Genomic DNA, 144179 nt, shown 5'->3' on the forward strand with positions numbered 1-144179 from the left:
GTTTTTTTATTGACTTCAAAAAGGAGGTGGTTATCAGTTTATACCTTATGTTTTTTTTTTCCTTTTGTCAGCAAATAGCTTATCAGTGAACAGATTTTGGCAATTCCTTTTTAATGGAGAGAGGATAGTCTAACCTAAGGCCTATAGTGGTGGAGCCGATGTATCCGCTATTTTGGAGCAAACTTGATCCAGTGCTTCGTAGCGATAACATTGCTGCTAATGTTTACATTTCTTTAGCAAATTGAGTCAAATGGGTGGTTGTTCGGCTGTTAATTGTGCAAAAAACTCCAAAAAAGGATTTCAGCTCTTCAGATTTTCAGCAGTTGCAGAAAGAAAAAAAGATATGGATGAATAATAGCCCGCGAAGTGACTGGCAGCCTGGAAACGACGCCAACTGTTTCCAAAATTTCGCCAATGTTCACCTTCGCTCTCCGAATCTCTCGATCCCTGTCTGGCGAATGATTGCCAATAAAGGTAGCTTTCTCTGTTGTACGCTTGCTCCAAAATGGCGGATGCGTTGGCCTCTCCAGTTATAGGGGTTCTAGTATAATCTGGGCCCCATACCTTTGCTTGACCATATTTGTTCTTTAGAAAAGAAAGTTATAGAATAAAAACAGTAAATTCCCTGTAATTAATCCGTTTAATAACTAAATATAAAACCGTTAGAAAAGTGGTTGCCATAAAACAGAGTAACATTTATAGTAATCATAAGTAGAAGATTGAATGAAGGTTTCTCTGAAGTAGACATTAAATTCATTCACTATCTCCTCTAACTAATAGACAACAGGGCCAAATAGGAACACATTCGCAATTCAAACAAACTATAGGAGGCATTGCAGTCTCTGGCCAATGGCTGTTCAGAGATAAAACAAAGACTCACCCACATACACTTGTCCAATCACACATCTACCTTGTCCAGGCAAATTTGAAACGTTATTGAGCAATCACGATTGCTTATTGTTCTCACTTGACTGTTTTGGTGTGTTTTTATTTTATTTTCCCACCGCCAACCTCCGCACCATCAACGTCAACCGGCTCCTCACGATGCTGCTCCAATAGCGAAAGCCGTCTCCAGGTTGCATCCATGTCCTACACACACGTGCATACATACAGACACCTACACATACACACACAAAAACATACACACAACTACCCACACATTCATGCCTGCACACAGACACAAACATATGCCTACATACACATACCACCCCCCCCCCACACAAACACACACGCCTACATACACACACTCGTGATAGCAAAAAATATAATTTGAATTCAAGATGTCAAAATTCAAATTATTATTTATTTTTTTTTTTTTATATTCTCTTCGAACATTTTCTTTAATCATAGCAAGGTGGTACAGATCCAAGTACTAGAACTGCAAATAGGATTTTTATACAAGTAACTTGCATTGCTGCAAAATATAAATTAATTTGGGAAACTGTTCCCCGAAACGTTTGTCTTATTATTGTAAAAAGAATGCAAATTTAATAAAGATTGGTTTCAAATGACCTTTTCAAAAGAATAAATAAATGCCTGCTTTGTAAATTAAAGCAGCATAACGGGTAATCTGAACTGACCTTTTATGGCCCAACAAAAATTTGTGGATAGTGACATTTATCCTAAAAAAAGAGACGGGTTCTCCCAAATATTTTTTTTCAACAACATCATTGCAATACAACTTGTGTGAAAAATTTAGAAAGCTCTTATTGCATCGAGAAACTTTCTTTTATGGGATAATTTCTACAAAACTATAAATAAGAAGCAAAGTGAAATATCTTGCTAACTTTTTAATGACATTTGATAATGCATTTATCCGTTTGAGAAGAAGAAAAAAAGTAAAACCAGATCAATTCAAATTTCAAATCAAGAAAGGCAAATTTATTATTCTTCATATATTTAAATTATACATCAAAAACAAAATCAACAACATGATATGTCAAGGAAATGAAATTCCTCATAGTATTATAAAACTTAACAAAGACTCTCAGACACTTTTGAGTGTTTTTTCAAGATACAACAGAAAACAATACCTACAACAAATTTCGTTAAAACCCAATAGCGTACAAACTGCACCTCGGCGACATTTAATGCAATAAGTTTTTTACTTATTAGCATTATTTTTACGGTGTTCTGGAATAAAAATCTTACAAAACACTTTTGATTGTTAAATCTAAAATGTGATGAATGTTGTCTGCATGAATTGGGTAAAAGTCGCCAAAGCATGGCTGCATACAAGGACGGATACAAGGGAGGGGCGATCGCCCCTCCCTTGAGGGACCCTGCACCAGTAATTTTTCTGAATTGAAGTCTTAAAATGCAAATGTATGCCCTTTTTAATGGCATAAAGAAAGAAAATAGGGTTTGAATCAATCTTAAGCAAAGTTTTGGGAATTAAAGTTTCAAAAAGACAATTTTAGACGATGTTAGGGGAAAGGAGGTTTGAAACTTTCCCCAGTAATTATTAGGAAACTGAAGTTCTAAAAGACAGTTTTCGAGAACCTCTTTCAATAGTAAAGGAAAGGAATAATTTCGAGACTTCTTTGGCTACATCTTTATATTTTAGTTGTTTTAGATAACTGTGCCCCCCCCCCTTCTCGAAAAATGTATAAATCAGATACGTAGTAAGAGGTCAGTTAAAAAATCAACCGCCCCCTCCTTGAAAACTTTCTGGATCCGCCCTTGGCTGCATATGATTTTTAGATGTAAACACAACTTTCAATTGTAACATATAAAAGAAAGCATTTCACAAATCAAGTAAATTTGTGCATACTTTCAAGCTGAAAAAGCAGCTGATGAAGCATAAAAAATATAACTTCAACTGAATTTAAAAACATACATATCAAAATTAAAAATAAACAGCATTTGGTCATAAAATTGCTCCAATACTTATGCATACCGTTGCATACACATGGTCACCAAAGATTTAATTTTTTTTTTGTAAACTGCTAGTTTTATCTCAATTAAAAAGACATATTATACAGATTTAAAAATTTTAATGTTTTCTACAAAAGGCCTAGCTTTTATAAAGTTATTCTTAAAAATATCACCACATTTAAAAATATTGATCACAACGCATTTTATAGAATGAAAACATACATATATATTTTTATGAAAAAACATCGCAAAACATTAAATATAATAAAAAACTTCTAAAACAACAAGAAATAATCAAAGTAAAGTTATGACCTATAAAAGCATCAAATACAGCAACTTTTTTTTTCATACATATATTTACCAATATTAAATAAATAAAATGCTCTATTTTGTGCAATATCAAAAGATAACTAATGTAAAAATGTATTTTCCATCAGTTAAGCATTCCACAATAGAACAGGCATTACAAGAGGCAGTTAAGAAATTTACAAGAAGCTTAAGATACATGATTATTAAGATTGGCCATGGTCAGGGGAGGGGGCTTATTGTATGTAATGTATGCTCTCAATATATTACATGCTTTTTTTCTTTTTGAGACAATACTTTGTAATTGACACAATTATCAATCAATGTAAATCCCATGCTTAAACAGGGTTCGTACTAAATTTCAGAAATAAATTGAAGGAGTTTTGAAGGAGTAAAATGAGATTTTGAAGGAATACTAATGGGCTGTCAGAAAAAGATGTTTGACCTTTTTTCAACATATTTGACCCCCTTCCAACTTTGTCATGAAGTGTCACACTTCACCTTACTCCTCCTCTTGTCACATGTCATATTTTTTATAAAAATAATGTTAAAATAACTGTGAGATGTCACTTTTTGCCACCCTCTCTCTTCCCCTTGTCACAATTTCCATAAACCTGTCTCCCCCTCAACGCATGACATCACATGTGGATGACCCTTTTTACAATATCATAACTGCGACTCACTAAACTATTGTTTTTTTTAATACAGCCACTTATTATAGTACAACTGTTTATGTATTTTTAAATATTTAAATAATAATTAGAAAACCTGACTTTTGCTGCTGAGAGTGTGGTGAAGGGAAAAACAATAATCATAAAACTTGAAAAAATAGCCAAGCACCATTTAAGCATGATTTACTACACTTATGAAATGCCTTTGTCATCTAATAATATTTTCACATTCAACTTTTATGACTTCATGAAAAAAAAATATATACAAAATTACTACGTTAAAATCGCCCTTGTGACAAAGTTAAGTTGTCGATCAAATTATTTAAAGTAACTGTCATAGAGAAAGATTATACAGTCTTGAACTAAAAAAGAAGAAGTTTTGAAGGAGTTCAAACCAAAATGAAGGAGTTTGAAGGGCCCTTCAAAAAAATTTCCTAAATGAAGGAGTATTGGAGGAGGTTTGAAGGAGCGTACGAACCCTGTTAAATATTCAATAATGCATTGCTGAAATGAAAGGAATGTTTTTGAAAATCCACATTAGAAGCTTTATAAGAGTGAGAAAAGACCAAGTTAAAAGTAAAATCAAAGTGGATGAAATATTTCATGCATTTCAATAAAATAAATTGGGGGGGGGGGACAATAAGATAAAGCTGTAAAAATAACTCTAAGTATTGCAATTGCAAACTTATACATAGTTTAAAAAAAATTACCATACATTAGGCATTTGAAATTAACTGGAATGGTGTTTCATGGAATCAGGTAATTTTTTTTAAACTTGTGCTTAAATACAAAACTTTTAAGGAGAAGAGTTTGGTGAGAAGTGTCTGAAAAGCTAAACTGAGAATTATGGGACTAAAGCCAAGGGAAAAAAATAGGTAATATTCAATGGTTAACTAATCATGCATTTTTGAAAAAAAAAATAGTCAATTTAGAAATCAGTATAGCTTATGTTCTTGTTACACTAGTAATTTCTTCCGTTAAAACTAATGTAACAGTTACATAGGGAAAACTCATCTGCTAAATATCAAGCAGATTAATTTGAACAATAATCATACATACTCATTACAGTAGCTCATTTTATACTATAATTCAAAATCTCATTTTTGAAGCTCAGATCCTTCGCAAAACGTAAACTTTAGTGGTGGAATTCATAATTAACCTTTAATGTCAAATTTAGGTACACTTATTACATGAAATACATGTAAACTGAGATTGCATTTCCTTCAATAATTCTAACGCATAACATTGATGTACAAATGGAATTTAAAATTGCAATATTTTTTCAAAGTGTCTGAATCATGGTGAATAAAAATCAAATGTATCTGCAATGCTTAGTACTTAACCTATAGGAAAGGAAAAGGATTGCAGCTTACAAAAGTGCCTCGTGGAAGGTCACTGTGACCTACAAAGAAATATCCTTATTCGGCAAATTTTGTCTAAGGGTTTGGCAACTTTGGAGACAGCATTGAAAAATTACAATTTTTTAATTCTTTTTCATAATGACACTTAATATCTTCTCCTTAAGGGGTTACAGTACCTAAATGATCAAACAATCAAAACATTTTTTATTGCTTATTTCAAATCTAAACACTAGACTAAACACAGGGAAAAAGTTTAATTGCTTTAGTTCAAATATTTAAAAAGATATGAGTGGTTTTAGGTCATGCTTGCTATGTGTTCTTATGCAAAAGAAAAACTTCGAATTGCTTTTTCTCGATGATCGTTTCTTTATGTTTTCATGTCATAAGAATCCCTAAGGATTTTTTTTCTATTTAAGATACAGATTCAAAGTAATACTTTTTGCTATAAGGATAATATATTAAACAAAACGGTGCATTGGATAAGCATTTTATAAATTACTCAAATGTTTGGAGCATGTTATATCTTTAAAAACCAAATTTATTTGAAAAAAATTATGATTTTTTACATAATTAATCACAGAAAATTTTCTAATAAACACAAAAGCAAATGAATGCACAGATTTTTAGAGATGATGATTGTGATCGTTTAGCAAAAAGCTTTTTTTGATATTAGTTTAAAAACAAAAAGGTCTTAGAGATTTAAAAAAATTGAAAATGTACAAAAATTTTTGAATTAAAAAAAAATAGGCAAAATTTTTTTTTAAGATGAATTACTGATTACAAAATAAGTAAGCATGTTATGGTTTCAACAAAAAACAGAATTTATTAAATTTAAAAAAAAATTTTTGAAAGGTACAGTGACCCCTTAAATGCAGATATCAATGTATGCTATGCATGTTCATCTTTTATCATTCGGCAAATTAAAAATTCCCTCCCGCCCAAAATTAAAGTTTGGGCTCTCATGGCAGCTTATGACATTTGATTTTTTGCTTAAAATAACACATCCATAGCTCAAAGAACTATGACTACTACAATGTTGCATTTGCATTTAACTGTTTTGTTACTGTTAAAAAACTATTCCAGGAAAAATAATAGGTGAGACAGTTAAATTTGTCTGAGAAATATGGCAATGCATCATTGTCGTTACCTTTATTTTCTCTCACTAACATGAAATTTGCCGCTGTGCTGTTCAATACTGTATTGGTGAGTAGTAAATCAAGGGTCAGAACAGACACAAATTACATCCCTTCTCAAAATTATCAAAAAACTGAAAAAATAGCCTTTTTACAAAATTCTAAAAGTTTCCGCACAAAACTCCAAACGTTTCTCTGCCCTTTCAATAAATTTTTTTCGTAAAATTGGACCTTTCATACCTTTAAAGCTCAATAAGCTAATCGGAAAACAAAAGCACCATTTCCCTAGATACTTTTTTTTTTTTTTTTAATATCAAATGCTGACTGAAAAACAAAAATATGCAACAACCCCTGTAAATGTTCATTTGTAAATTGCTATGTGCTTTCCTTTCTAATGCCAGGTTAACAATGGTGATTTGGCAACTACAATGCAGACAAAGTAAAATCAACAACCTGTAGAAGTACAAATTTCAAGTAATTGATCTTGCTTTAAATTTCTAACCCAAAGGTATTGGGCTATTCCACCGTCACGTGCGGGACAAAAATACCCTTAAATTTCATTAACATTTCGTCAAATCTCTTAATATTTTAATGAAACAGAGGTAAGCAATTTTTTTAATCTTTACATTCGATATAAAAATATTCCTGACACAATAATATTTTTATTAAACAATTTTGTTATTTAAAATAAAATTTATTCGCATGCGTCATATGCGGGACATCCAAAGTCAACCTCTTGTAACTTGCTTATGAATAAGCTAATATTTTTGCTCTATTAATACAGAAATGAAGAAACAAATTGTAGATTTTTAAAGCTATGGTTCCAACATAAAGGAAACATATCTCATTAGTTTAGAAATAATTATTTAGACCATTGAAAAATAATATGTATATGCCCATTTCATTGAAAATGGTCATTTTGTCCCGCACGTGACGGTTCCTATAGTTCATAAAAAAGAAATTTTTGAAGAAAGTTTTTGCCTAAAAAGTCACACATGGGTTTGTGATTACATATGCAACAAAATTTTGTTCATCATCCTTTTAAATTATTATTTTTTATGAAATATATGAAGCGTCACGTGCGGGACAAATTACCGTTTCCCGTGGAATGGCCCTATTTCTTGTAGCTTAGGGAGTTTTGCAATGAACTTAATGTGAAACTTTTATCCCTTAATTAAGAAGATGCATTCACTATCAAGTTTTACGGTTTCAACAAGAAGAACCCACATTCTTTTCTTCCAGCTTTTCAATCATCTTATTTAAAGTTTTAGTAAAATCGAATGATTACTTTTTTTACAGTCTTTTTTTTTTTACAAATGTTGTCACACTGATAGTTGTTTGATGCATATAAAATCTGGCAGGCAAAGCAAAAACTAATTATTTTTGGATTACTGTAAACAATGATTCTCAACCTGTGGTCTGCGGACTGTTTTCATGTGGTCCGCGAAGTGAACAGTCATAAAAAAATTAATTTAAAACTTGGCTCTTGAGACGTAAATTAATGCGTCTACCGAATTTTTTTGACTCAAAACGTTTGCAGCATTGTGTTGACCAAATGACCAAACGAGCCTGAACCTGGTGCCTTTGATCGAGCCACTGCTCAGTGTTGACTCAACTGTCAAGTGACGAGCGTGCGTGTTTTTTGCTTGGTGAGTGTAGTTTACTAAAATGAGCAAACAGATGAAACTTTCGTTTTTTTTTTTAAGAAGACGGATAGTGAGAACATTAAAGCAGGATGTTCTACCAGTAATACTGCCAGGGATAGCACAATATTAACTGAAAGTGGTCCTAAAAGAAAGGCTGCTAACCGTAAGTACAGTCCCGACTACATAGCATTTGGATTTACATTCATTGAAGAATTTGGTGTCCAGTTGCCTCAATGTGTAATTTGTGCCAAATATTGAGAAACTTTCAAGTGAGAAGCAAGACCAAGGGAGTCATTAACGTGTTAACTTGGCGCTATGTCTTTTCTTTTTGTTTTTAATATTAATAATATCAATGTGGTCCGCCAAGAATTCTGAAAGGTACAAGTGGTCCTCAGTGGTGAAAAGGTTGAGAAGCACTGCTGTAGAAGACAGTTAAAACACACACCTAGGGACCAGAGGTTTTGCGTTATGTAGGTTTTGGACGTGTGGAGATCATTTTACAAATATGAAAAGAATATTCAGAATATATCAATATATTTACATTTTAAAATAAGTTTTTAGTACAATGAATATTAAAGCACAAACTTATGCAATTTAATATACCAACGCCTCAGAGCAACAGTAGGATATCTTAAGAGTTATTCCTGGGATTAGATGTCTTACAGTTGCTCTGAGGAGACGATATGTATATTATCATTCATAAATAAGTATCTTTCTTAAACAAAAGAAAGAGCATCACACTATTTTTCCTAGCATTATGGTTTACATAACAGCTGCTGCATTTTCAAGAACAAGGTGGCACTTTTTACTGTAAATACTAATTACAATTCAAAGCCGTAGAATTAAGATGGAAGATTAAAAAGTGTTCAAAACTTTAATTTGCCAGTAAAATGTTTTGTTTAAAGTCAAAATAATTTTTTTTTTTTAACTGAAAAACTTATGGTTTATTTCTGAAAAGTTGTGCATTTTATAGAGAATGTTGCTTTATAGGTAGGGATTATAAATGTATTCAACTGTATTTCAAAAACACTTGGATCTAGTGCCTAATCTTGTATTGTTTCATTTTTTATAGCTCTCCACTAATTTTAAAAAGTTAAAAAATGTTTGATTTTTATGTTAAAATTTAGTTGATAAGCTCTTAAGTTGTGTGATATGAGGTCTTCTAAGTCTTACTAAAAGTGCTAGATTTGATACTAAATTTTTTAAATTCCATCCTCATATTTCAATGATTTTTGTCTTCAAATATGAAATTGAACACTAAAGAAGTCTATCAATTGCTGATCAGTTCCACTAAAAAAGGCAGAGTCTTAATTAGGGTAAAAACTAATATTTTTAAATGGCAAATGCATTTTTAATTTTGGCAAATGCAATATGAGGAAGAAGACATGACTTAATAACGTAAAAATTTAATTCACTATTCATAATGCTTTTAGAAATTTTTACAACAGCTTTTAAGTTGCATAATAAGCTCAAAACATCATATTAAATGAATGACTACATTGCATAATGCAACAATGTCTGGAAATTCCAAGAACATTTAGGAACAAAGTGTTTTTCTGCTGAAGTTATTTACTGAAGCGGACAAACAATTTATATGCAAGCAATGCAGTAACTAAGACCCCCACCGGAAGAAGCACAGTGCGAATCCAGAAACTAAAATGCAAATAAAGAAAAAATCAAACAAAAACCATTAAATATAATAATAAATTAAAATAAAATCAGAATTAAAATTAACCTGATTATTTATATTTACAAAAAAGTTTTAAAGAGCTTAATACTATCAGCTATTATTTTTTTACTACATGAACTTACAAAGTATAACTTTACATTGAGTGTACACAAACTATTGTGTTTGGGGTAAAAAAATTTGTGGATGAAATTCAAGTAGAGCTGTTTTGATCGTTGTGGGAGCTGATGGTTTATAAAATGAGTTGCAAATCTGAACCCTAAATATGTTTTTTAAAACAAGAGTACCCATACTTTTCCGGGTACCCTTCAGGAAAAATTTCCAATTCTTTCTGTGTTTTTATTCAAATTTTAGGAATCAGATTTGTATCTTATCAGTACAATTTAAATTTACAAAAGTTGTTTCCACTGTCAGTTTCGCTCAAGACCGCATACTGTTATTCTCTGCGCAGGAGATATGTTAAGCTTCAGATATTTCTTCCACAGTTGCCCTTAATATTTTACTTAAGATAAACTTCATGAGCCTAGAGTATTTTAATCATTGAATTTACTCCTACACTAGTTTGAAAACACATTGCCATTTTCCATGGTTACTTTTTTCAGTTGAATTACTTGAACACTTCTTTTCCTTTCCCTCAAATGACAAAATGGCAAAATATTCAAAAGGAACAAGATTTTTTTAAAAATAATTGCATCTGATCTTTGATGTTGCTGAATGAATTACCATTTATTCCTGAATCAACATCATCATTCTTTTCCGATGATTAACTAAACTTTCATAACTATTAGTTTTAGTAAATTGAAGATACTTTCCAAAAAATGTCCAAGTATTTTCTTCCTTTGCAGTTGCTTCTTCATTGTATTACTAGTTTTGAGTTAACGCCTTGCAGGAACTTTGTTATTGCATTTTAATGAGCAAAAAGGATATTATACACATTTGTTAATCAGATATACCTGAAACAGAAAATTCACAGGCATATTGGGAACAGTATTCAATAGAGTTTGCATTCAATCTTGTTTCACATTTCCCTAAATATTCAAGAATATCCAGTGCAGTAATAAGCATTTCCAATCATTTTGCTTTGAAACAACAGAAATTTCACAGGCATGTTGGGAACAGTATTAGCTATAGGGCTTGCATCCAACCTTGTTTCACATTTTACTAAATATTCAAGCACATCCAGTGCAGTAATAAGCATTTCCAATCATTTTGCTTTGAAACAACAGAAATTTCACAGGCATGTTGGGAACAGTATTAGCTATAGGGCTTGCATCCAACCTTGTTTCACATTTTACTAAATATTCAAGCACATCCAGTGCAGTAATAAGTATTTCCAAGCATTTTGCTTTGAAACAAAATTTTCACAGGCATATTGGGAACAGTATTAGCTATAGGGTTTGCATCCAATCTTGTTTCACATTTCCCAATAACATTCAAGCATGTCCAGTGCAGTAATAAGCATTTCCAAGCATTTTGCTTTGCTGGAGTGGAATATGTCATATACTTCTTTTCATCACATGAGGTTACTGGCAAAGAAGAAGACCATTAAGAAGTAACATTTTTACCAATCTGATCAGAGACTAATATCAGTTCTAATGAGGGCTTTAAAAATGCATGCAACAGGTTATCACCAAACAAATACTAGTTGGAATCGAATTTTGGAAAAGCATACAGGTGAAAAATTACTGACCCAAATTAGATTGGAAAATGATTTCAAAATTTTCCTGCTTTCCAGCCAGGGGGCTAAAATGTATTTTTTAAGTGGAAGGAAGATTCCTCTTCAAGCTTTATGTATAGGAGGTTTATAATTTATTAGGAAGGAGAAAAAGGAGCAAATCTTATTTGAATATTGCAGTACTGGTCAAAAGTATTGCAATTTTGAGAAAATCTATCATTTTTTCATGAAAACTCATGGAAAATGATATTTTTGTAGTTAAACTGATTTTTAAGGCGCTAATGTAGAAAATAAGTTTCAGGAAACAATAAGCTAAGTTTGGCAACATGAAATAACAAAAAGAGTGTAGCAAAAACTTGAAGATTCCTTGCTTAAAAGAGCGGATCTTTAATCAAACAAGAAATGGCCCGAAACAATGTTTTTCCGTTCAGTCACTCAGAGCAATTTGAAATTTTACATTTCATTTTATTGAAGGGGAAACCTAATGGGGCCCAGTTTCTAGTAATCTGAACTTATATTTCTATATTATACTTTTCATGAAATTAAAAAAAATACTTGTGCTCAATAACTCAATCGTATCTTGTCTTTACACTAATGAAGGTCTCATGCTCGTAAAAATGTTAAGATTTCTCAAATGTACAATACTTTTGTCCAGTAGAGTAGGCTTTCTTTACATGTTTTTTTTTAGTTCCATCTGCATTTTAAAAGCTTCTCTTTCTGTGTCACTGAATTTGAGTCTTCTAAAATAGTACATAGCTTTGAATTTTAATGTACAAGTTCCATTTTTATTATAATGGCATAAAAGAGCATTGGTATTTCTAACATTTTTGGCAATTTGTTTCCCTGAACATAAGTACTCAAAAGATTACATTAAAATAACATAAAAGAATATTTATACTTTAAAATTATTTTGAAAGAGAAAATACTAACTCCTGCTAAGAATGCAACAAGACTATGCATTTTATGTTGTACATGATGCAAGCTTTTTCTTAAGGATTTTTAAAAAATTTATTTTAAACAAAGTTTTTTTCACTTAAGGAATACAGGTGTCCCTTGTATAACATGATACTTGTACAACAGAGTTTCAATATTAAACGGTACCAAATTTGCGATTAATATAACATGTGGTACGAAACTTGAATTTAATACTACATGGTTTTGATGTAACACGAATGTTATCTTTAAAAAAGATAGAATTTTATTTTTGTTTAATATATTCTGTTAATGTGTGATAACTATAATAAGTTTTTACTTTGTTTTTATTATAACACGGTAACTTGGTTTCATAATAACACGGTTCACATCCCTTGATTTACATAAATCTCACATAACACGGTTTTGATATGACACAAAACACGGTTTCGATACAACACACTACACATTCACATGATTTTTACTATGTACATGATTAATTAACGTAAAAAGGGGTTTAAAAAGTTATTTAAAAAAAGTATCTTATAACACAATTTTGATGCTACACAGAACGAATTAACTGAGTTATTCGAGGGATGCCTGTACCTATAATCAAAATACATCTGACACTCAAAACTGTCTTTATAAAAATAAAAGATAATATTGGTATTGATAACTCAATGCATAAGCTGAAAACATTGGATCAGAGGGTTGAAAAATTTTCAATTCTTTCCAAGGACAAGAGTCTAAGCGTCTTTGAAAGAAGGGAGCAGAGACAATTTGACAGGAATCCTGCCATTCCAACAAGAATTGATGGGTTATTGAATCAGTGGTTAATTGAATCAACCTCTTTAATGAATCAAATTTTCAAAAACAGAATAAAATCCACCTAAATTGAATTAGTCGCTTTATTGAATCAGCTGCTTTATGGAATCAAAACTGTTTAGAACAAACACAAATCAAATAAGCTGCGGGCGGCCTCTGTACTGAGCTAGACTTTCTAAGTTTAATGAATTACATTGGGCTCTCTCTGTCTGAACACCTTAATATTCTGAACACATTTTTGACGGTCTCGGTCTTTCAGGCTTCAATATAACCATATGTCAATTCAATCAAGCATGTGTGTAACTAATATATTGTGCTGTTAATTCCTGGTTTTTTCATGCATTTGAATCGGTTAAATCCACAAAAATTTCAGGATAATAATAAATAAATCAAAGTCTAAAAACCATGAACATTTTCAGACTTTTTCCAAAGTATGCAACTTTTTGAAAAAAAAATTTGCAACTAAAAAAGGCATACCTTACCAAATGCATGAATGGCAGTAACCTACTTTAGCATATATAGGGTAAACCAACCAGTGAATGAACACCTAAGCAAAATTTCATTTTCGAAAATTCACAGCATTCATAAAAGTTGCAGTACAGTATACTCTTGATATCACAAAGTTGAAGGGTAGATAAAAAAAATTTAGGATATCGAGATTTTGAGGTAACAAGGTCATAATCATAATAACATGAAATTCTAAAAATTAGTCACAACAGTTAAAAATAAGTGGAAACATGTAATGAAAGTTGAAAAAAAAGTCTTCACAATAACAAAAATTTGAATTTTTAAAACTAGCAAAAAATAATAGAGAAAAAAAAACATTCTATTGAAGTAGCAAAATGTAGTGATTTACCACGACTAAAGTAATTTAATTCTACGAACCCCCCCCCCTCCCCCACTTTAGAACAAAAGTGATAGTAGATAAGCTTCTATGAATCATTCATAACTTGAGAGAAATAATGAACAGAGCGAGAAATTTTTAGAAACATTCCTTGAGTTGCTTCAAGACTGCAGGTTAATGGAGGTTGAATTGCGGAAAAAATTATATTCGACTTTGAAAAATATTTGGCATAACAAGATTTTGATTAAAAACTTGTCAGCATAAGAATGAAAAATAATATTAGATGAATACGCAAAATCAAGGGGAATAATAATTATTCATATTAAGGTTTTCAAGATATGGAAGTTCAAGATATCGAGAGTATACTGTATTTGTCACATGACAGCAAAAACGCTTTAGGTGATTATACACAGTCGAGCTCGGATAATTCAAAGTGCAAGGGGCCACTGTAAAACTTAGATTTATCCAACAAAATTAATTTTTATGCCATTAAATAAAAAATCATTACAGAAATTGCGAAAAGAAGTAAGTTTATTGATTTTAAATATAAGAACTACAGCTTTTTAAAATCCCAGCTGTTTCCTAGAACAGATAAGAATATTCTCCCGTCCTCTTCTCTGCTTTACAGATTTTACCATAATAGCTAAAAATAACTCAGCCACTTTTCAAATAACTGCACTGAAACTATATTTTGGCAATGTTGAAAGGGTAAAAACTTTGAATTAAAGAAGTTGGACTTTGAAATAACTAAGATTTTGCATTATTAACTGAATAGACGTTTCAAGGGCCCGACAAAAAAATTCGAATTAAAGACGTTTGTATTATTCCAGTTTGACTGAAATAATTTATAAAAAGAAATCCAAAATTTTGCAGTTCTGCGTCAGAGTTTTTGGGAGATTGGAGTGAAAAAAAAGTGCCTCGACCCAGTGAATGAACACACGAACCAGCAGACAAACACAGCATTTTCTAGTTGTTATCTTTCTGGAAATGTGTAAAAAAAAAATGTATAATTCATTCAAGAAAAATCTTTTGGAACCTTATTTTTTGAAAAAAATACAAACTGTTCATTCACTGGTCAGTCTACCCTACTCTATTTAAATTAAACTAATAATTCAGAAAGAAAAATATAGGTTAAATTAGTTACCATTTCTTGGAAGTTTTCTCTTTCTGTAAAAATAGAAAAAAATCTAGGTAAGAAGCTTAGTACATTATAGGGCTCGACACATGTATGTGACTATGTTTGAATATACCAACCAAAAAGATCAAACAAATTTACAGAAAAAATGTTATAGTCAACAAAATAGCAAAGTACACATAAAAAAGAAAGAATCCTTTGATCCTGCAGATGATTGATAATAGTTGGTGACATGTACTTCAACAAGTCAATGTATGCAATGCAATAAACTTATGTGCAAAAAAAATATTGTAGAAAAATACTTTTGTGTGTGTGCACAAGCACAAAATAGATACTATATGTCAAAAATGCAGAGAAATGTAAAAGGGACCTAAATAAGCAGATTTTGAGGAATGCAGAAGTGGAAATGCAGCGTTAAAGTCATGGCTGCCACATGGGCAAACTATAGTTGGTGCAAACCTAACCTGCCAACATTGTAATACTGCAATAGGATTTGTGAAGACTTCACAATGCTGCCAGGTTAGGTTCACCCCAAGCATAGATGTAACACAGCAATCAGGCAAAGACTGAGAAAAATAATGGTACAACTTATTATCTTGTACTTACTTTTAAGCAAGGAAACAAAGGTCTGGAAAGGAGCACTAGAATGAAAAATGGACTCAGGGTTAAAGCCTATCGGGGATCCCCGCGAGGAAAGTTTATGGCATAGATTCTGCCACTGAAAAATTTAAGGGAAGGGTGGTTTTGTGAGGTTGTTGATCTTATTTGGGGGGTCTTGATCTGCGGGGGAGGGAGGGGGGACGTCCTTAAGGGGATGGGGACACCTGCTAGCACATTAAGCAGTATTAATCAGAGATAAATTAAAAGAGAATTAAAGATCAAAAGAAAAAAAACTTAATTTGAAGTTTATAGTAGCTGCTCAAAAGAGCAGCTACTGTTTATGTCTACTGCAAACACCTTAAATGCTAGATGATTCAACTGAATCTATTTGCGGTAAACACCCACTCCCTGTACATCTTTTGAGCAGGATATCGATTTCTTTGAGGAACATCTCACAAGAAATGCGCTTCTAAAAGCTCTGATTTGGAGTAGCAATACAAGTAATTCAAAACTTGAACAGAAAATGAAGTTTGAAGCAAGTAAAATAGGGGAAGAAGGAGGTGTAATAAAAAATTTTAGTTGAAAAAGTTGCCAATAGGCAGCGCTTTTAAATTTGCAATGAGTAATACAAGAAGAAAGAATGAGCAAGTAAAAGTGGGATGGTTTATTTGAAAGTTTTACAGGCATATTATGCTTGCGCATGGCGATACCGATCAAGTTCTGGTTCCACGAGTTGACCATTGAGCTTCACGACACAATCCAGGCGATGTGCGACAATTTCAACAGCGGCTGTAAAATAGCTTTAAAATCAGAGTGATCGGGCAAACTGAGAAGCATCTCGTACCACGTTACTGGCAAAAATGACTGCTTCTTTAATTTGCTCATAATTACTACAGTGTTTGTACTGTTAGCGCCATCTTTTTTCAGGCTGCAGCACCACCTATCGGTGATTGTAGCAACTATTTTTTTTGCACCATCCTTCTTCCCCCTTCAAGATTAGTCAGTGTTCCAATTTTGGTTGCAATCCGACCATTCCTTTAAGCTACAGACTGCTCTGAATAGGGGACTTATTTTATCGCCACCCGATATATAGCATGTGTATTATATATATATATATATTGTATATGCATGTGTGTGTGCATGTTGCATGAGTATAAGCAGAGCATACAGAACATGGCAACAGAAATGTGATAGCTACAAAATGAAAATAGTGAAAAATCAAATCAAGACAGAAAAGAAAAAAATTACTTGAATGAAAAGCTGAAAGATATTCATGCAGAGCTAAATAAAAAAAAAAAAAAAGATGATTCTTGTAATTGACAAAAGTCAGTTACGATAAATTTTTGGTTTTAACTTATCATTTATTTAATTTATTTATTCTTGCACTCCAAAAAGACACGGGTACAATATCATAATAAAATTAAAAAAAACTCATATCTCATGAAATGTATCATAAACATGGAAAGTCAAGGAAGACTATGCACACTGAATTTGCAAGATAAAAGAAATTAAAGTAATATTTCTCAAAATTCAACATTGATTGTAAGCATTTGCTGGATTTAGATTATAATTGTAAATGTTTTACATAATTTAAAGAGCAGCATGAACAACATAAGTATTTAAATTTTTAGTGCATGATGCACAATATCAATTTAAAGCAACAGTTATGACACATACTTATCAATATGAGAATGCAAACACTCTGCCACAATTATATAAACACAATTTAGAAAAATGAGGAAGAAAATATAAAACTTACATTGATCTCTTTTTGTTCATCCTGTGATGATGAAAAAATAAAAATAAATTAGCAAAAGGAAATCATTAAAGAAAAACTGATAAACAAATGAAATTATAAACTATAAAACATTGTCATACTGTATACTATCTCAAAAAAAAAAGGCAGCAAACAATAAAATTAGTATAATGAGACTATTTTTTACAGTGGTAGTCAAAATCATAAGGACAAAAAAAAAAAAAAATCCCCCAAATCTTGACTGCATTTGGTCGGAAAGTTGTGCAAATTTTATGAATGGAAACTAATGGTAAAAAAAACTGTTTTTTAGTACTTTTATTGGAAATAATTATGAGTTTTGTGTTCATACAGTAAAGTTTGAATTTAGACATTCCTGTTATATAGACAAAATTACAAGTACTAATCGAGTTGTGTGTTCTAACAATTGAAATTTACTTGTTTTTTGTTCTGTACACTGCGCTATATAACCATATAAATGCTTAGTAAGTGATTGGGGACATCACATTCCATTTTTAGTCATGGCGCTAGATATTTAACTTAAGTGGCTGCTTGATAACCTTCACGACTTACTGTATGTCAAATAACAACAAATCTGGATGATTGGTCATTTAGAACTTTCTCAAAAATCCCGGCAAATAAGAACCACAAAGACGAACAGGTAGGAAAATTTGTTTCTGTGCTCGTGAAACACATGATAATCAGACAAGCTTGCTCCAAAAACAAACAACAAGAAATATTAGATGGAAATTCAAGTTACGATACGTTTTTCGAAATGTTCAACAATGAGAAACTAATGTCACAACCGACTCTTAAAAAAGTTCATAAGAGACCAAAGGTTGAGCGTGCCAAAAATGCATTGTTTTAGGTATAAAGTGGGATAATATCATCTTTTATGATGAGAAAAACTTGAATTAGGATGGATTAGATGGTTTTTGTTACTTCTGGTACAATCTCTGTGGAGGAAAAAAAAATCTCAAAGTGTACATTTGGAGGCAGCTCAGTTTTGGTCCGAGGAAGCTTTGCAACGGACGGAAAGTGTAACAAAATTTTTGTGCAGGGAAGAATGAATTCTGAGACTAATGTTGATGCACTGAGCAATATTTTTTTTAAACCAAAAACACTGTTAATTAGAGATTAAATAATTTGTTCCAGCAGGGTAAAGCCTAATTATATGTTCCTCAAACCTCAAAATCATTATTTGATGCTTATTTCATGAAATTACTGTAGTGGCAGGACAAAAGGCTCGATCTAAGTTCAATGAAAACTTTGTGAGGCATTTTGGCACCCCGAAGAATGAAAAAATAGCATTCAATAATGAAACAATCAAGAACTCTTTTTCTCCTTCGAAAAAGCCAGGACAAAAGTTTCCAAAAACATTCTTCAACTTCCATGACATCAAGACCGAGAAAAGGGATTGAAAAAAAGTGGAATATTATTGATTACTAGGGTTTATCAGGGCAAAATGCTTGTTGTCCTTATAATTTTGATGGTCTCTCATTGGGCCTGATTTGGGGAAAGGGAGGAATGGTGTGTGCATGGGGGGGGGGGGAACAGAAAAGTATGATACTATGAATATGCTTCCTACATGATGTATTAAGCACTCATGCTTTACCCTGGGCCGCCCTCCTAGGGGGGATCATGTCGCAGACTGACATTGAAATTTTTAAGGGGCTTGTTTTGAGGGGTATTTTTCTCTTTTTCTGGGGGGAAGGTCCCTTCTTTTGCATGTTTAGGGGGTGACCTTGCTCTGGGGGAGGGGGTCTTTACCAGGGGTTAAATTGCTTTATTTTAAAACAAGGACTTTCAATCAATATTGAGCTAACAACAAGAGTTTAAATAGGACACCCGTGTAATTTCTGGAATACAAACACGGCTCCGGCCCTAAGTAGTTCAGATTTTTGAAGTTCAACTATATATATATGTTTATTGACCCAGAAGAAACATCTGGTTGTACCAACCTCCCCTTCAGTGTTAATTTTTGGCAGTAGTAGACATGGCTTTTAACGTTAGGACTGCGGAGATGGATTCATTTATCTCATCCACGCTATGCGGAAGAGATGCAAAATAGTCTAGATGAAGTTGAGAGTTGTTTGGAATGTTCACAAAAGTTACACAATGACTGTTCTAGGGACAGTGAGGGCTGAGTTATTCCTGAAAATATGAAACTATATACTAATAGTACATATTAATTTTCTGGTGTTAAAATGTTCTGTATGTATTAAATAACCAAAATAAAATCATTAATAAGTAATAGACTCGTTTTTATTATAAGTAACTAGGGTTTGAAAATATCATATTGTCGTTATCATTCCTTTTTTTTTTTAGCTACTTGTACAAAATTATATAATTCAGAAATAAAAATATAAGCATATGTCAGTGCATAGCCACAAGATATTTTCCTTTCTTCTGACCAACTTTCAATTTTCAAGTAGGTATTTTATATCTACATTAAAACAGCTACAGTAACACTTTTATAATTATAAAATAAAAAGGAATATTATGTTATTGCATTATTGTATACATATTACATTTTGATAATTTTAGTAATAAATTAATATTTATATGTTTAATACATATACCTTTTGTACTGCAAATATCTTAGTTTAAAAAATAAATATCGAAAATACCAAAATATCATGATATTTTCAGAACAAATATCGGATATATATCGAGCCATATATATCGGCAAACCCTGCAAGTAACATATGATTTTTCTCGAAAAATGTTAAGGCTCTAGTAAAATTTCCTTGAAAAATTTATATTTCAATTAAAAATTCAAAAATACTTTTTCCCATGCTAATAAAAGTTCAAAAACACAATTTAAAAAACGTTTGAAAATAGAGTGGTCTCTGAGACCTTACGTCATCTGTTATGTCCAACTTTTTTCACCTATCCGCTATGGGTTAAACTTCTTAAACTTACATGTGCATTATTTTGTTCAATACAATTTTAATAAATAAAAATATTACCTTATCTCCCTTTCTTTCTTGTATTTTTTTCCCGCCCTTGGTTTCCCTTACAATGCAATCAGGAATACTGCAAAGAAGCTACTTATGGGTGAATGATATGGTAGTCAGCTTCAGTTTGACTCTCCGAGATAGCGGCCTCCCTGGTTTAGATCCTGGGAGCTGCTTGGTCTGAGTAGGAAAGAGGTTGAAAAGTCTGCTGGATTACTAACTGGACATTGCTCTCTTAATGGACATTCTTAATCTGGGTGGTACGGACGATCCATCATGTAGAGAAGGGGTCTATAACCTTTTTTGCTCAAGGCCCACACAGTAAATTTCTGGAGGCAAAGTGTGCAACCAACAATATTTCAGTTCAGTTGGTTTAGTTATTCTTGGTAAAACAAAGCAAAAAGAACAGGTAAGTGACTATCCTCCAAAAAAAATTTTCAATTTAAGTCCCATAAATTTAATTTTTATTACTTTTGGTGACTTTAGAGAAGGGAGGAAAGGGAAAGTTTCGACTCTCCTCTAGGGAAAGGCTGTTGTCCCTTCCTGTCCCCTTAGGCTATGATCGAACTTAGTGAGAGTTTTTGAGTTTTTCTTGGCTTAGTTTTGTTTCTAAAATACTTAAAAAGAAATATACAGTAAAACCTCTCTTAACAGACACCCCTCAAAGGCGGACACCCCTCTTATGCGGACAATTTTTAATTCACCAGTTCTAATGCAAATAACATTATTAAACCCCTGTCCTGCGGACACCTCTCTATCACGGGCAAAAAAATTGTCCCGTTAGTGTCCGCATTAGAGGGCTTTTACTGTATCATCAAATTAAAAAATAGGCTTTTCAGTTTGTAAGCTTCCCATGGAACGCAAAAAATTTATGCATGGACTATAGGTTGGAAATGCATGGTATAGAGAGTACCAAATGGCAGAAGCAAACTCAATTCATGCACTGAGCAAATGTGACTATTATTCTGCACAAAGATTTGAACATTTAAGGTAGCTCCTAGCAGGGATAGTACAATAGACCAGTAGTTGAAGTGCTTGCCCTCATTTCGAAGCTCCCCCCCCCCCTTTTCACTTCATACTTCTCTTTTGTAAATGTTATAAACAGAGTAGAGAAAAGGTCTATGAAAAAAGGAAAAGATAAAAAGCACAACTATCTCCTATCAAGAAATTAAAATGAATAAATACTTTAAAATTAATAGTACTAAAAATAAAAAGTTTGCTTTAAACTTTTAGCTGATAAAATATACTGACTTGTCAACCGGGGGGATTTTGTATTGTGTTTTTCATAATATAAAATGTTTCAATGCGAGTTATTGTGTTTTTTTCCCTGGAGTCAAACAGTCAAATTACTGTTATGTGTGAAATATTTACTACTTGTATATAATTAATTTGTAAATATTATATTGTTTAATAGATATTAATGTGCTTGTACTCCAAATAAAACCGATTTAATAACACTGACAATGCCTTTGGAGCTCTTTATTGTTGAATTTTTACTACTAACTCATGTTGAACTATAATAAAGAATTCCTTAATGTATTGTGATTGACATTTGTAATTCATGTTTTATAATTCACATTGTATGTTTTAACTTTACTTTATTTTATTTTGCTTACTGTGTGTTACGTATGTGTGTTTTTGTTGACAAATCTTATCTTATCTTAAAATTTTAAAAACATGAACCACACGCTTAAGAAGTCTTTTTCAGATTAGTTGAGTATGAGATCAGGGATAAAAGTTACTTCTTAGTTTTATTTAGATATTTTGTCTCATATGAAAACATATTTGAAAACTCATAATAAATCAAACATTAGAAGTTACTAAATGCATTTACTTCAGAAAGCTCTCCCACTCTATAACTTTTCATCAGTTCTCTTGCATCCGCTGAATGGCCAGCATCTTCAAACGCATCAGTAGCATCTTTGCCTACAAGTTAAAATCAATAATTACACACAGCTAAGTTAATTTCTAAAGAAACCAAGTTGAAAAATTTCAGCAAAATAAATGACATTGTTTAAAGAAAGCGAAGACAGCAATATAAACAGCATTCTCAGCAGTTGGAAATAAGTAAAGGAATGTGCCCTCCATGTTATATTCACCAGGGTTTGAAATAGAGCGCGGGATTGCGTGAAACGCACACAAAATCGGTAAATCCCGCCCAATCCAAAGGTCCGTGCGGGATCCCCCCCCCCCCCCGTAAATTCTTAAACTCGATAATGAACCCCATACCTGGAAAGCGGAGAAGATAAAAAAATTTCAAAATCCATTTTCATTTTGGAAAGATGGAAAAAATTTAATAAAGCGTCCATTAATTCAAAACAATTCAAGTTACATTTACGAATTCCGATTCGCTGGCATCAACGCATTCCGATTCACCGACATCAACCGATTCCGATTTGGTCAAAATGTGATCCGAAAGCTGCTGGAAATGATAGTCCATTTTCGAAAAGTATAGGCAGTTTTTTACTTTAAACTTTTTGATCGTCAGAAAAAGACTTTGTGCAGTAGAAATATTATTCTAAACAATGGGGATCGAACCCCATTCGGATAATTAGATCAAGAAAATGGTCTATTTAAAAAAAATAATTGAGTGTATGTGTATGTTATACTTAGTTAACATTTTATTAAAAATGAAATAATAAAATAAAATTGCAAAATTACGGAATAATTATTTGAAAATGTGTGTGTGGGGGGGGGTTGCTATTACACTAAAAAAAATATAATTTAAAAATGAATAAATAGAAAAATGAAATAAAAATGAATTATAAAAAAATTCTAAACAAATTTTCAGAACTTATAAAAATTCTCCCCAAAATTCAAAAAATCCCCCCCTGGAATCTGAAGTAAAGGGGGACATTCCCCCCTAGAAATTGAACCCTATTTTAAACCCTGTTCACAATTTAAATTTATGGACTAATAACACTAGTCTACAAAAAATATCAAAATCTATATATCCACATGGTGTAAAATACCTGATCTTTGTGTAAAATAAGGAGTTGGATTCAAATAAAAGAACTGTTTTTCTATCAGATTTTTTGTTACATACAATTGAAATTTGAAAGAAATGAGCTTACTCACATTAATGATTAACACTAAAAAACTACTTAAAACTTAGCAATTGTTAATTTTTTTTTTCTGTACCAGCCATCAAGAAAATCCCTAATCAGCAAGTATTTTTTCACTTGGGCAGGTAATAAAGCTATTATATATTTTTAAAAGGATCAATATAACATCATTGCAGTTTCCAGTTTCAGGAACGGAAATAGTCACACGGTGATAGATCAAGCAAATACTTAGGGTGCTTGAGAACATAAATCTATACTTTGCTCCTGAAACTGCAACGAGAGGAGCTTTTTACGATGATGTTCCAGCCATCCAAGCAGCCTTGGTACACGTGCTAAAGAACATTCACAAAAACCGAAATTCAAAAGATCTATCGATAGATTTCTTGATTATTCAAAATGTCTTAATGGGTGAAATGGATAGATTTCTTGATATTCAAAATGTCTTAATGGGTGAAATGGATAGATTTCTTGATATTCAAAATGTCTTAATGGGTGAAATGGATCCCATGGGGCCGTCCATTTATCATGTGATTTTTTTTTTTTTTGGCATTTTTAACCTTCCCTCCCCCTTGGTGATACATGATGAGGTTGAAGACTACCCCTCCCTCCCTACTATATCACATGTATTTTTAGTACCTACGAAAAATCTTATTACTCTTTTTAAATATTTATAAAATACAGGTAAAAGTATCATGTAATAATGAAAGACTACAATAACAACAACAAAGACATAATAAAGTAGAGTATCCTCTAACCACAGATTACCAAAACTTTCTTCAGTGCGAACAACTGCTTGCGTGAAACTGCTGCTGTTGCCTTGATAATTTTTTGGCCATCATATACCCCTGCATAATGGGTACAAAATTATTTTTTGTATGGGAGGGAAGAGCCATATCTGTGCCTCAGAGCCAGAATAAAAGTCCAAAAATGGCAAATTTTCAGGTTTTAATTGCTTTATGTAGAATCATATTCTGCATTGATTCATCATAGCATATTTCTATTTTAAAAAATTCTTTATAGATATGTACGAGCGTAAAAGAGCATAAGCCCCATCACACCAGACAAAAGTTTTTTTTTGCTCTCCTGAAAAGCAGCAACAATGTCACACACACTTACATTAGTCACACTCCGAGGTACAGCTATTAAAAGTACAAAATTATTCAGCATGAATTGACATTAATGTATTAGAAAAGGTTCAAAGGTGAGCTACAAGGCTGATAAATGGACTTTCTCACTTAGACTATGATTCCAGGCTTAGAAGGCTAAAAATGTACAGTCTTGAGCAAAGAAGATACCGAGGCGGCATGATTAAATTTATCAGAATGAAAGATGTTACGGGGCTAGCACTGAAAACAGGACACGGGGTCATTGTTTTAAGCTATTTAAATCTCAGGCTAACATGGAGGTTAGGAAAAATTATTATTTTAGCAGGATAGTGGAACAGCTTACCGGAAGAGGTGGTAATGAGCAAGGGAGTAGATAGTTTTAAGAGGGCCATTGATCTTCACTGGGGATTGTAAATTGACTAGGACCAGTCTAGCTGGGCCCAGAGCCTGTTGCTGGTCGTCACTTTTGTATTTGTATTTGAAATAAAATAACTTTTACATGATGGTCAAAAATGAATTCTCTTACCTGCCCAGTCAAAAAGCGGCTCAGGTCCACCAGGGTGCTAAAAAATGTAGATAATTTTAATCAACAACATTTTAATGCACAAATTTAGCAGATTACTGCATACAAGTATTTTGAGGTTTCAGGGAACCTCTTTTTTAATGCAAATAGTGAGCTTCGGATGAAAAGACGTCCGGTAAAGGGCAGTTCTCAAAAGGTGAGAGCAGACACAGACCTAAACTTTGAAGCTTTAACACCAAATAACTTAAGTGTTTTCATATGTTTTTATCCAGTATCTTTGAAGCAAAATCATTTTTCCAAAACATAAATGTGAGTCATTCCACGTCAACTGACCTAATTTTTCAAATCGTCCTCACTCGACCATCTGAGATTTGGAAAAAATTTTATAGAGGCGTAGAGATGCTTTTGAATATAACCTATGCAAATTGTCAGCTTCCTAGATCCAAATCCTGAGATTCTAGGATCTTCGAAAAATGTGATCCAAGATGGCGGATTAGCTTTTTGTGCCAAATTGCCATGTTTACACCAAGTTTACAGGAAATTTTATTACACTGGGAGCCTGAAATTTTAGGCTCTTAAAGTATGTTTGACCCTTAGTATATTCAAGAATCTTTGTGAATTTGAGCTCGTTAGGTTTTGTGTAGCATGCGCGTGAACTTGTGAAAAAGCGCGACGGGAAAATTTTTTCCTGGTTGTTTACCAGGATAAAAAATATGTTACCTACTAGACAACTATGCTTAAAATCTGTTACATATAGACCAATTATTAAATTTCCTATTTAATAATTTTTATAAATACTTGCAGTCTTTTTATGCTTATACATGATGTTCTAGGGGTACATACTATGCAATAAAAACAAAATGAAGTCAAATTTGAAAATTTTAAATATTGCTCTTTTTTGTTCCCACCCTTTGAGGACTACCCTAAAAGCAACGATAATGAACAGAAGACAGTTTAAATAGCAAATTAACAAAATAATCAAGACAAAATAGACAATTTATTACATGATTTTATTTGCACACAAAACAGCCAGAAAGGTTTATCTGTAATGACTTCTTTTAGTAAGTTGCAATTTTTTTTTTTTTTTTTTTTTGCTTTGAAAAACAAAATAAATTTTTGTTTTTCAAAAGGATTTTATTTAAATCTCAAAACAAATCTAAAGGGAGGGCCCGCCGGAATTCTCTAATCTGGCCCCGAATTCGCTAAGTAGCTACGCTTTGCTAAGTAGCACCGCTTTGCTTGCTGTAGAGTAAGAATTCCCAAACTTTTAAAAAATGTTCTAACACTCAAAAGCAGCTTCTCGTAAGCCAGGTGAAACTACAATTTTCATCTTAATTAAAGCTAGAAAAAACTTTCTTCACAAATAACATACCCCTAGCATCCTGTCTGATTTGATTAAATCTTTTGTATCACAGGTGAAAAAAAAAAGCATGATTAAATTGCATATAAAATATTTCATAGAGAATGAGAGACTAACAGATATAAAGTAAAAAGTCCAGGCTGTAATTACAGTGGTATTTTTAAAAGAAAATGTAAGAATTTTTCTTGGGGCTCTACCACATCTGCTGGCGAGAAGCACTAAAATATTCCATAAAAGAAACTAGCATTTTTTTCCCTTTTTTCTTTTTTTTTTTTTTGACAATTGAGAGCAAAAAAAGAAAAGAATAGCACAAAGTTCTAGCTAAAATAAAGAATAAAGCACTGTCTGAATAATCAAGAGTTTCAGCTCAAAATACAACACTTTAACTCATATAAAGCATTTTCAAGGACCCAGAGGAACCCTGAGCTGCCCTCCCTGCTAGACCAATGGTCTGTAATGACTTTAGTAATCTTCTGACAGTGACATACACCTACCCCCACTATTTAGAAGGATAGGATCTGAGAAATTTTGGTTGACTTTCTGCCACCCCACCCAAAAATTTAGCCCTAATTTTGGGCTTAAAAAATTAAAATTTGATGTTGGCCCTTGGTCCCTTAAGAGAGTTAGGATTTTTGTAAAATACAGAAGGGAAATGATGGAAACCAAGAAACATGAAGTTTACCTCGTCCATGAATTTTGATACATCATAAACCCCATTATCAATAAGAAGCCACAAGGAATCTGGACTTGAATGTTCTGCAATCTCTTTCAAAGTATACGTCTTGATTTCTTCAGATGGCATTCTGGAAGTTTACCGAAAAGTAAGTGAATTTGTTATTCGTTAAAATGAAATTCAAATGCAATAAAAATAATTCCTACAAATAAGTGAAGCTCAAATACAGGACATTTTAGATTAAAAATTGAAACTTGAAAAAAAAAAAGTTTAACAGAGAAATACACAGCTACACTCAGGGACTGATTTACGGCGGGACATTCGGGGCCCGGGGCACCAAAAGAAAGGGGGCACCAAATTTCTGTCATCATTTTTTTTTAAGCAAAAAGACAGAGTGCAAAAAGACAGAAAAAAACTCCAAAACAGTTTTATGATGGACAATGTGAAGAAGTCACATTAGACTCTAAGCAAAGTTTCAAGGTTTCCTGTTTTTATGTAATCTGTTATAATTTGATTATAAAACTAAAATTCAGAATGTCAGCCTATGATGGCATATTAAGGAAATTTTCTTGCTTGTTTGAATGCGACAAGCAAAATATTCGAGAAAATGCAAAAGATCTTCAAAAATCTTATTCCTGTGATTTGGAGGAATCTTTTCCTGATGAATTAATTCATATTAGTTCAATCATCGGAAAAAGAAAGTTCAGTCACTGAAAAGTCAAAAAAAAAAATCCATAAACTTGGTAAATGGATACTTTTGCCAACATAGATGCAGCCCTGAAATTGTTTTTGACTTTGCCAATCTCCAATTGTAGTGGAGAACGATCATTTTCGCTACTGAAAAGAACTAAGTGTCCTTTGCGTACTCTCATTTCTGATAGTAAATTCTCATTAGCTTTATTATCAATAGAAGGAAGTTGGATCACAAAACTTGGTTATAAGGACATTATAGAGGAATTTACTACAAGAAAACAAAGGAACGCAGAAAGCACATTATGATTTGTTAGAAATAGAATTTCTACAAATATCTCTGCACTTACTTTTGCCCAGGTAACTGAACTTCACGATAATCAACCGATGCTTGTTCGGACCAACGATCCGAGTGAATCGGAAGTGAGTGATCGGATCGGACGTGTGACGTAACAGACTCCAGCCATTGGCTTAGCAGGGAGGCGTCTCTGCCACTTGGTGCATCCTCATTGGTTGCGTGGACGTGAGGGCATTGATGTGAATAATGATGAGGACAGACTATTTAATAGCGATCGGAGCTGAGATTCGCTCTCTCTTTTTAAAGACTCGTTCGGTGATGTCTGTCCTGTAAAAGGTAGCTAGGGTGGAGCTTGTATTGTTCGGCGGATTGCTGACGGTGCTTGGCTGATCGTAGTAATAGATTAGCGAGCCGTATTAGGATGAGCTTAACTAACTTGCTAGTCATATTTAATTAATCTTTTTTACCTTTGGCTTCAGTTATGGTTATACAATTATATTTACCTTTTTTCACGTGTTAATAAATTTTAGTTACTTTTTTTAAAGAAGTCTCTTCATCAGTTATTCACAGAAAGTAGATGAAATGTTAGTTCTTTCACTAACTCTGCAAGAAGTATTACAGTTAACAGGTGATATCATTCATCAATGGTATCAAGAAGGTTATGGGCTATTCCTGCCATAACTGACATTTCACGCGTAAATTTTTTTTTTCAAAACCTTGCTTTCTGTGAGAAAGAAATTGAGAGTGTTTGTGAAGGAGGGGCCGAAGATTTTTGGAATCATATTTTTAAAGAATGGCGTGCTCTAGCATAATGATAGAAAAATTGAAGGACAACTACTCTTCTTGGAGCAGTGATATGAAGTTTGTTCTCATCGACCGGAACCTATGGAATATCGTCACTGGAAAAGAGACCAAGCCCGAAATAAGCACGGATAGAGGGGTTACCGCGAAAGATGTCGCAAATTTCGAAGCTAGGAGACAATCTGCTGTTGCCGTGATATATCTACACATCGGAGACGAATTCAGGAAAATTATTGAGAATACCGAAGATCCCCACGAAGCGTGGAACCAATTGCGGGAAAACTACTTTCCAGACAACAGAAGTATCAAGATGAAGCTCTTTTTGGAGTTAACCTCATCTAGAATGGAAGAAAACGAGAAAATCAACGTATTCGCAGCCAGATTGAGGAGAATTTACAATCGTATGAAGGAGTTCAAGACCCCATTTTCGGAGGAATTTCTGTCATTCCAACTGCTCCGGTACCTCCCATCCTGTTTCCACGGAATTGTCCAGAGTATACTGAGAAGTGATGAAGATTTCATTTTTTCAAAGATTGTGTCCGACCTGGTAGCTGAGGAAAATCGTCTATCTTTGAGAAATGATGATTTCGACATTGAAGCCAAGACAACTTTCGCAGTAAACAAGGACTACAACAAAAGCGTAACGTATTTCCGTTGTCGAAAGACTGGTCATATCAAGAGGTATTGTCCTGAAGCAAAGAGTCGTCCCTTAAGTCCAAGGAGAGGTCGTTCGAGATGGAAAAGGCACGGTTCTCAACGGCGAAGTGATGACCACCACTGTTCTCCATCGGCTGATTTTTGTGAGTATGAAGATTTCTTTTTAAGTGAGGCAAACTGTCTAATGGATAGATCCAGTTCATATATCTTTGATTGTGCCGCCACCCACCACTTCTCAAAGGACAGAGACATTTTTCAGAACTTTGTAGAATTAAGTAACAAAGAAATGGCTGTAGCCATTGAAGGTAAAACATTCCCGATTGAGGGAAAAGGGGATATTTGTTTAAGATTTGGTAAAAGAAAAATTGTTTTAAAAGATGTACTTTACTCCTCCAAATTGAGACAAAATTTAATTTCGGGATCTAAATTTGATAAAGGTGGGGCAAAATTTGAAGCTTAAAATGGTATTTTGACAGTATCAGACCAGAAAGGTGTTATTTTTAAAGCATTTTTAAATAATGGTATATATTATCAGGGGTCGATCCAGCGCGAAATTGGGGCCGCTTTGCGGCCCCTTCACAAAATTCCGCATGGCAAAAGCGACCCCTTTCACAAAATTCTGCGTCGCAAAAGCGGCCCCATTCACAAAATTCCCCATCGCAAAAGCGGCCCCATTCACAAAATTCCGCGTCGTAAAAGCAGCCCCTTCACAAAAATTTATAAAAAGGCAGCCTTTTCACAATATTTTTTAACCGCAAATGTGTACGCATCTACGCGTAAGCCTACCCCTCTTCCTCCTTCCCCCATCTTATCTTTTTGCCTGCTGCGTGAGGTGTTTTTGCTTGAGAGCGTCAGAGGGGGGGGGGGCGAGAGAGGGACGCTTGTGATTGGTGGCTAGCGAAAATCCAAGAAAAATAATGAGCACGTGATAAAGAATTGATTCGATGATTTTCTGCTGTTCCACGAGTGCGAAATGAAGACTGACTCATTTCACGCCACGGCAAATTAATCGCCTATATTCTGTTGGTTTGATTTGCTTCAATGACCAAATACTTCTGAATTAAATATTCCTTTGAATCATTGTGACTTTCAATTGTGTCTTAGTTGCACGCATCCTTCCTTTATCCATATTATTTTGCCAAATTATGCACTTTTAATTCTCAAAAGTAGTTGCAAATTGAAACCTTGCCAGTTGCAGATCTTCTAGTTTTTTTCCTCTTTCTTTTTTTTTTAAATTTTTTTAAAAATATTCTCCTGTTTTTTCAATTTGTTCCTATTTCCTTCAATTTATTTTGAAAAAGTTTAAGGTTCATAGTTGGGGGGTTATCTTACGGAACGGACGAGCAAAATTTCTAAAAATTATTCCCAAACGAAGGTTAAAAAGAATACTCGAAAATCATATATTTTCCTTTTTTAATCAATTGCATAGAAATTCGCATTGAATACTGGCGCATGCTGATGCAAATCGTATTGTATGGCAATTAATTAAATCCTGTTAGTGTATGAGTGACTACGCGGGAAACGCCGAACAACCGATTGGCGAAATTCCCTGTAGTTTATAGTTGATACTGTCCGTTCTCGAAAGCTCACTTGACACGATTGCATTTAATGGAAAAAAAAAAAAGGAGTGATTAGGCCAGGGGTACCCACTTTTTCTCATATTCTTTAGTTTAAAGCGGCGTTTCTTGATCTTTTTTTGAATCTCGGACCGGTAGAACTTCGTCAAAAAATTTCACGGACCGGTAGAAATTTTTATTTATTTTTTTTTCACTAAAATAAACTAATCTGTTTTGTCCTTTTTTTTTTAAACAAATGCCAGAAAGAAAACCCTTCTACTTAAAATAAACTTACAAAAGTTAATTGTAAGATTTTTTTAAATAACTTACACACTTTGAATGTAAAAATAAGCGCAGCTAATTTGTGTAAATTTTCATAAGCGAATGAATCTTATAGAGAAACCACAAAACGTATGCAAAGTAATGGATATATTAATGCATAAAATATCGTATAAAATTAGGAATAAAATTAAAATAAGGAAATTTTATTTTATTGGAAACGGGTATAATTCTTCGAAGACCGGTCAAATTTTCTCGCGGACCGGTGCCTGCGGAGAATTGCTGGTTTAAAATGCATTATTCATTTTTTCTTTCCTGCTATTTTTCTTGTAGACTGTACGCGTAAGAGCAAAAGATAACTTCCAAAGTCACGCTAGTTTGAGCGTACAACATACAGTAAACCAAAAGAATAACGGTATTTTTTTTTATTTTTTTTGTAGTTGAATTTCTAGATTCCTTCTTTTATTGATAAAATACAATGCCAGCTGAAAAATATCGTCGGTCATTCTATTTAATCTTGCTGTCTTCTTAAAATAAATATGAAACTTCCAGATGAGCAATTTCGGAATTTTTTAACGCATGTCTGCTAATGGTGAGCAACGGGAACAGCGCGCAAAGGAAGTTTTATTGAGTGGGATTTTATTAAAAAGTGGCGGGAATCGCGTAATCTGCAGACGATAAATTAAAAAAATGTGGTAATTGTATATTATTCCAGTTCGTTTTCTTTCTCAGTATTAATTTTTCTTTTGTAACAGATCGTCTGCTATCCAGGAGCGCAGACGATATTTTTCGTAGTTAGCTTGTTCGCGCCTTCGCGTGTTTAAGAGGACATTTTTTAGGCGCATCAAAGAATAAATTGATATTCTATTCGATTATAATTTGTGTGGGAGCGGATAATGGATAATTTTAGCGGATAATGGAGCGCTGGAGATAGCAGCCGCAATAATCTCAGTTTGGAGAGATTGTTTGTTCGTTGAAAATTATTCTTCAAGAAATTAAAATATGAAACGAGGACGTCCTGCAACGGGAGGTACCTCCCGAAATTGTGCGTATTATGTTAAAAAATTTCGCTCTTCGAACGTTCGGTCCCAAAATATTGTGAATTTCTTCAAGTCAGCAATCATCACCCCGATAAAATCGCTACCACCACTTCATCATGCAGTAACAGTAACGCAAATGTTCCCGTTTTGGAGTGCTCGGGAAATGCGGTAAAAGATAGTACATCAAATGATAGTGAGGCAGTTCGCGAAAGTATAACGATTTTTGAGGCAGAAAATACTGGAAGTGAATCTGGAGCAACTTCAACTGATGATGATATTGAGATTGAGCCATCAAATAATGATTCAAGCATTGTATTTGAGAGTACAGATGGAAATAAGAAGCATGCAATAAATAAAAAGTACATTGCAAATTATGAAAAGGTGTATAGCTGGCTTTACTATAGTTATTCAGCTAAGGGTTTTTTGTGCAAAATATGTTAATCTTTCATGAATGTTAGTGATTTGAACAAACCTTGAGTAAATATTGGAGTTGATATCAAGAAAAGCTGTCACCCTATAGAGTTTTAAAAAAAACATGGGTGCAGTAAAAATCACAGAGAGGCTGTCAATATACAAAAATCTAGAGCAAAAGAAGGAATTCTCAAAAAAATCTGAAAGTGAAGAGACTGGATATGAAGCAAAAAAAAAAAAAAAAAAACAGAAAATTGATTGGTAAGTTAATTCAAATTTTGTACTTATAATCATGAAGCAATGGGCCATTTTTGAGAATTTTGAATCTCTAGTTAGATTTTTTGGGAGTAAATTTAGATGACAATGAAATGAAAAAACATTTGCTAACTTGTGGTAAGAATGCCACGTATTTATCCCACATTTCAGTTCAAAACATTTATCTTTGAAAATACCAAAATTCAATTGTTTTCAGGAAAATCCTAAATTTTACTTTGATTACGCAATATATATTTAGTATTAATTTGTGTTGAGTTTTGAAATCCAATTCTAAAATAACTTTACTAAAAATAAAATTCTTTTATATGCTGTTTTTATATTTTTATTTCTTTCGAAGATCTTGATTTCCTTACATGCGCCATGGTAAATGAATTTTGCGCATTTTTGATGTTGACTGTACCTTGTTAAGTGGCAAACAAATAAAATTTCTTTATATATTTATTAACATCATTAAATTGCAAAGTTTTACACGAAATACCTACTCTGTAAGAACGTCAAATGTCAAAAAATTAAACGCTGAATGCTGGTGCAGTATTATTTTGGGTTTTAATTACTTTTAAGTTTTTCAAACACATACATTCTTCTGTGTTAAGAAATATGTGATATCTTTGAGTCTGTTCATATTGTATTTATTGGGAGTTATCATTACGTTCAGCAGCATGTGCAATTTTCATTGATCTAAAAGTATTTGAGAGGGGCAAACAGTAAATCTGTTGTGAGACTTTCACCTTAAGAAAGTGTGCCTTGCATATGTATATTTGTAAAAAACAATAAATGTAATGTGTGTCTAATTACGAATAAAATGTTAAGGGTCTTACTTCCCCCCTCCCCCAGCGCATTTTCTCTAGGCAGCTTTCAGGTATTCTTCAAGAACTTGCAATCACCCCTGAAACCTGTCTAAGGCTTTTCTATAACGATACGACAGCTAAAAATGCTTTTATATAATCTTTTCCAAGAAAAAAATCACAAGAAGTCCTTTTTTACAAAAATAAAGAAAATTCACAAAAATATTTTGCTTTTTCACAAAATGGGGACCCAAAAAATAAAACCTGGATCGACACCTGATTATGTAAAACCCCAAAATGTTGATAAATGTTTTCAAAAGTCTAGTCATGACAACGTAAATTTGAAGGATAAACAAAACTCTATGCGGGTGTCCAGCCAGAAGGGCCTTTTAGAATCTCTAATTCTCTAAGCAATATTATCAAGAGATTAGTTGGAGGTCTTTACAACTCCGGACGAAATCTTACGGTAGACAACTGGTACACATCGTATCCGCTGGCTCAAGATCTGTTGAAGAAGAATATAACTCTTGTAGGGACAATAAGAAAAAATAAAAGAGAAATTCCGTCGACTTTCATAGATTCAAGAAGCAGGGAAGTTCATTCATCCTTACTTGGATTTCAAAAGGACACAACAATAGTATCATATGTTCCAAAAAATAATAAAAGTGTTGTTTTACTTTCAACCATGCATAATGATGATTTAATCGATGAAGAGGAACTGGAGATAAAAAGAAACCGGAAATGATAAGCTTTTACAACCTCACAAAAGGAGCTGTAGATGTAGTCAACGAGATGGCTGCATGTTACTCCACTGCCTGAATTTCTAAAAGGTGGTCGATGGTGATTTTCTTTTCAATTTTGAATGTTGCTAATATTAATGCTCACCGTGTATTACTTCTGTCAACCAAAGAACCTTCTGCAGAATTCACGAAACAGAGGCATTTCATCAAAAACTTGTATTGGATCTTATACAACCCCATATGGGTCAAAGAACAGCCGCTGCAGAATTGCATAAAGAGAAACTAAAAAATATCGACTATGCTTCAGAGCAACCTTCTCCAAAAAGGCAGAAAATGTGTTATAAAAGGTGCTTTATGTGTCCCAGAAGTAAGGACCGAAAAACAAAATCTGTTTGTAACAAATGCTACAACAATGTTTGTAAAGAACATGAAATATCTATTTGTTTGAAATGCAAGGAATAAATTCATGTAAGTACAATAAATTATGTTTTTCAATGTGATTTATACATATAATTGATTAAAGAAAGTGATTTTACTTTATATAAAATTAAATGTTGAAAAATCCCTTTAAAAGTAGATTTTAAAAAATAATAATAATCTGGGGTGTAGAACACCCCTTGCGCGTTTTCGCGTGCGCTGACGGGTTAACTATCATAGTTTCTCCATCTGCGACTGTAAAAAATTTTCTTACATGAAAATCAGGAATTTATTTTAGAGTTTTTTCCTATCAAAATAATATCCAAAATTACTTTCATATTTTTTTTTTTTGGGGGGGGGGGGCATATTTGTCAGTACCCCGGGGTACCCAAGTGTGTAAATCGGTCCCTGGCTGCACTTGCTAAGAAAAAGGAATCACAAGTGGTTTTAATGGACGCATAAAAAAATTTCAAGCTAAAAGATTGCAGTTTCTACTTTATATTTAAGTAGTTTAAGCAATAAAAATAATATGAATCATTTCTTACGTGACTTCTTCCGTCTTCGGCCAAAACGGATAAACAAAAATCACTGAAAATCGGTCAATGCAGGAACGATCCTGACAGATAAACGGGAGGCAACCCTATATTTTGGCGCTAAATGATATCATTCTCAGACTTGGCGACAAGGATTCTTCCTGTACCTCGTGCGTGGTTTAAATAATGGCTTGAAGAATGTAGTAATGAGAAATGTGTTGATGTATTTATTATGATGAGATTTTTACAATTAGATATGCATGAAAGTAAGTGAAACATTTTCTTGGATGTGACTATATTAAGTTGTATCTTTTTGTTTTTTTTATTTTGAAAAAGAGCGTGTTCCTTTATTTATGCTTACTGTCTGACCACGGATTGTATGGAATGACAAACACCGTTTTACAGCCGGAAATGGATAAATTTATTATTTTTTACCGATGTCAGCTTTTGCAGAAGCAGAGTCTCATTCAAATGAGCGGAATACGCGCTTCAAATTTTTACTTTTCCCCCTTATTCATATATAGATTCGTTGATCTGGACGTTTGAAAACCATGCAATCTGTAATTGGACAGTACAACGGTCATGAAATTAAAAGCATGTATTAAGATTTATTATGGCTAGGCCTTAGGTTTGTTTCTAGATTATCATTCTGTGCATCTGTACTTTCAATCCGGACAAAATTTATATTTATTTATGCCATAATTAGACGTCTTTCAGATATCTAATATAATATGGGAAATTGTTGTTAGACGTTAGCTTGCATAGGTGTGCATTAAATAAACGTTTCTCATGTGCTTGAGATTTTTGCTTCCCCCCCCCCCTTGGATAATCGAAACTATTAGGCTTCTTTTAATTTCCCGCCTAAATTACCGTACATTTCTTTAAGACGTCCTTAAGGATTCTTCCTGTAAGCGTTATGCATGTATTCACATCATTAAACGTTTATCCTTTGTGAAACATTAGATGTTTCCTTTTCCTTGCATAATTAAAGCTACTGAGTTGCTTAATTATCCAAAATTAACAATCATTTTTCTCAGACGTGTTGACTTTTGTCAGAATTGTTCCTGTCAGCCTTTAGCGTGCGTAGAAATCTGTTATCGTGAGTAAATTGTTTAATTTCCTTCATTTAGTAAAACCATTTTGATGTATAATTTATTTAACTACTGCCAGAATTAAATTTATTCCTGTCATGTATTCTTAGGGGCAGATTCCTCCTGTTAGCCATTAGCGTGCAAAGATGGGTTTCTAATGAACGCTATTGAAAATTGTACTGTAAAGCATTTTTGTTCCTTGAATAATTAGGAATATTTAGCAGCAAATTTAATTTTCTGCCAAAATTAACTTTCTTTCAGATATCAAGTCTTAAGTAAGTATTCTTTCTGTCTCCTGTGTAGTTGAGCATCAAATGACTTCATTCTGACATTTATTTTCTTTTCCTGTTGCATAGTTGAAACCATTTAGGGCCATACCTCCGTCACATGTGGGACAAAAATAGGCTTAAATTTCATTAACATTTCGTCATATCTCTTAATATTTTAATGAAACTGGGGTAAGCAATTTTTTTAATCTTTAAATTTGATACAAAGATACTTCTGAAACAATTTTGTTATTTAAATTAAAATTTATTTACATGCGTCGCGTGCGGGACATCTAAAGTCAACCTCGGGTAACTTGCTTGTGGATAAGCTAATATTTTTGCTCTATTAATACAGCAATGACGAAAGAAATTGCAGATTTTGAAAGCTATGGTTCTAATGTAAAGGAAACATATCTCCTAAGTTTAGAAATAATTATTTACACCATTGAAAAAAAAATAGGTCTATGCCTATTCCATTGAAAATGGTCATTTTGTCCCGCACGTGACAATTTCTGTATTTCATAAAAAATAAATAATTTTTGAAGAAAGTTTTGGCTAAAGAAGTCACACATGCATTTGTGATGTCTTAAGCAACAAAATTTTGTTAATTATCCTTTTAAATTATTATTTTTTATGAAATATACGAAGCGTCACGTGCGGGGAAAAAATTACCGTTTTCCGTGGAATAGCCCTTTAACTGTTCAATTTCCCGGCAACTGGCAAAATATTTTTTTCAAAAATTAACTCTTTAAAGGTTCTTCCTGTTAAGTCCCCTTTCCTTCAACCATCATATCTTTTCTTCTTGTTGAATATTCTCTCTATTAGCCTTCCCAGGTGTGCCAAAAATGAACATTTATTAATTTTCATATTCTTAGTGTCAGAAATCAGTATGCTGTTTAATTTACTGTCAAAATTCATGCATTTTAGGTTTTATTCTTATCCAAAATTATAGATGTGTAACAAATAGGTGTTTATCATGAGTAAAATACTTATTTCCTAATCCTTACATAATTGAAACTATTTAGCTGTTTAATTCATTACTTAAAATTATGCCAGATTTTTAATCTCTACTGAACTTTAACTTTGTCTAGCAACAAAGATTTTTGTAGTTTGCTAAGAGCTAAATTATTTAAGCATGAAACACTGTTCTATTAAATTAGTAGGGCACCTGGTACATTTGTCAATAGAACCTGAAGTATAAGTTCATCTTTCAGTGAGCAGTCATTGTTAGAGCAATGATTGAAATCTTTGAGATTGTGGGTTTTTCACTGGTCAGTCATCAGTTCCATGTTCATCTGATGCACAAAATTCTTGCGGACAGGTGTATAAAAATGCTTTATTTCAGTGTGCCCAAAGTTTAATGTTCTATTTGTATTATGAATACATTTTTCGCTTATTGTTTATTTTTCAGCATGGTTCCTCCATGTTAGTTTACCAAGATGGCAATTATTTGATCCTGAATAGCGAGAAGATGGATGATTTCATGGAAACTTAAGCACGACACTAGTTGAATTTAGACTTTGCATGACAGTTACTTTATTAAAGTCTGCTGCAAAGTCTTAATTTTGCTGGTAATAATGCTTTAACTGGACCTTTCAATGAACAAGAACAACCATTAGAATCTTTGAAATGGTGGGTCTATGCTTTGCAGTCAGAAATCAGTATTAAGTTCATCTGATGCACAACTTCCTGTGGGATAAGTATAAAAATAATTATTTCAATGTGCCCAAAGTTAAATGTTCAATTTGTATTGTGAACTATGAATACATTTTTTGCTTATTGTATATTTTTCAGAAGGGTTCCTCCATGTTAGTTTACCAAGATGGCAATTGTTTGATCCTGAATAACAAAAAGATGAATGATTTCATGGAAACTTAAAGCACGACACTAGTTGAATTTAGACTTTGCATGACAGTTACTTTATTAAAGTCTGCTGCAAAGCCTTAATTTTGCTGGTAATAATCCTTTAACTGGACCTTTCAATGAACAAGAACAACCATTAGAATCTTTGAAATGGTGGGTCTATGCTTTGCAGTCAGAAATCAGTATTAAGTTCATCTGATGCACAAACTTCCTGTGGGATAAGTATAAAAATAATTACTTCAATGTGCCCAAAGTTGAATGTTCAATTTGTATTGTGAACTATGAATACATTTTTTGCTTATTGTATATTTTTCAGAAGGGTTCCTCCATGTTAGTTTACCAAGATGGCAATTGTTTGATCCTGAATAACAAAAAGATGGATGATTCCATGGAAACTTAAAGCACGACACTAGTTGAATTTAGACTTTGCATGACAGTTACTTTATTAAAGTCTGCTGCAAAGCCTTAATTTTGCTGGTAATAATGCTTTAACTGGACCTTTCAATGAACAAAAACAACCATTAGAATCTTTGAAATGGTGGGTCTATGCTTTGCAGTCAGAAATCAGTATTAAGTTCATCTGATGCACAAACTTCCTGTGGGATAAGTATAAAAATAATTACTTCAATGTGCCCAAAGTTGAATGTTCAATTTGTATTGTGAACTATGAATACATTTTTTGCTTATTGTATATTTTTCAGAAGGGTTCTTCCATGTTAGTTTACCAATATGGCAGTTGTTTGATCCTGAATAGCGAGAAGATGGATGATTTCATGGAAACTTAAAGCATGACACTAGTTGAATTTAGACCTTGCATGACAGTTACTTTGTTAAAGTCTGCTGCAAAGTCCTAATTTTGCTGGTAATAATGCTTTAACTGGACCTTTCAATGAGTAAGAACCAATAGAATCTTTGAAATGGTGGGAATGTGGCTCAAAGTTGAATGTTCAATTTGTTTTGTGAATTATGAATACATTTTTTGTTTATTAGTGTATCTATTTTTCAGAAGGGTTCCATGTTAGTTTACCAAGATGTCAATTGTTTGATCCTGAATAATGAGAAGATGGATGAGGTTATAAAAACTTAAAGCACACTAGTTGAATTTAGAACTTGCACAACAGTTACTTTATTGAAGTCTGCTGTGAAGTACTAATTTTGCTGGCAATAATGCTTTAAAACCGACTTGTTAAAATTCAAGTGCATTCAACATCAGTCATATAGTGTAGTCTAAATATATGATTCTTGTGTCTGATGTAATAAAAAGCATTTACAGAATTAATATAAAGGGATGTTGTCACTTAATTTATGACTAAAAACCTCATTATAAATGCTAACATTTTTTAGGCTAATTTTCCTCGAGATAAAAAGTTTGGTTTGAACATTTTTACTTGGTCACAGATATATTTTATTTCTGGTACAATTATTTTGCTTAGAATTGTAACACAGCCGGCTTAAAAAAAATCTCTGTATTCTATTTTAAAACAAATTATTGCTGTTATCATACCAGGAATGAATATGCTTCTCTAAGTTATTCCTGTAGTTAGCTCAGTACTCTAAAGTTTTTCCTGGTGCAAAAGTTTCATAAATGTCAAAAGAAAAACATTTACAAAACTTCTTTGGCATGCTGGCATTAAAACTTAGAGATCACTATCTGTAATTTTATGGTGTAAGAAATTAGGGGTATGAGGAAAGTAGAAATTAAGCAAAGTATTCTAGTGAGGAGAATCAAAAGAAAATGAGCATTAAATCAACATTGCATTTTAAGTAAAAGGTATCAGCAAAACTTAAGTGTATAATAGTAGTGGTATATATGCTTTATGTTATTGATATGTTTCAAAAATCCCGTCAAAGCAATGACATATATTGTTTTTTTTCAATTATGTATTTAAATATTAAATTTCAAAGCTATAGTTAAAAGAGAAAATGATTGTCTTTCTTTGGGTCAAATATATTTTTCTTGTACTTTAATTTATTGTTTTCTACAAAAGCACTATATTAGTAGTTAATGGTAAAAATAATATAGTAGTTTGGTAACAAGTTTAGCATGATAGTCATTAGGCATGTATTTTCCGTGGGGATTTTAAAAAGATCATCCTTTCAAATTAACAGAGGAGTAATTTTAAGCTATATTCATATTTCAATGTCAAGAACATTTGAGCAAGAGCATTAAAAATATTCGCACCATGCTGAATAAGTGCTGAAAAGCATGTGGAGACATTCCTCAATTTATCATACCATCTAATTTTTATGAATGTTTTATTCTGGATTTGGTTATATGCTGTAATTGTGTTTTTTAGTGTTAGCATTTAAACAACACACATTACAGTTATAAATGGGTAATTTTGCTTCTAAATTAAAATAAAACCACAGCATTATATTTTGCATATGCTTCACACTTAGCAGGTTTTATTTTATAATACAATCAATGTAATTGACGTTCGATTTTAACAAATTTACGGTAGTACATTCGTCCCTCGAATAACACGGTACTTGCACAACACGGTTTCGATATTACACAGTACGAAACTTCAATTTAATACTTCATGGTGTTGATATAACACGAAAGTTATCTTTAATAAAGAAGACATTTCTTTTTTGTTTAATACATTCTGTTAATGTTTGATAACTCTAATGAGGTTTTACTTTGTTTTTCATGAAACTTGGTTTGGACATAACACGATAGACATGCTTTGATTTACATTATTTCTAAGTCTCGTATAACACGGTTTCGATACAACACGATACATATTGACATGATTTTTACTATGTACATGATTAATTAGTGTAAAAAATATGTTAATAAGTTTAAAAAAATCTCGTATAACACGATTTCGATACTACACGGAACGAATACGAGAGACGCCTGTATATTTACAAGAAAATTATTCTGCTTTATATATTAAATAGTTTTATTAAGAATAATATTTAACTTTATGTTTCACATAGAGTTTTATTAAGAGTTTGTCAAATTTTAATCTATTCAGAATTCTATCATGTATCATATGAAACACACTACTTGGAAAATTCTTTTCTATTTTAAACAATTGTTATCGTTTTTTTTTTCTCCTTAATCCGTTTGCTATATGAACATTTTCCTGTATTAAACGTTTTTTTTTTTTAATTACTAAAAAGTCATAGTTTTGAATCTTTTTTTTTTTTTAATGAAGGCTGTTTTGATTGTTCAAGCACCTGACAGGCTCGTCATTTCAAAAAAAAAAAAAAAAAAAAAAAACAAGGGAACGATGCGGAAAATACTCAGTTTCTATTGCAGGAGAAAATCAAGAGTATGGAATTTTTAAACGGGGAGGGGGGGGGTGCACCCCTAGTCACGTTAATTTAATGTCTGTTAATCATGGAGTAGGAGAGGATAGGAATTTTTTTAGTTTGTCAGTTTGAACATACATTTGCCCTTTGTATACTTATATGCAGATATTATATAAATTGGGCTAAGTAAATAACTTAATGAAGTAGTAACTTGCTCCTTGCCTTTTCGCTGCAATAAATTAATAAATAATAGTTTAACGTAACAAATCGGTGGGTAGCCTTAAGTCCAGGTAGGTTGGCGTTTTCTTTGAAGTGGAAGGGGGGAAAAATTCTAACATATTCTCTATTAGGGGGCAGCACAATCAGAAATATTTTTCTGCGGTCCTTCATTTCGAAATTTGACATGGAGGGAGGGGGGGGTGCACTCAATGGGAATTGACTTTGGGAAAATAACGAAAAACACGCCCGCTATCCACTTATAACTAATAAAAAGCATTATTCTTCCAAAGCAAGGGGGACTTTCGACCTTCCTCTCTTTCTTCCACATGGAGGGGGGGGGGGGGGGCAAGTGGGGGCTCAAGCCCCACCTTGAAAATTAGAACTTCCTTGCTTTTAGTACTTTTTTTCTAGCAAGAAAGTAAAAACATTTCTCTAGCCATTAATGAATAAATTATTAAAAATGTCAAATTTTAATAACTCGAATCTGTACTGAAATCGGTTTCTATGCGGAAAGTATCTTACTAAACCATGGAAAAAATATATGACCCCCTCCCCCTTAAAATTTTGCTTATGCGCGCCCATGCCCCGAACCCCCTAAATGACGACGGATTTACTTGTGGCTCATTAGCAATCTTCGTGTTTTCATAAGCACTCAAGGATTAGTGAGAATTGCTTGAGACTCAATGATGGTGCTCCCCCCCCCCCTCCCAAAGCCCAATATCTAAGGTTGTGCTTCTGTTTTTGGGCGTCCACTGATGTCCTGTGAATTTCTTCATTTGCAAGGAAGTACTACTTTTGCTATTTACTCACGTTCTTAATAAGTCGTACATATCATTTTATTACCAATCGCTGAACTCTCAATATTTATTGCCACAGTATCCAACTATTTATTGCTGCTTTTTCCAAAGCTTATGCATAACGGCATGGGGTTGGAAAAGCGATATACAGTTCATTTTGACACAAAAGTTAATATTGTTTCTCTTGAAAGTTGCGTATGCTGTATCTATGTTACAAAAAAAGAAAAGAGAGAAAATATTAAAATTTTTAATGAACCATTTCTAATGAAAAATGTTACAATTATTATTTTGCAGAAAAAGTTTGCAACATTACTGCATCTAGGGGTTCCCCCCTCCCCTTAAGAGCAAGGGTGCACCCTCTCCAAAATAAGACCCCATAACAGAGAAAATACCACTCGAAATACCCCCCCCCCATAACAGTTTCGATGGTGCAGTGCGCCATGACCTCCCCAAGGTGGGTACCCCTCTGCATCTATGTGTTTCGTAGTTGTGCCCTCCCCCAATCGGGAGCAGCACCCAGGATACCCCTTAAAATTTCTATGGTACGGTTCGTGCCACGATCCCCTTTGAGTGGGCACTCAAGGGGGTCAATTAATATGTTATCAAAATTAAGGTAGTTAGTACAACGAGGCGGCCTCCGTAGCTCTGTGGTAGAAGCTTCGTCTTCCAAGCCGAAGATCGTGGGTTCGATTCCCGCTTGTGCCTTGAGTGTTGTAAATCTTTCCTGTGTGTGTGTCCGGAGGCAAGGCGCTTGGCACGCAGTCCTGTATCTATGTGAAGCTGTCTAGCTTCTATATAAATGGATAAATAAAGTGCAACGAGTGGGACTTCAGAGCAGGCAGCATGATTGAAATTTTTAGGGAGAGGAGGGTTTGCTAAAATTGTCTTTGTCGTGTTTAGGGGATCTCATTTTGGGGATGCATTTGAGGATAAGGGGACGTCATTGTTCTTGAGGGGGAAGAGGAACATCTCTGATTTAGGAAAGATTTTTTTGGTGCAAATGGAATTTCATAAAAAAATGCGAAAAAACTGTAACGTCATTTAGTTTGTTTTATTATAATTCAAAATATATAACTTTAGAATACAGAACGAACCAGTTTATTTTCTTAAACTAATTTGCATTTAATGATGTTTACTATTCTTGAAAATACCAAATACATGAAAAAAAGTACACTTAAAATCGGAAAGAACATACTCCTTCAGGAAGTGTTTCCAAAAAGGAAAAATAAACTGCAACTGTATTGCTTATGGTATCGCACTTTTTTTTTGGCATCATGTTCGTCATGTTGATAAGAACTCGCCTTGAAATAGATGAAGTCGCCAATATGGTAACCATGGACCCAGGATCGTTCCTGCATTGACCGACGTGTAAAATCACTTATCTGATGATCACAGCTATGGCCACAGTGATGTAGTCTAGACTTAACAATTTTGGTTGCGTTCGACAAACCTCACCGGTCTACCGGTAAGTAACCAGTAACTAACCGCGTCGTTCTATGATTGACCGGTTACTGCAGCGGTTACTATTCTAAGCAGTTGATTGGTTGACTGGAGCACGTGATCATTAGTTGTCTCATGATTAACTAACCGGTCGCTCTCGGTCGTGCTCGTCGAACGCACTCCTAGTAAAATTGATATTCGCAAACTGATTTTGGTAAGAAAAACGGCGTGGTTTTCCAAAATAAGAGTTCTTAGGGAAAATCTATTTCTAAGCAGAGCATACCTGTTCCATTGTCTTTTTTTTTTGTAGCATATTTTGGTAAAAGATATCGGCAATCATGTTCCGTAAAACTGTAACCGAGATGGTTGTCATAACAACAAGTTATTAGATTACAGATGATTCTTGAAGGAAATATGCCGCTTTTAATAGGAGGAAAAGATGTGAATTGGCGTGAAACAAAGCAAAAAATAAATATCAATGTGCATTTTCGAACTCGAGTAGAAGCAAAAGTTTCGGTTCTTGCAACAAGCAAATATTTAAAAGTAAGTATTTAAAAGATCAAACTTATAATTTTTTTTTTAATGAGGCAGAAAGTAGCAACAAAAACACAAGTTGAAAGAAAAACTTTAAAAAGTATGCTTCTAGAACTAACTTGTATTTATTTTGGCTTTTAAACTGAAGAAGTGTCTGCGCATGCATCTTCGAAACAGTCGTAAGATTTCCAAAATTATTTGTGCATGAGCACAGCTTTTTTTTTTTTTTGGCTAGCTAATTTCTGAATTTGCTCCGCAAATTTGACTCAAAGAGCTTGCAGAAAACGAATGAAGCTTTAATTTTTTTTCCTCAAAAGTGTGTGAGTGTGTGGTTCTTTTCTTCCCCCTTTTTTTTTCTTTCATTTTTTTTTTTTTTTTTTTTAATTTCATTTAAATGTGGGTTGCAATAAAATAGCTATTAAATTCTTTGCTCCAAAAGTTGAAAATAAAGTATAAAAAATGATTTTCAAATCTAAAGACGACTTCTAAAAGACTGGTTCGTACTAAAAATTTTGAAACAAAACAAGTAATGGTTTTTGTGATTATAGGGCCGGCGGAAGAAATTTTTGCGCCCTGGGCGAAACTGAAATTGGCGTACTTACCATATATATAGAGAAAAGCCTCCATTAAAATGAAAGTAAAAATAAAACATGCTTTCTTCAGTTGTCTTGCGGGAGCAGTCGTCTGGTCTGAAGCACTCTTCAAATTGTTAGATGGAAAACTATTTCACTTTTTTTTTAAAAATTATTTATGAGGAAAACTAGTTTTATTTTTGAATTAAAATAATTCATCCAGAAAATTATAAATTCTATTCAGTAACGCAACAAGAGAAGAGCCTATACGGCCCATATGCCTCCCCCCTCTACCCTCCCCCCCCCAGAATGTTGAGTTGAATGTTTTTCTAAAATATTCTTCATTATTGAAAATAATAAGACCGCGTCTTGGAAAAATGAAGTGATTTTAATAAAAAATAATAATATTTTTGGGGAAAATGTTCATTTCTTCCAATAAGAAATCTTCAAATTGCTCATTTTCATTTGTTGCATCTTATTGGTGAGCTAATTGTTCCCTTCCTCGTGATCTCTTTCAATGTCACAAAATTTCCTAGGAAGAGTCTCAAACACTTAACGACATCGAAATTCGTTTAAAATTGCGTTTTTGGAACTTTAATTTCGAAAAATTGTCGGTCCTAACGTGGCCAAATATGGTCTTTCAATCATGCTTTTTAAGTCTTCAGTTCCAGATAATATTCGGACTCCCCCCCCCCCCAACAAAGATCATCAAAATTGAATTTTTAAAACTACACTTACGAAAAATTTCAGTGGGAATGCCTCTAAACTCCTACCCCTAATATCATGGAATGTTGCTTCAGTTTTCAAAACTTCATTATCGAAAAACTTTTTAGGGGGAAAGCTCCAATACCTCCCTTTTTGTAATATGGTAAGAGATGGATAGCAGGGTTGTGTAATTTAGAATGCATTAAAGCTGGATCTCTTTTGGTGCCCCCTTGATCTGACGCTCCGCGCGGTCGCCCGTATTCCCCGCAGTGTTGCCAGATGGTCAAATCCAGATTTCCCCAATTCCCTTACAACTTTTCTCCAAAAAGCGATGTTTTCTAACAAAATTCTCCAAATTCAAAAATTATTTTTCCACTAATATTTTCATAAAATGAATCGATTTCCTCTAATATTTTTGTGACTTGAAAAAAATTTTTTCCCTCAAATAGCCAAATTTTCTTATAAAATTCCTAAACTTTTTTTTTCTTCCCATTTTCTTTCTTTCTTTTTTTTTTTTTTTTTTTTTTTGTCTTCTTTATCTTTATCTTTCTTTATCTTTACTAATAATAAAGCTGAAAGTCTCTCTGTCTGGATATCTCTCTGCCTGTCAGGATCTCTAGGAAAATTATCATAAGCTGGACGAGTAAATTACCAAGCTAATGTGGAACCGTAACGTGGACAAGCCAATTGGCGAGAAATTCATTATGCATTATTTGTAAATATACAGGTTAACCAAAAGACCTTGCGCCTGACCGTGAGATAAGAAATAGCCAAATGTTTTTTTTTTCCCCTACTTGAATTTACTACTCTGCTTCTGTATGTACATTTAAACTGTGATTGTTGTATATATTTATCTAAGAACATTCTTCATCACACTTATTTTTACCTGTTTCACGTATCAACTAGTTATTCACGCAGAACATTAATGCGAATTCCGTAGCATAATATTCCACAAAATGCGAAATGCGAATTCCATAAAGTTGAGCAAAGCTAAACCAACGCTGTTTGATACAAACAATGTAACTACTACTTCTTGATGTGAATCTGAATACGAAAAAAATTCTTCTTTTTGCGAGAATTCCCCCTCTCCCCCAGGTTTTCCCCAAGAAAAAAGTTTTTCCCCAAAGAATTCCCCTCAAAACTCATGTCCCCAAAGTTTCCCCATAGAGCACCAGATTTCCCCAAAATGGGGAAATTTCCCCCAATCTGGCAACACTGATTCCCCGCCCCTTTCACTGGAACTGTTTGATTACAACACTCAAAAACCGCAAATGAGCTTAATATCTTAAATATTTTGGCTAATTCTAAAGCAGCCAATAAAATTTAAATTAAAAAATGAGAGGAGAAGAAATATAGGAGGTATATAATGGGTATTTATACAAAGCTGTATACCACCTATTTCTTCTCTCAATTTTTAATCTTAATTTTATTAACTGCTTTAGAATTAATCTAAATAAAAGTTACTAAGATTAACTGCAATTTTTGGGCGTTGTAACCTAGGAATCACATTTACTTATTTTAATTCATACTTCTTAATGCGAACCAAGCTTATAGAAATAGTCTTTAGATTTAAAAATTAATTTTATATTTTATTTTAAAGTTTTTTCTTCTGAAATTTATTTAAGATTAACTTTTTATAAATTTATAATATATTTAACTGTTATACTTATTCTTAAATGAAAAGTCAAAACTTATATAAAGATAATTTATAAAAATTGAATGAAACATATCACCTGCTTTCACATGCTGATGGGCCATTCCACGGAAAACGGTAATTTTGTCCCGCACGTGACGCGTCATATATTTCATAAAAAGTTATAACTTCAAAGGATGCTGAACAAAATTTTGTTGCTTAAGAAATCACAAACGCATGTGTGGGACTTCTTAAGCAAAAACTTTCTTCAAAAATTATTTCTTTTTTATGAAATATAGGCACTGTCCCGTGCGGGACAAAATGACCGTTTTCAATGGCATAGACATATACATTTTTTTTTTCAATGGTTTAAATAATTATTTCTAACTTAATGAGATATGTTTCCTTTACGTTGGAACCATAGCTTTCAAAATCTACAAGTTGTTCCGCCACTGTTGTATCAATAGAGCAAAAATATTAGTTTATTCATTAGCAAGTTACCAGAGGTTGACTTTGGATGTCCCGCACGTGACGCATGTAAATAAATTTTATTTCAAATAACAAATATATTTAGTAAAAATATAATTGTGTCAGGAGTATCTTTGCATCAAGTGTTAAGATTAAAAAAAAATTGCTTACCCCTGTTTCATTAAAATATTAAGAGATATGACGAAATGTTAATGAAATTTAAGCGTATTTTTGTCCCACACGTGACGGTGGAATGGCCCTGATGCTTGAAATCATATGCATAAAACATAATTAATTATATTTTTATTTTAATTATTATTGATCTTGATTAATTAATTTTAATATTTATCAAAATTTCATGCTTATTTATTAACAATTATATCATATTTGAAATATACAGTCGGATCTCGATAGCTCGAATCTTCCTTCTTCTCGTTCCGTTGGATCCCAAACTCTTGAGACTGTGGTGGGAACTTCCCATAACTCGAACTACCAGAAACGCGAACGTTTAATCCGGTCCTTTGGAACTTCGAGTTATCGTGAGTTCACTGTAATTGAGTTATCTACAGTATTTACTGGAAACTGAAATTGGCTCGTTCAAGTTTTCTAAGAGATTCATGTAATTTAGAAATTTATTTGAGAGTAAAATTTGCTGTTTAAACTCTTTTTTTATATCCTTCGAATAAAAATCAAAACAAAAAATATTAAAAACAGTTCAAAATTTTTAACCGCCAAGTCTGATCTAGGGTTGCCGTGCAGTTGCAGAACAACACCAACTAAGATATCGTCGCAACAACATACTATTTTCAATAGGAATAAATCCGTTTTTGCATTCCCAAGGTATCCCTGTTCTGCACTAAAGTAAAAAAAAAAAAACTTTATTAGTAGTTGCATTTAAAATTCTAATTTGACCCCCTCCTTCCCTAACTGTTGCAGGTAAATTCCTCACCTTGGTTTTGGGAGTGTTTTTTGGCCGCCTCCGTAGATCCGTGTTTCAGCGTCGTGAGAATTGACAACGATACCGTCTCGTTTGAACTTAGGAAGAAGATCCCAGCACATTGGAATCAGCTGGAAGATTCCCGAAAAGGTAAAAACAAGTGGAATAAAGTATTTTTTTAATTATTTCTGTTACACATTAGAGTATTTCTGTTATCTTAGTTCTCATTAAAAAGTACGAAATAAAGCAGCCAATAAAATTAAAAAATTGCGAGAAGAAATACAGGCTATATAGTAAAAGGTATTCGCACCGAGCTGTATGCTGCAGTGGGCAGGTAAATGGTTGTATCTACATGAATGAGTTTTTGAGATATTTGAAGAAACGCGTTTTTCATCCTCTCAAACGTCACCAAAATGTATATTTCACTAGAACAGTCGTGAAGTCATGGGAATTACATTGGCGTTGGAAAGAATTGGTCTAACATGTGACGATCAATAGCACAGTTGGGTTAATGTAAGGGCAAAAGCCTACTGAAGAGATTCGCTAAATACGGAAATGTTGTTAGGAGAGGGAGACAATATATTCAACGGGCTTTTGAAAATATTATAATTCAATGGACAAATTTACGTGATACTATGACAGTTGAAAAATGATTGTGGCAAGAGAAATAGAGATACAAATACTTTACAGATGATTAATGTTATTCGGAACTCTAGCGCTCGAATACGCTACCTTGCGGTGATTTACAAAACTGCCGATGAAACTAAAACATTGGCACGTTGCGTTCCACGTGTGTCTATTGACGTAAACACAGGCAGTTTGTTCTGAGTATTTATTAACGCAATCGATGAGTCTTAGTTTGCTTTCAGCTACAGAAATTAATTCCTCCCTTAGTAGTATTCTCGAGCTTCTCAAAATAATGTTAGTTTTCCTTATTTCCTTCTAAAATATGAGTTGATTGAAAATGGTGAAAGCGAAAACTGGTTTAACAAACTTGGATAACGTTATACAAGGTAAAAATTTTTATTGTTTTGTATGAATTTGTAAGAATATGAGTTTTTTTTAATCTTAAATTAATTTAACTAACCATCTTTTACAGCAGCATTTAGTTGGAATGGACGGTATGCAAAATATTTTCTTGAATATATTATCGTAGAACAAAATGAAAAATGTTTCACCGAGAAAGAATTTACTTTATTCCTTTTATTCTCAGCTGAAGGGTTTCGCCAAATTTGTTTAGGGTTATAGTTTTAGTATTGTGCGAGCAAAGTAGCCTTGGCGAGATTTCGCGTTTTTAGTTAAACCCTTTTTAATTTTTATCATGAGTGGAATAAAATGGTAGTAAGATTACAGAATTCGATAAGTAAAAAGAAATAATGGTCAATCAACTGAAAAGAAAACTACCACCATATATCCGTAAGAATTCTGCAGATGATTTGCATAACTTGACATAATTAAATCGTAACTCAGAAATTAGAAAAATCGAAACAGAAAAATTTTAAATTAACCGATTCGGGAATTCGAGAGAAATAACTCAGCAACAAATGCAAAACAATAAGCGCTAGCCAAGCAAGGCAAAGAAGTATCATCTTCTTTCGATAATAATTTGTAATGTCATATTGAATTTTCTAGCATTAATTGTTGTTCTTCTCAGGCCACAATTATTATTTAGTTTTATCAAGAATTGATAAATATCGAATCAAACATCGTGGAAATAGCTGCTTAGAACTACGAACTACGTAGTTTGCATTAATCTTTGACGTTTAGTAATGCTTCTTGAATTCTCATTTCTTTCTACGTGGGCCAGGCTATCCACAAGACTTTGAAAATTAATTTAAAAAGAATAAAGCGAAAAATATCATACATACGAACAAAAATCACAACACTTTTAGCATTTTCTTCGTTACCACATGCGTTTGTTTTAGTTTTTAAGTCGGCCATTAGACAGTGATTGCAGTGTCCCCTATAGTTCGTTGGAGTTGCGAAATTCAATATGTCCTCCACTTTGTATGAGCAGACGATATTTTGCACACTGCCTTATTATCACAGACATGTATTTTATGCATATGTAGTATCGTAGTAATTGGCATATCTCCGCAGCAATGTGATATTTAACAGCGCCATCGATCGGGAACTTTTTTTTTTCCCCTTCACCAAACGAATTCCCGTGGTCTTCACGACTGTTCTGTTGAAAGGTCTTGTTATGCTGACCAGTAGTTTTCCACACCGAGTGTTTTGAAATCGTAACTTTAATTACAATCAACCCTATATTTTTGCCAAAAGGCACGTGGCACATTTGGAGTTGCTCACGACCGAAGTGCTAAAGATGTCTTCACTTCTGTTCTTTCGATTAATAAATATTTATAGATTTATGGTATAAGCCATCTTTGCTGAGTATTCTTTTCCCCAGACGATGCCCAGTTCTGCAAAGAGCAAAGAGAAGCTGCTTTTGAAGAACATCAAACATGGCTGCAGGAAAATCAGGAATCAAAGTCGAAAAAACAACGTGAAATTCATCAAGCAAGCGTACGTAAACAAATGGACGTGAGTAATGACTTATTAGTAATTTTGTTGAGCAATCACGATTGCTTATTGTTCTCACTTGACTGTTTTGATGTCCTATCTTTTTATTTTCCCACCGCCACCCTCCGCACCATCACCGTCGACCGGCTCCTCACGATGCTGCACCTCTAGCGAAAGCCGTCTCCAGGTTGCATCCACGTCCTACACACACGCGCATAAATACACAACTACACACACACACGCACACACAAAAACATACACATACACCCCCCACACACACATTCATATACACAACTACCCGCACACTTATGCCAGCATACAGACACAAACACACATGCCTACACACACATACACATACCCCCTGCATGCACACACACAAACACACACACATACACACATACACAAACACATACACATAACTACACACACATTCATGCCTGCACACACACACAAACACATATGCCTACACACATACACATACCCCCCCCCCCACACACGCATTCATATGCACAACTACCCACACACTTATGCCAGCACACAGACACAAACACACATGCCTACACACACATACACATACCCCCCCACACACAAACACACACGCCTACATACACACACTCGTGATTGCGAAAAACATAATTTGAATTCAAGATGTCAAAATTCAAATTATTTTATATATTTTATTTTATTTTGTACTCATTGTTGTACATTTTAAAACGATAAAAAACATTAGAATGCTGGAGTGGAGACCCTTAATGAGAAAACTTGCGGCGAAAAGACTAAAGGATGAAATACGTTTAACTCTGGAGTTGCGAACCAGGGGACAGCAGTACCTAATGATGCGGTCAACATAGGTTCAAAAAATAGCTATTGAAAAAAACTCGCGGGCAAAGTGATGAAGTGTTAAGTCTCTTTCTCAAAAGTTGTGTACCTAAGCAGAGCCGTGTCCAAAGGGAGGGTTTTAGGGGTTAAACCCCTCTCATAGTGGAAACAATAAAAACCAAAGAAATGTGTAAATTTGACTTAAAATTAACTTTAATGTTGAAGTTTGTTTATGGTACTTAAAAAAACAAAACATTCTCATTGAAGTTTCCCAGCATTTTTTTTTCCTTTTTTCTAGTTTGTCTGAAAATAAGAAAATCTTCTTCAAAATGCTACAGCTACGACCCCCCCCCCAGCCCCCGTGCAAAATGCTACTCCTACGACTCCCCCACCCCCCGTGCAAAATGCTACTCCTACGACCCCCGCCCCGTGCCAATAGCATTACGGAGCATTTCAAACTTTGGTTTCCAGATCTTCAGTTTCGCAAAATTTCCAGAAAAATCCCCCGAACAACATCGCTTATTCTATCAACATTGCTTAAAATTGCGTCGCCGAAACTCGGGTTTGGTTTTGTTTCAGTTTTAAAAGGGCCCTAATTTTACCAACTATGGTCGTACAACTGCATTTTTGAGACTCCAGTTTCAGAAAAAATGCGTGCAAGAGTCCTCGAATCGCCTTCGTTTAATATCATCAAAAATTAGGTTCTTCAAACAAAACTAACTAAAAATTTAAGTAGAATAACCTCTGAACCCCTCCTCCTAATATCTTAGAATACTGCTTAAAGTTTTAGAACTTTTTAGGAAAATCCAGGAGTTAGCATCAGAATCCCCTCCTCGTAAAAATCTTCAAAGTTAATCTGCAATTACGTTTTTGGAACTTCAATTTCAAAAATTTGAAAGGGAGATTAAAAATAAATTTTAATCTATTTTTCAAGAAAAAAAAACGATTAGGGAGAGTCTCTGAGCCGCATTCCTTGCCATAACGTCAATAAATATGGTCTATAATCGCGTTCCACGCCTTTAATTTCTACAAATTTCCGCCTACAAATAGACCGTCTAAAATTCCGTTTTCAGTACTAAAAATTTCAAAATTTTCCGGGGGAGGAACCCCGGCACCCTTATCAGATTAGATTATTTTTCAACATGTCTCCCTTAAAACTTATTTTCTAGTTGCAGCACTGTTTTGAACTCACAGTTTTAAATTATTATTTAAGTAAATATATATTTTTTGACTATACAAGTTTGATCCGGATAAACATGAGCCGAATAAAAATGAGGCATGTCTACTGTATTTAAAATATACAATAAAAGAATTGGTAATATCACTTGAAAACACATCTTCCGAGATTTCGTACCCCCCCCCCCCCACTTCCCACACACACCGCTATGCCCCTCATTGTAGCCGTTAAACAGAAATGAATTATTTGAGCCACTGTTGTGTTTTTCTGACAGTGCAAGTAAGAATGAAAAAACATTGAAACCAAAACCCCTCCCTTTATGAAATTCTGGACACGGGCCTGTACCTAAGGACAACACACCAGAATGATACGGTAATTATTGGTTCAAGAAACGGCTACTGAGAAAATTTGCAGACAAAGAGATGAATGATGAAGTATGTTTTATCCTAAACTTGTATTTAAAGAATAGTGATACAGTCAATGTAGGTTTAAGAAACGTGTGAATAAACCAAGTTACATCACTCCGGTTCAATGGTAGTCGTTTTTTTTTCATGCAAGTATCGTAACCTCTTCGCATAATTTCACCATCTGTTTTTGCTCACAAAGTTATATCGATTCCGAGTCACAACTGACTACAACTGTATTTATGTCGAGGACTGCATACTAAGTGCCTTGTCTCCATTATTTTTTTATACCGATAGATGGCAGCACCATCACCGGATCGAACGGTTAATGAGAATTTAGAACTAGTCCAGGAGCTAATAGCTACCTGGTGCTAGCACCTCCAGAGGTATCGTTTCACTTGGAGGACATTGAGACCACGAGCATACTTAACGTCGCCCAGTCCCCTTTAATGACGAAGATGAATCTTCGACCATCAAGGTTCGAACTCAGGACCCTCCGGCCCCGAATCCGACACTCTACCAATCGGGCTACCACGGCCCACCCAAAATTATATGTATCGTAGAGCCAGAAGAAAAAGGCAACTGAGGCAAATAGGCATCAGGCTGCCCATGTTCATTCCATACTGCCCTCATTTAAAATACAGAAAAAAAAACCCTAGACAATTTGGCGGCCTCATCCATGCCTCATGCCTTTGGAGTTTGCAACAGCAAACTAACGCCAAGCCCAACGGCGGTCCTAGGTTTTGCAGGGCTCGGGGCGAAGTCTTTTTGCGGGGCCCCCATTTAAAAAATTATTGTATTAATTATACAAGAATTATAATGAATGCATTAAAAGGAATGTATTAATTATAGGAATGTCCACATCGCAGAGTAATGTCACTCCCCCCACCCCCTAGAGTCCTTAGAAAGAGCCTCTTAAAGATTTCAGTGACTCAGTTTCAGCCATGCCTTCTACCTGGTTAATCTTTACTAATAATAAAGCTGAAAGTCTCTCTGTCCGGAGGATGTCTGGATGTCTGGATGTCTGTAGGATGTCTGTGACGCGCATAGCGCCTAGACCGTTCGGCCGATTTTCATGAAATTTGGCACAAAGTTAGCTTGTAGCATGGGGGTGTGCACCTCGAAGCGACTTTTCGAAAACTCGATGCGATTCTTTTTATATTCCAATTTTAAGAACAAAAATATCATAGGAAGGAAGAGTAAATTACGAAATTATCATAACGTGGAACCGTAATATGGGCACAAGCCAATTGGCGAGATACGAAATTATCATAACGTGGAACTGTAACATGGGTACAAGCCAATTGGCGAGAAAGTTCACCGTACATTATTTGTAAATATACAGGCGAACCAAAAGACCTTTTAATTTTTCTATTACGGGCAAAGCCGTGCGGTTACCACTAGTTTATAAATAAAGCTAATGCATATATCAATATAATTTAATCCTAATTATACCTAATTAAAATATACTAAACATTTTTTTCTCGATATGTATGTTCCCCACTTGTATACATTTTAATATTTGGCCTTGGAGGGAGGGGAGTATCAGGAGAGTGATTCAAGGACCACCTCAAATGTGATATAGAATATCCTTAAGTTTGAGGGGGTTTTCCCTCGGGAAAATTTTTGAAAGGAAGACATAGAATTCTGCGTTTTGAGGCCTTATATAAAGCTACAAAATATCAGTAACAAAATAGACAAACCAAAACTTTTTATAAGATTCGCACTCTTTTACAAATGAAGAAAATGCCAAAATAAAACATTTTCTTTGAGATAAATAAATACCTTTGTGCTGAATAGTAAAGTCAAACCAAACAACGTAAGTAGAAGCACAAATTTGTAAATAACAATAATTTGTAACATGTTACAAATTTGTGCTTCTACTTACGTTGTTTGGTTTGACTTTACATTTTCTTTGGTTCGACAAATCGTCGACATTGACAACAGAGAGATGAGTAAAGACAATGCATTGGCACTTGCTCTCATAGCTTTTGGTAAAGTTGATTTTTGATCATCTGTCAAACGCAACGACAAATAAAATGATCTGTAATAAAAATGCATTAAATAACTCTTAAAAGAAACGGTGTGGAGATTTAGGAGATAGGTATCGAGAGAGTAACATCCTTGTCATGCAAACAATTTACTGTTTACAAGATAAGTAATAAAATTGAAGCATTTTTTAAGTTAGACTCAAAGACTCATTTAATTTATTTTCAAGGACTCTAGAACAATAAAATTTATTTAAAGCACTGAATTTGCACTTTCCAGTCTCTAGCATTTCAATTTTATCCTTTTTCTAAATTTTTAAAACCTTCTGTTTTGAGGGGTTTTTTTTTTTTTCAAACACTGTAGATTTCTCCTCGCAACAATATTTTTTGAACACAAGTAGTGTGGAAAACAAAAAATAATAGTGGTATGACACTATTTTTTTCTTGTGCTAAACAGATTAACAGTGTGCAGTAGAAGTAAGATAAAAGCAAGCAATAACGGAAGAACTTCCAAAATACTGAATTTAAGATCAAATAATTAACAAGATATGAAACATGTGAATCACAAAAAGAAATATCTCAAGCTATATGTTACAGAAACGTGAAAACCATGTGTTCTTACCTCTAGGTAAGATTATCTTTTTCTATTAGCTGGTTTCTTGCGGTTGGCTATACTCTGCAACGCAACACAACACAACCATTGAACTACAACAAAAGTGGACTGTATAACTTTTATTATGATTAATTTCATACACTTGAGAGCAGCATTCTTTCAGCCGCTCTGACCTTAAACTCCCTGAATTGGTTGCAGCCAGAGGTTTTTAACTAAACATAGGTGGCGCTTTAACATACCGGGCCACGTTGAAACATATATGGTTTCAAAAATTATATGATAAACTATAGAAAAAAAAACAATTGAGAACTAACTACTATCAAGTATACATTACTGGCAACAAATATGAAATACACATTATTAAAGTTTGTAAAATAATAAAACAGATGTAAAGAAGCCTTTTTACAAAACAATTATTTACCAATCCATTAGTAACAGTCACCTAAAGTTCATCAGTCCATATTAGGCAAAACTGCTAATTTATGAATTGGTCGGCGAAAAAATCCAGTATCGGTCTTTATGTTAACAACTCGCACATTCTGATCCGAACCAAGGAAAACTTCCATTACTCTACCTAACCTCCACCTTAGAGGAGGAACGTTGTCCTCTTTAATTAAAACTAAATCATTTACTTTAATATTTGATTGTTCTCGTACCCATTTGGATCGCTGTTGCAACGCGGAAACATATTCATGTAACCATCGTTTCCAGAAACTCTGAAAAATCTGTTGAGTTAATTTCCAGCGATAAGAAGGGGGAATTTTTTCGTTGAGAAGATTTTCTTCTGGTATTGAAGAAAGCGATGTACCAACCAAGAAATGCCCAGGAGTAAGAGCAGACATTTCGGATGGATCCTCTGACAAAGGGCTCAACGGTCGGGAATTTAAACAAGATTCAATTTGTGTCGTTAGCGTTGAAAATTCTTCCAAAGTCAATTTTTGGTCTCCTATTGTACGTTTTAGGAGAGATTTAGCGGATTTGACAGCTGCCTCCCAAATTCCTCCAAAATGAGGGGCGGAAGGTGGATTAAAGTTCCATTTAATTCCCTCGTTGGCGAAATAATTATGAACGGGTTCTTCCTTCTGGAGAAGTGCAATAACTCTATTCAATTCTTTATTTGCAGCTACAAAATTTGACCCACAATCCGAAAATACCTCACTTGGTTTTCCTCGTCTCGCCACAAATCGTTTTAGTGCAGCTATAAAACAGTCTGCAGATAAGTTGCCAACAATTTCAATGTGCACAGCCTTTACGGCTAAACACACAAAAATACAAATGTAAACTTTTAAGGTTCTAACCCCGCGGCCAGATCGCGGTTTTACTAGAAAGGGTCCTGCAAAGTCTAGACCGGTTTTTGAAAACACTCGTGATGGCATTACTCTAGCACGCGGCAAATCAGCCATCACCTGGGTTGCTGTTTTTCCCTTGAGTTTGAAACACTTAATGCATTTCCAAATTTCCTTTTTAATGGCCGACTTAGCGTTAATTATCCAAAACTCCTTACGTATAACAGATAACAAAAGAATAGTACTCGCATGTAAATATGTTTCATGATAGGAGCGAATGATAATGGTAGTTAAGTGGTGATTCTTTGGCAGGAGAATGGGATGTTTTCTTTCATTTGAAAAAGGAGCATTTTCCAGTCTACCACCAACACGTATTACACCATCTTCATTTATAAATGGCTTTAAGGAAAGTAATTTACTATTGGCAGGAAGTGGTTTTTTATTCTCCAAATGAAGATACTCAGTGGAAAACTCTTGCTTTTGAACTATCTTCACCAAAATATTTCTAGCGGCTTTCATTTCATCACTAGTCAGATAGCCAATGTTTCGATTTTTGGGATATCGAGCATTTTTAATGAAACGTAGGCACCATGCTATCATGCGGCGTAATTTAACATATGATGAAACTTTAACAATTATTGGAAAATCAACAGACGATGTTCCATATAAACACGAAGCCTTTTTTCGCTCTTCTTTTAGAGCGTCCGTTGACAATGGTACTTCTACATGTGGAATTTCCTCGTGTCTAAGCCAAGGAGGACCAGACCACCATAAGTCAAACTTAAGCAGTTCAGAGGGTAAAAGTCCTCTATTTGCACAGTCTGCTGGATTTTGGTCTGAAGGAATCCAGCGCCAGTGTTGAATAGGAAGGATCCCTTGTATTTCAGAAACCCGGTTAGCAACAAATATTTGCCAACGTGACGGCTCAGATCTTAACCATGCTAAAACGATTGTGGAATCTGTGAAGGCGTGTATTGCATCAATTTGAATATGTAATGACGAAAGAACGATTTGTAGTAAATGCACTAACAACACAGCTGAGCAAAGTTCAAGGCGCGGAATCGACATTGTTTTCAATGGTGAAACACGAGTCTTCGATGTCAACAAGCTAACTTGATGACTGGACGTATCAGAAGATTTTAAGTAAATTACTGCAGCGTATGCCTTCTCAGAGGCATCACAAAAACAATACAGTTCAATATTAGACGCTTCGTGCAAAAGAACTCTTCGAGGCACCGTTACAGGTTCAAGTTGAGAAATATCGTTGCTATAATTAATCCATCGCTCCTTAAGCTCCGGAGGCACAGGATCATCCCACGATAACTGACATTTCCACAAATCTTGAATCAAAATTTTTGCAGTTATAATAAATGGCGACAACCACCCAAGGGGGTCGAAAATGCTTGACACACTAGACAAAATAGATCTTTTTGTAGGGAAGGCTCTGTGCTTATCCGAAAAATGAATGTTATACGTAAAGTCGTCGAGCGTTGGGTTCCATCTCAATCCCAATCCTTTAATAAATTTAGAATCGGCGGTACTAGAAGAACATGCGGACAAGCCCTCTGATTTGCGTAGTCTTTCCAACACAAACGAATTGTTAGTACACCACTTGTGCAATTTAAATTGTCCTCTTCTAAGAAGATCATTCAGTTCATGGATAAGATCAATCGCCTCCTCTTGCGTTTTAGCGCCAAACAGGCAGTCATCAACGTAAAAATTATGCATGATTAGATCAACTGCCTTCGGAAATCTCGCTGCCTCATCAATTGCCAGCTGTTTAAGTACTCGCGTAGCTAAATAGCTAGCAGATGCGGTACCATACGTGACAGTACACAACCTATAAGTCGAAATTGGTTTAGTGGGGTCATCCCTCCACAGAATTTTTTGAAAATCTCTATCTGCATCATGAATCTCTATCTGGCGATACATTTTTTGTAAATCACTTGTAATTGCAATGTTATGACATCTAAACCTCAATAAAATAGCGAAAAGATCGTCCTGCACCTTTGGACCATTCATAAGCGTATCATTTAATGATACACCAGATGTAGTTTTTGCACTAGCATTAAAAACAACTCTTAATTTTGTGGTGGAACTAGACTCATTAATTACATGATGGTGCGGAATACAATAATGAGCATTTTCTTTGCATACCGTATTGTCGATTTTCATATGCCCAAGATCGAGATACTCTGTCATGAACTTTATGTATTGCAAATAAATGTCAGGCATTTTTAGAAGTCTTTTTTCTAGACTATGAAACATTTTAAATGCGGTGGCCTTGGAGTTACCTAACACTTTTCTATTAGGTTTAAACGGAAGTCTAACAGAATACCTTCCTTCTTTATTGCGCGTATAATTTTCTAAGAAATGCGTTTCACAAAGCCTTTCTTCCCTTGTAAGCGATTGTGTTGACGGAATTTGTTCTAATTCCCAAAACGACTTAACTAGCTCATCTGTACTAACACTTAAACTATTAACAGAACTAGATTCTAAGTCACAACAGCTGAGCGTTGTGGCTCCTGCGATTATCCACCCTAATCTAGAACATACTGCGAACGGAAGATTTTCACCCCGTTTTATTACCTCTCCATTTACAAGCGAAAAAAATACATTTACCCCAAATAGAATGTCTATGCTTTCTTTCTTAAAATAAGAGGGATCTGCTAACAATAAATCCTTATACTCATTAAAACATTTCACAGGCGTAGTTGAATTGGGCAATTCCCCACAAATTTTATCAATGACGTAAGCGGAGGTTACTATCTTAAATTCAGTGTCAAAATGAGAGGAAAATACTAACTCGACTGCTCCATTGCTTAGCGTATTATAACTTCCTAAACAGGAAACTGAAATTTGAGCAGGGTTAATTTTCAATCCCAATTGCTTGGCACATTCTTTCCTAATGAAATTTTTTTCTGAGCCCGTATCCAGCAAACATTTACAACTTATCCACTCATTTTTAGAATTTCTAATCTTAATTACAGCAGTGCATAAAAGAACAGATGAATTGCTATTATTCATACTAGTTCCCAATTGATTACCATATGAATTATTTGCACATACTATAGACGTAACTTCATTTTTGCGATTTAAATCTAAACTCGTTTCTACTGAACAAGGAATAAATTCTTTAGCACTTACAGAAGGAAACCTAGGTATCGACCTATTTTCATTTTCTTGATGTAACATACTGTGGTGCCTCTTCCCACATTTGAAACAAGTATTACCACTTTTACATTTTCTAATTAGATGCACATTAGAGAGGCAATTAAAACACAGTTTATTTTGTTTTACGAAATCAAATCTTTGCGGTACGGGTAGACTGCGAAATTTTACACACTTTGATAAGTAATGATTATCTTTACAATATGAACATACAGAAACCGCAACCAAAGCGTTAACTTTAGAACTTGTGGGCTTTTGTACTTTACCAACTGAACCCTTACTGTTTTGAATTGTTCTAGCGTAACTTTTTAGAAACTCTATTAAATCCCTAAGTTTCGGAATTTCAGAATTCTTTGACTGGCGTTCCCACCATAATTTAGTGGAAGTATCTAATTTTTGTAATATTAAATACAACATTAAGGTATCCCCAAATTTATCAACCGATTGACCCAGCGTTTCTAATGAACGAATTATTTCATTGACATTATCTACGAAAGTCAACAAAGCAGAAGCGGATTCATTTTGAATGCTTTGAAGATCCAAAAAGCGTTTAATGTGAGCAAAAGTTTGCTCTCTTGTATTTGAGTATCGTTCATCTAACAAATTATACGCAATTTTAAAATTACTATCAGATATTGGAATAGAATTTACAATTTTCGCAGCATCACCTTTTAACGAGGTTTTTAAATATTGAAGCTTTTGAGCATCAGATAGAGATTCATTTTTTGTTACTGTTGCATTAAAAAGATCTTTAAATGTTAGCCAGTCGATAATATTGCCACTGAAATTGGGCAAGGACAGTTTCGGCAGCTTTATTGTTTCACTTCCGTAATTTGTTTTATCTGCGCTACTTAAACTGGAGACGTTTAACTCTGGTTTCTTCTGCTCGTTCAGTTTTTTCTCAGCACGAAATTTAATTAGTATTACTTTTTCGTTATACGCAAAAACACTTTCTAACTCGCTATCTAATTCTTCAAGATTTTCAATTAGCGCTTCAACCTTATAGTCAATATCTTTCAATTCAGCCTCTTTTTGCTTTAACAGTTCTAAATTTTCAGATATTTCCTCAAAGTTAACGTCTTTTTCTTTTAGATTGCCTTCAATTTTCTTTACGTAATTTGTCACTGCTCTTCTTACGATAGAACGTTTTGCTTTAACGCGTGTCAACTCAATTTCATTTTCCTTCGCGTCTTTAGACATTTTCTGGTTATTTAGCAGTCACTAATTTCAAACTTGAAATTGCTACTCACCTCCTTTCATGTAAAGCTTCGAATCGTAATGCGTAAGTTATTTCATTCCATGCGTCTTCAACTTGCGTTACATTTCTTCACGAGCCATTCTTTTTAATATCCGGCTCGACGGACCATGTTCTTACCTCTAGGTAAGATTATCTTTTTCTATTAGCTGGTTTCTTGCGGTTGGCTATACTCTGCAACGCAACACAACACAACCATTGAACTACAACAAAAGTGGACTGTATAACTTTTATTATGATTAATTTCATACACTTGAGAGCAGCATTCTTTCAGCCGCTCTGACCTTAAACTCCCTGAATTGGTTGCAGCCAGAGGTTTTTAACTAAACATAGGTGGCGCTTTAACACCATGGTTTATACATTTTTGACGCCGCAAGTAGCAAGGAGCTGAATTTGGCACAGTTTGGTCTTCCCACCTTTCCCTCACATTCGTTAGAAATTTAAAAATTCAAGGTTTGTAACTACATTTTCCAAATGTTCAAGGTTTTCGAGCACTTGAACATGAAAGGTTTTTGTTTTTCTTCAAACTTCTCATTTTTTACTTCCTTTTACAAAAAAGGAAGTATTGTATTCGCGAAAAAAATTTCACTCAAAAATCGTCCTTAATTTCCATTTTTCTCACCCCCGAATGAATGTTGAGTATATTTTTCAACTCGACCACACGTGGATATATGCCTAGGAACGTACAGACACCCGAAATATCCATTTTGACGATCCCCGAGTTAATTACAACGAGTTTTCTCGTGACGTATGTATGTGCGTATGTATGTATGTGTGTATGTATGTCACATAACTCAAGAACGGAATGTGCTAGAAAGTTGAAATTTGGTACTTAAACTCCTAGTGGAGTCTAGTTGTGCACCTTCCTTTCTGGTTGCGTTCGGATGCTCCAAAGGGGGGTCTTTTGCCCCTTTTTGAGGGGAAATCATTGTTAATTGCAATGTAAACTCAAGTGGTGTTATAATTTGGCGGACACTTGGCGATATATCGCCTGTTTTTTTGGTCGCCAAGTTTTGTCGCTAACTTGGCGATAAATTTGGCGATTTAAAAAAAAATAATAATCTGCTTCTAAATTGGCCACTGTTGGTGATATTTAGAGAGTAAACTATTGAATCACATTAAAATTGCCAATAATGAGAAAATGACATTAAATTGGAGTAAAAGGAAGTCATGTGATGCACACATCAGCTCGTTTAGGAACGAATCACGTAGTTTTTTGGGAATTGGAGGCCCCTAACAAAGATGTTTCTCTAAGCTAGATAACTTGTTTAGCTTAGAGGTAAATCCATTCCTGCTAACATCAATGTGTTAATTTAGAGACAATAAGTGCGGTAGAGGGGTGGGGAGTAAGGAGGAATGGTACAGCTGCTTTAATAAACCGAAGTAAAATGAGAAAAATAAATTTCTAGCTAGTCCAGCAGTTGTAGCAGCTTGACTCTACCCTGCATCTGCAACATCTACTGGAAAAGATAGAAATAATATTTCACGCTTTATTTCGGCTTATAAATGCAGCTGTCCTACTTCTCCCGCAGTTCAGTTTCTCTAGACTCTCCCCTAATAATTGTAATTAATATCTAGTGCGCAAGTAAATAAACCTTTGAGAAGAAAAAAACCAGAAACTAATAAAAAGAATCACAAAATTAATGCAAAAACATCATATAAAATATTACTATAAATCTAACTTAATAAGGAAATGTTTTTAAGTTTTGAACGCAGCCACGTAAAACTCTTCCAGATGCGGTCGCATTTTTCGCAGACCGTTGCCCATCCTCTGGAGCAAAAGTTGAGAACCTTGTTTTAGAAGACATCTATTCCTATTCCTATTCAGAGTCACAACTGATTACAACTGTATTTATGTCGAGGACTGCATACTAAGTGCCTTGCCTCCATTATTTTATATACCGATAGATGGCAGCACCATCACCGGATCGAACAGTTTTTATGAGAATTTAGAACTAGTCCAGGAGCTAATAGCTACCTGGTGCTAGATTCCCAGAGGTATCGTTTCACTTGGAGGACATTGAGACCACGAGCATATTTAACGTCGCCCAGTCCCCTTTAATGACGACGGTGGGTCTTCGACCATCGAGGTTCGAACCCAAGACCCTCCGGCCCCGAATCCGACACTCTACCGATCGGGCTACCACGGTCCTAGAAACATCTAACTGTCAAATTTCAAAGCAAAAACAAAAATATTCCCCTCCCTTGAAAACAAAATCTGGGATTAATCTTCAGAGCCAACGAGAGGCCGTGTCAGCCTATAGCCCAAAAACTTTGGGCCTGACCCTTGGGGGGGGGGGGGGGGGGTTCACGTTGAAGCAGTATTAGTGCATGGGTACAGGGGGTCTGCCTGCTGCTCTCGACGGATCCTGTTTGTCCTTGTTTTGCATTAATAATGGAGCCTCACGTTCAACAGAGTTTTCAGCCGGATCAAACTTGTTCGAAAAAGACGTAAAAAAATCGAGAGAAAAAAGTTATAAAATACAAGTCAGCACGGGGCCACCTTGCCACGGGGCCCTGTGCGGTGCACGGACTGCACGGCTCTGGAGCCGCCCCTGGCCAAGCAATCGGTGAATATTGGTTTACCGTTTTTATTGCAGATAAAATCCCTAGAGAGAGAAACCTTTTGGCTACCCGTTTGTTTACTTTCGGTCAATATTTTCCCTTATAAGTCCAAACCATAGACTAATAACAAGAGTAGACCGAGCTATGGCAACCCTTTTGCTGCTCATAAACCAAACCATGTGACTGGTGGATATCCTAGCAACAGCGGGCGTTGATCGTAGCAGACGATCAACGCCTGCGAGAAATAAAATAAATAAAATTGATGGAACACGGAAGAATGATCTTTTATGGAGTCCGATTTGTAAACTTGTTATTCTAAGTTGTAAATATTTTGTTAATATATTGAGTTTTTCGTTTAGATAGTATTGTGCATTTTCTTTAGTCAATTTCAGTAACTCTCTAAGCAATTAAAGATGCAAGCGCCCAAAAAGAATCGGCAAATGGTAAGATTTTTACCTACACTTTCAATTTAAGATACCGATTGGTACATTTTTGAGTTAACGCAAAACGTTTACGCCATTCCGTTCACGCCAACGCTGACGTAGCAGTTCCAAATGAAATAAAAGTTACTGAAAACTGTGATCAAAAACTAATTACTAATGTCAAAATAATGCATAACTAAAAGAAAAACAGTTCAATCTCAGCACCTGGAAAAAATTATAATGAAAACACATTACGTCTTAAAATACATGTCGAGTGCCAAACTATAGATAATGTTGCCATCTAGCAACCATGCTGCCAAAGTTTTCGCCAAGCCTCCCACCAGTCACATGATGTATCCATGAACCAATTTTTTCATCAGCAAGTCTGGGAAAGCTCGGTCTACTCTTATTATTAGTCTATGGTCCAAATATATGCCCATATTTCCGAAACATGTGTCTGGAAACCGAGAGCAAGCATTTCAAGAAGAATTAGTGTTTTTTCTACTTCCTGGTTATTTGTTTAAACTGTTAGACTTTTGAAATGGATAGGGGCACACTTATATATTGCACCTGTCTCTCTCCATTAAACTAGTCATTGACTCTATTAAACTCATCCTCTCTGGTCCTTCTTTTATAAACACTATGTATTAAAACAAATATCAATCTTCTTTCAGGATCTATCATGAAAATGGAGTGGTGATTCAAAGATCTTTGCATAAACCAAGACCACAGAACTGAGTGGTTAAACTTCGTTTTACCTATAGTTTGAACTTATGCATCTCTATGCAATGTTGTCATTAGTCCCACAACTTCTAAGAAAAACATATCTCATCCTTTAGCTCTTAATCGCATGACACAGTTAAAGAATTACTTTTAATTTTTAATCTAATCTCTACATAGTATAAATTGAAGTGTCCAAAAAGCGTCTGTGTGTTTGAACTCGCAAAACTCGAGAACTACCCGGCCGATTTCGCTGAAATTTTCACAATTTGTTCCTTTAAGTCCTGAGAAGGTTTGCAGACCAGTTCGAAAACAATTCGATGAATAGTTCATTTTTTATTGCAGTTTAGGCCCAATTTTCACATAAATTCCCGAATGGGGGGTGAAAAACTACTCGCAATTAGTAATATTATACAGTGGCTCCCAAAAGTCTTCGTACACCTACGACTTTCAACGAAATAGGCCCCAATCCATTGGTTAGAATTAATATTTCGGAATAGGTATTTAATTATAAGATCTATGATCAACTTTTAACAAAACTACATGAAAAGTTTTTAAAAAATATTAAAACTTGATTTTTGAAAAATCAAAAACCAAAAAGTGCCGGTAATTTTATCTCACAAAAGTCTTCGTACACTTTATAAAATGTCTATATGTTATTGAATAATCTAACTTTTGATTAAGTTATTAATTAGTAGAATATCATACGGTATTCATAGCACCTTTTAAACGTCTGGGAATAGATTTCATTCTTTTTCTTTCTTTTTTTTGCGTAATTTCTGAGTAAGTGTTCAACCACACTTCGAGTCTCACTGTTTCTAGCTCTGTTTTCGTCTTAAAGCCCAATTTTCGTAATCTAGCCTCCAGATATCTCTAAATACGTTACATTAAGTTAAAATCTGGAGATTGAGGGGGTATTTACTAAACTTAAGGAAAATTTTCGAGGCACTAGACGCAAACGTTGAAAACCGTGTGCTTCTTATCGTTATGTTGATAAAAAACAAAGTTGTTTCCAATAACCAAATTTTTGGCTAAGAGTTCAAAATTGGTTTTTAACATATTTAAAGGAACAGCATGATTCATTATTTCATCAAAAAATTACAAACTACCAATTCCTGATGCTGATATGCACCCTCACGCTAGAACACCTCCACTGTCCTGATAAACTGATCCAAATAAATTCTTAAGATTAAGTTCCTAATTTTTTCTTCCATTTACAGTTACACAACAATTTAACCAAAAATGTTAAATTAATGTTTATCTGTAAGAAAGACATGATTCTAAAACGATTTTAGCTTAATTATCATTGGTTTTGCGACGAAAAGCGTAAGCTTTCTGTTTTACGCACGACCAAGAAAATTTCTGCGTGAAGAGGTCCCATTTATTCCAGCTAATCGGAGAACTTGACGAACAATTTTAGGTGAAAATTAAATGTAAAATGTTTCATTTAACTCTGCAGAAACTTTTACAGCACTCAAATGTGTATTTTTCATAATTTTTTTTAACTTTAAATCTCCGATCACGTTTCGTCAACTTTGCCGGTTGACCTTTTCTTACCTTGTTTTCGGTCCGTTTCCTTTCTTTAAATTATTTTATCAAGCACTTTACTATACAAACAAATAAATTAACTAATTTAGAGACATTTCAAACCAATTTACCACTACTGTGGGGAAAAAATTCAAATTTTGAATGTTGTTTGCTGTTTTTTACGAATACCAGCCTTTTTACAGTAATAAGCACAATATTAAGGAATAAATAAACAAAAAATTAAAGCCAAATGACTTATAAGGGTCAACACAATGCAAAAATATTAATAAAATGACATATGATAATTTTAATCATGAATTTATTCGAAAATATTTGAGTGTACGATGACTTTTGTGGCCTGTTATTTCTCTGTTTCTTCGTTTTCTGACCCATTTCGAAAAAAAGATCCGTCAATATTTTGAAAAAACCAATGGGTTGTATTTAGAATGACATAGGAATGATCTGAAAAAATATTGGACTTCATATTCGAATTCAGTTTTGAGTTATTTTGGTTTTACTAAAAAATTTCAAAGTGTACGAACACTTTTGGGAGCCACTGTATATCGTTGGAAAGGGAAGAATTTTCCGTGTTCTACGCAATTTGTTCCAACGCTCTAACTTAATTGCGGCGGAAGTTATTTACGTTTTTTGCTCGAATTTGTTTAGGCTTAGCTGAAATTTAGGCACTACTTTCTTCATTAAATTTATAAATAAAAAGTGAAGGAATTGCCCTACAGTTTTCTTTTTGACACCATTGAAAAGAGCTGCTTTTTTTACTCCAGATCTAACTCGACCTTTGGTCGGAAGTTTATCTCCATTAGAAAAAAAGTTACAAGCGAATTATATGAAGTTCAAAAATCTATTCTCTATTCAAGTTTTTAACCATTTTATTTTGTGTTTCCACGGTAACGCTTTTTAAATTCATTATTTCCATCTTTCTCATTTTCAATTCTGAAACATATTTTATTATGTGTTTCCATGGTTACGCTTTTTAAATCCATCTTTCTCATTTTATTTTAATTTCTTAAAAGTATTTTAATATCTGTCGTTATTGTTTGGAGGGGAAATTTTGCATGATGATTTTTTTTTCTTTTATTGCTGATTGTGGAATATACGTCACTTGACAAAATTTTTATTTTCAAGGTGGACCGGGCAAAGCCGGGCAATGCAACTAGTTCTCTATAAACAATTTTTAACTAGGGATAGTTCTAGCATGGTAAATATAAATTGCAGTGTTTGCTTGATGATATTAATACCCCTATAGCAAAGTACTGTAGAAGGTGTCAAGTATTATCAGCCACATCAAAACTTAGGCTTTTACAATGTCTTCTGGCTGGATCTTGTGTATAAATTTAAGAAACGAAACACACTAAATTTCTGCTTCAAAATATATTTAGAAAGTGACTCAATAGTTGATTTTAAAAATACCGTCTTCATATTGCACCGTATTCATATGTAGTAGTTTTTTTCTCAGCTCAAAGTTAGGAAGTGACATGACTGTCTAAGGCAGTGGTGCCTACCGACGGTCCTTGGGCCACACACGGCCTACAAAGCAGTTCTGTGTGGCCGTTGTTGACTTCTGCTTTACAAATCGAAAACCACGATCAGTCAAACTGTCACAAATTTGAAACCAAATATTCTGAAATTGGTTTCTAGAAAATAGATGTAAACTTCGCATTAACAAAATAAGCATTGAGACATTATAACAACCCTTCTTGGTTTGTAATTTTCTTTCCTTTTTTGTGTTTTGTATTATGTTCAGAATTTTTTAAAAGATTTGGAATATTTAATATGAGTTCTGGTTCGCGAGAATTTTTATACGACGTGAGGTCTTTGGTCATTGCGACTTCAGTATATAGACGTGATTATTTGAAACTTTCCAAAACTGTCAGTTAATGATTAACTTTTTATGAAGAGTGTTCTTTTATTGAGTTACTAAATCATTAATTTTCTTTCTATCTTCTTTCAGCTGGAAGACCGGGAAAGGAAGGCAATTGAAAAGCAAAAAAGAATCGAAAATGAGAGAGTTGCTTTAGAAATTAAAAAGGTCGATTTGGAACTGAAGAAGGCACAAAAAATTTCTCAACAGAAGTAACTATCTTATCAAAAGTAACGATCTAGGTTTTCGACGTTTGAAATTTAGCTATATAAAGTAGCGAATGTGCAATAAATTACTTTCTTTGAAAAAAAAAAAAAAAAGAAAAGTCGATTGAAATTAGTAGTTATTTTTTAACTTATCAGTTCTTGTAGGACTCAAAATAATCAAATAAGTGCATAAGTTAAGCAAAATAAAACAGTAAATAAATGAATAAACTAAAAAGAAACGTTAGAAATTGAAAAAATAAACTGAAGCTGGAATACAACTTCAAAAATCTCCTCACTCATTTCATTAAACGAATCTTATGAAAAACGAATTTACTTCTACACAACAAAATATTTACTCCAAAACAGCGATTTTTTTCAGTGCTAACTTTTATTTTTATCGGGAAGAAATTCGCTGAAAAATCACTTCCTGTTATTACATGGCTCTATTTTTCGTTTTTTCATTTATCGTTTTTAAGTGAGCAGAACCTACTCAAGCATTATCTGTCCAATAAAACCCCCAACTCTGTTTTTAAAGATAATTACTGACTCAGACAAACCTTTTTTTTTATTTAGAAAAGGAACATTTTTCTGTTTTCATTCAAATGTTTATTAATTTATTTTATTTTTTAGATTACTTATTTTATTCTATGTATCATTATTATTAATACTATTTTCTTGATTGTGTTATAAATCCTACTTTTTTTCTTCTTTTAACAATTAGTTGCATTTGAGTCAGATAGCACTGTAAGTTTCGAAGCAAATAAGTTTTCTACTAATACTTTTTCTACGATTACGTGGCTAGAGTTAAATGAGAGTCACTAGGCACATTGACAATCTTATGGATTTATCACTGCTGGCAACCATTGAGAAGAGATATAATGGAGGGAGTGAAGACTTTCATTCGTGAAGTCCAGACCCCAAGTCAGGTGGCAGATTTTAAAGCAAATCATTGGAAGAAATCAGGATTGTTTCTCTTGTTTCACGCAGAACGTGCCAACTATTCGTCGTTGATGAGCCACGTGACTTCGGGTCAGTTTTTGCTAAGCCAACAGTCAATTATTGAACTTGCTCCCTCCATTTATTCCTGCTCTAAGTTATGGCAACTAGCGGTTTTCTAGTTGGCGACATTCTACAACTCCATGGTAAGCCTCGTATAAAATCAATCTTTTGCAGGGATGAAATCCTGAGGAAGATGAAAGCGATTCCACCAACTCGAACTCCCGGTCATATAACCGTAAATTTCACGCCACGGGTCTTCCCGACCGCCGCCAGAGAGTCTCAGGAACCTGAAGAGAAGGAGGTAAAGAAATTTTGCAGAATCGTTGCGCTCTCTTTTTATACGAACAGAGAATTGTTAGAGCATTTGTTTAGATAGCTCTGCAACTGTTTTCAATTACATTCTTTATCGTTTCTCAAAACTCAGTAAAAGAGTTGCTGGAATTATTCTCCAATTAATATAACTCACAACAACTCTCACGATAAATGTCAGCCCTCTTTCATCAAAAAGAAAAGGTTGTTAGAACGAAGCGTACATTAAAAGTACTCAGTTTTATATTTCAAGGGGCCGTGGTAGCCCGATCGGTAGAGTGTCGGATTCGGGGCCGGAGGGTGCTGAGTTCGAACCTCGATGGTCGAAGACCCACCGTCGTCATTAAAGAGGACTGGGCGACGTTAAATATGCTCGTGGTCTCAATGTCCTCCAAGTGAAACGATACCTCTGGGGGTACTAGCACCAGGTAGCTATAAGCTCCGGGACTAGTTCCAAATTCTCATTAACTGTTCGATCCGGTGATGGTGCTGCCATCTATCGGTATATAAAATAATGGAGGCAAGGCACTTAGTATGCAGTTCAGTTGTAGTCAGTTGTGACTCTGAATAGGAATAGGATTATATTTCAATACTCCACTACAGAAAAAGCAAAAGCCTTCATAACACACACACACACACTCTTTTTTTAGTTTTTTTTTAATTATAAAAGTAATTAACATAGTTATAAAATAACACAACGTTAAACATAAGAAAATTTTGGTGAACGGTAAATAAAAAAATGTAGCAATAGTCTTTGTCTTTCCTTTGTTTTTTAAACTAAAATTTCTTCCGACTTAAGACGATATTTTTCATAACAACGTCGGACAAGCTGGTGGGTTCTACCTTAGAGCAGGCCCAATCATTGGCTTAGTAAAAGCTTGGGCAACGATCTCAAGTCACGTGACTTAACAGCGACGAATGGTTGACACGTTTTGCGTGAAACTAGCGAAAGAAACTTGATTTCTTCCAATGCGTCGCTTTACAATCTATTACGTGACTTGGTGTCTTTGTTTCACGAATGAAAGTCTTCACTCCCTCCATTTTATATCTTCTCGATGGGTTCTATGGAGACTAGTACGAGCTAAGTAAACAGAAGGTGGTACCTCTCTAGTAAATTAATAAACCACGATTGTGGTAGTGTCTCCAAGATTTCCGAATGCTCAGAAAAAATGAGGTAATATTTAAACATTTTGGGAGGTCACAAGAGCCTCAGTGCGTGACCTCTTATCCGTGTGCCCCTGAATGCAGTTGTCTTCCACATGTTGTAAATAGCGCAATGTACATGCGATTAAACACTAGGATTTGAACCCATACTCTCTACCGTAAGAGTTGTGATCTTATTAAGCATTACATTTAGTTATTCTTTTTTTTTTTGAGCAATCACGATTGCTTATTGTTCTCACTTAACTGTTTTTGGCGTGCTATGATTTTATTTTCCCCCCGGCTCCCTCTGCCAGCACCACCGTCGACCGGCCTCACGAAGATGCTGCTCCTCTAGCGAAAACCGTCTCCAGATTGCGCCCATATCCTACACGCATACATACACACACGCATGCCTACACACACGCTCACACTCACACACACATACCCCCACACACACTCATGCCTGCACACAGACACAAACACACGCCTACACACACACATACCCACACACGCCTGCACACAGACACAAACAAACACCTACACACACTCACACACATACCCACACACAAAAAACACGTGATTGCGAAAAACATAATTTGAATTCAAAATGTCAAAATTCAAAAAAAAAATTTTTTTCTGCTTTCAGTGGCTGGAAAAGCAAACCGCTGCAGCAGTTAGTTTGGAGCTGGATTGTACAGATTTGTCTCCCAAAGAAAAAAATCCGGAGTGGTTAAAAGAGAAAGCAGAGTACGTATGTGGTGCAGTGTAAAAAAAAAAAAAACGCGGTAATTTTGCAACAAAAAATACTAGCAAAATGGATGCTGGCATATTTTGTTGTGTAATATTTACAGCAATTTGGTTTTATAGATTTAAGAGCAAATCCGTAGATTTTATAGGTATTTTTCCTATTAATTTTGCAGCAGCTATGTCGGTCTGATTGGTGAGACATTGGACTCGTAACTGGAGATTCACGGGTTCGATCTCTGCTGGTCAAAGACCCCCCGTGTGCCCTAATGGTGACCTCGTTGCCCTGAGGATCGGTTAAGCATTCCGCCTCGCTAATAGAGCTGTTGATGAAGTCAGTCAGTCCTAGCGATTTATTTTAATTAAGGCGCTTAGGCAGATATCTATGGACCATTATATCATCAAAGTATAATAAAATATTAAGAAATGCATCTATGGGCCCTTATACACCCTTCAAAACATAATAAAAGAAAACGAGACGAAAAACAATGGCATTTAGAAACTTTGGAGCAAACCAGAAATCAACCGTAAAAGAAGCAGTTATGCTGATGTCCATTTGTCCTCATCAGATCTTTGGCTTAGCAGTCTTGCTAGTAATATAGTTTCCAGTCAGGTGGTCACAGAAATAGGAGTTGTACATTCAAGTCCACTTTTTCAACACAAATAATGCAACCTGAACTATCGAGGATACCAAGCGTGTTAAAATGTTTAGGCAAACAATCGAACCTCGTGTCAAGCCTGAAGGCAAGCAACATTTGTTCTTCTTGGCGCTGAATGAATATTGTTTTACATTCTTTATTTTAGGTCACGCTCTCCTTTCATACTGAATCTCCAGCTTTTTCTTTCTAATCCTCATACATATAATAGCCCATTCACTGATCGAGTCACTCTCCTGACATCACCAACAATAAAACTCGCGTCATAGCATGATTATTTGATAATATTTTTTGGTAATGTTTGACATGCAGGGCAATGCTTAATTTTGACACGGCTGAACTGGATCCGGTAACTTAACCGTTTTGCAGGTAAGACTAATTTCAGGAGCATGAAGAAACAAAAAAGTGGTCAACAGAACGCTATCTACTGGAGTTTAGGGTTCATCCACCGGGTTATAATTTCAACTACAGTGAAACCTGTGTAAGTTGACCACTTGCTTTGCACTGCTTTAGTGGTCTACATAAGCAGGTGGTCAACTTACAAAGGTTGATTAATATGATAAGGGCTAATTCCGTGCCTCAAAAAAGTGATCAACTTAGGTAGTCAACTTACAGGGGTGGTCAACTTCACAGTTTTTACTGCATCAAATCGCGTAATAAAATGAGACCCGTATCAAGAGTTAGAAAATCGTCCGTCAAGGTATGACGGGTGAAAATTGCATCTACATTTGAACGAAGATATTGTCTCTTGGGTGATCACCAAAGAGACAATATCTTCGTTCAAATGTATATGCAATTTTCACCCGTCATACCTTGACGGGCGGTTTTCTAGCTCTCGATATTGGTCTCATTGTATTACGCTTGAACTTATTTAATTTATCTCAATTGCAGGTCTTTGTATAAAAAGGGAGATAACAGAGGATCTGTTCAAGCTTACTCCTTGGCCATTCGAATGTGTCCTAACTTGTACAGGTAAGTCTGAATCATAGGTAAACCAAGACTTTCTTCATGCAATGTTGGCATAGTCGAAAGCGCTTACATCCAAACCTTGCAGCGGGAATTATTAAATGGAGGGAGCAAATTTAATCCTTTGCATAACATCATAGCAAAAGCTGAAGCAAAGGCCCCAAGTCACGTGACTCAGCATCGACGAATAGTTGACACGTTTTGCGTCAAATTAGCGAAAGAAACCTAATCTCTTCCAATGCTTTGCTTTAAAATCTATCACGTGACTTGAGATTTTTTTTTGCCAATGAGTAATTTCATGTCAGATAAATCATCTTCTTTATCCAACATTTCCATTTGGAATAAAGGACACATATGACGATTTCAGTAATCCTGCCAATTTTTACCCGACTACGCCGGCGCGACGCAAAGGAGGGTAATGTGTTTAAGAGTCTATATATATATGTATATATGTATGCATGTTCCTATGTGGCATTGTAAGGATTAAATGCCTTGGCCAATTTTGATGATACTGTCGACATACGGGGGATCGTGTCGCACGCGTTTTCGCTGCCTGCATTTGATTAGTTTACTTTCAAAACGAATTATGTATATATATATATATGTTTGTATGTATATATGTATGTATGTATATATGTATGTATATATGTATATATGTATATATATATATATATATATATATATATATATATATATATATATATATATATATATATATATATATATATATATATATATATATATATATATATATATATATATATATATATATAATTTGGCAAAACGAAAAAAAAAACACAACACTCATTGTTAGAATTTCAAACTTTTCACAATGTTTTGGTAGAAATAACAAGTGACTATTGGCGTAGGTCTAGGAATTTTTCTTCAATTTTATCAGACCTAAATTGCCAATGTTAATTTGGTTATATTCCTTTTTGGTGTAAAACAGTGGATATCATCCCTTTTGCAAAAAACACGCATTTTCTTCAGAAATGAACTTTAAAATTGAAACAAAATACTCAATATTTTTTAATATATTTTTTTTTACTCTACTTTATTCCTTTTCTTACTTACTTTATTCTTTTCATTGAACATTTCAAGAAAAAAAGGACTTTCGATCACATTAAGTATGAACAATGAAACTTTCCAAGCCGATACAAATAACAACGTTGTATAAGGTATTAATAAATCACAATTTTTATCACAATTAATCACAATTTAATCATTAATTAATCTTAATTTAATAGCAATATCAATTATTTAATATTAATATAGTAATCACAATTTGAGGCCACGCTTGCCTAACTGATAACAGACTTGCACAAGGCGCAAGGTACAGCGATTTCTTGTTACGGACAGGTATTATGCGTGATTGTAAATAATCAGCCAGTGCCTCGCTCCGGTATTTTATTTGTGAACTACTTTTGAATTAGAAGTGGTAAATTCAAATTTGGATATGTGCTCTTCTTTATCTTCTTTATCTCTATTACTAATAATAAAGTTGAAAGTCTCTCTGTCCGGAGGATGTCTGGATGTCTGTGACGCGCATAGCGCCTAGACCGTTCGGCCGATTTCCATGAAATTTGGCACAAAGTTAGTTTATAGCATGGGGGTGTGCACTTCGAAGCGATTTTTCGAAAATTCGATGTGGTTCTTTTTCTGTTCCAATTTTAAGAACAAAAATATCATAAGATGGACGAGTAAATTACGAAATTATCATTACGTGGAACTATCATATCGTAACATGGACACAAGCCAATTGGCGAGATACGAAATTATCATAACGTGGAACCGTAACATGTGTACAAGGCGAGAAAATTCACCATACATTATTTGTAAATATACAGGCGAACCAAAAGACCTTTTAATTTTTCTATCACGGGCAAAGCCGTGCGGCTACCACTAGCTTGATATGAAAGTGAATTAGTGGATACCGGTAAATAAGTGATTAGTTCCACTTTGCTGAAAAAGACCTGGCGAGAAATAAGGGGACGGATTAGATATACACCGTTTAGGTAGTAAAACCAATGTGTACACATTTTTTAACAGTATATGTAAATTTCTTCGAGCAGAAAGAAATTCATGGTTGAGATAGGGTTGATATTAGAGATTCTGAAAACGAAAAAAAAAAGTTTAAAAAAAAAATGGATATAATCAGTTTTAAAAGCAAACTCCTCCTTTGTTGTGTACTATGTCTACTAAATCAATTTTGATCAGATTCTCGACTTTTGCGATAGTCAGCCATTCTTTTCGCTGTGCTTTACAACCTTTTTTTCTTTGTCATGGGTGAAAGACTATTAAAATTAAGTCGATTTTGATCTCTAACATGTTGCATTTGTTTTTGTCGTGATTCAGGGGACTGAGTTTCGCTACGTGTACTTTCTTGACGGGCTTTTTTCGTTTTGCGAGGAAGATTTGACTGATAACGTTTCCGAGCTCACGTCGTCATGAGTTATACTGGCTAACCACGGATTGTATGGAAAGGCAAACATCCGGTTTACACGCGGAAATGGACACATCTATTAGTTTTTAGGGGTGCCAGCTTTTGCAGATGTATGTTAGCCTCTAAATTAAGCAGAGTGACATTCAAATGAGCGGAATACGGGCATCAAGTTTTTATTTTCCCCCTTATTCAGATGGAGTCGCCTTAACTGGATGTTTGCCAATTCCATACAATCCGTGGTCAAACAGTATACAGGCTGTTTATACAGAATTTGATGACAAAGCAATCAAAAACAATGTTCCTAGAATAGGAGTCAGAATCAAACCATCAACAACATACATAATTCGATGCACTTCATGATCAGGGGTCAGGGAAAAACAGAAGAAAAAATGTTGCCATTGATATTGTGCTGGGATGTAACTGTACTCAAGCTCCAAGGAACTACTTTGGACCAAACTGTGGTTCGCGCATTTTTGCTATGAGTCAAGCATATGTAGCTTTGAGCTGAGTTAGGTCCCTAGAGGAACTAATAATCAGTAGTTTAGACCACCGCAAGTTACTTAATAATCCTCACGATATAAACTCTGTCAATGAAATGACAAGGTTGCGAAATTTACCGTCTTGTAAGCATAATAACTAAGTCAAGGGAAATTAACTAAAAAGTGTAAAATAAAAAATAATTTAAAAACAACAACAACAACAACAACTGAGTGAAGACCAAAAAGAAAAAAAAATAAGCCCAGTAGTTTAGAATGTTACTAAGTTCTCCTGAATACACCATTGAAATAGTTTTGTAATCGGTACACACATAAGACTAATCATAAATTCAAAAGCAGAATAGAAGGATCAACGGCCCCGACATATTATACCCTCTAATATCCCAATGGGGTCGTTTCCAAAATTTTAAAAGTATTTTTTTTTCTGCAAGAGCATGCTTAAAAACATAGAATCTGATCACTTTTTAAATAATTTCTTTAAGTTTAATATTAAAAAAAAAAAAAACTTAAATCGGTGCTCTTCATCGTTTAATGCTTCTGCCGATGACATCACAAATGATGAAATGATTTCAGTGTTGCCATTCACGGTCCAAAATATTTCATTCGCATTTATACTCACGTGTATTCGCAACGATATGGTTGATAGTAAGCGTAGAGCGCAATTGTAATTCGCTTCTTGATTATCATAACGTGGAAATGCGGTAGAAAGATGCGCCATAATGCATCATTTGTGACGTCATCTAGACCACGCCTTGTTTGAAAAATAAGACTTTTTAAAAATTAATTAAAAAATAACTGTTGGGAAAATGAAAGTACTTTCTGAGTCCATGTTTTTTTTTTGCTTATTCTATCAATTTTAGTGACAAAAAGTACTACTTTTGACTGAAGGAAACAAATTTCACCTCGGCAAAAGTATTTGTTGCCAATAAAAAAAAAACGTGTTCAATATTTTAAAATGTTCTATTGATGTGCAAAGTTTTATTCAAATCGGTGATTCACACTTGGGTAGTGTTACTTGCAGTGATTTAGCTGGGGGTGGGGGGTATCGTTCTGCCAAATACTTGTTTTTCTTTTATTATTATTGCAAAGATAGTGCCCATATAAAGCACGCGTTTTTCTTTTCTTTTCTCCCTTTATATCTTCCTTGTATCTCCCCACCCCCTCTTTTGAATTAACTTGTCGTCTTTTTTCCTTCAGCTTGTACTTGGGTCGATCTGCTTGCCACCTCAACTTGAGAAATCTGCATAAGTGTATTGAAGATTCTTCAAAGGTAACATTTATAATAAATTCAGAAGACTTTTGGCATCTGATCCGTAGTATGGGTATCAATAATGTTTGATCGATATTGGCAAATGAACCTTGAAACATCATCTTTTCCCAAATGCAATTGTTGCAGATTATAGTTTTGATTACAAGACGTCTGACGTTATAGTTGAGACTAAAGCATTGGTTGCCTAGGTGCGAACACGCTTAGCGTCGGCGTCGCTCCTCGCCGAGGCGAAAACCTGATTCTTCTGCTCATGCGCGCCCGAGCTAATTCGGCGTCGCAAATGGCCACGCCGGAATCCACTTGACTTTGATTTCAGCGTTACGGCGATGAGCAACGTCGAAGATCAGCGATTCGTTCCAAGGAAACCAAGGCTAAACCTAACCCGCATCGTCGTAATGATGTGATTAAGATCTGTACAACCTTCACAATGCTGCCAGGTTAGGTTTGCCCCAACTATAGAAGAATTTATTTTTGCTTGAGGCCAGGGGGGGGCGATAATTCTCACTTTGACACAAGGCCGATTACTGTTATTAGCAAAAAAAACCGATTTCAGGCACCATTATTTTCATGAATGGAATTCAGGTTACCAGAGCCAAACTTCAAGTGGAAAGGTCGTTCTGAATTTTTTCCCCAACCAGTAAGAAAAAAAGAGCGCCGGCTGGTGGCGTGATGGGTTAGGTGCTGGCCTTCTACGCCTGGAGACCCAGGCTCTGACCTGAGTGGCCAGTCGGTGGATTTTCGAGATGCAGAAAATCTTCAGCTCCCATGTCGTATGATTATGCGGCATGTAAAAGATCCCTTGGGTATTCGTCCGGCTTAGGATATCCCTCGGCTAAATTAAATTCCTGCAATTTCGCATCAAATGAGAGCTCAGGTGCCTCCATCTGGTGGACACTGGGCGTCAAAAACACTACTGTGTCATGCATCAGCGTTTTAATGGTGACACAGGAAAGACTGATGCATTGTTGGGGAGCGCACTAGGTCTGGTTATGGCCCAGACGCCTCTTGAGGTGGGTCTCTTATACAGCCCCATTGGAAAGGAAAAAGAAAAATGGTCAAATTGAAAAGGCTTTCATTTGAAAACATCATAGCTTTATGTCGATTCTACTAACCAATGAGGAAATTTTAGAGTTAATTGTTCTATGAATGAAGTGAAAAACTAACGTAACTCAAGCCCAAATTAGCAAGAAAATACATCATATGGCTATTTCTAGGCTGCAATGGAGCCTCTTCGTCAGTGCGAAAATTTTCAACACTCAACAAGAAAGTCGGGAGAGTCTTGAGCATTTTTGCACTGATGAAGATTCTCAATTGCAGCCTTGAAAATAGCTATGTGCTGTATTTTCTTGATGGTTTGGTCTTATTTACGTTGTTTTTTCACTTTAATCATATTTTAGAACAAAGCTTTTTTGATCATTTTTCCTTTTAGGTTGTTCTACGTTTATGATAAATTTAGGAGAACTAACGTAAATGCAAGAGACATTTCTCGTATCACGTGAACATGATTTTATTTTAGTTTTCTCGTTAGCGCCCTAAAAATGAGACACAATGGAACAAAAATGGTTAGTGCAAATGTACAGTGGTTTGTGAAATACACGCTGAAGGTGTTGATTTCATCACAATGATTTAAACTGTCGCTTGTTAACGCAGCGCAATTGCACAGTTAATGTGCATCACGTAGATCGTTTGGTATTTCACTGACTCGCGTTAGCTCTACGTTAGACCCATCAATGGTTACCATCGAAGGCTCTAATTAACACTGAGATATCGCATTGCAAACATATCATCTGGTCGGGTGCGGGTCCTAGAGCATTGGCACTCCCCCCCCCAAAAAAAAAAAAATTGAAAATTGAAAAGCATGCACTACTAAAGCATAAACAGCTTTTTACGGATCAGCAGTCTTACGTGGTCTAAGTAAACCAAGTAAGTGAATGCATGCTATGTGATAAGTGAAAATACTTTTAAAAAGCAGAAAATGAATCTCTACATAGTATAAAATGAAGTCCCCAAAAAGCGTCTGTTTGTTTGAACTCGCAAAACTCAAGAACTACCCGGCCGATTTTGCTGAAATTTACACAATTTGTTCTTTGAAGTCCTGAGAAGGTTTGCAGACCAGTTCGAAAATAATTCGATGAATAGTTCTTTTTTTATTCCAATTTAGGCCCGATTTTCACATAAATTCCAGAATATGGGGGTGAAAAATTACTTGCAATTAGTAATATTATATATCGTTGGAAAGGGAAGAATTTTCAGCGTTCTACGCAATTTGTTCCAACGCTCTAACTTAATTGCGGCGGGAGTTATTGACGTTTTTAGCTCGAATTTGTTTAGGCTTAGCTGAAATTTAGGCGCTACTTTCTTCATTAAATTTATCAATAAAAAGTGAAGGAATTGACCTACAGTTTTCTTTTTGACAGCATTGGATAGAGCTGCTTTTTTTACTCCAGATCTAACTCGACCCATGGTCGGAAGTTTAACCCTCTAGCTCCATTAGAAAAAAAGTTACAAGCGAATGAAATGAAGTTCAAAAATCTGTTCTCAATTCAAGTTTTTAATCATTTTATTTTGCGTTTCCACGGTAACGCTTTTTGAATCCATTATTTCCATCTTTCTCATTTTCAGTTCTGAAACTTATTTTATTTTGTGTTTCCATGGTTACGCTTTTTAAATCCATCTTTCTTATCTTATCTTATACATATAAAATCTGAGTATCTATCTATCTATCTATCTATGTACAAGCTTCTTCTCCCGAACGACAGTGAACTGACCATCGAACCAGGTATCGATGGATTCGTCATCTTCCCGTCTTCATGTTTGGCTATTTAACATAATCCTCCGATAATAATTAGCGGAGATATCAATTAAAAATTATTAATTATGACTCTTAGATTTCAAAATAAAATCCATATTTTTCGAAGGCTTTCCTCCATTCAAATTATTATTCAGTGTTTCAACTCAACTTTCCGGATGAACGCTTTTATTAAAATTTACAGCGTGAAGAAAATCATTGAGATGAAAGATCTGTTGCCATTTCTTTTTCTCGAATATAAAGAAATAAAATTAGGCTTTTGTTTTAAGGCTTTTCCTGTAATCAGGGTGTTTAGTTGTTTACTTTTCGATTATTTTGCCGTAATCTGCAGCAAAATTTTGCTGTTTTTTTTTTTTTTTTTTTGTTCAAGCCTGATTGTTAAATACGCGTCACATGACATAACTTTCATTTTCGAGGAGGACCGTGCGAGGCCTTCGAGATAAAGAGGCCATCCAACTAGCAAATGACGTCATCGTTTGTCGATCCACAATGATATTGGGAAGGGAGCACTTCGATTAATATTTTGGTTAAATAAAACTATTTGGTTTATTTATTATTGTCTTCTGTTATTCAAGTAGCATTACAAGTTCTACTTTTTCATTTGAAAACATAAAAAGGAACCGATAATCATACATTAAAAAATACACTGAGCTTAATTCATAGTCTTACAAAGTATTCAAATAACTAAACACGATTTTATTTTACAATCATGTTAAAACAAAGTGATAAATAAACACAGTTTTATTTTTCATTAGAAATTGTTTTTTAACTAATCGCATTTTAAGTACTCGTATATTGTATTGAAACATTAAGTCTTAAGAAGTATTCAAATAAATAAATGAACTTTCATTTTACAATTACATCAAAACAAAAAATAATATTACTAGTTGTATTTGAATAAGAATTAAATGAAATTTTAAAAAATAAATAAACATTTTTACTTAAGTAAACGGGAAACAGGACTGCAATATGTTTCAAAGACATAACATCAAATTAAAGTACATAATACCAGATTATTAATGTTAACTTAGCTGAGCAAATTTATGCTTTTAAAAAGACGTGAATGCTTGGGTGCCATCCCCAAAGTAGACGGTGCCCTACCCCCTTCAATTATGAAACCTTCAAAAAAAAAAAAAAAAAAAACCAAAACATCTCCATCTCCCTTAAAATTTCAAGGGCACAGTTATTTATAACTATAGCCGTTGAAAAGCTATCATTACTATGAGACTATGATTCCGACCCCCCCCCCCTTCGGTGGGCACTCTCGAAAAATTACACAGGAATTCAACTTGAAAAACGTTAATTAAAGAATGAATGATACATCATGAATACTGTATGTTGTATATCAAAAAATGTATTCAATATCTAAACAGCCTTTTTTTTTTTTGGAATTCGGCTACTTTCCCATTTTTAGCTTTTTCTGCTGCTAATGATTCTTGTGTGTGGGGGGGGGGGGCTTTAATTGTTCATCATTTTAGGCTTTTGAAAAATTATTTTAAAAAGCATTAATTGATGACAAAGAAATATTTTTCAAAAAACTTTTCATAGAATGACCATTTTAGCAACTTTCTTTAATACTTAAAACCTCATATATGTTAAATTTAGATCAACATTTTGCTAAGTATGCTCTTTTAGGAAATCAATGTGACAGTTTTGTGACAGGGGGAAGGGAGGGGATAACAAGAAGTGTGACATCACGCGTTGTTTATAACAATATGCTCATGTTGAACAGCGTTACATGTAACAAGGAGGAGGGGGGGATTTGTTCAAAAGTTTGTAACATACTTTATAGACAGCCCTTTAATTCAATTTATGTTACAGTTTCAGAGTTCCTGAAAGCTTATTAACAGAAAACCCAAGGAGTTCAAAAAATATGTAGTTCAAGACATTTTGCCCTTTTTAAGCATAAACAAACAAGCATAGAGTATTTGGCAAAAACACGTTGTGTATCCACTGCTCAAAATTAATCTTTCGCAAACCCAGAAATTATGAATACCGTTAACTTAACCACAATGTGTGCATAAATATCATAAAACCTAAAGACAACAGTGAAAAAAAACCATATATATATTTTTTAATTTACGCACAGAGCCAGCTTGTTTGAATAACATTGCAGGGGCGTAGTTGGGGGGAAATGTTTAAGTATCGAACCCACGACCTCCGGCGTTCAAATCTAATCTTTTATCTCAGAACTACGGAAACCCATCAAGGAATGTTTTTTGATCAAAATAACACATGCTAGCGTATAATACAATTTAATCGAAACCGAAAATATAAGATTAGTTCAGTTAAAAGCCTGTTTCAATAAACTTGTTTACATTTTTACTGAATATCAACACCAAGTTACGCTTCTGATAGCAACAAGTATATTCGCAGAAAATTTTGACATATGTATATTGTTAGTTTGGAAAATCCATTTCGAATAAATGCGTGTTCAAAGTTGAAAAAATAAAGCAATAAAAAGTTGCAAGTTAACCGTTTCAAATATTAAAGCAGTATGCTGAAATTACAAATTACAGACAAAGATATCGGAAAGGAAACTGACAATTGTTTGTGTAATGGAGGAAAACTTAAGAAATCTTAACTGCATAAAATGTAAATTTGTTTATCTGAGAAAAGAGTACTTACCTCCGAACTTTAAAATTTATTCCATGAGGCGTCCAGCTTTTTGCTTTACATGCAGGTTGTTCGGCAGCGGAACTCGCTGACTCACTTTTCACTCAGCAGATACTTGAGACTTATATTATACATATATTTTTTAATTGCCTCTACATTCCGGTACGTGGGAAGGAAGAGATAAATCCAACAGAATTGTATTCAAAAATGTGCATCCGAAGTTACATATTTCCTATTTCATCTATATCAACCAGAGCAAGCAACACTACTGGTAAACTGCACTGTTTTTAAGTTTCGCGCCAAGTTCAAAGATCGACTACTGGTGGCGTAACGAAGCGGGGGGGAGGGGAGTTGTCTGGCCTGTTATCACGTGGGTCTCGGACCGTGCACGTCGTAAAGTAAATGAGTGATTTACATGCAGTTTATTTTTAGTTACCTAACCTTAGTTAAACCTTGCTTTACGCGCATTTATTTATTCCTTAACGCGTTAGAAACTAGTGTCAGTGTACTACAAAAGCATCAACTGGACTGCTCTTACATTTTTTAGGTAGCCCGTGCAACGCCGGGCACGCAGCTAGTTTTATTTTAATTTCTTAAAAGTATTTTAATATCTGTCGTCATTGTTTGGAGGGGAAATTTTGCATGCTGATTTTTTTTTCTTTTATTTATGCCTGATTGTTGAATATACGTCACTTGACACAATTTCTGTTTTCAAAATAGACCGGGCAAAGCCGGGCAACGCAGCTAGTGTATGTATATGAAATAAATTTATCTAGCCCTTGAAAGATTTGCTCGACTCGAGTGAAGCCGTGATTCTTATCTAGTTAAATGTAAAATGAGTGATTTTTCTTTTCAGGCATTAGAGTTGCTACAACCTGCAGTTTCATCGAATACTAAGGATCGTAAAGAAGCTCATCGAATACGTGGCTTGGCTTTTCATCAGTTGAATCTACCTGTTGAAGGTGAAAATAAAAAAAAAATGAGTTTTTTTTTTTAAATATACATAAAGTTATCTGATAAAAAACGCGCTACTTTTTTTCAGAATCCATATTATATACAGGGTACATTATATCAGGGGTACCTTAAAGTGGACCAATAGCTAATTCCTAAACCGTTAAAGATAAACGTATAGTTCCATTTTGAAAAAATCATTAAATTGCGCCAAGACTAAAAATTCATAAAGTTTTTGTCAAAAATTCAAATTTTGAAAAAGTTACAAAATTTAACTTTTTATACAGTCCTACAGTCCTAGCAACGATGTTTAGTAAAACATTCAGGACACACTGACATTTACAACTAAAAAAAATCGCTCTTTTACGACCAAAATTGGCCAAGTTATGAAGTTATGAAAAATCACTATTTTTGAAGATATTATGACGTCATCGTCGACCTTGTCGGTAACTACGTTTTGGAACTTCAATTTCGAAAAATTGGTAGAGGTGTTATCGATTTCACTCTAGTTTTCAGAAAAATCGATTGGAAATGCCGCTATGTCCCTTCCCTTACACTAACGGTAATAAATATCGCCTATAATAGCGTTTTTAAGACTTCAGTTTCTAAAGATTTCCTCAGAAGTCCTCACGAAATATTCCTCCCCGTAACATCATCAGAGACACTCTAAACCTGTGTTCTTAGGACTACAATTTCAAAAATTTCTTGCGGGAGAGCCCCCGGACCCCCCTATTAGATAGGGAAATTTTTAAGTGTGCCCTCTTAAAATTATTTTCTGGTTGCGCCAGACATTTACGACTGATTTTATTGCAGAATGTAATGGCTTCAAATGTGCCAACTTCTCCTGAACTTGTAGAGCACGCGAAGAAACCCGTTGCTCTTTCTGCAAATGTAGTAGCAAAGGTTTACAACTAACTTGTAACAAAACTTTTAATATATACTTTTTAGATTATATTAGACTAGACTTTCACTTACCGTACTTTTTAACATAAATTTGAACTTGTTTCAACGCATTTAATATCTGCATTCGTTTTTTACTATTTGTAAAGGAATAAGTGTTATACAAGAAATAAATATTTATTAATTTATAGCAATAGTTAAAACGCATTGCAATCCACCTTAAAAAGTAAAAACACACTGACCAAATTTTCGATCAAATCGGTTAAGTATTAATATACATACGGGTAATTTATGAGAGCGGACTGCCGCCATCTTTGATGACGTCTGTCTAGAAAATACCAGATGGCAGATGTCCAAGCCAAAGCTCAAAATACTTTCCAGACACCTATTAAGCTTTTCTGTTAAAACATTCTTCCTCCTCAAACTTTTACGGATACGGATCATGATTTTTCTTCGGTGGAGAGCGGGAGCTCTTTTGCCGGCAGAAGTGTTGAGCATTTATGAGAGCTACGTGACATACATTTCTGCTTCAGCACCGGCTAATGGGCGGTAATTTACTGAATATTTATGAGAGCTACCGGCCGCCATCTTCGATGACGTCATAGCAGAAAAATATACCAGGTGGAAGATGTCCAAACAAGTCCAAAATATTTTGTATAACACCTATTAAACATTTTTAAAAAAAATCTCCCTACTCAAATTTTCTTACACGTGTGCTGTCAGATCCTGGACTAATTGGCGAAAAATAGAAGATTAAAAGTATTTTTAATAAACTGTACCCGTATCTGAATACTGAACTCGTTTTCGGAAAAAAAGAGGAGAAGGTTTTTAATGGGCCGTGGTAGCCCGATCGGTAGAGTGTCGGATTCGGGGCCGGAGGGTCCTGAATTCGAACCTCGATGGTCGAAGATCCACTGTCGTCATTAAAGGGTATTGGGCGACTTTAAATATGCTCGTGGTCTCAATGTCCTCCAAGTGAAACGATACCTCTGGGGGGTGCTAGCACCAGGCAGCTATTAGCTCCTGGTCTAGTTCTAAATTCTCATTAACTGTTCGATCCGGTGATGGTTCAACCATCTATCGGTATAAAAAATAATGGAGGCAAGGCACTTAGTATGCAGTCCTCGACATAAATACAGTTGTAGTCAGTTGTGACTCGGAATCGAAATCGAAGGTTTTTAATAGCGATTTGTATTACGGTATATCTCCGTTTTAACAAAAAAAAAAAATCATACTGACATGCTTATTATAAAGTAAACTTTTAATCAAACTCTTTCGCACTTTACAGTTTATTAAAAATACAAAAATACAACTTGGTACAAAAATTTAAAGCAAAACGGATGTGTGTGTGAAGGGAGAGGGGAGGGCGGCACTTTTAAGTTTTGCCCCACCTCGGAAACTTCCTAGATCCGGCACTGCCTACGCCAGCTGTCTGCAGTAAATAAAAATGTTACTAAAATAGCTCGGAATTTGCAGATGGCCACGAAGGAAAAGATGCCTTTATTGTAGCAATACTGTATCAAGTAAAAGCGCTAAAATGCAGAAATTCAACTCGAAAAAGGCTTTCATTACCTAAAACAGTGCAGATAAAATACTCTGTTGAAAGTACAAGCAGAAATTTTCTGTACATCTATCTACACCATCTTTTGTTCTTTGTTGAGTTCTGTGCGTTTTAATCTTAATTTTAAGCGCAGCTGCGCAAAGTTTTCGAATAGCACATTTCGAATTTAAAATTTTATGCGCCAGAAATAGTTAATTTAAGACACACCACGCATCTAAAAATGCATCTCATGTGATAAAACATAATAATTATGGCAGAGAAATATAACGAAAATAAAATTTTTACTATTTGAGAAAATTTACTGAAAACGTAAAAAAAAAAAAAAAACAACTGAAAATTGCCCAAACTTCTACTCATTTTTGGCAAAGGAAAGAAGTATTATTACAGACATATTTACATGCTATTTTTACTAATTTTGGCTATAAACATGAAAACACAGCATTTTTCGAAATTTCAACCCAATTTCGGTAGATCAAGAAATTGTGCAAAAAAATTCAAATTTTTTTATGTGAACTTTGCTCCACCAATGGCACCTTTTGCGCACTACCCATCATCGAAATAAAATAAAAAAAAGTTGTTTTCTGGCCCACCCTAATGTACACTGATGAGCCAAAACATTATGACCACCCAGTCAATAACCCGTTGTGCCACCTTTGGCCTACAAAACAGCTGCGACTCGCCTTGGCATGGATACCACAAGCTCTTGGTAGACGTCTGGAGATAGATTGTACCCAATGTTAATGCAGCGGTCACGCAAAGTTGAGATTTCTTGACATGGGGGTGTTTCAGCTTTGAGCAGCCTTTCCGTGAAGTTCCGAATGTACTCGATAGGATTTAAATCCGGTGAATTTTGTGGTTAGGGCATTAATTGGAATACTTCATCATGCTGCTGGGTCCACTCCAACCCAATTATAACCCTGTGACATATGTCATTGTCCTGCTGGAAGATGCCATTTCCAGTAGTGAAGACCGACGCCATGTAAGGGAGCACCTGATCTGCCACGATGCTGACAGTTCACAGCCTTCATGGTATGTTCTACCACAACTAAGGGTCCCAGAAACTGAAGGAAAAGTCCCCCAGACTATAATATCGCCACCATCAGCCTGTTTAAGACCAACAGTACAAGACGGGAGCAACTGTTCTCCTGTAAGACGGCGAACATTGACACAACCATCTATGTGATGAACGAGAAATCGTGATTCGTCCGACCAGACAACTCTCTTCCGGTCATCCAAGGACCGGTATCGGTGTTCTTGGTCCCACTGTAGGCGCAGTTGGCGATGAAGATTGGTCAATAAAGGCACACGAGTAGGACGTCTGCTGCGTAGTCCCATATCCAACAGTGTCCGCTGAACTGTGTGTTTGGAAACACTTTCAATCGCAACTGCATTGCACTGAGCTGTCAGTTGATCAACTGTCTGCCTCCGATTTTGCTTTACCAAGCGGCCTAGTTTCTGACGTCCGTTATCTTTAACGACGCGTGGCCGTCCAACACCTTTACGCCTACTGTTGGTTTCACCGTCCTTTTTCCACTTCACATAAGTACCAACAACGACAGAGCATGAGCAACCTACCAGTCTTGCAGTTTCTGAGATACTCGTTTCGAGTCTTCGAGCCATCACAATCTGCCCTCTATCAAAGGCTGCGTTCGGAAACGATAAACCGGTTACACCGCGTGGTTAGTCCGGTGTGGTTATGACGTATTTGGAATTTCTCTAGGAATTCCGGTAGAACAGCAGTGTTTCCGAACGCTCGTGGTTAAACCGCGGTAGTTCTAGCTCAGCAGCAAACGACACTCCAATCAACGCGTAACTTTCATAATAGGCAAGTCACGTGCGTTACGATCAAAACATGAAACACGACCGGATTGGCCAACACAGACTTTGTGACGTTTGTGATCTCGCTAACCGCTTCCAGACAGCGGTGCCACAGGTTGCTACCAAGTCGACCGCCAGAAAACAACCGCAGTGTTTCCGAACGCGGTTAAGTGACGTCACCGGTTCCACCGCAAGCGTTTCCGAACGCTTGCGGTTGCACCGAGGCGACCGATCCGCGTTTCCGAATGCACCCAAATTCGCTGAGATCGTTACCCTTTCCCATAATTCGCAAAAGGAAGTACTCAAATGAAGCCCGGTCTTCTCCAGCCTCAGTTATATACCAACCCCACTTCATCATGTAATGTCCACGTCATCTAGACGAATTCCATGGAAAAGTTAGGGGTGGTCAAAATGTTTTGGCTCTTGAGTGTATGTGTTCATACCCGTATTTTATCATTCGCCAAAATTTAGAATTGTATTTGATAAATTGAGAAGCCTGCCTCCCACAAATTTAAGTTCGGATCGCCCCAACTTCGACTCCAAGACTTCGTCTCTGATACTGCAGCCCTGGCAGAGCTGCGGACTCGGAGTTAAATAAATGACCGACATTTTCTCCAGCTCCAATGAAATCGGTATTAATTTCACTATTGTATTGACAGATAATCGGAGAAAGCACAACGATTAAAAAATTTTTATCTGTAGCTATTTTTTATTTGTTTACAAAAAAGTACTTGTAATTGATTTTACTAAGCAGATCTTTTGAAATGATATTCAGTTTTCCCTCTAGATTCGATTTTTATAACTAGCAGAATTTAGTAGTTGTGATTCCTCCTTCTTTTTCCGTGTTTTCACACATTATTTAGAAAACATCCAACATATTTAACTTCTGGTTCCTGACGTTAATTTAACGTGAGCTGAGAATATCGGGGTTTTTTTCCTTTTAATTTTTAGCTTAACATTAGTTTTTGTTCTTCTTTAGGTTTGATGGACATAGAAGCAGCTCTGAAAATAGATCCTGATGATGATGAATTGAAGAAGAATGCTAGAATTTTACGAGAACTTGTGGAAAATTCACATTGAAAATGGTTAAAATTTCCTGAACAATAAAGTTTTTTCTGAGGACGTTTTATCAAAAATTTACTTGATTCTCTTTGAATATTAACAACTATTTCTCCAAGCCAAACGGGAACCCGAGGGATATTTTACATGCCGCGTAATCATGCTACATTGACGTTGTCGATTTTCTACACCTTGAAAATCTACAGACAAGCGGTGTAGACTACACCACTCTTTCGGCTTCCTAGTAAATATCGGTCGATCCCTTTTGGTGCTACCACAGCTAGAAGACCTCTAAGCCTTGCTCAATGGGCCTATTGGTAAATCAGGCTCTGCTTATGTTTTCCCTCTCCGTAGACATCGGTTCCGTATTCAACAACCTGTCATGGACCACGAATTTAGGAAAACAAATTGTGACTCTGCACTGTTTTCTTTTTACTCTAGTTTTCGTTATCAAAGATTCGTTTATATCTCATCTACATTTTCTCTCAAAAAAGCTCTGCAACAAAAGAGTTGTCTCTAAACCAGCGGTTCCCAACCTTTTTCTCTTTGCGAACCCCTTGGAACAGGCAAAAAAGTTCGCGAACCCCCTGATGTTGAAATTAGTAACATGTAAGAAACAATAAAAAAACAGCATGTTTGCTTTCCATTTTTTTTGCAGCATTTGATTGCAATAAACAAAAATATAATTGTAAAATATCATTAAGTGCAAACATTAATAAAAAGTTAAAACTACATCTACAAGAAAAATTATAAACAAGAAGTTTTATAAACCAACTATTTTTTTAAGCATACTTTAAATTGGGGAAAAAATCCTTAATGCGATATTTGTGGCTGTTTGACGGAACAAAGAAACTGAAAGTTTGGTTCAATGTCTGACAGTTTGAGTCTTAAATCAGGCTCTGCATTCAATCTGCTTCGGGATTTATCTTTGAGATAAGTATAGGAGGAAAATCCTTTCTCGCACAGATATGTTGTACAAAATGGTAATAAAATTCGAATTGCTTTTTTGGACAAAACGGTCTAGTCATTTCTTACACTGAGCCAGAAGTCAATTAACGAGAGCTCTTTAAAGGTAGTTTTCAATGAATTATCACAGGATAACTCGATGAGCATTTCCTTTTCAGGTAATGTCAGGGTGTTCTCTAAGCATGGATTTCCTTCAAAAGGATTGCGTATCCAGTTGTTTGAGAGAGGGACGTTACGACTATTAGGAAAATACTCGTCAAAAGTTAGTTCAAGATGTTGTAGTTGTTCACATACATTTCTTTTAACGCTTTCATCAAGTTTCATTGAGTTTTCTGATAAAAAACTACTAAGATAAGTGAAACAAGAAAACTCACCCATTTCCAGGCATTGGACCCAGAAATTCAATTTTTTTTACCATAGCTTCAATTTTATCATATACAACGAAAATATTAACAACTGCACCTTGCAAGGATAGATTTAATTCATTTAATTTTGAAAAGATGTCAGCTAAATATGCAAGCCTTTGCATCCAAAGAGGATCGAATATGCAAGTGGACAAGTGAAATGGATGATCAACAAAAAATGCTTAGACTTCTGACTTCAATTCAAATAAGCGTGCCACGGGAAAGCCATCTAACTTCTGTGTGAAGAAGTAAAGTAACATGAAGGCTTCTCAATTCCTCACAAAGCGCGTGAAATAGACGGCAGTTTGTGGCACGTGATTTTATGAAATTTACAATTTTTACCGCATCATTCAAAGTAGCGGATAATTCTGCGGGAATACGCTTACATGCTAATGCTTGTCTATGAATGTAGCAATGAGTCCATTCAATTTTCTCGTTGATCTTCTTTACTCGCACCACAAAGCCAATAAATTTTCCTGTCATTGATTTTGCACCATCCGTGCACACACCCACACACAAAGACCAATCTATTCCATTTTCTTCAAAGTAACTGTTGACCAGTTCGAAAATTGCTTCTCCAGTTGTGTTGGTTTTCAAAGGTTTTGCAAATAGTACATCTTCTTTAATTGTATCGTTAAAAATATACCTAACATAGACAAGTAATATTGCAGCGTTTGCTACATCAGTCGACTCATCAAGCTGGATCGCAAAATTATTCTCTTTTATTCTATTCACAAGTTCTTTCTCCACATTACTTGCCAAATCAGTAATTCTGAGTGATACTGTGTTGTTTGATAGCGGAACCAGGTCAATTTTTTTTGCTGACTTTTCTCCCAGCAACACTTAGCAATATCTTTAGCACACGGTCCAATTAAATTTTCTGCAATTGTATGTAGCTGTCCAGATCTTGCAATTCTGTAACTGACTCGATATGAAGCTTCAAGGGCCATTTTACTTACTATCTTCGTTGGATTCTAACAGGAACGTAGAGACGCTACACTTTTTATTATATTCCAATTTTCTTTTAAAATATTCGATAGGTTTGTCCTTGTGTGTTGGATGCTTTGTTTCGAGGTGTCTTCTCAGAAGTGACGGTTTCAAACTGCTGTTCGTTAGAACTTCGTTGCAGAGAAGACAAAGCGGTCTAGGTTCAGACTCTTCTCCAGTAAAATAAAAGCCCATTTGTAAATAGTCACTGTCATATTTTCGCTTTTTTCCTTTTTTCTCCCCTAGTTCACTTTTCTGTTTAGTCGGGGGAGGCGGCAGTTCATTACAGCTATCTATTTCAATATCCTGTGTTGATTCGAAAGTTACTGCTGATGTTGAGGGTTGATCGATTGACTGCTTGTCCATTTGTCGCTCAACCAAACTACCAGTTTTCAACCATCGATCCATAACAGCAGAAAGTTATTAAATCATAAAAATTACCAACACGATTATAACTTCTCAAACAGAGTAGCAAGTTCACGTAGCAAAACCAATTGCAAACAAAATCACTTTTTTTCTAGCATCTCTAAAGTACTCTAAATACGTCTGTTAACAACTATTTCCCCAGAACTATGAGCATGCTGATGTTACATATTTTTGAAAACGAACAGATGGGTAAAATCCAGTAATAAATTTTAAGTTTGGAGCCTTTTGCTGTCATGTCTGCTATTCGATGACTGAATTCGACGAAAATTCCCGAGTTATATTTCAACCAGATTAGAAATAATACCCCTATGATGCATTGTTTGAGAATTCTTTATTTTTTTCGACATATGTATATTGTTTGATTGACCCCACGCGATGGCGCCTTTTTAAGGTCATCGTGATCCCCGCCACAGCTTAATACAACGTTTCTGCATGGCGCCTCGCAATAAAGAAGGAAGGATATCTCTTTTTGTTGTCTATCGAAAAAAAAATGAGAAAATTTCTTTTTAACCAAGATTATAAAACCGCTGAAAGATTTTTTTTTTTTTTTTTTTTGAGCTTAATACAAGAGTCTGGCGCGTTTTCAAATAAAAAAAAAATTTAGTAACTATGTGTGCAAATTGAATATTTTATAATTTTTTACCAAACTAGGAAAAATCCGCCATTGCACCGAAATTGTCGAGAACCCCCTTCCTGCACCTCGCGAACCCCTGGGGGTTCGCGAACCACCGGTTGGGAACCTCTGCTCTAAACAATAGTACAGCCATAAATTATCTTTTGGGTGCGGTTTTCTGTCATAACTGCTTTTATGTGTTTACTAGCTGCGTCGCCCGGCTTTGCACGGTCCACCTCGAAAATAAAAGTTATGTCAAGTGACGCGTGTTCAACAATCAGGCTTGAAAAAAAAAAAAAAAAATCAGTAAAATTGTGTGCCAGATTGCGGAAAAATAATCAAAAAGTAAACATTTTAAATCCTCTGATTGCAGGAAAAGCCTTTAAAACAAAAGTCCGAATTTTATTTGTTCATATTCGAGGAAAAAAAGGCAACAAGCAGACATCAAACAATGCTTCATTTCCCTTCGTATCTAATTTTAGTTGTGAACTAAATAGTAATAGTTTTAGGGAGTAAATCGCTCGAACCATCCATCGAGCTTGGTGCATGGCTCCCGGTGGTCATATTTTAAATTCATTTTCTGTATTTCCACCTAAAAATATGATAGGCAAGTCTATCAACTCTTGATAGTCATCCCTGACCGTAATATTAGCAAAGAGCCAAGTTCTGCTGTTGTGCGTGGTGCGTCGTATGCCGTGATCAGGTCCCTCTCCTTTCCCTTCTGGCAAAGGGTGGTAATTACATGGGTATTTAAGCCTCAGAGAGGGTCATTAGCAAAAAATGAAAGCAAATAAATAAGAAAAAGTAACACAGGAGAAGTTTGTTGTATCAATCAATAACCCGCTGTTTACGGAGATGCAAAGATCTTTTTCATTTCTCTCTTTTTTTTTTTTGCTGTTTTATTTATTTTTATTTTCCTTTTTTACTGCATATTAATTTTTATTTTATTTATTCACTTTGTATTTATTTAATTTTTGAAGCGAGTGCCGAGATGTATTGTCATTTCTGTTACAATTTTTTAACTTAAAAGTTTTATTTCTCTAATCAAATTATAATTTTTATTTTTTTCATGTCAACAAATCATGCATTAAATTACAATTAAGTTAAAGACTAGTCGACCCGTGCGGGATTCCGCACTGTGCTTCGAATCGTTTCATAAGGCATTTCGCTCTTTAAAAATTTAGAAGAAAGAACATTATGAACAAAAACCAAAAAAAAAAAAAAGTAAACGGGAAAAAGTAACCGCAGAAGAGAAGGCATGTAATTTAAAGACATCAGTAACAAAACCTCGTTAAATACAACGTTGTGATAATTTGATCATCGCTCACCTTTCGGTTGTACGTATTTTCAATGCAAACATAAATATCATTAAAAGTGTGGCTGAGTAGTGACTCGTGAAAAAGCAATAATTCTGCATGTGAAAAAACAGGTTGTGGCAATTACATTCCTGCCCATGTGAGCATCTAACGGGAAAAAAAGAAACATTAAAGAGATATTAATTGGCACGGATTCGAATTGGCGCCATTTTGATTAACAGCACGACACCCCAACAAACCTAGCAATTGCGCCTCCCTTTTCGAAAGCTATTCATTGAAGGAATGCGTAGTAAAAAACAGCAAAAAAGCTTTTTGCCAAAAATAATAATAATAATAATAAGATCATGCTTCTATGTTTTGTCATTAACCAGCATGATACGATTTAAAATTATTCGTAAAGCATGGAATTTGATTAAAGAATGACGAAGATCTCACGTAGCGATTGAAACAAAAATTCTAGAGAAGTAATAAATTAGATTGAAAATAAGTGTTTTTATCTTTGAATATTGAACTATTTCACATAGAAGGTTTCTCTAACCGTTACGGCTTAAATGCCCGCACATGTTTCTCTTTTAATCGAACACTTAAAATTCAAAACAAAAACCAGTTGAACTGAGTCCATTTTTTAAGTGTAATTTTTCGAACGTAGACAAAATGTTATTTTTTTTTCAGCAGAAATCAGAGGAGTAAAAAATGATTTCTTACTAATGAAGTTGATAATAATTTTAATGTTTTATATCGTATTCGCGCGAATAAAAAATTAAAGGTTTAATGGGTGGAACTCGTAGTTTCAATTTGTCGTAGTATTTTTTCATTTGTACAAAAGGTCGAACACTACTATTAGAAAAGTCTACATTTCAGCATACAATGAAAATGTTTTTCTCCACAAAAAGGATTCCCTTGAGGTAAATCTAATACTTTTTTTATGCTTACATTATGCTTAGTGGTCTGGACAGAGTCAAAGCTTTAAAAAAGAGGAAGAACACCCTTCGATTAATAGTAAACTTGTGTGAATGATAACTGTAGCCTGCATAAAGGAGTCGAAACACCAAGTAGCATTCCCACTGCATTTATTTTATTACGTGTGTATGTTATGAGTACATGTAATGCGTAATACTAATGCAAATTTTATATTATGTCGGACAGCCCAAACTTGCCCGAAGTTCAGATAGTTTATAGTCGAACGCTCTACCGAAAAAACTTATCAATTTAACCGAACAACTAAGTCCAGTGCTTTTAAACTTTATTAAAATATGAACACACACACACAGGCTAATTTTTTTTTTTTTTTTTGCCGAAAGCGACGTAAAAAATTGGAAAACTGTATTAGAACTTTGCTTAAAAAAAAAAAAAATGCATAAGACCTACAGGCTGCATCAAGGTTTTGAAACAGCAAGGGGCGTTTCCGAAAACTTGATTTTTCGACCGTAAGTCTATTTTTCCTCATTAGCCAGCCTGATAAGTTTTAAAATGAGAGGGGAATAATACATAAGATAAGATATTGAAGAGAAATTTTTTTAATTTTTGAAATTTTTTACAATTTGTTACCGCAGGTTATGGCATTCGTTATGACTTAGATGGCAGCACGTGTTCATCATTTAACAGCACCGTTAAAATACAAAATAAATTAAACTATGCTCTTTTTTAAGCGTAGCTTTTCGAATGTAGTAAAAATGTGATAAGCTATTTGATTTTTTGCAAAAAGAAGAAAAAATTTATATTTTACCCTTCAAATTGAAGTAGTAATTTTTTTATTTGTACAAAGAGTCAGAAACTCATTAGAAGAATATATATTTCAATATACGATTTATTATTTTTTTTTTTCTGAACAAAAAACAATTCTATTGCAGTCTGAAATCTTAAACCTGTTACTTATATTATCGCTTACATTATGCTTTAATTTTTTTACCAGAGCCAAAGCTTTAAAAAAAAAAAAAAGCTTACGATTCAGAAGTAATTTAGCACAAGGTCACATCAAGTTTTCATAACAGCAAGTAGCGTTTCCTTCTCATTTATTCTATTCCCTCATATTTGTTATTCACTTAATTAAGTGTTCATTTATTGCGCGATATTTCTCTAATTTTTTGATGCAGATTGTCCGCACGTGGGCCCGAACACGCATTCTCCTGGTTACGAGATGAATTCTCAGCCGATCAAGCTATTCAGCTCTGTCGGTTATAGTGCAAGTTAAAGTTAAAAATTTAACCGAAAACCTCATTCTGGTTCTTTAAAAACAGGTTTTTTTGAATGAAAAAAACAATTTTTAGACCGTGGGTCTATTTTTCGTCAGTAGCCAGCACGATAAGCTTTAAAATAAGGTGTAAATCAAAGAAATCGATCAAGAATTGAGGAAAATATGGCGTAGAAACCAAAAACAGGCTACAGAAATAATATATAAGGATGTGAAACTAGCAGAAAGAAAAAGATGTAAATATAATGAATTTAAGTTAAGGAAAAAGTGTTTGAACACAACGCGGGCTTATAATCTGTCGAAGGGTCATGATCCCCATGACTCTCCTCTTGTATCCTCTTGTTTAATACCGAACACTGTTAAAACTACAGGTTGCATTCGGCACCTTTCAGGGGTGAAACGCTTGTTCACCAGCGGCACCTAATACGGAGCCGAAATTGCACCTCTAACTAGGGTGAAAAACAGGCACCTTTTAAAAAATAGGCAGCCGGGGTGAAAAGAATGAACCTTCGGAGAGAGAAATGGCACCCTTACTGTAGATCCTCTCCCCCCCCCCTTCCCCGTATTGTGTGCGTTTTTGAATACAGTTGTGTATTTTTCTTTTTTTAATAGTTTTGTTTTGATTCATGATAGTCTACGTTTTGCACACTTTTCACATTGCATGAATTCAGTACTGGAAATGATTAAAACTTGTAATTACAGCATTTGACCATATTTCAGAGTTTTCAACATAGTTAAGAAGTGCTCATTGCTTTAATTCATCTGATCGTTCTCTACATCAGTGTTTCTCAACCTCTTTTGACCCACGGGTCGGTAAAAACAAATGAAAAACATTGCGGACCTGTGAAATTTTTATCCTTTTCTTAAAAATAAATAAAGTAAATAATAATAATTATAATAACTCTCGTGGCGGTAAAAAACTTGTGAAAAAATTCTGCGTACTGATGAGTTTTTTTTTTTTACAAAGTAATATTAAAAATGAATAAAACAATAAATATCTACAGACTTTATTTGGTATGAAAGAGTTGTCACAAATATATTTAAAGTTAAAGACGAGTAATTATTTGAATAATCATAGTTAAGTTAATCATCATTTGTGAGAAATAACCGGACCGAAAGTAAGGTGTAGATGTACTTATGAATTATTTACATGAACAGCCAAAAATATTCTGGGATATTAAAGTTACGATAAAACAAAATCGTTTCTCAAACGTTCAACATTTCAATCAAAATAACAATAAAATAAAATGCGCATAAAATTTTTCCACAGTTAAAAATTTAAAGAAACTCCTAACACTATCGAATAACCGCTAACAGGAAATGATTCAAACACTTGAACGAAAAAGCAAAAGAAAAAGATAGACGGAGAGAGATTTCTTTTTTATTTTTTGCGCTCGCTACACAAAGCACAAGAATCATTTTTATTTAGGTTCTCACTTGTTGATTATTGAAAATATCATTGCGGTTACTATTTCGGTGATTAAATGTTGCTTATCGAGTACTCAAGAAAATAATGATAGATACATTTAGTAGCGTTTTGTGTGAATGATGGAATTTTCACGATAGTAACGTTAACCTGAAAATAAACAACTAACGGTACTACGGTATCGTAACGGACTAACGGTAACTGAAAAGCATTAAACGTACTTTTAACTATGTTTGAAAGCCCTAAAAGCTACAAAGTGATCAAAAGCTGTACTTACTTGTTATTTTAAAGAATTATCCTACAAAAGTTGAGATTTAATCCAATAGTGTACTTCATTCAATGTGAAAGACGTAGAAGCCACGCGTAGTGCAACCTATCATTCGTCCGCCATATTGAAGTGGTTGAATGGTGAATGTATGCCGGAAGCGCATGCGCCAGCAAGTCATTTAGCGATTGCTTGCTGTTTTGGCACCCCTGTCTACGACTGTCTGCTACTTTCGCACCTCTACTTTACTTTCTGGCCAGTATGGCACCCTTGGTCACCATGCTTTCACCTTAGGGGGAATATATTCACTCGTCTGGAACCTCTGGTTATAACAGTGAATATTAATCGAGTGAAAACCCCCAACTTTCCAAGAAGAAGAATCCAGGATAAAATGATGAAAAAAAAAAAAAAAGAAAGAAAGAAAGAATAAAGCATATTGTAACGGATTCGGTGCGAATTCCACTTTCTTGAAATGAAGACACAGTTCTTGATAAAAACACAGGAAATTTATTTACACTATGTACAGGAAAGATCTTCAACAACTGCTAAATTATTCATCAGCAATTAAGCAATTATCACACAACACCGTAAACTCAACGTTTACACACGTATTTACTTCCGAATACGAAAACAACACAGCGAAATGCCTCGCTATAAACAGAGCAAAATGCTCTCCGTTCGAAATCTGAATCGAAACTAACTGTTTATCCATCGCTAACGGCTTAAATACCCCGAAAAGAAATTTCTCAAATATTCCACACGCTTCTTTAAAGTAGTAGACCGTTATCAATGAAAAGAAAGAAAATAGGGGTCGTATAATTTAGCCGAATGAAAAAGGGGTTGTATATTCATTACGGGAAACTATTTACAGGTTACGTTCCTACAATAACTACTATTTACAGAATTTGTAACATTGCCCCCTTCCTAAGGACTGCACGTCCCGGGCAGTACAATCCCCAGAAAGGGTGCCAAACTTCTATCACAAGTTTACAAATATTCACATTAATTAATAACTAACAGATACAGAAAACACAATAATAACAAGAAATATTACTAAACACTAAAAGCAAAAATTATCTACAACTTTTATGTTATCAACCATGGTTGTTTACGTAATACTCATGAACTATGGCCATAGTATGGGGCTAACCGATCATAATGTACAACCCTGGGTTTTGCATTAGGTGATTTTTGGATCCTCACTACGACGTCATTTAGTCGGTTAAGGACTTTGTAGGGTCCATCCCAATGCGACTGCAATTTGGGTGACAGACCTTTCCGTCGGATGGGATTCCATAACCAAACCTTGTCGCCTTCGTTGAATTCATGTCCAGTAGACCTTGTGTCGTATCGGGTCTTCATCTTCTCCGCCGCGATGATGATTCGCTCTCGTGCGAAGTTATGAACGTCTTCCAACCGGGCCTGGAGATCCTGGATGTACTCCTCAGGCGATGAAGGCGCATCCGGAGGACGACCGAAGACGAGATCACAAGGTAGCCGAAGCTCTCGTCCGAAGAGCATCTGAGATGGGGCATATCCGGTAGTCTCGTGGACAGCACTGCGGTAGGCCAGCAGGAACAAAGGTAGCTTCTTGTCCCAATCCTGTTGATTTCTGGATACCATAAGCGAGAGATTATTTAGGATTGTGCGGTTAAATCTCTCCACCATGCCGTCCGTTGTGGGTGTAGTGGTGTTGTCCTAGTTTTCTCAATGCCGAGAATTTGACATAGGCCCTTAAACACAGCAGAGATGAAATTCCTCCCTTGATCGGAATGAATCTGCAAAGGTGTTCCGTATCTCGAGATCCAATGTTGGACTAGAGTCTCTGCTACGGTGGTAGCCTCTTGATCTGGAATGGGATATGCTTCCGGCCATTTGGTGAAGTAGTCGATGGAAACAAGAATGTATTTGTTCCCATCAGCAGTTCTTGGTAGAGGACCCAAGATGTCGATCCCAATTCGTTCGAAAGGAGCTCCAACGTTGTACAGATGTAGCTTCCCTCTGCTTCTTTTCTTCGGTCCTTTACGAGCAGAACAGGCATCACAAGAATGGCACCACTTCTCCACGTCATCCTTCGCCTTGCTCCAGAAGAAGCGCTCCCGAACTTTATGGAGGGTTTTCAACACACCAAAATGTCCTCCAGTCGCACTACTATGTATTTCTTTCAGAACATCTGAAATCCTTGATCGGGGAAGTAGTAACTGCCACCTAGATGTTTTGCCGTCGTCAGATTCCCATTTTCGGTGTAGCACGCCGTTCCGTAAATGGAGCGAGTTCCATAAAGCCCAGTATCTTTTTGTTGCAGGACTGAAGATGGAAACGTCCTGCCAGCTAGGTCGCCGACTGTCACTTTCCATGAACTCCAAAATTGGTTTTATGTCGGGGTCTTCAAGTTGATCTTTTCGAACTTGGTCGTCACTCCATGGATCAGGTTCTGATGATATTGGAGTCACTGTCACCTGATAGGCGGTAGGGCTAGTCGTTCCATACTGTTTCTCGATTCGGGAACAATAGTGGCAGTTCTCAGGACAGGGTCTCCTTGATAAAGCGTCAGCATTACCGTGAGATAACCCTTTTCGATGCTTGATCTCCATGTCATATTCCTGGAGCCGCTGTATCCATCTGGCTATCTGACCTTCCGGATTTTTGAAGTTCAAAAGCCAAGTTAATGAGGCATGATCTGTCCGAAGCAGAAATTTTCGGCCGTAGAGGTAATGATGGAAGTGTTCTATAGCTTTCACTATGGCCAGTAACTCCTTTCTGGTGACGCAGTAATTTCGCTCCGACTTTGATAAGCATTTGCTCCAGTAAGCGATGACATGTTCATTTCCGTCAATTTCTTGGGATAAAACAGCTCCGATGCCCTCGTTGCTCGCATCAGTGTCCAGGATGAAGGATTTTTCTGGCTGAGGATAGGCGAGGATAGGCGTTGATGTTAAAGCCTCCTTCAGTCGTAGAAATGCATCTTCGCATTCTTTGGACCATTCAAACTTTTGCTTGCTCTCCGTCAGCTTATGCAAAGGTCGTGCAATGTTGGAAAAACCCCTCACAAACTTCCTGTAGTACGTGCAGAGCCCCAGGAAACTTCGCAGCTGATGGATGTTTTCGGGACGACTCCAACTCTTGACAGCAAATACCTTCTCTGGATCGGTCTGTACACCCTCAGAAGAGATGATGTGACCAAGGTAGTTCACTTCCCGGCGGAACAAATTACATTTGGACGGGCTTAACTTCAGATTGGCTTCCTTAAGCTTTTGCAGCACTTTCCTAAGATTTGCCAGATGTTCTTCGAAACTGCGTCCCACGATGATGATATCGTCTAAGTAGACCAGACAGGATTCGTAGGAAAGTCCTCTTAACACTGTTTCCATAAGACGCTCGAAAGTAGCTGGTGCATTGCAGAGGCCGAAGGGCATCACTTTAAACTGCCATAAGCCTTGTCCAGTTGTAAACGCTGTCTTCTCTCGGTCCTCAGGGTGTATCTCAACCTGCCAGTAGCCGCTCTTCAAGTCCAGGGTCGAAAACCACTTGTGTCCGGAAAGAGTGTCCAAGGTATCGTCTATCCGTGGAAGAGGGTAACTGTCTTTCTTGGTGATTTCATTCAGCCGTCGGTAATCGACACAAAATCTGGTGGAGCCATCTTTCTTTCGGACCAGGACGATGGGAGACGCCCAAGGACTGGATGAAGGTTCGATTACATCGTTCTCCTTCATCTCTTTCAGGAGGGTCTCAACCTCTTCCTTTTTAGCGAACGGTAGTCGTCTTGGATGCTGTTTAATAGGGGGGTGTTCTCCAGTGTAAATCCTATGCTGCGTTAAATTCGTACGGCCAACATCCTCCGATGTAGATGAAAACAGATGCTTGAAGTCGTCCACCAATTGTTCCGCAGCAGTTCTTTGATCCTTCGATAAGGGTGCACTCCCAATTAACTTCGATGTCAAGGACTCAGAAGACACAGTCTCGGGGGAATTGATTCTTCTAATGATGCAGTTTACGGGAGTACAAGTTGCTAACACTTCGCCTTTCCGGATATTCCTTGGCCTTTCACTCACGTTGGCGACTCTCACAGGAATTACATTCTTAGAAAGGTCCACAAGCGTAGATGCTACCAGCACTCCTTTTAGGCTATTGCTTAGGTTAGGGTATTCAATGAGTCCAAATCGAAAACTATTGCTTTCTTCAAGGGAGCCAGGTATTAATGATTCTGACCTTGAGGGAATCGATAAATCTGTTTGAACTATTATTTGATGAGCGGATTTTACATCACTCTCTGCAGGGAAAACGGCTATGTCTTCTCTCATCGAGTGCAGCTCATTAGTCTTGAAGTCGAGAGTGAAGTCATATTTCTTCAAAAAGTCCAATCCGAGAATGAAGGGGTCCGTGATATTGGCGACGAATGCCGTATGATGGTAGGTGGCATTCCCAAACACTATTTCCAAGTCCACTTTACCGTCAATCTCAATTTTGTCACCTGTCACAGTCTGGAGACTTACGCGTGGCGATGTCCACAGCAGTTTCAATCCAAATTCACGAGCCACATCTGTCCTAATGATTGTCACATTGGCTCCAGTGTCAACAATCAGTCTGCAGGGGTTCCCATTTACATGTGCGTAAATGAAAAGTCCATCACTGCCACTACTAGAAGAGGAAATCTGCAGAGCTTTAGTGGTGGTGATTTCCTTCCCTCGCGTAGCTTGGCGAGTCGGACAACTCCTTCGCAGGTGTCCTTCACTACCGCATTTCCAGCACTTCTGCTCTTGTTTCTTTTGGGCTGTTATGCTGCTCAAATGTCTTGTCAAGTCACCGAGTTGTCTCTCAAGTTCAGCGAGGTGGGACGACCTGGAATCAGACTCATCAGCTTCCTGAGTCCGGATTAGATGGCGATCCACACGGGTTGCTTCTTGGGCGGCCTCGTATCTCATCGCATACACAACGGCAGAATTCAGGTCTTTGACATCCGCCATCCGTAGAGCTTTCTGGATTTCCGGATCTCGAACCCCGTCGATGTAGTAGTTGAGTGCCAGGTTGTCTCGAACATCCGCAGGACAGTCGCAAAAAGCAAGATGAGACAGTCTCTCGACGTCCGCCGCTAGCTCTTGCAGGGTTTCCCCGGTTTTCTGGAAACGGGACTTCAACTGGAGTCGGCTGAAATCTTTCTGGCATTTCTCACCGAAGCGAAGCTCCAACGCAGATGTGAGGGCGGCGAAATCCAGGCGCTGGCTGTCCGGAAGGGTCTGAAGAATGTCCGCTGCGTCACCTCTCAGGGATGCTGCAAGATGGCAGGCCTTGGTAGCAGAGTCCCATCCGTTCGCTTCCGCCACTATCATGAATTGGGTCTTGTACACCTGCCACGAACTTTTCCCATCAAATGTGGCCAGTTTAATGGACGGTCGAGCAACCGATGTGGGAGCGCCAAACTGTACAGAGCTGCTTTCCGCGATCGCCAATCTCCTTTCCATGTTTTTAATTTTCTCATCCACATGATTCTCAACTGTTGCGATACGGTTTTCTACTGTTTCAAATTTTCCATCAAAAGCATCAACTCGATGCTCTATCTCATTAAATTTATTTTCCATCACAGTCTTTACCGAAGTAAGGTCGTTTTTAATTTCCTCTTGGTTAGAAGCTAAATCCTTTTTCAGCACCATTAAATCACTTTTCCATTGTTCTTGATTAGCCGCCATATCATTTTTTAATCGTTCTTGATTAGCCGCCATATCATTTTTTAATTGTTCTTGATTAGCCGCCATATCATTTTTTAATTGTTCTTGATTAGCCGCCATATCACTCTTCACAGAGTTGATTGCATCAAGCAGTTGTTTTAATTGTTCATCCATTGCGCGAGTAATCACCATAAAATTAAAGTCAAAATTTAAAAAGTCTTTATGAAAAAATGTCCAAAGTCACACTTACTGCAAGAAAGTCCTGAAGTAGCCCCACGTTGGGCGCCAAATTGTAACGGATTCGGTGCGACTTCCACTTTCTTGAAATGAAGACACAGTTCTTGATAAAAACACAGGAAATTTATTTACACTATGTACAGGAAAGATCTTCAACAACTGCTAAATTATTCATCAGCAATTAAGCAATTATCACACAACACCGTAAACTCAACGTTTACACACGTATTTACTTCCGAACTAGGGGGCTATCGCCCCCTGCTCGCTATCGCTCGCCAACCCCCGGAACTGCTTACGCAGTTCCCTGTGGATCGCTTCGCGATCCATGCTCGCTTCGCTCGCTCGCTGTATGCCAATACATTAGCCTAGCTAAAATTTTCCGTAAAAATTAAAGTTGGTAATTGCATTTAGGTCACCATCCATTTAACCAATATGAAAATTACGTTCATAATGTTAATTTGTCTGCTTTAGCCAGATTTTCGACAGTTTAACTTTGCTGTATGTAAGATGACTGCCTTGGCAATGTGCACAACTTTACCATTATAGATACAAAAGTGTCTGTCATTGCTTTGGAGAGATTGCACTTCTACCTGTTGGTCCGCGGAAGGTATTTTATTTCCCTTCTACCACCCATTGGAAAACCAATGAAGGCATTCCCCTATCCGCCACCTGGGGACGCGCCCTCTAGGGGTTACAGGCTCCCCCGAGGGATGTATTTACATTATTTACACTCTTATATATTTACATATTTACACTCTTATATATTCTAATCTGAGAAAACTTCCTCATATACACAATTAAAAATGTCCCGTTTGGGAGCCACAACTGACACTGCTTCAAAAGATCTTGTTCTTGATAATGCCACATAGAGCTGGCCATGACTAAAAACAGGCTCAGAGAGCACCAAACATATTTTCTCAAACGTTTGTCCTTCTTGTTGTTATTCTGAATCCTTGCCACGTCACGAACAAAAAATGGTTTAACTAAAAACGCGAAAACTCGCCAAGGCTACTTTGCTTGCACAATACTAAAACTACTATAACCCTAAACAAATTTGGCGAAACCTTTCAGCTGAGAATAAAAGGAATAAAGTAAATTCTTTCTCGGTTATTCATTTTGAACTGAACTGTCGTACTGAAGCAGAGAATAGACGACGCTCAAAGCGCCTACGCGTTCAAAACAACATTGCCGATGAACATGATTGTGGAGCAATGTGTGAAGAATGCGAATTTTGTGGTGCTCTTTATTGGCAGAAAGAGCGTAATACTGCAAATAAATATACTAAATGTTGCCATGACGGAAAGGTGCGGTTACCGGCATTGTGTGACGCACCTGATCTGTTGAAGGAACTGCTGACTGAAAATTCCCCAGCCGCTAAAAATTATCGGCAGCGAATCAGAGAATACAACTCTGGAAATGGCTCGTCTTAAATTGGATTCAAGAACGGTTTCCTGCCTTCTTTGAGCTTTTCTTTGCTGATTAAGGTTGAAATGGGCCACAGCCCGACTCAAACTCATCTCAAAAAAAAAAAAAGTTCGTTGAGTATTCTGTGATTCAAGATTTCAAAACAACGTAGAAGTTTGTTTACATGATTTATCGGCGAAGTGTTGCCAACAGAGGTTTAGAAATTCACCCCTTCATTTGCCGGCACGTAAGAGAATTATATATATAGATACGAAAACAACACAGCGAAATGCCTCGCTATAAACAGAGCAAAATGCTCTCCGTTCGAAATCTGAATCGAAACTAACTGTTTATCCATCGCTAACGGCTTAAATACCCCGAAAAGAAATTTCTCAAATATTCCACACGCTTCTTTAAAGTAGTAGACCGTTATCAATGAAAAGAAAGAAAATAGGGGTCGTATAATTTAGCCGAATGAAAAAGGGGTTGTATATTCATTACGGGAAACTATTTACAGGTTACGTTCCTACAATAACTACTATTTACAGAATTTGTAACAATATGTTATAAGAATAAATCATTCAAAAAAAAAATGTGAGGATTTAATGTCTTAATTTTTTATAGATCTAACGATAAATTACACAGTCCAGTCACATTAATGTGACCATCTGTCAAAAGCCAGAATAACCACCTTTCGCAAAGCGGACTGCTGCGAGACGTGCAGAAAGAGAGTCACTTAGGTCCCTGAAGGTGTTCTCTGGGATGTTGAGATATGCCGACTCTAATCCCGTGGCCAGCTGTGCTAGATTACGCGGTTGAGGATCCATGGCGCGAACAACTCGATCGAGATGGTCCCACAGATGCTCGATTGGATTTAAGTCAGGTGAGTTTGCGGGCCAGGGGAGGACGGTAAACTCATCCTGGTGCTCTTCGAACCACGCACGTACACTAGCAGCTGTATGGCACCTCGCATTGTCCTGCTGGAAGATGCCATCATCCTGAGGAAAAACAATGCGCATGTAGGGGTGGACATGGTCCGCAATTACAGATGCGTACTTGTATTGATCCATCGTGCCTTCCACAATGATCAGTGAACCCAGAGAATGCCAGGAAAACATTCCCTAGACCATAATGTTCCCGCCTCCAGCTTGGACCGTTCCGGCAATGGTTGCAGGGTGGTTCCTTTCAGAGGTTTCACGCCTTATATGCCAACGTCCATCTGTCCGATGGAGCATAAAACGCGATTCATCTGAAAACGCTACCTGTCGCCACTCAGTGGACGTCCAGCTGCTGTACTGGCGTGCAAAATCTAGCCTTCGTCGTCGATGAACAGCAGTCAGCATAGGTGCACGAATCAGGCGTCTGCTTCGGAGGCCCAGACGCAGCAATGTTCGTTGAATAGTAGTTTGGGAGACACTTTGGGTAGCCCCTTGGTTCATTTTGGTGGTCAGTTGCTCAACGGTAGCCCGTCTATCTGCCCGAACGTATCTCCGCAACCGTTGTTCGCCTCTGTCATCTATGGATCGTGGTGCACCACATTCGCCACGTCGCTGATTTTGGACAGTCCCATTTTGCCATGCACGGTACACTTTTACCACGGCGGCACGCGAACAGTTCACAAACTCAGCCGTTTCGGAAATGCTTCCACCCTTGGCCCGAAAGCCAATGATCATTCCCTTTTGGACGTCGGATAAATCGCTTCGTTTCTGCATTACGCCAACGATTGAAATGTTTTCCGAAGCCCTCACACACCCTTTTTATACGCTCACCTGCACTGTGCTGCCACCTGCCTTCTGTGATTGGTTATTTAACTCTGACGTGGAAAGTACGTGGTGGTCACATTAATGTGACTGGACTGTGTATTTAAAGGAGTGACTATCGCTTATTCCAAGGGAACACAAATTCTATGTTTGCTCGATTATCAGTATTCAAATGTGTTATTCCAAACTTTATATCTTCCGCTCATGTTTACCGTCACTGGAAAAGTTTTTGTGCATTTTGCATTTAAAAATGTTTTCACTTTCACTTTTATGTTTCGCAGAAAAAGAGTTCGGAAAGTAAGTTAATTTCCTCTTTAGTGCCTGTTTTTATTCCTAAAACGATCCTAAGTTCGACTTTGTTATAAAAGGAAGCCATGACAGTTTGTGATGCTTCAGAAATTTTGCTGTTAATTTCACATGGGAGTTTTTGGAGCTTTTCTGTAAACGCGTTGAATGATTGAAAATCGATTACCTTTTAAAATATCAACTGATGCTCTGGCCATGGCCATGAACACCTTTTATTTAAAAACTAGCTGCGTTGCCGGGCTTTGCCCGGTCCACCTTGAAAATAAAAATTGTGTCAAGTGACGTACTATATTCAACAACCAGGCGTAAAAAATAAATAAGAAAAACATCATGATTTCCCTTCCAAACAATGCCGACAGATATTAAAATACTATTAAGAAATGAAATCCAGAAAGATGGATTTAAAATGCGCAACCATGGGAACAAAATAAAATAAGTTTGAGGAATTAAAATGCGAAAAAAAAATGATTCACAATTTGAATGAAATCTAGATTTCTTAAACTCGATTTAAAAAGGCTTGTAACTTTTTTTCCTTTCCAGATAAAAGCTTATTTTTTCGACCATAGGTCGAGTTAGATCTGGAGTCAAAAAACCAGTTCTTTCCAATGCTGTCAAAAAGAAAACTGTGAGACAACTCCTTCACGTTTTATTGATGGATTTAATGAAGAAAGTAGTGCCTAAATTTCAGCTAAGCCTAAACAAATTCGAGCTAAAAACGTAAAAAACTCCCGCCGCAATTAAGTTAGAGCATTGGAACAAATTGCGTAGAACGCGGAAAATTCTTCCCTTTCCAACGATATATTATATTACTATTCGCGAGCAATTTTTCACCCCCACATTCGGGATTTTATGTGAAAATTGGGCCTAAATTGGAATAAAAAAAGAACTATTCATCGAATTGTTTTCGAACTGGTCTGCAAACCTTCTCAGGACTTAAAGGAACAAACTGTGAAAATTTCAGCAAAATCGGCCGGGTAGTTCTCGAGTTTTGCGAGTTCAAACACACAGACGCTTTTTGGAGACTTCATTTTATACTATGTAGAGATGAATGATTTAAGGCATGCTACTTCAAAAATTATGCAATTAAAACACATTTTAAGACACGTTACATTGCACATAAAAATTATTTTACATTTGAAACAGAGCTGCTAACCTGGCAAATGGAACAATAGATCTTAAAATCGTTTAAAATAGCTTTAAAATTACAGTCTTCTTAACGTTTGTCAAGCATTTCTCATTAGCGTTGCGTCATACGAAGCGTTTAAACTTCGTCAAAACTGAGCAATATCCCTCACAATCAGAGGTGTGACATCGATGGCAAAATATCGATGTTTCAAAACATCGATGCTAGAAATTAAAATATCGATGGTATTGATATATCGACCAAAAAACATCGATGTTTCCAAACATCGTTGTTTTAAAACATCGATCTTTTTATCCATGTATAACATACGTTTTTGAATACAGTCGGATCGCTGTTTGACGACGCTCTATTTAGCGACTTTCTCTATTTAACGACAACTTTTCACGGTCCCGGATGCTCCACTGTAGTTTTAGAAGCATTCTATTTAAGGACGCATTCTACTTAAGGATGATTTTTTGCGGTCCCTTGAAAGACGTTGAATAAAAAGCCAATTGTATACTACACTAATTTAAGCAATGCAAAAGAATGCGTACCCGACGAATATATCGAAAATACTGAACCTCAAATCATGAATATAATTTAGTAAGAACAATTTCGCAACATCTTGATATTATAGTAGGAGAAAAATTGATAATATATATATAAGACAAGCACCGGTTAATACAAACTAGTTGTAGTAATAAGGAAATATTTTTCAAACTGAATGAAACTGAAAGTAAATTTACATCAAAAAAGAATCTAAGACAAAATGTATCATAGCAATTACCGTCAGTTGAATGATGAGAAAAAGTTGTGCAAATTAATTTTAAAATACAAAATCAATTCGAACAATTATTTTAAAGAGCAAGAAATATGTGTTGTAATCTTGGTTAATAATTAAACACAAATTGTAAGTAATAGAGGGACGACTTGCTGCGAGAAGTCTATAATAATCCCGAATGTTGGCATTGACAGTTTGGAGAAAAAGATGTTCGTTTACTTTGTCCCCCAGAAGTGCGTTTTTCTTTTCGCAGATTATCTCACCAGTCAGAGAAACTTCTCTTTCCGATCGAACAGAAGTTGCCATCACTATAAAATACTTTAAAGCAACTTTTACGAGCTCTGAAATTTTAAAGTTATAATTTTCCCCGTAGTAACGTATAGGATTTTCCTTTAGTTTAAGAGCTGGAGCCTTGAAATAAACTGCAAGTTCTGAAATCAAACTACAAGCGTCTAGTACTTCCAATAGCTTTGACCTCTTCCTCTAATTAATCTTCTACTATCTTGTAGTGATCTTCTCAAAAATCATCCTCTACTCAGAAAAATTGATCTTATAACATGGGTGTAAAAAAAAAATTTTTTTTTGGCAACTCCATAAGTAAACTTAATTACCTAGCTAGAAAATTGGAGCAAATTTTAGGATAATTTTCAATTAAAACGCAAAATCATCAACATCGAAAAAACATTGAAACAAAAACATCGATAGCCCAAAAACATCGAAAGTAAAACATCGATATTAAAAACATTGATGTTTTAACAAAAACATCGATGTTTCCAAAACATCGACATCGATATCGCACCCCTACTCATAATCGCTCCATCTAATTAAGACTTCAAGACTTCTACTGTGTGCAGGCAAACGGCAGTATCTGCAGAAATGAGTTTTCGAGATATTTCAAGAAATGTGTGGTGAATTCAATACTAACAATAGGGAAATGTTGGAATTAGACGTTTTCTTTGCGCTTTTTTTTCAGCGGAAACCAAATAACCGAGCTTGTACAATAAAGATAACGTACTGTAACGGATCCGGCGCGACTTCCAACTTTCTTGAAAGGACGACACAGTTCTTGATTAAGAATACAGGAAATTTATTTACACTATGTACAGGGAAGATCGTCAACAACTGCTAAATTAATCATCAGCAATTAAGTAAATATCACACCACACCGTAAACTCAACGGTTACACACGTATTTACTTCCAAATACGAAAAACAACACAGCGAAATGCCTCGCACTAAACAAAGCTAATACACTCTCAGCACCAATTCTCAATCGAAATTAACTTTTAATCACGCGGGACGCTTTTATAAACATCGAAAAGTTTCCACAACATTCGAAATGCTTCTCGAAATTCGTAGACCGTTATCTGATTTCATTCACAAATTTTATCAATGAAAAAAAATAGGGGGGGTCGTATACTTCAGCCGAATGTATAGGGGTTGTACATTCATTACAAGAAACTATTTACAGGTTACGTTACTACAATAATTACTATTTACAGAATTTGTAACAGTACAATAGAGGACAAAAATGCAAAAATAAAAGAAAAATGAATAAATTTGCAGTTACTGCCCCTTAACTGCACACGACAGATTTCTAGTACATTACATCAGCCGAATACAGCTCTGCACCTCTTGCAACTCTGCACTTATAAAAAGGTTTCTTGCAACTAGTAAATGGCATGGCAAAAGAAATAAATGTCATTTTTAATGGACATTTCTTTATTACGTATACATAAACAAATTTTCAACAAGACAAAATTCAACCACAAATATCGTTACGGAAAATAAGACTTTAGCTAAATTTTAAGTATACTGCACGTTGATTGATGAAGCCTATTTTAGCAAATTTAATACCCCTTAAGTGCTATTCCACCACATGGGATTTTAATCTGACAGAAGATCTTAACTTGACAATGTTCTGCATATATATATATATATATATATATATATATATATATATATATATATATATATATATATATATATATATATATATATATATATATATATATATATATATATATATATATATATATATATATATATATATATATATATATATATATATACACACATCTGAATGGTGATACATATATTATAACCTGGACTGTGGCCTATAGTAACTTAAAATGCATCATTAAAAAATTAAAACCCATAAAATAAACATCAGATCTGAATAATTAAAACAACTTTAAAATACATAAAAATTGCATTCAAAAAAGAGAATACAGAGGAGGGGCTTAAGAGAAAATGAGCAGCATTTATACGCTCCTTTGACCTTTGACATACCTGTTTCTGTGCGTTCGAGAAGGATCGCGTAGAAAAAAAAAAAAAAATCGCGAAAAAAACAGGTGAGTGAACATGAAAATTTAATAATACTTTGTATCTTATTGCATACTTGCCAACCTTTGGGGGGGGGGGGGGCAGATTCTACTAAAGGTATACAGATGATTCGCAGGGATATACTTTCCATCATAATTATTAAAATTATGCTTTTAAATGCTACGAATATCAAATTTAAAATAAAATAGTAGGGATTTTTTTGAGATGTGCAGCAAGAAAAAATACTGAAAATGGAAAATCAAATAAAATGAAGTGCATTCAATTAAAATTTAGTGCACTCCCCAGTCCCCACCCAAAAAGTTATTGCAAAAGTTTAATTTCTAATGTCCGGGAAAAAATATGAATGTATATTTTAAAATAAAATACAGTCGACTCCCGCTACAACGCGATCCGACTTACGCGAATCGGCTATGACGTGATTTTTTCCCCGGTAAACAATTTTATTCCTAACGCGAATTCTTCACCCGCAACATGAAAATTTTCCAAAGGGGAATAGCTGTTTCGTTTAAAGTTTGTGAAGATAGAAGGAAAAAGAGAGAGTTTCAACAACTATAGTGCATTTGTTTTCCTTACTACATAAAGTACGTATCGTAGTGGTTTATTTTACGTCTTCCTTTCCCATTGATCATTGATTTTTTGCATCGTAGCAGTTTTTTATGTTGAATAAAACGTTTTTTTAAATACAATAAATAAAAATTCAAGTTTTTGTTTAAGAAACAATAATGTATAGTTAAGAAATTGTTTTTAACAGTTTGAGGTGGTGTTGACAAGTGTCTTCAATCGTATGGATATGTTTATAAAAGTTTTTACACATACCCTTTTCCACAACGCGAAATTTCAAATTACGCGAAGGTTCTTGGAACGCATCCCTCGCGTAAGTCGGGACTCTACTGTATAAAATAAGTAGGTATATAAAAAAAGAAAGGATTTTTTTCGAATAAATAAATAAATAAAATCGCAAATTACCAGACCTTCCCATCAAAAAAAAAAAAAAAAAAACGAATAATTGAGGTACTGAAGTACTTAAATAAATATGGGGAAAATTGAGTATTATTTTGCAGCTACTCTTTTCTGCCGTACCTATATATTATGATTAGGAAAAAATGGATTCGCCCATGTATGCCTAGACCAAGTGCTGACATTAAATAAACTGATAAACAGCCAATGAGCCAATAGTAATTGCTCTTTATGTCAACTACCTGTGAATATCACGTGGTTTGTAAAATATTGACAATAGATATATAAAGTCTCATATGGGATGGGAACACCCAAGAAATTTTTTTGTGAAGGAAGTAAAATTAGGGTGGTCGAAAGATATAGTTTATAGGGTCTTTTGTGTGAGGCCATGGGAACGGACCGCCGCGGTAGATTTCTGGCAAGCCTAAATGAATATCTATGAGAAATTAAGTATATCTGATTTTTATCTTCATTCGTTAATAGATGGCAGCACATCTATCTCCGAATATTCTCAGAATACAAACTAAAACCTAAAACTTTTATCCCTAAATGCGAACTAAAACTTTTATATGAAATGTCGAACAATCTTATTGATCGTATTCTTGTAAGAGTCTTTCTGAATTAACTTGACGACAGTAGATCAAACGCTACTATATAAAATCGGTTATTAAGACACCGGTAAGTGCTTATTTAATTATCTAACTCTAGTTATTTTTATTTTAATCTAACAGCCTTCTGAACTTTGTGAATCTGTTAAGAAGTAGGTCTGCCTCGTGACGTTTTTCAAGTGATTCTAATAATCAATCGGCATAAACTCAGTTAAACTCTGAACGAGGCGATTGAAATACAGTAAAACCTGTAAAGTTGACCACCCTTGTAAGTTGACCACCTGTCCAAGTTGACCGCTATTTTCATGCACGGAGTTAGATCAATATCATATAATTCAACCTCTATAAGTTGACCACTAAAGTTAGTGCACCGCAAGTAAGTGGTCAACTTACACAGGTCTCACTGTAACTTTAATATATAATTCAGGGGCGGACTGGCCCGCAGGACCATCCGCCCGCGAGCCGATGCGCCATCAAAAAAAAAACCCCTGCCTTCGGTTTTTTTTTCGCCCTCAAACCTGTGAGACTTCTTTTTTTTTTAGCCCTCGAACCTGTGCGCCTTCGTTCATTCTCTCTTTTTTGAGCAATCACGATTGCTTATTGTTCTCATTTGACCGTTTTTGAGGTCCGTGCCTTTTTCAGCTTGGACCAGAAACCTCTGCAGCACCACCGCCCACCGGCCTCTGCAGGCGACGCGGCAGCTCCGGTGCTGAGCTATCCGCTTCTCCTGGTCGGAGGCGTCCATGTCCTACACACACGCACGCTCACACACTCACAGACACACACGCCTACGTGCATACACACAGGTCTACGCATACACACAAGCCTACACACTTACACACACAACTATGCACACGTAACCGCCCAGGAGGAGAGGCAGGCTTGGGGGGGACAGGAGCCGTTTCTAGAAACAATAACTCCAATGAGTAGGGTCCTGTCTCAGTTCGTGATTGCGGAAAACATAATTTGAATTCAAAATTTCAGAATTCAATTTTTTTTTTTTTTTTTTTTTGATCCCTCAAACCTATGCGCCCTCGGTTGTTTTTGCGGCCTTGATCCTGAGCACCTTTAATTTTTTTCTTTCCTCAAGCCTGTGCGACTTCGTTTTTTTCTTGATCTCTCAAATCTGAGCGCCTTCGGTTTTTGTGTGCCCTCGAACCTGTGCCGTTTTTAGCCTACTTTCCCAGTAAAAAACAGAGAAAGAAGAAAAAAAAAAATATTAAAAAAATTAATTTTAATTTTGACATCTGGAATTCAAATTATGTTTTTCGCAATCACAAGCATGTGTATGTAGGCGTGTGTGTTTGTGTCCGTGTGCAGGCATGAGTGTGTGGGTATGTGTGTGTGTCTGTGTGCAGGTATGAGTGTTGTGGGTATGTGTATTGTATGTGTCTGTGTGTAGGCATGGGATATGTGTGTGTAGGTGTGTATATGGGTGCGTGTTTGTGTAGTGCACTAAAATTTTTAGGGCCGGTTTTTTGAGAGGGTTTTTTTAATCTCATTTTCGGGAGGGGGAGGGGGTCCATGGCGCAGCCTGCGAAACCGAAATTTTTAGAAGTGGATTTTGAGAGTTTTTTTTTTAATCGCATTTCGGGAGGGGGGGGGGCATGACGCAGCCTGCGAAACCGAAATTTTTCGCAGCGGATTTTGAGAGTTTTTTTTTTAGAATCGCATTTCGGGAAAGGGGGGGTCCATGGCGCAGCCTTGAAACCGAAATTTTTAAAGCAAATTTTGAGAGTTTTTTTTTTTTAATCGCATTTCGGGAGGGAGGGGGGGAGAGCTCATTCTAGACGGATGCTCCATAACATTTGAGAGGATGCGCCATCGCCCTGTGAAAAGGGGGGGGGGTGGACACCCTTGACTTTTGGAACAGTTGAATTCCTGAGTTGTTTTTGGCAGGGGTGCGCTCGAGATAGGGATGTGCAATTAAGCATATCATTTAGGGGTATAATAAGGGGCGAACCCTTCTGGCTATTAGAATTTATTGCACTCATATAAATGAAGTTTTTACTGTTATTAAGAATAATATGCAACTTGTAGGATACTCTTTAACCCCTCCTCCTCTCTTGTAAAGTCCGAAATAACGGACCTGAGTGTCATGACGCATACTTAGCCATTGAAACTTCAATTTATGGTTAACATAGTGTTACAAATTCTGTGAATAGTAACCATTGTAGTGACGTAACCTGTAAATAGATTCCCGTATGAATATACATCCCCTTTACATTCGGCAGAAGTATACGAGCCCCCTATTCTTTTTCTTCTTATTTCATTCACTGATTTTATCAATGAAAGTGTAGAACCGTGTAGCATTTTCTGGAATATTTGAGAGCTCTCTTTTCGGTGTGTATATAAGCCGTTAGCGATGGATGAAAGAGTGAGTTTCGATTGAGAATTCGTACTGAGAGTGTGTATTAGCTCTGTTTATAGCGAGGCATTTCGCTGTGTTGTTTTCGTATTTGGAAGTAAATACGTGTGTAACCGTTGAGTTTACGGTGTTGAGTGATATTTGTTTAATTGCTGATGATTAATTTAGCAGTTGTTGACGATCTTTCCTGTACATAGTGTAAATAAATTTCCTGTATTCTTAATCAAGAACTGTGTCGTCCTTTCAAGAAAGTTGGGAAGTCTCGCCGGATCCGTTATAATAGAATAGAACCCCCCAACTCCTTGAAAAATCATAGTTTTCACATTTTAGTGGGTCTAGCTTTTTGTTGATTTCCAATAAAATGAGCAGATACACCCTTCTCCCCCCTACCCTCCGAAAAAGTTCGAAATGCAAGCCTGTTATAGGGGGTCGATGGGATAGATTTTAGTCTTACTTTAGGGGTCGCAATCCTTGGGGAAGCGGGGTTCGACGAGATTCCATGTTAGCTTCTCAGAAACTATTCTATTCTATTCTATTCTATTCTATTCAAGAGTCACAACTGACTTCAACTGTATTTATGTCGAGGACTGCATACTATGTGCCTTGCCTCTATTATTTTATATACCGATAGATGGCAGCACCATCACCGGATCGAACAGTTAGTGAGAATTTTGAACTAGCCCAGGTGCTAATAGCTACCTAGTACTAGCACCCCCAGAGGTATCGTTTCACTTGGAGGACATTGAGACCACGAGCATATTTAACGTCGCCCAGTCCCCATTAATGACGACGGTGGGTCTTCGACCAGCGAGGTTCTCAGAAACTATAGGAGCTCTGTATTTGGGCTGTACCGTTTCCACTTCTTGTGTAAAGACGACAAGAGAATGCATGGTCTTTTAGAGACGTTTAATGACATCAATATTTACAGCTATATTACAAATTACAGATTATTTAATGTTACAAAGGTATTTTGAACTGCGTGAGCCACTCCGCGACTCACCAGCATCTTTGCTCTACGAGTGTCTCCCCCTTTGACCTATCTTGGCCCTGTTTTTGCAGCTAGATTCATCCCGGCGTCAACCCGGCTTCGCGAAATAAGGCTGTTTTATGCATCCAACCCGGCTTCAAGCCGCGTTCAATGCAGGAGCGAATTCCCTCCACCTACATTGAAGAATTATTGGCGGATTTTTCCCACAGTGCATTGCGTGGTCACGTGTCTCCTCCTCGTGTGTATTTATTTTGGTGTTGTTGTGCGTGTTCTTTTTGCGTTGGTGATTTTGTTTCGAAACTAATTTCTTCTAATTATGGAAAAATCCAACTGCAGCATTCTATGGGATAGCACCGAAACGAAAGCGTAAGGGAACGTAAAGGAGAATCCACGATTTGACAAAAAACCGCTCTTCCCATCAACCCGGCTGCAATCCCCCTTTTATCCACCTTCCGCTTCAACCCGGGGTGAAGCCGGAGTGTGCATAAACAGGGCCTTACTTTCTCTTATATACGGGGATTCGTTTGGCGGGGAATGCACCCCTGTTTACAACAGTCAGACGATGTTGACAAGGTGGTTGAAAAATGTTCCCTATAGTGTCACAGACATCATATCACACCAAACGGAGAAAGTTTATGTGCACAACAATTGTGCAGCTTCGGATAGAATTCAGCTATTCTGAAGATCTAATTTCGAATATTTCTCAGAAAAGGGGAGCAAAAACCGTATTTACGTGTGATCTTATACCTATCCAGCTCCCATACTGGTGACAGATATAAAACACCCGCGTAACATGTTTTTCTCACGATGAGTGTGGTCTGGGAAAGAATTTCTAGACCGACCCCACACATTGAATTAAAATAGCAAACAACTGGAGAAGTCGCATCGGTATAGGGCGACCTGGCTCGGAGTAGCGTAAACTTCTATAGGTTTATGGGTAGCTGCTAGGGCCGTGGTAGCCCGATCGGTAGAGTGTCGGATTCGGGGACAGAGGGTCCTGAGTTCGAACCTCGATGGTTGAAGACCCACCGTCGTCATTAAAGGGGACTGGACGACGTTAAATATGCTCGTGGTCTCAATGTCCTCCAAGTGAAACGATACCTCTGGGGGTGCTTGCACCAGGTAGCTATTAGCCCTTTTTTAGTTCTAAATTCTCATTAACTGTTCGATCCGGTGATGGTGCTGCCATCTATCGGTATATAAAATAATGGAGGCAAGGCACTTAGTATGCAGTCCTCGGCATAAATACAGTTGTAGTCAGTTGTGACTATAGGAATACGGTAGCGGCTAGAAAACTGGCAACGGGCCGGGCCTTGACTCTTGGTGGCCCTCAGGGGATGCTCCGTAGTGATTGAAGAGGTGAGCTATTACCCCCCCCCCCCCTTCCATCTCAATTTGTGAAACGAGTGGATTTCTCGATTTTTTTTATTTTTACATTCATTTTGAGGGATTTATTCGAACGGTTACGCATTTTTTTATCACATGATTATTTCGAATGATTTCGGGCTCTCAAACACGAAGTTAATAATGTAAACAAGTAGGGTGATCGTTGCTCTACGCAAAAGGACTCATTTGTTCTTGTTTATTGCTTTGCTTTTTTTTTTGGGGGGGGGGGGGTCTTGTTGAGAGTAGTGGAGTATTTATCTGACTAATATATGAATAGGGAGGGTAAAATATTTCTGGCTGCGTTGTCCAGAGCATTGGGATTCCCGGCCCATTGAAAGTGTAAAAGTGTGACTTAAAGTGCGTTGAAGTTCATGATTATTTTTTTTTCTTGATTCGCTCTTTTTTTATTCGTTCACTTGGGGAATACGTAATAACAGTAAAAGTGTAGGGAGTTCTATAGTGTAGGGAGCGGCTATAGGGTGGTAACTTAGTGAATATATCTGCCTTGCCTGCAATATTCGAGTTGAACCGAACCATTGTTTCGGTCACTCATCTGGTCAGTGCTAATTCTATGTTAGCTACCAGTTTGTTTGGCACTCTTGGCTTCCTTAAGAGGTTTTCCCATCTCCAGCTCAGTTAGTCCTATGCCGGGCTGATGAGTGCTAATAAGCACGAAACTGCAGTCCTCGGCTGGAATTGACTGAGCTGGCGGTGTATTTCATGTAGCCCTGGCTCTAGGGCGGTAACTTATTGAATATGAAGGTATACAGTTTTTATTTCTTATAAATAATCATGCTTTATTCCCGAGAAAAGTCCTAAAAGGTGTTAATTTTATTCAGTTGTAAAAAAATTAATCTTTCAGTATTAATTTTAGGTTTTTAAAATATTATTCTAAGTGAAACACAAATAAGCTGTTGAAAAAGTATGTAAAATTATGAAATGTAAAAATAACTAAATTCATTTCTTGCTTTAATTAATCAAATTGTAAAAAAAAAAGAAAGAACAAAACTCAACTTTATTGAATCGGCCGCTTTGTGGAATCAAAACTGTTTAGAACAAATGTGATTTATTTAAGCGGCGGCCACTGTATACTAGGGTGGTCCTTATTTATAAGGAAAAAAATTTTTTTTCGAATTTTTTGAAATTATTTGCCAGAATGTACCTTTATATAAGACATGAAAATATAACAAATTTCAGCTCAATCGGTTAATATTAACACGTGCCGCATCGACGCTGAAGTTGTGAGATTCAATGTAAGGCAGTTATTACCTATAAGAACGACAATGTACGCTCGACTGTAAACATAAAATTACGCATTTTTTTTAAATTTTAGTATAAAAACATACTAATTAAAATGAAAACGTAAAATAAAGATATAGTTTATCCTAATACTATATTTTTTATTTATTGAAATGATACATCCACTTCAGATACATATTTTGGATTTAAGTAAGCCTCCTTTTGTGGCGACTGGGAACTCTCTCCGGTACTCCTGAACAACCTGAATAAAAAAAAATAATATTGAATGTGTTTTCTAAACCTAGCCTATATAATGTGTTCAAGAAAAAAATAACAAAAAATTAAATTTGTTTATACATACCTGTATCAAAAATTGTTTTTGATGTTCATTTTTCGTCATTTTTTCATTGTAATCCTCAATCAACTTGACTCCTCTTTCTGCAATATCATTTGTACATTTTAAGGTTGAAATGATATTTTTTCCTGTGCGATAATCCTCTCTGTTTTCCCAATTCAGCGGATCGTCCTGAAGAAATTCAACACAAATACCGAATCGTTTAAATAACTGAAGTGAATTGGCGGACAATAATTCAGTTGGTAGATCTTTTTGAACAAAATTTTGGACATCTCGGATTTGCAACGATAGTTTTTTCTCAATGACTTCTGTCTCTTCATTTTCTTCTTCTTTTTCATTCACAGTTTCTATGTTTTTACTTGCACATTCCATAATTTTTTGAGCCATTCTAATTTTTTCAACTCTCTCAATTCTATCGTCAAATATTGCCATGGCAGCACACTCTTCACTTAGATACCATAAATGGTTTAAAAATTTTGTTATTGCAATGGTTGCAATGTTTTCATTAATATTTTTAAATTTAACCAATTTTCTCAAAAAATATATATCATTTAGGGGAGCTCCTGTAGTATTCGTTGCTGAAAACCAGGCCTCTACATAACAGTATACAACGAAAACGCAAATTTCTGCATTCAGTTTGGAATTATCCTTTCTCATTTTCATTTGATCGCGAAATAAAAAAAGTTTTAAACAATAAATCGCTTTAGACATCCATCTCGCTAAATGATATGCACCGGGGGCCCTAAAACTCACATTTGTTTTATCTCCCAAAAAAATGAGCGTCAATTGCAAAAACTCTTTGTAGTCATCACGTGGTTGCTCTTCTGCAAGTTTCTGTTTCACAAAATAAATAATTTCGGGCGCTACATCTTTCAGTGCATTATAAACGGCTTCATCGCTGGTATAATCTAAAAATTTCATGTTATCAATATTCTTCCAGTTTTCTTTAAGTGCTTTGAATTGAGCAATTTCAGGGCCGGATGTTACAATTGCTTTTGTCCTCGTGAATACACCAGCCAAAACGACCTCAAATATATGGTGTCGGCATGGAAGCCACAAAATATCTCGCCCTAACCTTTGTTGAAGCAGAACTGCAGCTCCTTTTATACGTCCAGTGTTTGATGCTGTAGTATCAAAACAAAAGGCTTGAATTTTTTCGGTTAAATTCCATTCATCAGTGATATGGAACACAGCAGAGCAAACTTCCGATCCTCCTGATGATGCAATTCCAGGTACTCCTAATAATTGTTCAAAATCTAAACCAACCGCGATCACAGGAAGCCGATCAATTTTCTCATTTTTTGTGATATCAGGCAATAATTTGGAATCCCAATGCACTTCAATAAAATTTGCATCATTTCCTACCGATTTTATTGATGAATATTTTATTTTCCGCAAAATCTCTCTATTTCTTTTGATAGACGATCTATTGAGAACAAACTCGGTGATATCTATATTAAGAGCTTCTAGGACGGCAGAAATAATATGCATTGCATCCCTGTCACTCACTTTACATTTGTCCAAGGCAGCGGCCAGGCGAGGTGTCATTAACGTCTTTCGTCCTCTCTTGTTTGAAGATGGACCCTGTTGAGATTCCGATATGAAATATATGTCATCTTCACTGTTGTCTTGATTTATCACTTTTTTCTGTGAATCTTCGTGTTCTTTATCTTCCATTTCAAAATGTCCAATCGAACAACTAGAATTTTCCAACAAATCTTCTTTTCTTTTCAACTCTGCAGCTGTGCGTTCTTCTTTCCGCTTTTCCTTACGTAATAATTTGATATCTACTCCCAACATACAACCTACTCTACCTTTCTCCCTTTGCTTAATTAAAAATTCTCTATCTTCGGCGATTTTAATCTCATTTAACGCATTTAAGGTGGCAATATCGAAAAGGTTGTCTAAAGCTTCTTTAAAATCATTTTCTTTTTCTCTCTGCCGTTCAGTATCTCTATTTTTAGATTTTTCTAAATTTCTGACATTATCGTACAAAGATTTTAATTTCGAAATACAGTTTGAACGGTTTTGAACTGGGATTCTTGCTTTTTTCCAAAAAACGACCACTTCATCAATAACTAAAGCACTGCTGTCATTAAGATTTAAATTTACCACTCTCATGTTATAAAAAAGTACACTCAAAACATCTCGTTTACATGGTAATTTACTACCGCAGATTTGATTTTTCATCACTCCAACTAGATAAATATTGTTCCGCAAAGTGGACATTTCAGCACTTTTATCAATTACTTATATAGCACGTCTTTTCTTATGCACTTCAAGTACGAAACTAAAACGAATGTAGCATTGAACAAATAATATGTAAAAACAAAATTGACTTGTCGAGACTTGTAGTCGCGCTTGTAGCGAATTCGAACGCACTTGGCGCCGACTCGTCGTAGCATGTTAGACAGTCAGATGCATGAAACTTCAAGGCCAATGCGGCACGTGTTAATATTATCGGATTGAGCTGAAATTTTGTATTTTTAATGTTTTGGTGTAACTGAACAAAATTACAAATAATTTTGAAAAAATATGAACTTTCGAAAATAAGGACCACCCTACTGTATACTGTACTCATAATTAAATTCACTTGTACCACAAAATTAAGATGAAATTGTTTTATTTATTTTATTTAAAACGAGCTAATGTGTGCATCACATGACTTCCTTTTACTCCAATTTAAAGATAATAATGCATCGGAGTGAGCAAAAAAAAAAAAAAAAAAAAACCGCCAAATTCATCGCCAAGTTGGCGACAAAACTTGGCGGCCAAGAGCTTGGCGATACATTGCCAAGTGTTTGCCAAATTATAGTACCACTTGAGTTTACATTGAAATTAACAATGATTTTACCCCAAAAGGGTGTAAAAGACCCCGTTTGGAACATCCGAATTAGAACCAAAGAGAAGGTGCACAACTAGACCCCACTTGGAGTCTATGTACCAAATTTCAACTTTCTAGGACATACCGTTCTTGAGTTATGCGAGATACATACACACATACGCACACACGGACGTCAAAATGGATTCTTCAGGAGTCTATACATTCTTAGGCATGTATCCACGTGTGGTCGGGTTGGAAAAAAAAATCAATATTCGTTCGGGGGCGAGCAAATTGGAAATTAAGGCCGATTTTTGAGTGAAAATTTTTTCTCGAATACAATACTTCCTTTTTGGTAAAAGAAAGTAAAAAAAAAAATGCTTTCGTTTTAACATCTTATGTGCTTCAAGGTCATTTGTTTTCATCTTTAGTGTATGTTTTTTTACTTCGTTTTACAAAAAAGGAAGTATTGTATTCGCGAAAAAACATTTCACTCAAAAATCGGCCTTAATTTCCATTTTGCTCACCCCCAAATAAATGTAGAGGTTTTTTATTTTTTTGTATCCGACCACACGTACAAATGTACCTAAGAACGTATAGACGCCCGAAATATCCATTTTGACGTTTCCCGAGTTAATTACAATGAGTTTTCTCGTGACGTCTGTATGTACGTATGTATTTGCGTCTGTGTGTATGTGTGTATGTATGTCGCATAACTCAAGAACGGTGTGTCCTAGAAAGTTGAAATTTGGTACATAGACTCCTAGTGGGGTCTAGTTGTGCACCTCCACTTTTGGTTGCATTCGAGTGTTTCTAAAGGAGTCTTTTGCCCCTTTTTGGGGGGAAATCATTGTTAATATCGATGTAAACTCAAGTGGTGTTATAATTTAGCGGACACTTGGCGATATATCGCCAGTCTTTTGATCGCCAAGTTTTGTCGCCAACTTGGCGACAAATTTGGCGATTTTTTTTAAAGTCTGGTTTCAATGTGGCCATTGTTGGTGATATTTAGAGATTTAACTCTTGAATCACATTAAAATTGCAATAATGGGGAACTAACATTAAGTTGGTGGAAAAGGAAGCCATGTGATGCACACATCAGCTCGTTTTTTACACCCTTTTTTAGCAAAGGTATTTTTCAGGAGACTACGAAATTAAAAATTCTTAAATACTTTCATTTGTATCTAGAACATGAACGGACGCATCATACAACGAGAGTCTAAAATGGTTTCAGATGAAGTGGTGTTTTCGTGGAAAATCAGCGATTTTTCTGTGGAGTACCTGCTGGAAGAAGCTATCAAAAGCCCCATGTTCAAATGCTTCAATACAGACTTTCATTTGGAGCTGTCTTATTGCTCTCAGGAGTCGGACCAGATTCGTCTGCGCCTGGTCCAAATTGATTCCGACGATTTCCATAGGATTACAACGTGCTCAATTGGGTTTTATTGTCCGAGTCAATCTATTCCGTGGTATTGTAACAAATTTACTGGATCAGCGAAAAAAAAAGATATTTCCCGTGACATTTCTGTTGATACAGTTAAAGAAAAATGTTTAGTTAACAATGCATTAACTGTCGCTTGCAGATTGACAATCTCAAAACTGAAGCACACCCTCTCGGCTCAGTCAGAGAAGAAGATGACCGGTGAGTATTTATGGTTGTCATTTTTAAAATGATGTTTGTTTTATTAAAATAAACTTATAAATCCGCATTTAGGGCAGTGACACACGACCGGGAAAACACGCAGGTCTGCCCGCGCGGGAGGTTTCAGTGGTATAACGGTTTGGGGTCAAAACTTCGCGGCCAAAACTTCGTCGGACAAAACTTCGCGTGTACAAAACTTCGCGTGTACAAAACTTCGCGTGGTCAAAACTTCGTGCAGTCAAAACTTCGTGTGGACAAAACTTCGCGCAGTCAAAACTTCGTGTGGACAAAACTTCGCGCTATCAAAACTTCGCGTGGACAAACTTCGCGCGGTCAACTTCGCTGATTCATAACTTCGTGACTTCGCCTATCCAGAACTTCGCGCATTAATAACATTGAACTCCAATAAATATATCATATACACTTACTACCAAACGGCACGAGCTTGAGGGTCACAGATCTGGACGAAATTCTGGATTTAGGTCAGTTCGCACTAGATATGAAGCTAGGTAAAGCGGTTTGACTGCATAGGCCCTAGTTCGGCTGCAACGGGGATCCAAAGTTGCTGTTTAAGTTCAGGAAAAACAATAGTTTTTCCTTTGAAATTAAACTTTCTCTTCCCTTTTCTTGGTTTGCATTGCCGTATGTGTCAATTGAATGCATTCACAATCCCCCCCCTCCCACCTCCACGTTGCACTGACAAGAGACGTCGAATGTCTTCGGAGGGTAGATATTGTTCCAAAGTTTTCAAATTCCAATAAAGACACTATAGCTATTCTGGAGTCCTGCAAATCAGTGTAATTCAGATGGCAAAAACGTGAGGGTCATGAATTTGGATAAACTTCTGGATTTAGGTCAATTCGTACTAGATATGAGCCCAGGAAAAATAATTTGAGTACATAGGCTTTAGTTCGGCTGCAAGGAGGGTCTAACTTTGCTGGTTTGCCCCCGGAACTGCTATAGCCTTTTCTTTGGAATTTGAAATTTTGGCACAATATTTGCTTTCCTAACATCTGTGGCGTCTCTTGTTATTACAACGTAGGGGTGGTGGAACTTATTCTATACTGTGAATGCATTCAGTTGGGTGATACTGCCATGCAATCAAGAAAAGTGTAAAAAAAGGTTATTTTCAAAGGAAAAACCATTGCATTATGGAGGTAAACTAGAAGCTTTGGACCCCCATTATGGCCGAACTAGGACCTATGCAGTCAAACCGCTTTACTTGGGCTAATATCTAATGGGAATTAACCGAAACCCAGAGTTTCATCCAGATCCGTGACCCTCAAGGTCGTGCCGTTTGGTAGTTAGCTATAAAGTAAAAATGTATCTTTTTTTGGGGGGAGGGGGGTGTTATCGTTTAATGATTTCCAAGAACGCATTAGACACACTCTATATAAAGAACTTAATTTTTCATAATGAATTACTTGTTTGCAAGTAGATTGTGTAAATCCTAAATGAATTTAAGTATAGCAAGTAACTGAAGTAATAAATTGATACAGATTTGAAGTTTAAATAAAGATCAATTTATCACTTTTTCGAAAACGAGGAATTTGTTTTATAATAACAATTTAATGTTCTATTGCTAACTACATTCTATAACTAACGTAAATAGTTTTGTTTGTGCACAGTTTTGTACGCACGAAATTTTGACTGCGCAAAGTTTTGCCCACGCGAAATTTTGACTGCGCAAAGTTTTGCCCACGCGAAGTTTTGACCACGCGAAGTTTTGTCCACGCGAAGTTTTGACCACGCGAAGTTTTGTCCACGCAAAGTATTGCCCGGCGAAGTTTCGGCCGCGAAATTTTGACCCATTACCGGTATAACATATGACACGGGAAAACACCCAGTATAAACACGATTGTTGAGCAATCACGATTGCTTATTGCTTTCATTTGACTGTTTTTGATGTCCTATCATTTTATTTTCCCACCGCCACCCTCTGCACCATCACCGTGGACAGGCGGGCTCCTCACGCTGCTGCTCCTATAGCGAAAGCCGTCTCCAGGTTGCATCCATGTCCTACACACACGCGCATACATACACAACTACACACACACGCACACATACACACACACAACCACACATACATACAGACACTTATACATATACACACACAAAAACCTACACACACACACACACAAAACTACCCACACTTTCATGAATGCACACAGACACAAACACACATGCCTACACACACATACCCCATGCACACAAACACACATATCCCCCCCCCCCTCACACTCGTGATTGCGAAAAACATAGTTTGAATTCAAGATGTCAAAATTCAAATTAATTTTTCCTTTTTTTTTCTATTGTTTTCGTTCTTCCGTTTGATATGGAACGCGCAAGTTTTCGCAATCGCTCCTCCATGATTCGTGGGGAAACCTTTAAAAAGAAAGTATTGTACTAATTAGTCTTATGTATTAGAGTGAAAAAGAAAAAACAAAACAGCATTTTGCTGTAGTTTTTCATAAACTAAAAAATAAACTAAAAACTTCTAAGTTGGGAATAAGGGGCAAAGTGAAATGGTTAAATATTTACTCTGTTTTTAGTCCCACCTAACTAGTAATATTTTTACCATGTAGTAACACATGTAGTCTGTACCAGCCAAGAAAAACTACCTTTGAATATCAAAAAATATGATAATACAAGCAATTAAAAGAAAAAAATTAATACTCATCTCTACATAGTATAAAATGAAGTCTCCAAAAAGCGTCTGTGTGTTTGAACTCGCAAAACTCAAGAACTACCCGGCCGATTGCGCTGAAATTTTCACAATTTGTTCCTTTAAGCTCTGAGAAGGTTTGCAGGCCAGTTCGAAGAAAATTCGATGAATAATTCTCTTTTTATTCCAATTTAGGCTAAATTTTCACGTAAATTCCCGAATATGGGAGTGAAAAATTACTTGCATATATTAATATTACATATCGTTGGAAAGAGTAGAATTTTCCGCGTTCTACGCAATTTGTTTCAATGCTCTAAATTACTTACGGCGGGAGTTATTTGCTTTTTTAGCTTGAATTTGTTTAGGCTTAGCTGAAATTTATGCACTACTTTCTTCATTAAATCTATCAATAAAAAGCAAAGGAATTGTCCCACAGTTTTCTTTTTGACACCATTGGATAGAGCTGCTTTTTTTTACTCCAGATCTAACTCGACCTAAGGTCGAAAGTTTATCCCTCGATCTCCATTAGAAAAAAAGTTACAAGCGAAATAAATTAAGTTAAAAAATCTGTTCTCTATTCAAGTTTTAAACCATTTTATTTTGCGTTTCCACGGTAACGCTTTATGAATACATTGTTTATTTCTATCTTTCTCATTTTCAATTCTTGGACTTATTTTATTTTGTGTTCCCATGGTTACGCTTTTTAAATCCATCTTTCTCATTTTATTTCAACTTCTTAAAAGTATTTTAATATCTGCCGTCATTGTTTGGAGGGAAAATTTTGCATGATGGTTATTTTTTCTTCTATTTATGCCTGATTGTTGAATATACGTCACTTGACACAATTTTTGTTTTGAAAGTAGACCGGGCAAAGCCGGGCAGCGCAGCTAGTAATTTAATACTTTGTTGCAAGCCAAAACTTATTTTTGTTATTGATAATTGATAATGTTCCTTTTATTAGCATTAAATATTAAGCTTATTTGTATTTTAAATGTGTTGTAGAGTTATTCGTGCGGGACAAAGTGAAATAGTTCATTTTATTTACTTACTTAATGTTTTATCAAATCATTGGCGTATTCATTTATTAATTTATTTACATTCCTTCATTTAATATTTCCTCCTATTTATTCGTTCGCTAATTTTCTTATTCATTCACTATTTTATTAACTGATTTATTTATTTTTTTTCATTTATTAACTTTTTTATTTATTTATTCGTTTATTGGTTCATTTCATTTCCATTCATTCTTTTGTTTACTCATTTATTTCAACAAAAATTCCTTGAATAATTGAAAAGAAAATATTAGAGACGTACCGAGTACTCGGTAACTACTCGGTACTCGGCCTACTCGGCCAATTTGCCGAGTACTCGGTACTCGGCCAAATTCTGATCAGATACTCGGCCAATACCGAGTAGTTGCAAAAAATTGAATATTGTCCAAGAGATACTAAAATTTATAAAAAAAAAAAAAAAAAAGAGCAAGCATTATATTCTGTAATCATTTACAATTAAAATTTATAAGTCAAATTTAAATTTTTAGAATAATGAAGTTTGTAATGCTTCAATGGAATAAATCTTTATTTTAATGTCCCCAAAGTTAATAAAACTTATTTATTAAAAAATTACAAAAAAAGGTAAGTATAGAAAATATGGAATTTTTATATTAAAAATGGATTTTTGCTACAAACAAAAATTAGTAATAAAAATGTAAAAATACCTTTGCTTAAAAAATAAAAGGAAATAAAACAACGTTAAAAGCACAATACAGGAACTCTGCAGACACGTGTTTTGGCATTTCAAGGAATTCCTTTTTCAATGCACAAAATGGGGGCTCGTAGATTAAAAGGCATCCCACAAAAGTCAAATTTTTTTGTTGAATGTCTTTACATTCTTTAGCTTACATGTTATGCAGTGAAAAAGATGTTACTTGTAACGGGGGGGGGGGGGCAGCAGAAACACGTGTCTGGAGTGTTCCTGCACATTTGTTTTATCTGCTTTAAAAATTATTTATGTTTGGTGGACTAGAACTATAATTGATTGGTATACAGTGAAACCCCTCCTAACGGACACCCCTTAAAGGTGGACAATTTTTAATTCCCCAGTTCCAATGCAAATAACATTATTAAACCCCTGTCCTGCGGACACCTCTATATTGCAGACAAAAAAATTTGTCCTGTTAGTGTCCGCATTAGAGGGATTTTACTGTAATTTGTTTTAATTCCAACTTGATTAATCATACTTTTTATTTATTTATTTTTAATTTTAAAAATTATTTTTTTGTAAAATTTTTGACTCAAACAAAATTGTATATATAATGCGTAATTAAATTTCAGCAGGAATTTAGTTTTAAAAACTATTATATGGACAAGGAGGTCTATACTACTATTCCAATAAGTTCAAAATTCATCACATGTGTGTCGGTGGTTCTTCTTAAAACATAATTGGTACTTGGTAACTCGGCCGAGTAGTGCAAGGCCGAGTACTCGGTAACTCGGTACTCGGCCGAGTAGTGAAAGGCCGAGTACTCGGTACTCGGCTACTCGGCCAAAGTGCTACTCGGTACGTCTCTAGAAAATATTTATTTAGAAAAATATTTTATTTTGCACTTTGCCCCATGAAAAAAAGAAGTGAAATCTTTCACCTCTTTTTCGAGGTACAAATTTATTTCCAAAAATAAAAAATAATGTTTCAATGCAAGTTTAAGTGCATAACAGATTTTTCTTTCGTTATGTATCTTAATTTTCAGAACAAATCTCCAACTTGTTCATCTTGAAAAAAGGAAGCTTTTATTTCATTCAGAACTGCTACGTCAGCGTTGGCGTAAACGTAATGGCGTAAGCGTTTTGCGTTAATGCAAAAATGTACTAATCGGTATCTTAAATTGATATTGTAGGTAAAAATCTTACCATTTGCCGATTCTTTTTGGGCGCTTGCATCTTAAGGGTGCTCTTCACTGAGAGTCTGAAAGCTTCGGATCCAATGCTAACCTACGGGGAAAGTTGAATGTTATTTTACAAAATTCCTTTGAAGTTTTCGGTCAATTTTTTTTCTGAGTATTTTTCAAGCCTATGTCTGTGTATTTTAGTTTTTACTTTTTTGATACGTCCATTCTTCGATTTTTTAAAATTCGAGAAAAAATGAATTTCTTCGAAAACGAGGTACTGTTGGACCTTTCGCTCTGTAAAAAAGCTGCAAATCGTGCTATCAAAATTTTAAGAACGCCCCAACACGCAAAATATTTCCAGCTCTCTTTTAAGACTAAGTTTGAAATGATGCGACCATTTCTAAAAAAATATCGGAGTTCCAACCATCTGAAATATTTTCGAAAAAACTCAATTTCTCTACTAAGCCGCGCCTACCACCGATCCCTCCTTTCTTGAGGGGAAAAACCGGATGAGGTGTATAAGATTTACAATCATTAGCGCAAACGACCGTTTCCATTTACTACTCCCCTCTTTTCCGGAGGCATTTTTCAATGAAGGAATGAATGAGTGCTTTTGAAAGTGAATCCACATGCTTGGAAACATCTTCACGATTTCATTTGTGTTTAGAAAGGATATAGTTTTTAAAGAGTGCTTCTGGAGATAATTCTTGTGAATTCTTGTGCTAAATGACCTCCTGAATCCAAATATGACCACCTTTTTCCATTCACACGTCCCGCTTTTTTGGAAATGTCGCCTGCAATTTTTTTTCAGTTTTTGACAGTTTCATAGCCTTTATTTTTATTTGGAGGGGAAGGGATCGTTATATTATACATTAATACTTTTCTGAAGGGCTAGAGAGGTGCTAAGTTTGTACGCAAGAACATATGGAGGAAATTGGTTAACTCATGGGGGGTATTATCACTTATTATATTTTTAAAACCATCAAAACCCATCCTTTTTTCTAGGGGTTTGTTTTACAATTTTTCCCTTATTTTTTGGCATGAAACCAGAGTATAGGACTCACGCCTATAAACCCTATATCCGAACAAAAAAAAAATTCACGTTGTAAATTTAAAAAAAAAGGAAGTATCGCATTTTGCGTAAAGTTGCATCGCAGACCTTCAGTGAAGAACCTTTCCGAGTTATTCAAATTAATTCACGGATATAATTAAGATTAAAATGATCTTAAGTATGCTTATAATATAGCATTAATGAATATTTCTATTTCTGGGGATGCACTACCCCCATTACTTTTCACTACATCAAGAAGGCATAAACAATGGAGCTGGTGCATCCAAAGAAAGATAAATATGTATATTAATGCTACTTTATAAGCAAATTTAAGGATGCTTTTCACTGAGAGTCTGAAAGCCGACGGATCCAATGTTAACCTGCGGGGAAAGTTGGATGAAGGTTTTACAAATTCCTTTGAAGTTTTCATGTAAATTTTTTTCCGAGTATTTTTCAAGCCTCTATCTGTGTCGTGTACTTTTTGCTTTTTTGAAATATCCATTCTCTGATTGTTTAAAATTCGAGAAAAAATGAATTTCGTTGAAAAAGGTGGTAGATACTGTTTGACATTTTGCTCCATAAAAAATCTGACAAAATATTTCCAGCACTCTTTTGAGACTTTGTTCGAAATAATGCGACCATTTCTAAAAAAAAAAACCCGGGGTCTAAAACCGTATTCCTCTATTTTTGTCTATATTATACTATGTTATTACAAATGTAAACGCATAAAATGCTTTCCACAGCTCAACAAACATTTTTGAAAATAATTTCTCGAGCCAAACTCGTAAAAAATTCTTTACAAGGTATGTACACATTGATCATGTAATTCATAATGCAGTGAAATTCAGTAACAATGAACTTCAAAATCGGGACTGAAAACTTATTTGGTTGAAACGAGTATTTGGTTATACTGATATACGTTGTAACAGGATTTCACTGAATTTTTCTTTTGAAAACTTTCTAAGGAGAAAAATGATACATACCTGCATTTCTTTAAAGCATGAATGAGTATAAAAAAATTGTTTTAAAGCAGGGGTGGGTTCCCAGGGTCGTGACCCCAAATGGGGTCGTGTAGCGTTTCTTATTCGGTCGAAACATTATTCCTACCACAGCATAGTTGGGAGTATATCGAATCTAACATAGCAGTTTTGTAATGTAGGATCTAACGTAGCTTTCACAATGTTGCTAGGTTAGGTCCACACCTAGCGATACTTTACTGACATGTAGGCTACGGGATCACAGGTCCTTTACTTGGTCAAAAAAGGGTCGCAACGTGCAAAAGATTGGGAACCACTGGTTTAAATTTACAGATAATTAGGGAACTGATGGGGGAAGGGGGAGAACACTGACCATTTTGTTTTTAACTGGATGAATACACAATGTTCGAAGAATCTTTCGGTAGTCGTGTTACACTGAAATTTTCATAAGCTCAGACAAATAATTTGTCTGACGTCTAAAACATTTCCCTGAAACCTAAGGTTTTTCAATTTTAGCCGGTCTTTATCAATATATATTTGTGTGTATGCACTGTGCAGTCGCGCCTGTTCATAGTGAAGTCTAAGGAACCGAATAACAATTTCGTTTACAGCTTCAATTTCGCTATAAAAAGGTAAACAACAAGAAGGGAACTGAACCATAAATACAATATATTGGGCTTGAATATTAGTACGAAAAACCAAAATTTCTAGTTGAATTTTAATTCAAAGTGTCAAATGTCAAAGTTTTTTAATATCCTGGATTCAAAAACAAATACATAGCCACAAGTTTTCAATCAAGCAATGCATTTTCTACACTTATAATTTACATCTTTTACTTGTGCTTTTAAGACGTTGTTTTTGACTTTTATCTATTCCTTGCACAAAGCTCATGCTTTTTAAAGTGCATATTTTATTTACAATTTACACATTTAAAAATTGAAGATATTTTGGAACACCCGATTTAAAATGGTGTTAAAGCTTCATTGAAACATTATCATTACTTAATATTATTCATAAATTGGGGGAAAAAATTAAAAAAAAAAAAAAAAATTAATACCAAACAGAAAAGAAAGAAACATTTAGCATCTAGCCCATAAGCTTTCATTTGAATTTTGACGTCTTGAATTTACATTATGTTTTCCACAATCACGAATTGTGGTAGAACCCTACTCGTTGGATTTCTTATTTCTACAAATGGTTCCTATCCGAATTATATTTGTAAAAGTCATGATTTGAATACAAGACGTCTACATTCAAATGAATTCCAGGGGCTGGATGTTGGACGTTGTTGACTGAATGCTGTTTTTGTCTGAAAAGTATTGTGTAAAATCGAGAGGGTCGGGAATAAGTAAAGTCGATGGCGGGGGAAATGAACTTCACCACCCAGGAGGAGGGACATGCTCGCGAAAACACGTGGAACAGACGAGTTTGCATTAAAAGCATAGAAAAATAAAGTCGAAAGAACATCAAGAACATCTTTAGAGATAGATACATGTGTTTCTGTCTTTTACATCATTCAAAAAGTTTTTATTGGGCCTGACAGATTTCTCTTCCACGTTCTAGAGTTATTTGAGTGACCCTAATTTTGCTAACAGTTTAAAATTTCCCCGGGAAGTCGAGAAGATATCAAAAAAAGAAAAATTAGAAAAATTAAAGCAATAAATGTTAGTACACTCAACAATTTATAAATTCTGCTTCATGAATACTTTTATACAAAAAAAGAAAAATTGAAATATTTTTTAAATTTTAAGGATAGTATACTAATGTGTGTGATTTGCAAATGTCGGATTATATTTTCAATTCTGTTTTTTTTTCTGAATATAAATTACGTATGTAAGACATTGTTCACGTTCTTACGAGCAAACAATTGACGTAAGTAGGGAATATTCTACGTAATTGTTTGATCACGATTGTTTGATTGATTGCAATAATTTGCATCAATGAAAGCTTGATTGAGTGCAGCTATCAAGTTTAGGACTTCGTTTGCACGAAGCTGTCAACATTGTGTGGTAATAAAGAGGTTTCATTTAATTTCGAAATGCGAGCATGAATGAATTTTCTGAAAATTGTGCTTTTAGCCGTTGCTTTTCTCACCATAGTATCCGCAGAAAGAAAAGCATTTCTGATTATTGTTATTGTTATTATCACTATTTTGAATCGCAGAAAGCAATGCATAACTAATGTAACCAAAAATTGAAAACCATTAGAAAAAAAAAAAGACCTGAGAAGAGAAAAAAAAAAGTTTTAAAAAGTTATTCTATTCCTCCTAACATTTTGCATTTGAATAAGTCGAAGTACATTGTTCCAAGTGTACTGCAAGTAAACTGCAGCTTGTATTTTTAATTTAAGTACATTATTGCAAGTAATTCCCTGTTTCTCGTGTAATTCCACCCACGAAATGTATTTTCAAATGTTCTCAAACAGGGGCGGCATTTCAGCATTTCATTTGGGGGTCGAGTTTCTTAAATATGTATTATCACAGTGCGGTAACAAACACACATTAGCTAACAAGAAGTGGTCATAAAATCGGTTTAATATGAATAAAAATTAGTGCTTAGACGCAATTAAAATTCTGATTCATTTTCTAATAAGTTATCATACAAAACATCTCGATACTGAAGTTTTTATACCTTTTGGAAAAGTTTTAATGCATGTTTTTTGGAATTCGGAAGAGCAGGGAATCGTCTTACTATCAGTACCCAGTGTCGTGCTGTTTTGCCAGTACAGCTAAATAGAAAAGGTTTTTTCTTTCTTTTTTTTTCTTTTGCTCATAGTGCTTCGAAAATATTTCTCTAACCTAACAAAAAAATTTCTCTACCAGCTGAGCTGATTGGAATAGTTAAAAAAATAATTGAAGTAACAAAGTTATGTATGAAAACACTTTTTATGTCTTGCTCTTCAAAATCACACAGGCAACTTAAAAAATTGCAAGGAGCTTAATTTTCATCATTGAATAATCTAGTCTCGTGGGCACTCTCAGCTTCAATGAGATGTCATCTACCACCAGCTCTGTTATTCACTATTCCAGGCTGAAGAGTCCACAACAAGGACGGAACTGCAGTCTCTGGATGTGATAACTGGTCTGTCGGTATATTGCCTGTAATTTTTCTTGCCTAGTGCTAAAAATTTTACTCATAATTGAAACATTTTATTTTTCGTTTTCAAAAAATCCAATCCAGATAATATAGAGCCAACCATGCAGAAAAATAATTATCATCAAATCTTGTGTTAATTTTATTCGAAAAACAATCTATTACTTCATACAAAATATTAAAAAATCAGTGTTTGACTTCACATCATCATGTGGATTTTTCTTTTTTTAGCGCCTTTTTCAAATTGGCTCGGAGGAAGAATTTTTTTGAAAACGTTTCACCATTGATTGAAATATGCATCTATGTAAAATCTATTTTCAATTTCAATTGCAGATTTAACTATGGTAGTATGAACGCACAGATCAATTGTAGATTGAACTGTGGCTTGAATAGTCCGAAAATTAAGTGTGGCGGATTGAAGATGTTTTGATCAGTGGTTGGAAGTAGCGCGCTACAAGTAGCGACGCTACTGTAGTAGCTACATTTTTGCGTAATTTGTAGTGTAGCGCACTACTTTTTAAAAAAAGTAGTGTAGTGAGTAGTTAACTACAAAAAAATAGTAGTTTGTAGCGAATTCTGGAAACTACTTTTAAATAAACGGAAAAAAAATCAAGGTTCAAACGAATTTGACTGGCGCGAATTTTACACAAGTACATCAGCTGATGCAATGAGAAATAAGACTCATAAAAATACGAGCTGACCTCAGGCATTTCATTTTGACGCCATACGTTTTTTTGCCCTCGTAATTTTCATATTTCACCAATATTTATATTGTAAAATGCACTTATTTTCGCGAAAATGAAGATATCGGTGATTTCGCGAGTTGAAAATTTGATGAATTTTATATGAACAGACCGAAGATTGAAAAACAAAAATATTTTAGCAAGGCTTAAATTTTCGACAGTATTCACCAAATAAAAAGAAGCTACTGAAAATGTTATAGAAAAGGATGAAATTGAACTGTTCTGGAGGACTTACAATAAATACGAGCATTACAGTGTGTGAGAGTATGATATCGGACATTTTTCTTAGCGTCTTCTGATGAGCTAATTTATCAATCTTTTTTGTTCAATCCTTTTACAGTGTGTGTATGTATTAGGGTGTCTCCCCCCCCCCATCCCCAAAAAAATCGAAAGTTGATTTTTCAAGTCGCACTCTCTTATATTTTATCCTTTTACGTCAAAAAAAAAAAAAAATCATATAATTTGAACAACGGCAGCAAATGCCGACTATGTCTGAAAGTGGGAACCAGCACTTGTGTAATGCTAGGCCAAATTAAAATAAAATGCTTTTTGAGAAACTCAAAATTTCTGTTGATAAAACGTTACTCCTATACCCCACACATGTACCACAAAAGCATTTATTCAAATTAAAAACCATTTAGCTATCCCACACGTGCCTAACATTTATAATTTTCTTCAAAAAATTAAGTTTTTGATACATATTTTGAGAAATGTAAGATTTTACGAAATTATTAAGCTAGAAAATATAAACAGTAAAGTAGAAAAGTAGGTAATTAGCATTAAACAGAAATTTTTGTTTTCCTGCAATTTTAAAGTCTCCCACATAGTACTCAAAGATCTGGTTTTTTTCCAGGTTGAGTTAAATTTTTCATTTAAAATATATATATATATTTTATTCGTTTGTAATTGCTGATCTGTAAATGTGTTCGCCAGTAATTTTTGAACTTGATATTTTATTTAAATTAATATATAATTTTTTAAAAGATAACTAAAAAAATCAATTTTTTAAATAAAATTATAAATTTTAGGTCAAGTGTGGCATATTTAAATGTTTTTTAATTTGAATAAATGTTCTTGTGGTACATGTGAGGCAGGGTTGGCAAGGTTTTGGACACTACGGTAAAAACCACGGTAAAAACCCTGGTTTTTACCGTCCTGTCCAAAACCCTTGTGTCCAAAACTGTCCAAAAGTGTACAAAGCTATGTTTTTAGAAAAATTGTATTTTGTGAAAAAACATTAAAAACAGAATAAAATGTATTAAAGTAATGCTTTAGATTGAACATTTATTCAATACGAACATTCAACTTATTTGTGCAGCTGATTTTAATCTAGTTACATAGAAGTTGAATTCTTGATTACAGTTTCAGTTTGTATGCATGAGTCTATTTTATTTTTTATTTATTTATTTATTTATTTTATAATAGTAACCAAATTTCCCTATGTTTATGCATGTGTGCTAATTAAAACAGGATTGGCAAGGTTTTTACCATCCTGTTCAAAACCCTTGTGTCCGAAAGTGTCCAAAACTATATTTTATGAGAAAATATCAAAAACAGAACAAAATGTGTCAAAACTATTTTTTGGACTATTTAATACATTTATTCAATATAGATATTCAAGTATAAATATATATCTTATTTATGCAGCTGATTTTAATCTAGTTACGTAGAAATTAAATTCTTCATTAAAAATTTCAATTTATATGCAGTAGTTTTTTTTTTTCATTAACAAAATTTTTCGACATTTATGCATGTGGGCAAAAGAAAGTGTTCAAAATATAGTTCAATAATTGACTTAAATGCAATAAATTACAAACTTTTGTAGTTACAGAATGTATTATATTAAAAATATGAACGAAAAAAAGAATAGCACAAGAATTGTATAATTAAGTGTTTAATCATCAATTTCTTGTTCTTTAATCTATGATTAAAAAAGGAATTTTTATTAAAACATTATGTAAAAATTATTTGCAAAAACCATTAAAAAAAATTAAGCTTTTTTTCACCTCAATATTTATTGCACATTTAATAACATTCCTTTGAGTTGTAAATGGAACTGAAATTAGTTGTCTTGGTAGTGTTGTGTATTTCTTTTCATAACTCTACCCACTGTTACATAAGGAAGTTTTTATGTACTAGTTACTGGCATTTCTTTGAGTAAAATGTATTTTAAATGAAAATTTGGAGAAAAATATTATTAAATACTCATTAATATCTATATTTATGTATTATGAATATTGCATTAAAACAAATTGATTAGATTACACCCTTTTAGCTTTAGCTTAGTTTTGGACAGTTTACGACAGTTTCGGTCACTTTTGGACAGTTTTGGACGGTAAAAACCACCTGTCCTGTCCTAAACTAGTTTTGGACAGTCGAAAACCCAACCCTGATGTGAGGTGTTGGGTACAGGGGCAGCGTTTTATTAACAGAAATTTCGAGTTTCTAAAAAAAGTTTTTTTTTTTTATTTGGCCTAGCATACAAGTACTGTTTAACACTTTCAGGTGCAAGTCGGCACGGGTTGCCGTTGTGCAAATTATATGAAACTTTTTCTCACGATTGTTTTGACGCAAGAGGAAAAATACAAGAGTGTATGCGACTTGAAAAATTGACTTTCATTTTTTGAGGGACAACCTATTGTGTATGCTTTTTATTTACTTATTTTTTGGAAAGTAGCGAAGTAGCGACTACATTTCAAAAGTAGTTTGTAGTTGCTACATTTTGAAAAAAGTAGTTGTAGTTGTAGTTAACTACATTTGTAACAAAGTAGTTGTAGTTGTAGTTCGCTACAAAAAAAATGTAGTTTTTCCAACCACTGGTTTTGATAGAGTAAAGCATTTTTAAAACACTTTCCGCAATAGAAACAAATTGAATAAAAATTCAAACGAAGTCATACATGCTTTGAAGGGCATGAGCTTTTGAAAGAATCGTTTTGCAATAATTCTCACAGTCGTCAAATCACTGCTTTGAAGTTATAGAGAAAGGTTTTTATGATTTTAACTCTTGAAGACCATCTTGTGTCACTTCGAGATTGCATAACTATAGAGTCCCATAAAAGGTATTTGTTGATATGTTTTTTTTTTTTTAAATTCAATAAGCACATGCATTTTTAAGAAGTTTCTATGAAAGCAGATAATGCATTGAGCAGCTAAAACGTGTTTCTAGCAAAAGAAAGCGATGAACACTCATTAAATAAATATACACTTAAAAAATGAGCGTAAAAGTGAATGTAAAATATCAAGGAATTTTCTTGAGAAAACCATGCAGCCACACCACTTTGCACGAGCCTCTCATATTGGACATACCATCGTTACACTGGGCACACAAGTATGAAATATTTAGCCGAGAAAAGGCCGAAAAATACTTCTTGAATTTCTAAGTTATCATCCAAATAACGAAAAACACTTTTTCTAGTCTGGGAATGTGTCGAGCTTCATCAAATAGTTACTGAGAACCAGCGAGATTTTTTTAATGAACATTGATTTCCGACTTACATAAATTGAATTCACCCATTTTCTATCATTCTGCTTAAAAAATTTGGGGGTGCGACCGCCCCCTCTTGACCCCCCTATTTGCCGCCCCTGTTCTCAAACATCATGTAACTGCGTGCTTCGAAAATACACTTCAATAAAAGACTTACCAACTACTTATTATTATAGCCTGTTGCACTTTTCGTCTGATGCGTAAAATATTAATATTATTAATATTATCATTATTATTATTATTATTATTTTTGAAAAAGAGTTTCAATTTTAAGAAGTATATTAATCATTTAGTCTTGTGTATGCTGCTCTAGTCACCATGCTGATTATCTATGTTTTTGCGGGATGATTTGTTTACTGATAGTAAACAAATGCAGCCCAGCGCATGATGAATCACCGGAAAAATATAAATAAATATCTAAAATATTAATTGATTAATTAACAAAAATGTCAGTTCAGCGTTGCATATCCTCCATCGAATTGCAGAAGTATTCCTTTTTCGACCACACACACACACACACATATATATATATATATATATATATATATATATACACACACTAAAAATAGCGGGATCCCCCCCCCTCTTTGAAATGTAACCATATCCTGATCAGAAATTGTTTTCTGATTACGCCATTTCTGCCGTCCTCCCAATAATTAAAAATAAAATCAGCATCGTTCCACCTCTTGACTGTAAATATCCGATAACCGATATGTAATCATCCCTCCTCACCCCTCACCCTTTTTTTCCGGGACTACACAACAGTTTTACACTAAGCTTATACCTCTTATGTTTTCCCTTTTATATATATATATATATATATATATATATATATATATATAATCCTATCCTAACGCAAAAAATGGCATTCTTTAATTAAACTTCAGACAAGAAACGAATTAGCTTTATGAACGAAATAAGATTCGGACGTGGTAATTGAGAACATCGTTTTAAAAAAAAATAAGACAATCGTTTTTCATGTTCAATTTATGATAAATTTTCATTTCATTCATCAATTTTTCATGAATATAAAATCTGGGAACGCATATCCAAAAAAAAAAGAAACTTTGTTTCAAAAATTACCGCAGACCCTTTGGTACTGACTTTATTTTCTGTTCTGTTCAACCTTCGCGTCGGTACTGTTCAAGTGAGGTTTTGGCCGCCAGCTAATTTCCCTGATTGCTCTTGACGACGGGGGTCATTTAGGGGTTCCTTTCCCTCCAGAACAATGACAGCTGTGACAGGTCACGTGTTCCTGCCTTACATCGGTTACCGTCCACTCCATTGGCTGTTGAAGTGTCAATCACTTGATTCAGGTTCACTCCCGTCGTTCAAGGAAGAAAGTCATTTACACCCTAACTTCAATGTTTTCCCTCACTGAAGAGCAGCCTTAAATTGAATAAAGAAAATGCACAATACTATCTAAACGAAAAACGCACTATATTAACAAAATATTTACAACTTAGAATAACAAATTTACAAATTAGACTCCATAAAATTTCATTCTTCCGTATTCCATCAATTCCATTTATTTTATTTCTCGCTCGCGTTGATCGTCTGGCTACGTTCAACGCCCGCTGTTGCTAGGATATCCACCAGTCACATGGTTTGGTTTATGAGCAGCAAAAGGGTTGCCATAGCTCGGTCTATTCTTATTATTAGTCTATGGGCAAAACAGTAAAAAACCTCCGCCCGAGCCTCCTTTATTTCAGTTTATATCAGGGTACGAGTTGCGTCACACTAAATATTTGCATACTAAATATAAAGAAGTATTGCATTAGTGAATTAAATAAAGGCATGCGGCTAGAAAAGATGTATATAATTAAATTATGTTTCTCGAATTACCCAGCCGCAATCAAACCACCGTGGATAAATTTAAAATTGAAATAAACTGGATTTTTTTTTCTCGTGCGCTAGAGGGACAAGAACCAAATATCCGCTAACAATTTAATTAATTACGAAGAAATTAGGTACCTACAAATATGAATATTAAACATTCCTTAAGAATGAATTGATAAAATTTTCATGATTTTCTTAAAATAAAATTGTTTCTTAAAAATAGTATTTAAATCAAAACAAACACGATTTAAACCAAAAGAAAAACTGGTTTAAACTATTAAAAAACGGCTATTTTACCAACCCTGGAAGCCCCAAGATGGCGGACGTGTCGCTATGTTAGCTGTGATCAAATAATTCAGTTTGAGGAATATTTAGCTCTTCCGATTCTGAATTTTGCTGATAGTTAATAGGTTATTGGTTAAGTTACAGTAAGGCCCCTATATATACGAGCCGACGCATCAGCTTAAGATCAGCCATTTTGGATCGGAGCGCGTGTTTGAGTGGTTGTCTTTGTGGCGAGTTATCGCGTTCGGTGATTGTTCACTGCGAGCAATTATTAACTGCACGTGAATTTTTTTTTAAATAAAATATTATTTTCGGCAAATTTGACAAAATCGGAAACTTTGCTATGGTAACCCTAACAGTGCAACAATGGAAAATCCGATCCAAAATGGCCTATCTATATAGCGCAGCGGTTCCCAACCGATGGGCCGCGGCCCACTAGTGGGCCGTGAACAGCGTGTTACTGGGCCGTGGACACTGGTCGAGGATTTGAACCAAAATAAATCTCGGGGTCTTAATTTCCTTTTTTTGCGAAAATTCACTTATTAGATGTACCACATAGCATTTTTTAACATAGGAACTGCGCGACACCAATGTCGCCTAGTGAAAAAAATCTGTCGCCTAGAAGATGCGAAATCAAACCACTGGGCGACACTGGAAAATCTAAAATTGGTACACTCATTTTCGTAAACGGATTTCAAATCTTTGTAAAAATCTTAGGAAGACCCTTGCCTTCTTTTTAAAAAAAAAACCGTCGACTCGTACATGACGAAAGCCTTCTTTTTCTACCCTTGGGGACCGGCCCACCACGCACTCGGCGCCAGATTAAGCAATCGATTAGCACCCCATCTCATTAGCTCTTTCATTGATGATAACCGATAACCATTTCACGTCTATCTGTGTACAGGGTACAGGACCCTGCAGGGACACTACTTGGTGGGACGGGACGGCAATAAAAGCAGTTTGCGGAACGAAAACATCTGTTTTTCATTCAAAGATGCAAAGAGAGAGGTATTTTTTCGAAAGAAAAACCGAAGGCTGAAGGGTCGGGGTTGCTTCCTGGAATTCTTTTCAGTAATTTTTGCTTTAGGGTAACAGAGGATTATACCACACCTACCACTTCCTTTTTTATGGCTTTTTGAATAAAAGGGATTCGCGCGTTGAAACTTGTAGGCACTGGCAATCTATTTATTTTTTCTCCAGTTTCGAGGCAACAGGACTGAAGAATGATGGAGTCATTTGTAACACGTTTTAGCTGTAATTAAAAATCCTTTTAAAGTCATAATGAAACTGAAACTCATTTTGATGATTCAAACAAAGGATTTTTAAGGGTAAGTTTGGTTCGTAAGAAAATTTACTTATTTCAAAAACTTTTACTTTAATTATCCATTACCGCTTTTAATTTGTAAAAATGATTTTGAGACATTTGTTATTTATACTATCATTTCCTGGGCCCGGATTTACATTTTAGTTATGCTTATCAAATTTAATGTTTAGTTATGCTTACCTATTGCTTATCACGAAAAGTTGTGTGAGTTGTCGTTCCTAAAAAAAAATGAAAATACTTGAAAAAAAAATCAATTTCATTTTCAAATGCTTGAAATTTTACAAAAATGTGGCTACAAGCCTTGAATTTTAAAATTTCTAACAAACTGGAGTTGATAAGGAGGAGTGCCAAAATATGTTAAATTCAGTGTGTGCTTCAATGGAATGCCGGACATCACATTAGGTCCAGATCCAAAACGTCCATGGACATAACGTCCAGTTCCAAAACATCCGAGGGACAGAACGTCCGACGGACATAACGTCCAGTGGACATAACGTCCAACGGACACAATGTCCGACGGACAATAGGTCCAAAAACAGAACTTTCACATTTTTGGACCCAGCTAGGACATAACCTCC

At 35.3% G+C, this 144179-nt stretch overlaps 2 protein-coding genes across 2 annotated transcripts; one reads left to right on the forward strand and one right to left on the reverse strand.

Moving 5' to 3' along the window:
- Positions 1 to 9363: 9363 nt before the first annotated feature.
- LOC129229690 (cytochrome b5-like) lies at positions 9364 to 35646 on the reverse strand. Its single transcript, XM_054864052.1, has 7 exons — positions 35608 to 35646; positions 27122 to 27242; positions 25083 to 25119; positions 22220 to 22311; positions 17432 to 17452; positions 15082 to 15104; positions 9364 to 9647 (listed from the first exon to the last, which is right to left on the reverse strand). The coding sequence occupies exons 2-7, from the start codon at positions 27239 to 27241 to the stop codon at positions 9560 to 9562; spliced, it is 381 nt and encodes a 126-aa protein (XP_054720027.1). The 5' UTR covers position 27242; positions 35608 to 35646; the 3' UTR covers positions 9364 to 9559.
- Positions 35647 to 44949: 9303 nt separating this feature from the next.
- Positions 44950 to 90737, forward strand: LOC129229958 (dynein axonemal assembly factor 4-like). Its single transcript, XM_054864340.1, has 10 exons — positions 44950 to 45078; positions 49384 to 49534; positions 51795 to 51928; positions 69824 to 69945; positions 71113 to 71239; positions 73037 to 73137; positions 74682 to 74762; positions 78894 to 78966; positions 85248 to 85353; positions 90601 to 90737. Exons 1-10 carry the CDS (start codon positions 44950 to 44952, stop codon positions 90699 to 90701), a joined length of 1125 nt encoding a protein of 374 aa, XP_054720315.1. The 3' UTR covers positions 90702 to 90737.
- The last annotated feature ends 53442 nt before the right edge of the window (positions 90738 to 144179 follow it).

The sequence above is a fragment of the Uloborus diversus genome, chromosome 9 (assembly GCF_026930045.1).
Source record: "Uloborus diversus isolate 005 chromosome 9, Udiv.v.3.1, whole genome shotgun sequence".
Lineage (NCBI taxonomy): Eukaryota > Metazoa > Arthropoda > Arachnida > Araneae > Uloboridae > Uloborus > Uloborus diversus.

What these genes read in the sequence shown, in the direction of transcription:
- LOC129229690 (XM_054864052.1), bottom strand. Translation starts at nt 27,241, where the DNA reads ATGCCATCTGAAGAAATCAAGACGTATACTTTGAAAGAGATTGCAGAA. An exon ending in TATCAAAATTCATGGACGAG is followed by an intron (nt 25,120 to 27,121) that starts GTAAACTTCATG and finishes TACATTTTTTAG; the next exon opens with CACCCTGGTGGACCTGAGCC. An exon ending in GAGAAAACTTCCAAGAAATG is followed by an intron (nt 9,648 to 15,081) that starts GTAACTAATTTA and finishes TTTGCATTTTAG; the next exon opens with TTTCTGGATTCGCACTGTGC.
- LOC129229958 (XM_054864340.1), top strand. Translation starts at nt 44,950, where the DNA reads ATGCCGCTTTTAATAGGAGGAAAAGATGTGAATTGGCGTGAAACAAAG. An exon ending in CAACAAGCAAATATTTAAAA is followed by an intron (nt 45,079 to 49,383) that starts GTAAGTATTTAA and finishes TAACTGTTGCAG; the next exon opens with GTAAATTCCTCACCTTGGTT. An exon ending in TGGTTAAAAGAGAAAGCAGA is followed by an intron (nt 73,138 to 74,681) that starts GTACGTATGTGG and finishes TCTCAATTGCAG; the next exon opens with GTCTTTGTATAAAAAGGGAG.